At 39.4% G+C, this 127625-nt stretch overlaps 3 protein-coding genes across 6 annotated transcripts; 2 read left to right on the forward strand and 1 right to left on the reverse strand.

Annotated features, from left to right (window-relative positions):
- Nucleotides 1-7007: 7007 nt before the first annotated feature.
- LOC126355948 (adenosine 5'-monophosphoramidase HINT3-like) lies at nucleotides 7008-14877 on the forward strand. Of its 2 annotated transcripts, none has more exons than XM_050006532.1 (4): nucleotides 7008-7536; nucleotides 13695-13761; nucleotides 14172-14298; nucleotides 14382-14877. In XM_050006532.1, exons 1-4 carry the CDS (start codon nucleotides 7344-7346, stop codon nucleotides 14406-14408), a joined length of 414 nt encoding a protein of 137 aa, XP_049862489.1. In that variant the 5' UTR covers nucleotides 7008-7343; the 3' UTR covers nucleotides 14409-14877. The 2 variants fall into 2 exon arrangements, with proteins under 2 accessions (XP_049862489.1, XP_049862490.1); XM_050006533.1 differs by lacking the exon at nucleotides 7008-7536 and adding an exon at nucleotides 13358-13459.
- Nucleotides 14878-20966: 6089 nt separating this feature from the next.
- On the reverse strand, nucleotides 20967-115241 carry LOC126355949 (mitochondrial enolase superfamily member 1-like). Of its 3 annotated transcripts, none has more exons than XM_050006536.1 (11): nucleotides 115168-115241; nucleotides 83343-83454; nucleotides 77924-78026; nucleotides 58783-58898; nucleotides 51950-52104; nucleotides 45773-45891; nucleotides 37769-37926; nucleotides 32519-32653; nucleotides 32229-32400; nucleotides 28015-28196; nucleotides 20967-21598 (listed from the first exon to the last, which is right to left on the reverse strand). In XM_050006536.1, the coding sequence occupies exons 2-11, from the start codon at nucleotides 83430-83432 to the stop codon at nucleotides 21473-21475; spliced, it is 1356 nt and encodes a 451-aa protein (XP_049862493.1). In that variant the 5' UTR covers nucleotides 83433-83454; nucleotides 115168-115241; the 3' UTR covers nucleotides 20967-21472. The 3 variants fall into 3 exon arrangements, with proteins under 3 accessions (XP_049862493.1, XP_049862491.1, XP_049862492.1); XM_050006534.1 differs by lacking the exon at nucleotides 115168-115241 and adding an exon at nucleotides 95014-95169; XM_050006535.1 differs by lacking the exon at nucleotides 115168-115241 and adding an exon at nucleotides 84074-84162.
- On the forward strand, nucleotides 94762-109712 carry LOC126355950 (uncharacterized). The gene is made up of 5 exons (XM_050006537.1): nucleotides 94762-94916; nucleotides 96016-96544; nucleotides 96828-97052; nucleotides 101133-101222; nucleotides 109450-109712. The coding sequence occupies exons 2-5, from the start codon at nucleotides 96413-96415 to the stop codon at nucleotides 109462-109464; spliced, it is 462 nt and encodes a 153-aa protein (XP_049862494.1). The 5' UTR covers nucleotides 94762-94916; nucleotides 96016-96412; the 3' UTR covers nucleotides 109465-109712.
- Nucleotides 115242-127625: the final 12384 nt, after the last annotated feature.

A 127625-nucleotide genomic window follows, 5' to 3' on the forward strand; every position in this document is an offset into this window, starting at 1 on the left:
CCAATTTCAACTCAGTCAATGTGAAATGTCAGCTATTTTTAGTGCATCAAAATATTCGAGGACTGAGATGTAAAATTAATGAATTAATTATCTGCACAGATGAATTAGAGTCTTCAAAGCCAGCTGACATAATCTGCCTCTCAGAACATCATGCGACCACTGGTATAGAACTTTTAAGTGTTACAGGGTTTAGGTTAGCATCTCACTTTTGTAGATCAGAAATGGAGAAAGGAGGAGTTGCCACATTCATCAGGAACTGTCATAAATTTAAGAACATAGACATTCATAAATTTTGCCTATAACAGCATATGGAAGCATGTGCAACAGAACTAGAATCTCACAAAAAATCCTTCATAATATTAAGTGTATATCGAGCACCTGCAGTTAGCTTTAATCTGTTCGCAAATCATCTTGAAGCTGTACTGGCCCATTTAACAACCAAAAACAAAGAAATAGTAGTTGCTGGTGATTTCAATGTAGACTTCTACATCTACATCTACATCCATACTCCGCAAGCCACCTGACGGTGTGTGGCGGAGGGTACCCTGAGTACCTCTATCGGTTTCCCCTTCTATTCCAGTCTCGTATTGTACGTGGAAAGAAGGATTGTCGGTATGCTTCCGTGTGGGCTCTAATCTCTCTGATTTTATCCTCATGGTCTCTTCGCGAGATATACGTAGGAGGGAGCAATATACTGCTTGACTCTTCGGTGAAGGTATGTTCTCGAAACTTTAACAAAAGCCCGTACCGAGCTACTGAGCGTCTCTCCTGCAGAGTCTTCCACTGGAGTTTATCTAATATCTCCGTAACGCTTTCGCAATTACTAAATGATCCTGTAACGAAGCGCGCTGCTCTCCGTTGGATCTTCTCTATCTCTTCTATCAACCCTATCTGGTGCGGATCCCACACTGCTGAGCAGTATTCAAGCATTGGGCGAACAAGCGTACTGTAACCTACTTCCTTTGTTGTCGGATTGCATTTCCTTAGGATTCTTCCAATGAATCTCAGTCTGGCATATGCTTTACCGACGATAAACTTTATATGATCATTCCATTTTAAATCACTCCTAATCCGTACTCCCAGATAATTTATGGAATTAACTGCTTCCAGTTGCTGACCTGCTATTTTGTAGCTAAATGATAAGGGACCTATCTTTCTATGTATTCGCATCACATTACACTTGTCTACATTGAGATTCAATTGCCATTCTGTGCACCATGCGTCAATTCGCTGCAGATCCTCCTGCATTTCAGTACAATTTTCCATTGTTGCAACCTCTCGATACACCACAGCATCATCCGCAAAAAGCCTCAGTGAACTTCCGATGTCATCCACCAGGTCATTTATGTATATTGTGAATAGCAACGGTCCTATGACACTCCCCTGTGGCACACCTGAAATCACTCTTACTTCGGAAGACTTCTCTCCATTGAGAATGACATGCTGCGTTCTGTTATCTAGGAACTCCTCAATCCAATCACACAATTGATCTGATAGTCCGTATGCTCTTACTTTGTTCATTAAACGACTGTGGGGAACTGTGTCAAACGCCTTGCGGAAGTCAAGAAACACGGCATCTACCTGTGAACCCGTGTCTAAGGCCCTCTGAGTCTCGTGGACGAATAGCGCAAGCTGGGTTTCACACGACTGTCTTTTTCGAAACCCATGCTGATTCCTACAGAGTAGATTTCTAGTCTCCAGAAAAGACATTATACTCGAACATAATACGTGTTCCAAAATTCTACAACTGATCGACGTTAGAGATATAGGTCTATAGTTCTGCACATCTCTTCGACGTTCCTTCTTGAAAACAGGATGACCTGTGCCCTTTTCCAATCCTTTAGAACGCTTCGCTCTTCTAGAGACCTACGGTACACCGCTGCAAGAAGGGGGGCAAGTTCCTTCGCGTACTCTGTGTAAAATCGAACTGGTATCCCATCAGGACCAGCGGCCTTTCCTCTTTTGAGCGATTTTAATTGTTTCTCTATCCCTCTGCCGTCTACTTCGATATCTACCATTTTGTCAACTGTGCGACAATCTAGAGAAGGAAGCACAGTGCAGTCTTCCTCTGTGAAACAGCTTTGGAAGAAGACATTTAGTATTTCGGTCTTTAGTCTGTCATCCTCTGTTTCAGTACCATTTTGGTCACAGAGTGTCTGGACATTTTCCTTAAAGACTCTCCCAATAAGAACTTATTTGAGTTAGTAACACTATCATTCAACTTAATTCCCACTGTAAAGTTCCCAACTAGGGTAGCAAATTGCTCACAAACAGCCATTGATAATATCTTTATAGAAAAGTCCAATGAACAAAATTATATTACAAAACAAATAGTCAATGGCCTCTCAGACCATGACATGCAGTTCCTTCTGTTAAATGTTAATATTGAACAGGATATAAAATCTGTTAAATCTGAGCTCAAGAGGGTAATCAATAAGCCAAACATTGATTATTTTAGGACACTCCTCAGAGACATTCATTGGACTGATGTTTACAGTGTTCATGGCATGAATGAAAATTATAACACTTTTGCTAATAAAGTGCTTATCTTATTCAAATACTGTTTTCCCCCAAAACTTACCATGGTTAGAGCAAAGTCTACAAAGAAGCCATGTATTACTCAAGGAATAGGGGTATCAAGTAAAACAAAAAGAACACTGTATCTGTCAATCCGAAACAGTTCTGATGTTGATGCCATAGCACATTACAAGAAATACTGGAAAATAGTAAAGACTGTAATACGGATGTCAAAGCAAATACATTACAAGGAAAAGACAGTTGTATCAGATAACAAAGTAAAGACTATATGGGATAGAGTGAAGGAGGAGATTGGTAGAACCAGACATGAAGAGGGACAAATAGCATTAAGAGTAAATAATACATTGGTGACAGACGTCCATAGTGTTGCAGAACTTTTCAACAAACATTTTATAACTGTTGCTGACAAGATGGGGTTTTCAGGTTCTGTAGATGCTGCTATGGAATACCTCAGACCAGACATTTCAAGTAACTTCCATAATATGAATTTGACTCTCACTACCCCAGCACAAATAATATACATTATAAAATCATTAAAATCATAAACATCTATTAGGTATGATGAAATATCAACAAAGTTAATTAAAGAATGTGATTCTGAGTTAAGTAACATATTAAGATATCTGTGTAACCAGTCATTTATCAGTGGAATATTTCCTGAATGGTTGAAATATTCTGAAGTTATGCCACTGTTTCAGAAGGGAGATAAAGAAATAGCATCAAATGTCTGTCCAATTTCACTTTTGCTGGCATTCTCAAAAATTTTAGAAAAAGTAATCTACAATCGGCTTTATAACCATCTTGTCTCAAATAACATACTCTCAAAATCACAGTTCGGATTTCTAAAGGGTTCTGGTACTGAGAAAGCTATCTACACTTACAGTGAAAATGTGCTTAATTCATTAGACAAAAAATTGCAGCCAACTGGTATATTTTGTCGTCTGTCAAAGGCATTTGACTGTGTAAAACACAATATCCTTTTAAGTGAATTAGAATGTTATACTGTAACAGGAAATGCTGCAAAATGGTCCAAATCTTATATATCTGGCAGGAAACAAAGGGTGTTATTAGGAAAGTGACATGTATCGAGCTATCAGGCATTATCCAACTGGGAACTAATTACATGTGAGGTCCCACAAGGTTCCATTTTAGGGCATTACTTTTACTTCTGTATATCAATGACCTTCCACCAGTAACATTGCCAGAAGCCAAGTTTGTTTCGTTTGCCGATGACACAAACATTGCAATAAATAGCAAATCAAGTGTAGTCTTAGAAATTTCAGCTAATAAAATATTTGTGGACATTAATCACTGGTTCCTAGCCAATTCTTTGTCACTAAACTTCAACTGGGAGGAAATGCGAATTGTGTCAGACATAGGCGATATAAAAATGAAAAAGCTGGCATGCTATGCTTACTTTCCTTCCATAATGTCATATGGGATAATTTTTTGGGGCAATCCATCAAGCCAGGCTAAAGTTTTCCGGGCAGAAAAACGTGCAGTAAGAGTTATATGTGGTGTGAACTAGAGAACATCTTGCAGAAGCCTTTTTAGGGAACTAGAGATACTAACTACTGCTTCCCAACATATTTATTCCTTAATGAAATTTGTCATTAAAAATATATCACTTTTTCAAACCAACAGCTCAATTCATGGAATCAGTTTTCCATTTTCAATAACTTGCCAGCAGTCTAAAAAGTTTAACATCAATGAGATTCAATTTAAGGGAAGCCTAAAGGATTTATTGGTGGCCAACTCCTTCTACTCTATTGATGAATTTCTCAGTAGAACCAACTGATTTGTATATATATATATATATATATATATATATATATATATATATATATATATATATATATATATATATATATATATATATATATATATTCTACACAATTTCAGTGTATATAAGTACAGTCTAACTTCTGTATCAGTTCAGTGCAATAATGTGTTCATTGTAAATAAGTATTTTGAAGTTGTATTACACGTTTATTATCTTATAAACAAATAAAAAACTTTTTTATTTTAAATTCAATGCATTAGTATGTGTAAAATGATTTTTTTATATAGCGTTCATTAAAGAATGACGACCATGCCACTTGGGACTTGTGGAATGGTACATTATCTTATTTGTTTTGAGTTTGACATGTATTGTTATTTTTTCTGACATGTTCTACATCCTAGAGGACCTCATCACTGTGGATCGCTTGGAATGAAAGTAAATCTAATCTAATCTAATCTAATCTAACCTAAAAAGGAAAAAGAATTTTTTCAGTAAACGTCTGTATGTGTCAAAAGAACCGTAAATAAACTGTCCTGTAAAGCACCGTTTCTTACCTCCCAGAGTCCTTAGGAAACTAAATAATCACAAATGGGGTGTAGTTTTCTTTAGCTATTTTCGATTTTTATGGCACTATACACACTCTCTATTGTAAAAGCTAAGTTACAACTTAATATAAACGTTAGTGTTCGCGCTCACTCTGTATTGTATTCATTAGTGTCGCTTTCTGGCCACTTGGGACACTGTTATCGCTAGTGGTAACGCAAAGAAGACAGTGTATCGTGACTGTTGCGTTAGAGACTACTTTCATCTATCTATTCTATTCTATTTTTTATTGGTCCATTTAAATCATGTTTGCACAAGGTACATTTTGATATTGGACAAGTCAATTTTATAAACTAAAATATGCACATATACATACATAATTTACATTGCGAGTTGTTAAACATCACAGTCTGTACAAATTAGGAAAAAAAACAGAGAGTGAACAGATTTATATGTTTATACTATAGTACGTTTTTACATGTTTTCCAATTTACATACATACTTTACATAATATGAGCTATATATCCGTTTGATTTCAATACAGGAAGCATACAATTCTATTGTTTAACAAGGTTATACAAATTAGATCTTCAACAATGATCTAAACATTTATATTTTTAGTCTGCTAGATATTCAGCAATACTATAATAACATTTCTGATGAAGGTAGGTTTGGACAGCTGTTTTAAATGTTGGAATATGTTTGATTGTTTTTATATCAGTTGGTAGTTTGTTGTACAGTTTGTTCCCTGCTTGGAGTGGTCCATTTTGTTTTAGTTTTGTATTCGAATGTTGGACATGTATGTCCTGGTTTCTTCTTGTATTGTGGCAGTGAACACTCTGTTTTTTAAGTACAAGTTGATTTTTATCATCTAGCATTTTCTTAATGAAAATTATTGCTTGCAAAATGTATAAACAAGGTAGTGGAAGTATTTTTAGTTTTTTGAACAAAGGCTTGCATGAGGTTCTGGGACCTGCATTTACCATAGCTCGTACAATTCTCTTTTGGGCTGTGAAACAACTTTTGCTAGCACCTGTGTTTCCCCAGAAGATTATGCCGTAGCAGAGAAGAGATTCTGCTTTGGCAAAGTAGACATTTTTTATTGTTTCCTTTGGTGTGCAACTTGCGAGAATTTTTATGCAATAACAGATAGTGTTCATTTTATTTGTTATGTACTTTGTGTGTTCAACCCATTTCAGATATTGCTGGATCCATATTCCTAGGAACTTTGTAGCACTTACATTTTCCAGGGTTTTAGTGGATAACTCAATCGGTGGTGTTTGTGGATACTTATTCTGTACTGTGTGGAGATGCATAGTAACTGTTTTTTGGATATTTATTATTAAACCATTTTCAGAAAACCAATTTGAAATATCTGAGGTGCACATTTTGATTTCGTCTTGTAACTCTTGGCCGGTCGTTCCTTTTATTGAAACATTTGTGTCATCTGCAAATTTAACATACTTCTGGTGTGGGCTTGTTGGTTCCAGGTCATTTACAAACAGTAAAAACAGGACTGGTCCCAGTATGGAACCTTGTGGTACACCATATTTATTACAGAGTTTTTCTGAGTAATAGGAGTAAACATTATTCTTTTCTTGGAATGCAAGTTCTACTATTTGCTCTCTGTTTTTAGATAGGACTTCATCCACTCAAGGGCTGGTCTCCTGATTGCTTCGTATTCCAGTTTTGTAAGCAAGATGTTGTGACTTATAACATCAAACGCCTTTGAGAGTTCTCAAAAGACTGCAGAAACATGTTCTTTATTATCAATTGCATTTAGAGCTTCATTAAGGAATGCGAAAATGGCAGTTTCAGTTGATTTGGATTTACGGGAACAATGCTGCGACTCTGAAAAATAATTATTTTTTTCTATAAAATGTATTAACCTCTTGTAGTAAATTTTCTCCATTATTTTTGAAAAGCCAGATAGGAGTGATATGGGTCTATAATTTGATACATCTGTTTTTTCCCTTTTTTATGGAGGGGCTTAACCTTAGCTATTTTTAATTTTCATTATATACTGGGCTAAACAAAGTGATTTAGTGTGTTGACATTCCGTCTCGTGTGATGACATTAACATTGGAGGATGATGTCGCCTGCTGTTCCGTTCCTTTGACGTGTGATAAAACCCCGTCCATATCCAGTTCAATGTTATAGCACACCGCCGCTAAAAAAAGTAGAATATCTTTACTGAAAAATGTTGGAAAGTAGATGTTATTGAAAATAAACCGAAAACAAAAATTATTTGTTGTGGTGCTGTAAGAAGGACACCAAATTCGTGCGTTGAATACAAGAAATGACTAACCGAAATCTTACACAGTAATATTATGCAAAGTCATATAACTATGGTGCAAGAAAATTAGCCAACGTCTCTATCAATGCATTCCAGTGAATCATTTATTGCAATATAGTGCATGCTGGGAAGATAAATTAGCCTGTAACACTGATAAGAAGTACCAAATTATTGTAAATAGAAATGAGTGCTGATAGGAGCGCATGTTTGTTCTGTAAAATATACGATGGAGACGAACCCACAGAAGTCTTGTATCGGGATGAAGATTACATAGTGTTCCCAGATATTAAACCTGCTGCGAAACATCATTATTTAGTAATTACGAGAGAGCACGTACGGAATGCCAAACAACTGACTTCGAACGATAAAAAAATTCGTAAGTTGTTAGACTAATTCTAAAGAGTTTTCTCTTTGTAGAATTAGTGTTAGAGGGTACATTATTATGCGTTGTGATGCAGATACGAAACAACCCTTTTCAGTGTGTGCATAATAGCACCGTCTGATATTGATCATTCATTTGTTAAACAAATTGCATTCAACATGCTTACATAACCTACAAATATGAGTTGCAAATAGTTCGGGCATAAATTATGCCATATAACGTGACGTACGTGCGTTCTTATATATTGCCCTCAGATTCATGATTTAACACATTAGTTACACAGCAGTATGGGAGGCAGTTCATATTACGTTCTTTCATAAGCGTAACAGATATTTGGAGTGAAACAATCTTTGACAAATAACAAAAATTCACCAGCATTCAAAAAATACCAGATTGATCATGGAACAGGAATGCAGTGGTTTGAGTGTCATTGAACAAAGACATTTTTAATAGAGCAATATTGGAAGTAAATGGGAATATGTTAAAGAGAATTCTGAATCCCACTCTTCTGCCAAAGAAGTATCAGGTGGACCAACCACTTGCTTCGACTAGTGATGGGGATTGTGTTCGTGTGCTGGAGGGAGGGGGGGGCCTGTTCATTCTGTCTGCTGCTCTCAGCCGGAAAAATTCGTGACGAATTTGCAATAATGCAGCAGGATATACTGAACTTAGCAGGAAATCACTGTCATGATTAAAAATCATTGTTTACGCTTATTTATATCTCCTCCACTTGACACTTGGCATGATGGGCCGGCCGGAGTGGCCATGCGGTTCTAGGCGCTACAGTCTGGAGCCGAGCGACCGCTCCGGTCGCAGGTTCGAATCCTACCTCGGGCATGGATGTGTGTGCTGTCCTTAGGTTAGTTAGGTTTAATTAGTTCTACGTTCTAGGCGACTGATGACCTCAGAAGTTAAGTCGCATAGTGCTCAGAGCCATTTGAACCATTTGGCATGATGGCTGTTAGGAGCTACTGTAAATGGGAAAAGCCATTACAGTCACTACCAGCAGTTACCATTCGGAGTGTCAACCTAGTCTGCACGTATTACACTATGGGATCACCTCTCGGTCAAGAATTGTAGACACATATGGTGTACTTTTAGAAAGGAGCTCAGAAAACCAAGCTGAATCCAAAATTTTTCCCCGATATATGGAAAATATTTTTGTGATTTCACCAGATAGTGAAAAAAATAGGATGGAATTCTTGCAACACTTCAACAGCATTTACCGTAAACATAAGGTTTGTAAAAGGAAGTGGATGCCTTTCAGTCCCACACATTCTAATAAAGAAAACGTTTGTTGTTTTATTTAGCCATTCTGTATCCAGGAAGAAAATGCTCATGTACCTTCTACCGTCTACCATAGAGCAGTGCTGTGGTCTTGACCTGGGTGCACAGAGTTCAAGCCATCTGCGACAAGAAGAGCTTACGTTCCAAGTTAAAGAAACTGCAAGAAATCTTCAACAATACATATATTCCAAACAGTAATTTCCGTAGTTGTTAAAACTTCAGCAATACAGAATTACAAGTAAAACGTGTTCTCCAGGTGAACAGCAATAATGAAGAAACAAGAAAACATCACATTTTTAGCCTTGCCATGATATATAAGGCCACACTTTGCCTTTTATAATTAATGCTACACAAGGTGGTGCATTGGTTAAAAAAAAATTGATTCACATTTGGGATGTTGGTGGTTCAGATCCCTGTTCAAGTCTACATCCACATCTATACACTGCAAACCACCATGAGGTGCATGGCAGAGGGTACATCCCATTGTAGTGTTTACTAGGGTTTCATCCTGTTCAATTCACGTATCAAGTGGGGGAAGAATGATCGTTTGAGTGTGTGTGTATGTATGCAGTAAACATTCTAATCTTATCTTCATGATCCCCATGTTGGCAGTATGTAGGGGATTGTAGTGTATTTCTAGAATCATCATTTAAAGCCGTTTCTTGAAACTTTAATAGACTTGGTATAGTTTATGTCTTATCTTCAAGTGTCTTCAAGTTCAGTTTCTTCTGTGTCACTCCCCCAGGAATCAAGGAAACCTGTGACTATTATTGCTGCCCTTCTGTGCGTACATTCAGTGTCCCCTGTTAGTCCTACTTAGTATCGGTTCCAAACACTTGAATCATTGTGTGGAACCGGTCACATGTGTGATTTGTAAGCAGTCTACTTTGTAAATTGGTTGCAATTCCCCAGTATTCCATCAATAAATCAGAGACTACCACCTGCTTTACCCGTGACAGAGCCTCTGTGATCATTCCATTTCACATCCATACAAAGTGCTGTATTCAGGTGTTTTTGTGAGTTGGCTGATTCCATCAGTGAATTATTGATATTATAGGATACTTTGTATTTTTGTTTTGTTTTGTGAAGTGTACAGTTTTACATTTCTGAACTTTTAAAGCAAGTTTCCAATCTTTGCACCACTTTGAAATCTTGTCGAGATTTGACTGAATATTTATGCAGCTTCTTTCAGGTAGTGCTTTGTTATAGATAACTGCATTGTCTGCAAAAACTCTGAGGGTACTATTAATATTGTCTGTATGGTCATTAATGAACAACAAGGGTCCCAACACACTTCCCTGGTACATACATGAAGTTACTCCTACATCTGCTGATGACTCTCCATCTGAGATAACATGCTGCGTCCTCTGTACCAAAAAGTGCTCACTCTATAGTCACAAATTTCACTTGATACCATATATGATCATTCTTTTGACAATAAGTGTAGGTGTGATACTGAGTCAAATGCTTTTGTTGGAAATCGAGAAATCAGACTGCCTTGATCCAAAGCTTTCAGTATCTCATGTGAGAAAAGTACAAGTTGGGTTTCACATGATCGAGGATTTCAGAATTCATGCTGGTTGGCATTGAGGAGGTCAATCGGTTCAATATATCTCATTATGATGGGCTTCTAACATTCTACAACAAATTGTTGTCAAGGATATTGGACGATAGTTGTGTGGGTCACTTCCAGTACCCTTCTTGTGGACGAGTGTGACCTGAGCTTATTTCCATGAGCTGGACAAGGTTTTTTGCTTGAGGGATCTGCGATAGATTATAGTTAGAAGAGGGTTTACTCAGCTGCAAATTCAGTATAGGATCTGATAGGAATTCCATCAGGCCCTGGAGCTTTTTTCAATTTTAACAATTTCAGCTGTTTCTCAACTCTACTGACACTTTCTTCAGCCATCTTATTCAGTGGTATAAGGATTAAACCATGTTGTCCTTTGTAAAGGAACATTTGAAAATGGAGTTAAGCATTTCAGCTTTTGCTTTGTTGCCCTCAGTTTCAGTTCCTGTCTCCTTGACTAGGGACTGTGTGGAGTAGCAGGTTATTAATTATAATAATGATTATATTATATATTCATATCATAAGTAATAGGAGAAAATATTTGGAATATTGTTGAATTGCTGTAAATATTGGAATACTATTCGCCGCCTTTTATGAGAGCCTGGAAACCATTTCTGTGGTTAGCTAGAAAGCTAAGTCCACATTCTTGTCCAGCCCACTGAAAGAAATGTTTCTGTTCTCTGTTTGCTCGATGGAATCAGGACTATAATTATAAATGAAGATTTTGAGTTCTAATTGATAGATATACGTATTGGTAAAGTTTCACATTCTCAACATTGTAATACTCATTATGTTAATACTGACAATAAATCTCTGTATCCTAAACAGCTCTATGACCAGTACAGAGACGACCTCCACAGTAAGTTCCTATTGTCTTTCGCCCTGACTTCTGATAATCAAAATAACTGCTCGCCACAAAAGTGGAAAATAATTGTCGCCACTTGCCACGCAGATTTGTTAACATTATGGGCGGCACAGCAGCAGTTACTTCTGCAAAATCTAAGTGATCCAGGACAGTGTACAGTTCTCACGAGTTCACTGTCTATTATTACTGAAAATATGCGTCTAGTAACAGGCTGTCTCTGACATCATCCGAGGTAGCGTGCACTCTGGCATTTGACTGACACAGATCGTACAGTGGCTAGGTGCGAAGTGAAGCCTAGTCTTGCCTCTCAGGTTGTATTTATATATGTGGCACTTCGGACAGCCAAGGGAACACCTGCTGTCATCTGCCTTATGCCCGCGGTAGCGGCCTCCAAACAGCCACTTTCTCAAACACAGAATGTTTTATAACACTGTCGTGTATTAATTTAGAATCTTCTTAATTTTTGTATGCATATAGTTAAGTTGGTTGAAAAAGTTTTAGCTCGCTTACATTTAAACTTTGCCGTCTAGAATTTTCATAATGGAACTGACAGTAGAACCTGACCTCTGAACTACAACTTTAAGAGACCTTGTATTTGTTATTCCTTGCATCCAGGCCTTGAAACTTGTTATAGCTCTATTATTTAATAGGCTTCATCATGTGCTGTAATCAAAACTTTCTAGCCTTAATATAACAAATACTTAATCTATTACAAATAAGGACATTTTAGTTCCAAATTTAATTTTCCGCAAATTACTTGAAAACTATTAGAGATAACTCAATGGGGTTACATAGTTAATATTTTTATATTGAACTGAAACTTCATAAAAATTTTCATATTTCTAAGTCTAATATTTAGCACCTTCAATTTTTCATAAAAATGCAGACTGACAAAAATATTTCTTTAATGATGTTGAGGCTTGTACCAGTTAATTTTGACATACATCTGCACATTATGACCAAGATTTTGGTTTCCGGTTTATATTATTTAGTGCCAATTATTTATTTCTTAAAACGATGTATTTAGGAAAAAATACTGACCTGATCATTCTGAGATTGAGTTTGCCTTTAAATATGTCTGCTTGTGTCTGTGTATGTGCAGATGGATGTGTGTGTGTGTGTGTGTGTGTGTGTGTGTGTGTGTGTGTGTGTGTATACACCTCTCCTTTCTTTCCCCTAAGGGAAGTCTTTCCGCTTCCGGGATTGGAATGACTCCTTACACTCTCCCTTAAAACCCACATCCTTTCGTCTTTCCCTCTCCTTCCTGAAGAAGCAACCATCGGTTGCGAAAGCTAGTAATTCTGTGTGTGTGTGTGTGTTTGTGTGTTTTGTTCATGTGCCTGTCTGCCGGCGCTTTCCCGCTTGGTAAGTCTTGGAATCTTTGTTTTTAATATAGTTTACAAATTAATATACGTAAGCACAGGCTAACAGAGTTTAGAAAAGCAAGTTTAACTTTTACTTCCATTCTTAAATTATGGTGCAATACTTGTGGGCTACATACAGATGCGTTGTGGTGACATGGTGCTACTAGAGTGAACTGGGGTAAGTCCCGGCTCACTTGCTTGCCTCTTTATTTCTCCATGATACATTCTGCACGATAGTCATTGAAGGCATCATGCATTGCTCTCTTTAGAGCCAAATATGTTTCATTCATCATCTCTAAATCTGTAGTCATACGCTTTTTTCCCCAGCTGTTGTGTAGTAATCTCTACTTCGTCAGTAGTTTGTTTACAGTGACTGTATACCATGGAGATTCTCTCCCATCATGAACTGTTCTACTGGGTACATATATATCCAGTGCATGGTCAGCTATGCTTTTAAACACAAGCCATAGTTCCTCTACATGCTTCTACCTTGTACTAAAAGTTTCAAGTTCATCACTGAGATATGACACTACTGACTTTTTTATCTAGTTTACTGAACATATATATCTCTTTGCTTGTTTTAGTTGTCCTTTGTACTTTGGTAATCATTGTTGCCACAACCACATCGTGGTCACTGACACTAGTTTCATTGTGGACATCCTCAAAGAGCTCAGGTGGCCACTGTCAGATATCTGTGCCGACGGTGACTGCGTGTGGGGGGGGGGGGGGGGACCTTGGTCTGGTTTTGACTGAGTCTTTGCCCAGTAGCTTTGCTTACTTTTAATTGTCCTTTATATGTACCTGTCTGTCGCTCAATGCCTCTTGTATGTGGTGAGTAGCAATCTATCGTATTTCATTATTGTTATTCCATTCTGAATTTTCCATTCTTGAATACAGTACCTAAAATTATTTGCAGCAACAGTCATAAGAAAAAAGACTTCTTGCAAGTTATTTCCAGCTCCTAGAATGTAGCAAATAGTGATCATCCACAAAGGTTTAACACTCAAAACATGTTACCTGAAAAAAAGCACTGTATTAAGTGCATTTTTTTCCTTTGTTTTTGCAGTAGAAGACATGGTAAGAATTGGGAAGGAAGTACTGGAGGAAAGAGGTGGTGATCTCACAGACTTAAGGTTTGTATAAGTATTAGTTTAGTCTGTTATGGACATAATGAATAGTACTATAAAAATGTAAGCATACTTATTGGGAAAAAAGAGGGGGGTGGGGAGGGCTGTTAATAGATCACTGGCTAAAATATTAAATTTTGTTTTGAAATGATCCTTTGGACATGGGAAGCTCAAATTCGTAAGTTGAAAGGCAGAAACAAAGATCTAGTACTATAAACTACCCATATTACCACTCATTATCATTCATTGCATCTTAGACTGCTTGAATGAAAAATTTTTATGTTCCAACATAAAATATGTGTACAGTTACTGAAAAAATACAATAACCTTTTATAGTGCAGTACCTTAATTGTCGTTAACGGTGTTCCATAAATTTATTGATGACTAGTAATTGTGTGTGTATGTTTGGTTGACAGACTTGGATTTCATTGGCCTCCATTCTATTCAATTGGACACTTGCATTTGCATGTGATTTCTCCTGCAAGTGATATGTCATTTGTCTCCCAGTTAATTTTTCGAAACAACTCGTGGTGGTTTGTCTCGGTAAGTTACATTAAGTGTGCTCTGATTTCAATTAACTAATCTGAATAACATATGAGAAAGTAAGACTACTGTTTCATTTGCAGCCGGAATATGTTAAATCACGTCTTTGATGAAGAGAGAACATAGGGGAAGCACCTTTTCAGTAAATAGAATAAACTCTCTGAAGGACAATTTGCGAAGTAATGAGACTGAGTTTTTGATTGTAAGCATATGTATATATATTATGTACAGCATATTACACATTTCTAAATATTTGTATCTACCCTTTACCTCACTATTCCATTTTATGGCCACATGATTTTATGAAGTTTGTCAGTGATGCTGAACAATTTATGTATTTGTTGTTCTTTTTTTAAAGTTTATATTTTGGCTTCATAAACAGGTCTTCATAGCATTTTTCCACTTTTTTGTTGTTAAGACGCTATATTTGTAACATAGCATAAACTGAATTCCAGAGACATGTAGGCAGCCTACTTGCATTAAACTTCCATATTGTACGTATAAGCGTGGTTTATTGTCAATAGCATCATAATAGATAAACATACTGTGAAAAAATTCTGAAATATACTGTGAACAAATTCTGAAATTTCATGTTGTGTAGGTGACACACACAATGATGGCAATTAAAGGTTTTTCATGACTACATAAATATTTGTAATAAATGAAAAAGGTGCACGTTTTGCTTGCTAGTGTGATATTCCTTCATAGCTTATAGATAACTTTGCGCATCTTTTCAGGTACATGATCATCAATATTTTTTTATTTTATTTTAGCAAGTACACTGAACATCTGAGCCATTGAGAGCTGTGTGCATGCCATGCATAGAAGAAAAAGCACACACATGCTGTCTCTCTCTTTCTCTGTGACACGACAGACTGTATTTGAGCATGGATAACATGTTTTGGTTGCAAGCAGCACTCAACTCGTGCACACTCTGGGTCACAGAGGCCAGGGGCATGTGGCCAAGACAGGGCTGTGGTGGGCATGTCAGCTGCCAATAATGGCCGGCAGCCATGTCAACCTGCCAGATTCAAAATAACAGACATGATGGCAGTTTCCCCACTGACGCATACAAAGAATAATTTTATATTGTTTGTGTTTATACAGCTACAGCACAAACTGTAATAAATACAATGAAGGACAATATATCAAATAAAGAGGAGTGTAACATGATTTTGCCAGTACGCAGATATGATTTGTAAATAATATATGTGAGAAAATACCGAATCGAGATGATTTATGTAATTGAAATTTCGCAAATCTTCAGTAACTTTAATAATATTTGTGGTACGAAAGAGATCAAGCTCTCTAATTGCAGCATTCAATGATGTGCATCGATTGAGTTACATTTTGTAACAAAATTAAGCTGTAAGAAACATACAAATCAGCAAGGCAGCCTGCATTGGCAGACGTTGTTACACACCACATCCAACATTTAGTTCGTAAATTTTATACTTTTCATTATATTTTTGATTAATTGTTTATAAATTTGCATAGTTTTGCCCATAACTTATATAAACTTTTGTAGTTATCATTATTCTGATAACTTCAGTGGAAAGAGGAGGAAATATCCAATAGTAAGGTGATGCCATATCCATATTTATTACAAGAATTGGTGGCACAGAGATTACGCACTGATTTTTAGCACCACAACAAAATTTTGTATTTGTTTAAATTTTGGGCAAACTATTGCACAAAAATTAAGTGTAAGGTATTGGTTTTGATGATAATTTCAGCATGCAGTTAATGGCGCAATTGGGTTTTGGATATCATTTATCTATAAAAAGTTGTGAATCAGACTGGTGAAAATACAAAGTCCCTTAGTGACACATGCAGATTATTTCCATGGGTGGAAGCTCCAAGGCGTTAAAGGTGCGGTGACCATCTTGCAATTTCTCACAGTTTAATATGCAGTTGAAGAGGCAAAATCTATGCTGGTCTGAATGGTGGTCCATCTGCACACATTTTTGTTGATAGAAATATTTTGCATTGTCATGTTTATTTCTGCCAGTAGTTCAGTGTGTGTGTGTGTGTGTGTGTGTGTGAAGTTGATTTGGACTCTGAGTTTGTGCACTGAGTCTGGACTTTTACTCAGGGACTTTGAATGTTTTCTGCCAGTAATCGACACTTAGGTTAATACATTGTGTGTCAGTTAGACTTATTTCTATATGAGTTACTGTGGAGTTTAGCCTCTGTTAAATTTTAGCTGTGAACACTGCCTGTGTTTTCTAACTATTTTTGTGTATTAATTTTATATAGTGTGTTTGCTAACTGCTATATTGGGGGCTCAAGCTATTTCCAAATCACTTAATCACACAGTTGCTTTCACCAACCTGTGAATTAATGTGTGAATATTAATGATGGTAAACTTTTATTAGTTAAATTATAAACTGTAGTAGTTGGAGTACGTTATTTAACATTGAGTGCATGTGCGTTCAGTCTGGTAATTATTTGTCTGTCTGATTAATACATCACAGGCAAATTCATTAGTTTATTTTATTTTAGAAGTTCACAGTAATTAGTTGTCTTTCTGTGGTACTATGGGAGCTGGGGATACCACCAAAGCTAATAATTCTCATGAAAATGACCCTAAGCAAAACCAGCTTCAAAATAAAAGTTAATGGAAAATATTCCAATAATTTTCCAGTCTTTCAAAAACTTGAGCAAGGGAATTGTGTGTCACCGGCATTATTTAACTTGGTCCTGTAGGCTGTCATGTGAAAACAGCCAAGCAAAACAGATGGTTTATTTAACTTGGTCCTGTAGGCTTTCATGTGAAAATGGCCAAGAAAAACAGATGGTGCTGTTTTCAACAGGACAACTGAGGAGATGGAATTTGCAGACGACATAGCCATGCTTGGAAGAAACAAAATATTTGATGGAAAAGTATGTAGTTTTAGAACGTGAAGTAGCTGCACATGGGTTTGCTGTAACTAAAGAAAAAAGCATATGCTCAATACCTGAAACAAAACAAGGTGAAGAGGTATTAAGCAGTTTGGAGGATTTGACAGAGTGGATCAATATTGGGAGGAATGGTTACGGTAGGTAATATGATACCAACAGAGATAAAGGTAAGAATAGTTGCATGTATCAGGTGTTATTACAGCTTCTTTAACATGTTGCATTCCTTCCACATTTCAAGACACATGAAGATGACAGTTCACAAACAATTATAAAACCAGTTGTTACGTATGGGGTCGAAATGTGGCCAATGAAAACAGGTCAGAAAAGCCTTGAATGCAAGAGACCGCAAAGTACTCTACAAGATATATTGTGAGGTGTATGAAAATGGTGCTTGGAGAATTAGGGCCAATTCAGAACTGTAAGAACTCTATAAAAATCCCCAAGTCACCGTAGATGTAAAGGTACCAAGGTCACAGTGGTTAGGGAATTTGCAGAGAATGGAAGAACAGCGAGTGCCAAAGAAAGAACTGATGGCGAAACCACATGGTAGCTGCTCACCAGAGAGAGCAGGATTTCGATGGCTAGTGTGGGATACAGAGACAGCCCTGAAAAAGTTTGTTACAACAGCTAGGAGTAAAATTGTATTCTGTTGTTCAGTTTTATAATATAGGGTACTGGCAGCATTAGAAAGCCTGGTGATGTAGCTTGCTGTCCCACTATCCACTCAGAAAATAGCCTTTCATTAGGTTTGAAAGGGTGAAATTAAGCCATTGGTGTTCAATTATAATTTTCCATATTTACGTTTGACAGTGAAATTGTAGTCATTTAGTTTTAAAGACCAGCATATTAGGCAACTTTTTTGTGTAATAAATAGTATAATGAGCCATGGACCTTGCCATTGGTGGGGAGGCCTGTATGCCTCAACAATACAGATAGCCATACCATAGGTGCAACAACAACAGAGCTGCAGGGGCAACAGCATGGACTATTGAGTGATCTAGCCTTGTAATGTCAACCAAAATGGCTTTACCGTGCTGGTAATGCAAACAACTGAAAGCAAGGGGAAACTGCAGCCATAATTTTTCTCGAGGGCATGCAGCTCTATCTCCGGGTGGGGATTGGAGCATGGAATGTCAGATCCCTTAAGTGGTGCAGGTAGGTTAGAAAATTTAAAAATGGAAATGGAAGGGTTAAAATTATAGTGTGCGTTAGTGACGTTCAGTGACAGGGGGAACAGGACTTCTGGTCAGGTGAATACAAGATTATCAATACAAATGGGTAGAGCATGTAACTAATGAGGAGGTACTGAACAGAACTGGGAAGAAGAGGAATTTGTGGCAATACTTGACTAGAAGAAGTGATCAGTTGGTAGGACACATTCTGAGGCATCAAGGAATAATTAGTTTAGTACTGGAGGGAAGTGAGGAGAGTAAAAATCATAGAGGTAGAGTAAGAGATCAATACAGTTAGCAGATTCAGAAGGATGTAGGTTCCAGTAGTTACTCGGAGATGAAGATACATTCACAGGATTGAGTAGCATGGAGAATTGCCTCAACCAGTCTTTGGACTGAAGACCACAATAACAACATAATAAAGACATAACTGCCTTGTCAATTCAGAATGATACTTAACAACAGTGAAATTTTATGCTATATAAGTAATTTGTGGTGCCAGAAACTCCCGTTTGGTTGTACCGTAAATAAGCTCTGCTTGTTTTAACTTCCATGAAACGTAGCCTATTGGCCTATGAGGTCACCCTAGGCTCAGTTAATGCACACGGCCATAATAATTACTAGCACTGCTAGATAAACCGAATGATTTCACAAACTCTTGTTAAACTAATACTGGCAACCATGTTAGAACCTCCTTTTCACTTTGATACACCTTTTTCGCAGTTGGGTTTCACATAAAACTTATGCCATTTTTTAACTGTTAATTAGGGGTGTAGAAACCTTCACATGATGAGGGTTGAATCACAGATCGTAGTACAAAAGTCCTTGAAGCAACTGTAATTATTTTGCACAAGTAGGGAAGGGAATTCACGAGCATCACCCGTTGAGGGTGGAATGGCCATACTTCTTTGCCTGTGATTATACATCCTAAATAATTTACAAGTTGATTGCACAAACCTACACTTTTCCAGTTTTAAAATTAAGTTAGTACCTTGTAACTGATCTGTCATTTTCCATTTGTTCTACATGTTTGGACATAGAGTGAGAGAAAATTTTGGCACCATCCAGGTCATACTGCGTCTATCCTCTGGCATGGCTATCAATCAGGTTTGCAAAGAGCACACTCATTTGAGCCTCAGTATCTGCTAATAGCTTGACCTGGCCAACCATACCTGTAGAGAAGCTTTTACCACATTCACTAACCCCAAAATTCACAAGGTTTTTGCCTGATTGGCTCTCAAGTACCCAGTGACTAGCCTGGTCAAGAAGGTGACATCCAGTCTCTGCTCTAAATAAACAGTATGGTTGTAATGACTTGGTTATGCCATGCCATACACTGACAGGCATCTTGTTGCAGCACCACTAAATACACATCATCTTGTAAAGTTCATGGAATAGAACACTGAGTTTCCATGCTTATTCTGGGATCCATTCCATTAATGAGTGTATCTTCTGCTTGTGCTTCTGCCCCGTCAAGGAGAGTCACATTTTGAGTACTTTTGTTGCCCAGGACATAGGTTGGACATGATACAGATCATATGTGAGGCACGTGTACTTCATAATTTTCTGAAGTTTTTTTCTTTGAGAAAGGAAAACTTGCCGCATTCAAAACTGATGCTCCGATGGTTGGTACATTCTAAACCCCTGGTCAATATTTCAAGCCTCTGAAGTTAACAAAAATTCTGCCGAGTCAAACTACGCACTGGCATCCACTACGAGCTTTAGTCTTGTGATGTTCAGCTGAAATTGATAACTCCATACAAATATCTTGCTATTTCATGAATGTTCTGAAGGAAAACAACATTCTCGGTCACTGTATAGGTGGGAATAAAATTACTAAGTGAAATGTAGAGCCATATTTATAAATACTGCTACCTACATTTATGGTTGGAACATTTATAGCTAAATCTGCAGGATACTGAAGTACATCTTAGGTATGGTCAGATTTTCCCAGGACACCTGCAACCACTCCTACAGCCTTTTGTATTCTTCTTGTAATGGTTCTAGCTCCTTTTATAATGACCTCGATACTCCCTCACAATTCAGTATTCATCAATTGGAGGTTTTGTGCCTCAGTTTGGAAAGACTAATAGGCCCCCTTCACTGTTATTAGCGTCACTTTTTAGCTGCTAACATGTGATGCACCACTTTTAACTCTATGGGTACTTGTTACTCAAAATACGGCAGCAAACAAACATTGACATGCAACATAAAAACTGCAGCTAAACACTAGTCCAGACAGAACATTCCCATGTGGCTGGTGTGTTCTCATGTGTGTTTGCAATCATTGAAACTTACACTGTCAAAGACCTTTTTATCTCCAACGTCAAGTGAGTGTATCCCCCTTTAAACACACTTCCAGCCATATGTCCATGTAACCTTTTCAGCCCATTATCCTCTCAGCAGTAGTTTCCTGCAGTTTGTTACTATTTAGAAAAAACATCCTGTAAGTGAAAAATACCGAGTCGTACCATTGTTCGGAATGCTTTTTAAATTGTAGGTCCTCTTGTAATTGCCTGGATACTTTGAACCACATGCCAGAGGTAAGGACATACCACTTGCAAAAGAAATGTGCCCAGTAAGATGCTGTGGTGTGATATGTGATATGTGTTTTATTCATCTCATTACGTACAATTTTCAAATCATTTGATTTGATGTACAGGAGACATGTCAAGGCTTACAAAAGAAACTTTTTTCACTTTTTTAAGAGAAATACAAAAGTTTACATTACATTTTACATTTCTAAGTTACAGCTACACATGTACATAAAATAATACATGTAATACAATCCCTGTGTTCAGATTGTGAAGCTGTCCTCAATGAATTCATCGACAGAATAATAACACTTTTCCACCAGAACAGTTCAAACTAACCTTCAGGTTCAGAGAAGCTTCTGCTCCTCTTTTCAGTAATACTGCACGTGTTAGTGGAAAAAAAGAAAAAAAAAAAAAAAATTAATATGCTTATGGGTACATTTGCAACTCTTGATGTGCTTCTTTGTTAAATTTGGGCAAAATTAAGAAATATTAACAATGGTAAAATGCATTGAATAAAAGGAAGATTTATTTCAGCTTATTTTTGAAGTACAAATTTGTATTTTAACTGAGTGGTACATGAGGTCGTTGGAATGTTCCCTCATTAAACATCTTCTCCCACTCGTGTCCAAGTGGGTACTCATAAGATTCTGCTGATTTAGCTTTCATCTTTGTACTGTAACCTGGAGCCTGTTAAAGATACAGCACATAATTAAAAAATAAATTAACTGATACAGTATCTCTAATTAAGCAGTGTACAAACAACTCATTTCTTAGCTTCCAAGGATGTCTGACCATTGCTTTATGTGGTACACTTCAGAGTTTTGACCAGTTCTCATAAGTTAGTCTGCTTGCCACAGCAGTAATTAGGTTTAATACTTCTCTGACTCTTCTGTTTTACAATAGCACCACTAACAGTGTACCTGAGCATTTGTAGCCCCTGAAGAATGTCTCTGATAGACTGGCAAAAGTCCCTACAACCATGCATCATTCAACTTGATCAGGTTTCTCTAGTGACTGATTTGATACATATATCAATAGTTGTATTTGTACTTATACACCATCAATTGTATATTGTGACTCAGTGCAGAGTGCATTCAGCAGGATGTTCAGAAGCTCCTTAGATAGTGTTTGGGAGGCAGGTGCTGTACAGAAGTGGTAAATGAACATAGTTTGAGGGAATTTATTATAAAGACTACTGGCCATTGAAATTGCTACATGAAGGAGAAAATGCAGATAATAAACGGGTATTCATTGGACAAATATATTATACTAGAACTGACATGTGATTACATTTTCACGCAATTTGGGTGGGTAGACCCTGAGAAATCAGTACCCAGAACAACCACTTCTGGCTGTAATAATGGCCTTGATACGCCTGGGCATTGAGTCAAACAGAGCTTGGATGGCGTGTAAAGGTACAGCTGCCCAGGCAACTTCAACACGGTCGTCGCTTCTCAGGTCTGCAAATAATGTGTAGAAAACCCCGACTTCCCCAAGTCTTAGATTAATTGGATGAACCCAGTGAAGGCGATTGCGCCTTCATCTTCTCCGACGTCGATGCAGTATCCATAACGCAATGACTTGTTCACGATCCATAATAAGAACTCTGCCAGGTCACACTTTGAAGGGAACTGATGTTCTTGTTTAACGTTTTAAATTGTTCAGTGTGGAAGTTAACCGACTATGATTTAAGTAGTGACTAGCGTATTGGGACGAGCCAGTTGCTCGGCCACCAATGACCAGATGTTTTCAATTGGTGGGAGATCTGGAGAATGTGCTAGCCTAGGCAGCAGTCAAACATTTTCTGTATCCAGAAAGGCCTGTACAGGACCTGCAACATGTGGTCGTGCATTATCCTGCTGAAATGTAGGGTTTCACAGGTATCAAATGAAGGGTAGAGCCACGGGTCATAACACATCTGAAATGTAACATCCACTGTTCAAAGTGCCATCAATGCGAACAAAAGGTGACCAATACATGAAACCAACGGCACCCCATACCATCACACTGGGTGATACGCCAGTATGGCGATGACAAATACATGCTTCCAATGTGCGATCACCGTGATGTCGCCAAACATGGGTGCGACCATTGTGATGCTGTAAACAGAACCTGGATTCATCTGAAAACATGATGATTTGCCATTCGTGAACCCAGGTTCGTCATTGAGTACACCATCGCAGGTGCTCCTGTCTGTGATGCAGCGTCAATGGTAACCACAGCCATGGTCTCTGAGCTGATAGTCCATGCTGCTGCAAACTTTGTCGAACTGTTTGTACAGATGGTTGTTGTCATACAAACGTCCCCATCTATTGACTCAGGGATCGAGACATGGCTGCACGATCCATTACCGCCATATGAATAAGATGCCTGTCATCTCGACTGCTAGTCTACAAAAGATGTGTACAATTATCTAGAATGGATGGGCAGGAACAGGTTTACCAAGAAGATCCTCCTCTTTCTTTCTGCAAACCTCAAAAACAGAATGCCCTGGTTTAGTAATCCCACAGACGACCTCCAACTAGTACCATTCAAACCTGAAGATACCTTTGACAAGAATCTCTTCGGCAAGAAAACTGTGACGAATGGGCTACACTATGATACAGAACCAAAAAGATGATGCCGTGTCCCCTTGGACGGAGGAGTGTAAGCAAGCTCGTTGACAAAGAATTAAGGACATTTGGGCTGAATTAAAGCTCACTGCCAAATGAAAGAATATTTAATTTGGTTAAAGGGATCAAGACGTGGCTGCACGATCCGTTACAGCCATACGAATAAGATGCCTGTCATCTCGACTGCTAGTGATACGAGGCCATTGGGATCCAGCAAGGCGTTCCATATTACCCTCCTGAACCCTCCGATTCCATATTCTGCTAACAGTCATTGGACCTCGACCAACGCGAGCAGCAATGTTGCAATACGATAAACCGCAATTGCAGTAGGCTACAATCTGACCTTTATCAAAGTCGGACACTTGATGGTACGCATTTCTCCTCCTTACACGAGGTATCACAACAACGTTTCACCTGGCAACACCAGTAAACTGCTGTTTGTGTATGAGAAATCGTTTGGAAACTTTCCTCATGTCAGCACATTGTAGGTGTCGCCACCTGCGCCAACCTTGTGTGAATGTGCTGGAAAGCTAATTATTTACATATCACAGCATCTTCTTCCTGTCGGTTAAATTTCGCGTCTGTAGCACGTCATCTTTGTGCTGTAGCAATTTTAATGGCCAGTAGTGTGTATGTCATTGAAATTAAATAATTTCACAACCAAGACTGTTATTGTTTTCAAACTATATTATTTATTTAGCTGAATGCTCAATGAATTTCTGAAATGACTGGAAAGTTGTGTTACCCTGGATTTACAAAGCAAAATTGGAAATATCATCATAAAATTTCAAAGACTGACATGTCTGACTGGAATTGTACATGAACAGATTGCTGATTCTGTCATGAAACTGGGGCTACAACCAATTAATGTACGCGAGTTTTCATTTACAGGCCAATAACTGCTTAAAACAAATTGTACATCATTGGAGAAAATCAGCAGAAATCTTTCAGGTAAAAGATTAATATAAAATGTTATGTAAATACCAATAAAAATAATAAATAAAATAGAAAGAAACTTCCACATGGGAAAAATATATTAAAAACAAAGATTCCACGACTTACCAAGCGGGAAAGCGCCGGTAGACAGGCTCAATAAAATAACCCACAAACACACACACAAACTTTCTAGCTTTCGCAACCGATGGTTGCTTCTTCAGGAAAGAGGGAAGGAGAGGGAAAGACGAAAGGATGTGGGTTTTAAGGGAGAGGGTAAGGAGTCATTCCAATCCCGGGAACGGAAAGACTTAACTTAGGGAGAAAAAAGGATAGGTATGCACTCGCGCGCGCGCGCGCGCGCACACACACACACACACACACACACACACACACACACACACACACACACACACACACACACACACACACAAGCAGACGTATTTAAAGGCAAAGAGTTTGTGCAGAGATGTCAGTCGAGGCGGAAGTGCAGAGGCAAAGATGATGTTGAATGACAGGTGAGGTATGAGTGGCGGCAACTTGAAATTAGCGGAGATTGAGGCCTGGTGGATAACGGGAAGAGAGGATATATTGAAGGGCAAGTTCCCATCTCCGGAGTTCGGATAGGTTGGTGTTGGTGGGAAGTATCCAGATAACCCGGATGGTGTAACACTGTGCCAAGATGTGCTGGCCGTGCACCAAGGCATGTTTAGCCACAGGGTGATCCTCATTACCAACAAACACTGTCTGCCTGTGTCCATTCATGCGAATGGACAGTTTGTTGCTGGTCATTCCCACATAGAAAGCATCACAGTGTAGGCAGGTCAGTTGGTAAATCTCGTGGGTGCTTTCACACGTGGCTCTGCCTTTGATCGTATACACCTTCCGGGTTACAGGACTGGAGTAGGTGGTGGTGGGAGGCTGCACAGGACAGGTTTTACACCAGGGGCAGTTACAAGGATAGGAGCCAGAGGGTAGGGAATGTGGTTTGGGGATTTCATAGGGATGAACCAAGAGGTTACGAAGGTTAGGTGGACGGCGGAAAGACACTCTTGGTGGAGTGGGGAGGATTTCATGAAGGATGGATCTCATTTCGGCACTCCACCAAGAGTGTTTTTCCGCTGTCCACCTAACCTTCGTAACCTCTTGGTTCATCCCTATGAAATCCCCAAACCACCTTCCCTACCCTCTGGCTCCTACACTTGTAATCGCCCCCAGTGTAAAACCTGTCCTATGCACCCTCACACCACCACCTACTCCAGTCCTGTGACCCGGAAGGTGTACACGATCTAAGGCAGAGCCACGTGTGAAAGCACCCACGTGATTTACCAACTGACCTACCTACACTGTGATGCTTTCTATGTGGGAATGACCAGCAACAAACTGTCCATTCGCATGAATGGACACAGGCAGACAGTGTTTGTTGGTAATGAGGATCACCCTGTGGCTAAACATACCTTGGTGTGCGGCCAGCACATCTTGGCACAGTGTTACACCGTCCGGGTTATCTGGATACTTCCCACCAACACCAACCTATCCGAACTCCGGAGATGGGAACTTGCCCTTCAATATATCCTCTCTTCTCGTTATCCACCAGGCCTCAATCTTCGCTAATTTCAAGTTGCCGCCACTCATACCTCACCTGTCATTCAACATCATCTTTGCCTCTGCACTTCCGCCTCCACTGACATCTCTGCCCAAACTCTTTGCCTCTAAATATGTCTGCTTGTGTGTGTGTGTGTGTGTGTGTGTGTGTGTGTGTGTGTGTGTGTGTGTGTGTGTGTGTGTGTGTGGGCGCGCGCGCAAGTATATACCTATCCTTTTTCCCCCCTAAGGTAAGTCTTTCTGCTCCTGGGATTGGAATGACTCCTTACCCTCTCCCTTAAAACCCACATCCTTTCGTCTTTCCCTCTCCTTCCCTCTTTCCTGAAGAAGCAACCGTCGGTTGCGAAAGCTAGAAAGTTTGTGTGTGTGTTTGTGTGTTTTTTTATTGTGCCTGTCTACCGGCGCTTTCCGCTTGGTAAGTCTTGGAATCTTTGTTTTTAATATAATAAAAATTATAATATACATATACTCTTAAGGTCCAAACAATATGTGTCAGTCGTTGTGGAGTTAAAGAAAGTCTACAGTTCAATAGCCTGCACTGTCCTGTTAAACATCCTCAAAGAATTCGGAGTTTATGTTAAACTGCTGGCATTAATTAGTCACCCTGACAGATACAACCTCCAAGATAAAGTTCCTATGACCTCTCTCAGATTGAGATCAAAACAGAAGTCAGGTAAGGTTACGCTTCTGAACTGTGTTCTTGAAAAAATCATTAGGTCATGATCGAAATTGATGGAAACCACCTATAGCCTGATGAGAATGGGAAGTAAATCCAAGGTAATCTTGCTAGATGTCTAGCTTTTGCTGCTGTAGCAGTGGCTAGGATTCAAACTGAACTATTGAGAAAATGCCAAACAAACTGGCTTTCAGATATCATTTGATAGAACAGAAGTAATGACTAACATAAAAGCTGCCTCCCCACACCTCTGGTCATGTTACGGAAATGTCAGCAGAGTAGGAAAACTGAAGTACCTGGATGAGATCATTATGAGAAAAAAGAGAATTGACATGGAAGCAGTTAAGGCATAAATATGCAAACTTGAAATAGACTTCCAAAAGTCTTGCACGATCTACAAGAAAAATGCCTTTCATAAAACCTAAATACATAATTATGAAATGCTTCTGAAGTCAGTAGCTATGTATGTAGCCAAACCCTATCCGTAAATGCAAATAAAGGCCATCCTTGAAGAACCAGACAAAAAAAAAGAGCGCAGAATCATTAGGGCAATTGTGGGATCCAATTACATAAATGTAATCCACAAGTCTGTGGCAAAGGCGAGAAAGTATGACACAATCTACAAAAGAAGTGTACAATTTTACAATTATCTAGAATGGATGGGCAGGATCTTCCTCTTTCTTTCTGCAAGCCTCAAAAACAGAGTGCCGTGGTTTATTAATCCCAAAGACGACCTCCAACTTGTACCAATCAAACCTGAAGATACCTTTGACAAGACTCTTCTGCAAGAACACTGATGAATGGGCTACACTAAGATACAGGACCAAAAAGATGATGCCGTGTCCCCTTTGGATGGAGGAGTGTAAGCAAGTTCGTTGAGAAAGAATTAAGGACATTTGGGCTGAATTAAAGTTCACTGCCAAATGCAACAAGATTTAATTTGGTCTTAGACAGTCCCAGCAAAATATCAATATAAAGACAAACTGGAGGGCTGTCTCAAAGCTTGCTAAAAACCATGAACTGATAATATCGCCAACTGCCTCTGTCATTTTTTGTGTTATTTATGATGTATTTTGCTTCTTTAATTGTTTTATAAATAATTAATATCTTCATTTACGTCATTTCTCATCTGATGACTGTTTTATATCCTGAAGTAAGAGCAATTCTACACAGGAAAGCCATGTGTATATTTGTGATTCTTTTAAGTTACTTCTATTGCAATTTAGGCTTTCATCTGTATTTCATTGTGATGGAGTTCTGTGTCAGTGGATACTTACAGTAGGTGCAATGTAGTGAGCATGTTTAACATTGGTTGGATTTTCAAAATGCTCGTGCTGCTGATCAACATACTCAATTACTCGATTCTCCTTTGTTGTCGAAAGACAGATGTAATCAAATATCTGGAGATGTTGCACCATCTCACAGAGTCCAACACCACCAGCATGAGGACAAACTGGAACTGTAATAAAGAAAAAAATAATTAATCCTTCCTTTATTTCCATAAATAAAATGGAAAACACCAGCTTTTGAAAATGTAGAGCTGTCATACAAAGTTTTTGTGACTTCCTTCAGAGTCAAATGTACACGGAGGTGGGGGGGAGGGGGGGGTTGGTTGGTTGTCTGCCTGCCTGCCTGCCTGCCTGCCTGCCTGCCTGCCTGCCTGCCTGCCTGCCCGCCCGCTTAATGTTGTGATTTGGAGGTCAATGGTAGATCAGTGGTGACTTATCGTTTCATCCAAATCCTCCTCCAGAACAGACATTAAATAAACTTATATTTTAATCTTTCTGTCCAAAAGAGGAATGTGAGTTTGAATGCTTGACAGTCATCACCACTTTTCGCGTGTGTATCCATCACTTGAATCTTCAACATAGAAGGGAGTGCAGGTCTATCATGTGAATTATTATTTTTGTCTGATCCACAATTATTGTAACAATTATTTTTAATGCTGCAAAATACATGGCATTATTTTATTTAACAATTTAAAATAGCCCTCAATGTGATCCCTCAGGTTTTCTCTGTGCAAATGATTAATAGTGTGCTTCCAGGTGTTCTGCTGAGGTGTTGGTTCCATTTTATGCACAATATTTTGATGACTGACCTAGCCATCTTCTTCAGGTATGATGTGTTTTGATGTTTTGTGTGTTTGCTGACTGGACTCCAACCATATTGTGAACTAGTTTCTGGGACAGCATAATTAAGAAGTCTATCAAAATGTAGGTGTCAGAAAACCTGAAAAACAGGGAATGCACTTGGAGGCTAGCACTCAGTTTATTAAAATATTGCATCATAATGTCCACCAGAGTTGGAAGAAGGTGAGAGAATTACTTTTACATGTGTGGTGTCTTTGCTTTCGGGATGTGTGGTGTCTGTTCTTTCGGGCACATCTGAAAGAACAGACACCATGCAGTCGTGATTTGCATGGATGTATACATACGGTACATGATGAAAGAGAGATACCAACATTAGCTGCATGATGGCATTGATATAATTCACTGGTGACAAGTGAAAATTAATGCTGGACTGGGAATCAACCTGGATTTCCCATTTAAGGCGGGCAGTCTCCTTACTCGCTTCAGCTATCCAAGCACGATTCTTGTCCAACCCAAATTCCCAGCTTGCCGCACATTGATTTCGTACCTCCTCTGGTCCATTTTCCTTAGTGCTTGCAGTATCTCATACGATTCTTACAAGAAAATGGCCTAAATATTACTATTATATGTGTTGTGTCTGTTCTTCTGGACATGTCCAAAAGATAGTCAAATAGCTAAAGCGATTAACACGACCCCTCACTTAAAGCAGGAAATCCAGGATTGAGTCCCAGTCTGGCACAAATTTTCACTTGTTGCCATTGAATTATTTCAGCGCTCTTATGCAGCTGATATTGGGTTTCTCTTTCATTGTGTTGAGGGAATTTGAGTTTCACCAATATCAGTGCTGTCCGTGAAAAACCAAGGGGGATAGGGGGCATCAGAAATAAAACTCAGTTATAAATAGCAGAGTGGGACCAAGAACGGTTCACAATCTGGTTTGTATCCAGACAGCACAACACACAACAGCATAGCTTGCAGTGCCTGAAGTAGAAAGCTGGATCAGTAGATATTGTGCATAAAATGAAAACAACAGCTCAGCAAAACCACAAAAGGCTATCGAGCCCTCAATAGTCTTATAATTGTCCTTAAACTGTAATACATAACTTTATTTGTATGAGCATGTGTTATGTAACAATATATGACATAACTAAACATGGTGTAGGAATAAGTATAAGGACTAATGATGTAGGCATGTCTCATTCTGCATAAATCTTGGGCACATTACAAGGACTTAAGGAATGATTACACAACAATTCAGGGGAACTTATATTTTGTAAGCTTTGTTTGAGCCAGCTGAAAATCAAATGATCAAAGAATGCAATTGGCAGCATTTGTGTACACTGTTGCCCAACTTATTGGCATAAGAGATTCACGAAAATCAACACTGAACAAAGTGCAATACTTTTGCTTATGTGTATATTGATTACAATATGTGCCAACAATTCTGATAATTGATTCAGATGTGTGTTGTGTGTGTTACCAATTTGCATTGTTCAGAAATATAAGGATGCTGTACAGATGGGTCAAAGTAGTTCATTGATGAAGTACGGAAGCCTGGCGAAGTTGCCCAGTTCGCCGCTCAGCTGCGGCTATGCTCGCTTCGCCTCGCTCGTACAATAAAGCTTCGTAATACTTCATAATTTTACCAACAGATGGCCAAACTATGCAGTATCTTGCACGCAATGTTTTGCGCTCTTATAGCGTCTGAGTTAACTTAAATAGAGCATGGTTGAAAGGGACAAAGGAAAGATAAACGGAGAAGCCTGTCGCATATGAAGAAAGTATTATATTTAATTTTGCTCGACATTTTCTCAACACAGGTGAAAAATTGGCCACAGCTCAGAAGTTCATGAGACATCCTTAAAGTAGGGTTGAATTGATCAGGATGTGGTTGCAGTGTTGAACATGGTGAAGAACATTGTCCTGTTGCTCACTGTACTGTGAACTGTAGGTTTCACCTGAGAAATGTGTGGGAATCAGTGCCCCAAGGGAAGGGATCATTTCAAGTGTTCAAATGTGTGTGAATTCCTAAGGGACTAAACTGCTAAGGCCATCGGTACTTAGACTTACACACTGTTTAAATTAACTTAGACTAACTTATGCTAAGAACAACACACACACCCATGCCTGAGGCAGGACTCGAACCTCTGACGGGGGGAGCTGCACGGATTGTGGCAAGATGCCTCACACCGTACGGCCAGGGTCGTTTCAGTGCCGCCTTTTATGCCAGCTCCTGAGGGCGTTTTGTGTTGATTCTGAGAGGCTATGTGTCTCAAATATTTTCCTTGGCTCCACATAAGAAAACTGGGTGTTGTAGTTCTGACTGCCATCACAGAGACGTCAAAGGAAGGAGTAAAATGTGTGTAAGAGAGTGTGTTACGACCTTCCCATCATGTGACACATCCATGATTGGGCAGAATTGTGGTGAAATTTGATGCCAATGTCAAATCATTCACCCACCTTAAATCTCATTTGAGCTTTAGAGTTGTGACTTTTTTTTTTTTTTTTTTTTTTTCATGTGTCGTCACCCTGCTGTTTGAAGCGTTGCCAAACCAGGGCATGATGATGTAGAGTTCCGTACTTTTGCACCATTACAGAGGTAGGCTGTAGGCACCTTTGAGCTAAATTTCAAATGTATGCATTACAACGGGAGACAATAACGAGGTTTCGAAAAATTGATACTTCTTTTTTGTTGTGCACTGTATCAACATGTCTTTTATGAACTTCCTGATACGGGAGTACTCCATGAAGTCTTTAAAAAGCTTTGCAGTTTGGATATGGTAGTGTAAGCTACTGAAATTATTTTAGCAGAAAAATTTTGTGCATCTTCTGTATCGTCTGAAGCTTATTAGAATGCCACCAATTCCAACTGATTTCAGTGTCTATTTTTCAACAATGATAAATTTTTGATGAAAATATTCCACAAGGGTCAAGAGATGAATTATACTTCATAGGAATAACAGCTACAAGCTATCTGGTAAACAATTATATATTGAAGAGAAGTGGTGGCCCCTTTGACTATGTCACAGTACAAACTTACTTTTGGTCACAGGAGACTTTCAGCTGATGGCCTAGCACCACATCCGAAAAGTATGAATTTGACTATGTATTACAAATAAATAGGTGAGATATCTGCTCATGGCCCAAAATCTCCTTTGAAAAATGCAATGGAGCTGTGAACAGCAATGTAAACGGCATACCTCAATGTTTATGCACACATGGTCCATCAGTTAGTTTTTGTCATGTAGATTGCTGCTCTTCATAATGGCAGATATCCTAAGCATTATGAATGTTCTGGTACTGCAGCATAATAAATGCAAAATTATTTTTACATCTGACTAAGAGTTCATAATACAGGTTGCATTTTAGAAAGAGCCAATAGAATGCAGCTTTAAACATACCTCCCAATTTGTAAGCCATTAGGTAAACAGACAATATCTCATTGACACCACCAATGCGACATGAATCAATCTGACAATATTGCATTCCACCAGCCTGCAGAAATTGCTTGAACATTACGCGGTTGCAGCACATCTCTCCAGTTGCCACACCAATCCCAAGTGGTTTCAGTGCCTATTTTGTTTAAAAATGCACAGAAAAACAATACATTATTTTGACATCAAATTTATTTTGTTTCCAATAATTCCATTTCCTAAAATATTTAATTATAGTTACTGGGCATTTGCTGTACCTTGGCTATTGCAGCATGTCCAAGAACATCATCAGGGGAAGTAGGCTCCTCGATCCAAAGTGGCTTGAACTCGGCCAGTTCCTTCATCCAGTCAATAGCTTGCTGTACGTCCCAATTCTGATTGGCATCTACCATCTTCAAGAAAAGGATGCCAATCAAAAATGTATGTTATAATATAACTCAGTATTTGCAAAGTCAACTTTTACCTACACAAAAATATGTGCAGATTGGGACCAGGATGTAAGAAACATAAGATTACTTTTAAAACATCATGAACTTTCAGAACTACACATTTCTTATTTGAAAGGTAAAGAGGAATAACTAGGAAAAAAACAAAATATTAACATAGTTTCATACAGCTGAGAATCAAACGCGGGCCCCTGCGGTTGGCACTCAGCAACACTCACCCTACAGCTACCGAGGCGGACTTCCCAGTGACTGACTGATGTGTGCCACACAGAAACATAACAGCACATAAAATTTATCTAGTGTTTGAACAAGCTACCACTTTTTACTCTCTCTCTCTCTCTCTCTCTCTCTCTCTCTCTCTCTCTCTCTCTCTCTCTCTCTCTCTCTCTCTCCCGCCCCCCCCCCCCCCCCCGCACGCACGCACACACACGCACACACACACACACACACACACACACACACACACACACACACACACACACTTGTGTGATTTATGGAGAATGATAACTGGGAAAGTGGAGAATGGCACATTAGTTACGGGCACTCTATTATATTTCATTTATATATCATTATTGGATAATGGATAATTCATTCAGCTGTTTTACTGATGTTATTTGATACATATAATAAATCAGTTTAAAAATTATACAGTTTCATCTTCAGACGTCCTTGTGACAGTCCAACTCATCCAAAACACTCAAATAAAAAAGTGATCCAAAACATTGGCAAACTGAAAGTCAGTAGTGCTACTGTAAGCGTAAAATATGCCAGTTCTTGTGTACATTCGATGTGAAGCTACTGGGGCTGTGGTGCACAGCATTTTCAGCCACTGGGCATCTGGGTTTGGGGAAAAGTAGTGTTCCACAACAGCAGGAGCAACACTACGGGGTATGTTGACATGCAGGAACATAAGCCCAGCATGTAGTCTAACGATAATAGGCCAGGAACCATGGAAATGCATGAATTAATTAGTCAATGTCTTGTACATAAAAAGGGAGGATACTGTGGAATATTGACTGAAAATGTTGATCGACCAAGAAACTGTTTCTTTGGGAGCACTGTAGCCAGGTATGGTGATGTGACCAGTAGACAGACTAGTGAGTTTCATTTGTCTTGCTTTCAAAGACGTGAAAAGTAGGTCTGGTGTAACATGGAGAGAGAATCAAGACACAGGTTTTGTTGGAAGCCATATTGGACTTACAGAATGGGACCATAGCGATAATGATTGTAAGCAGAGAGAGTGTAAATCTATCAGAGTACTCAGCCTGTGTCTCTCATCTTTGCCCATCTCAGTTTTGACATATTGTCATTTTGTCAGTGCTGCTGAAAGTGACATGTATCCCCTTCCCTCCCTCAAATTACCTCCTCATCCCACAAATAGCCAGACATGGTCACTACAATTGTAAGGGTTGGTTGCATGTTATTTGTGTGTGTGTGTGTGTGTGTGTGTGTGTGTGTGTGTGTGTGTGTGTGTGTGTTTTAGGGATGGAAAAGGGGGGGAGAGGAGGGAGGGAGGGAGGGAGGGAGGGAGGGAGGGAGGGAGGGAGGGAGGGAGAGAGAGAGAGAGAGAGAGAGAGAGAGAGAGAGAGAGAGAGAGAGAGCGCGCACATGCATGTGTGTCTCTGTCAGTGATTGGTGGTTGCTTCATCATTTTTGTTCTTTGTAATAAAAAATAACAGAAATATAGAGGAAAGATTATTATATTCTGCCTGTCATCATTTAATGTTATCATTCTCCCTACAGCTTCTATGCAACATATCTGTTATATTTAATCTAGTTTATGAACAATAAAGCATTGCAATAGAAATATTTTCCTGACTTTTTTCTAATGATGTTACTCTTTATTTGACCCGTTTCTGCTGTACATGCATATGAATTATTTTTTTATATTTATGTTTTTTATATACAAGGTGTACAAAAATGTGCCAGAAAATGTACGCCTAACGATTTATTCTTCTAGCGTTTTATTCTACATGGGTTAGTGCAAAAGTCATGGCAACTATTTTTTTTTTTTTTCCTTGCTGATACGGGAGCAGACCAGAAACTGCTGTTGGTCATGTTAAAGCTATGGATGCATAGTGTATATTCACAACAACAGATGGTTCTATGATCACTGGTAGCAGCATATAGTGCACTACGAAATCAGTTGTGTGGAAAGTGTCATGCGAGATTGAAGTAACCCATTTTGAGCAGTGCACAAACATCAAAATAACTGTTCTCCAAGGAAGAAATGCGAAAGAATGTCACAGTGAATTGGTGGAAGACCTTGGGAATAATGCCCTCCACACTGTATGGTAGCACAGCTGGTGGGAAAGTTTCAGCAGGAGCATGTGGCAACTATGATAAGCAATGCTTGGATGACCTTTCAGTGTGCAGACCAGTGTGGCATGTTCCATCACTGAGTAGCTCCTGGAGGAGACAGACAATGGACGCTACTGCAGATAGAAAGGGCAAGCGGTATTGAGAAATGCACGATCCACAGGATATTGGGAACAGACCTACAAATGCGCAGAATCGCTTCACAGCGGGTACTACTTGAAGTGAAAGAAGTTCAGTGGTGGATTTGATACGTAATATGCTCCAAACATTTAGCACACTGCAACAGGATGGCAACCACTTCTTGTCATTCATAATCACCATTGATGAATTTTGTGCCACGCGTTATGAACTGTAACTCAAAAGGTTGATCCACAGAGTGGTGACGTGCCTGATCACCAAGGCAACAGAAGTTGTATCAGAATCCTTCCCCTGTGAAATTGACAGTGATTGTCATGTATGATGTCAGGTGTGTCACTGTGTGCCACTTTGTTTCTCAAGGCAGAGTAATGAGCACTGGAATTTATTGATGTGACAGGTATGATGTGGCATTTGGGAGGAACATCTCTGGATCTTGTGGACGATTCAGTCATATGGCAAGACATTGCAAAATCACATAAAGCAGAGTATGAATGATGGCAACTGCGACACTGGGAGTGGGAAGGATAGGAGCACCCACTGTATTCTCCTGAGCTTTCGCCCAGTGATTCTCATCTCACATAAAAGATAAACGAACCACTATGTGGCAAACAGTTTGTGGCAAGAGAGGACATTGCCAATGCTGTGTGACAACAGGTGACCCAATTTAGACATGGTGTGAGAAATGGTGATGCAGATGGTGTTCAGCACCTCCCACGTTGTTGGCAGTATTGGTGAATGTTGCAGGGGACTACTCTGAGTGCCGTTAGATCCAGTTTTGTCGTGTCAAATGTATGTGTGATGCACTGTAATTATTTTGCACCATCAAACCAGTATTGTCCTGTACACTACCATAATAAATATGTGAGGTGCAATGTTCACATGTTCTTCAGTGTCTATACAGATAATCCCCACCTTGTCCTTTCATCTGCACATGTTGCATTTTCCAGATGGGCTGGTATCTGCAGGATAAAAACAGTTGCAATGACTTTTGCCCCAACCATCATTTATACAAATTACACATTTACAAAACACATTTACAGCTACAAAAATTGCTCGAAGTGACCACTCTCTGCTTCCATGCATTCCCTGAGCCTGCATTCCAAATTTGGTCAAATCAATTTTCAGTATGCTCTCTCAGAGCGTCAACATTTGGAATATGAGTTTAAATGTCCCCATAGGAAAAAATCCATTGGATTCAAATTGGACAATCAAGCAGACCCTTTAATGGATCCCCCTCGGCCAATCCACTTGTTCAGAAACTAGTTATCAAGATACTGGTAAAATATCCATGTAAAGTTAGGTGGAGCACCACATTTTTTGGGTGATATATAGAGGTACATCATCAAGTAAACAACTCTTGTTGGGAGACTGTAGATTCAGGTGTCTAGCGAGATGGTTCAAATGGCTCTGAGCACTATGGGACTTAACATCTGAGGTCATCAGTCCCCTAGAACTTAGAACTACTTAAACCTAACTAACCTAAGGACATCACACACATCCATGCCTGAAGCAGGATTCGAACCTGCAACCGTAGCAGTCGTGCGGTTCCAGACTGAAGCGCCAAGAACCGCTCGGCCACCGCGGCCGGCTCTAGCAAGATGTTGCAGAAAGAAGTGGAGACCAATGAGATGATCACGAGTAATTCTGTCCCACACTGAAGTTGAACTTCTGTCGATATCTGCCTTGCCATACTTCACGACCATTACTAGCTCAGATGTGACTGCTGTGATAATCGATGACCCCATCACATGAAAAGCCAGGTGAAACAGTGAATAAAGTACATGCTAAGAACTGCTGAAACTCAATACAGAGCCCTAAAACACATTGGCTGAAAGTTTGTGTCATTTACTCCTTGCACATGTTGAAGGTGATAAGGGTACAGAAGATTTTCATGCGGAATGTTCCAGATCATCAAGTGATTAACCCCGTCCCTTTCCACAATTCTCCTTGTACTAGGTGATGAAGTTTCATCAACAGTGTGAAGAAACTGTTCTTCTAGCTCAGGCATTTACATATTGCAGGTTTCCTTTTATTTGCAAGTATCTTCTCAAATGAGCTTGTCTCTCTCAAGCGTTGGTGGTATCATAAAAACATTCTTCCAGAAGCTAACTGCCTCCCAGAGAAAAGCTCAGCATAAAAAGCTGACATTCTGCATTTGCAATTCCATCTGTTAGGCCATAAATGTAGTGCATATCTGCCATTTCAGACATTGAACACATCCTTGTGAAGCATTCTGGTGGAAGTTACCGTAAACAAGAATAAGTGAAAACACACATTTCAAGATAATCACACAACCAGGAATCGTTGCAAGGAATTCCTTTCATAGCTTCCTAACAAAGGATTTTTGGACCCATGTTAATACGAACATTTTGTAATGTTTTACTGTCAAGAACAAATCCCTAAATTTTCTGATACATGTTTTTATACACCCTGTATAATATTATGGATAGAATACTGAGTAACAAAGCACCAGAATAAGCACTGTCTTATGTATGGGTTCTCATTCATTTTTAAAATAGGATCAGATTTAGTTTTCACAATTTTTGCACTTTCTATTTAAGAAATATGTAAGTAAATCAGACAAGATAGTTTTTGTCTACATACCAATTTATTGTCCCAGCCGATGATTTCTCTTACTATTTTACAACGACGTTTATCATCCTCTAAATTTTGACCAACTTTAACTTTGAAACATGTGAATCCCTGTGAAAGGTACTCTCGGCAAAGATCACGCACACGTTCAGATGAATAACCTAACCAACCTGTAATGTAAAATGAGTATAAGTAGGGTTAGTTGATATATCAATAGTAAATGAAATTTCAAGTGCAGATATACTCTCCTTCACTCCCTCAGAGTCGCTATTGTTTTATTGTGCTGCCCTATTGCACTGCTGCCAGGTAATCTGCGAATATCTTACTTTTCTTTAAAACTGAGATGCAGTGTCAGTGAGGTACATCTAGATCTACACCTATATCTACATACATACTCTACAAGACACACTATCATGCATGGTGGAGGGTACCATGTACCACTATCAGTTATTTCCTTTCCTGTTGCACCTGCAAAAACAGTGAGGGAAAAGTGACTTGTCTATATGCCTCCGTATATGCCCTTATATCTCTGATTGTAATCTTTGTGGTCCTTATGCGAAATACACACTGGTGATAGTAGAATCATTCTGCAGTCAGTTTGAAATGCCATTTCTCTAAATTTTCTCAACAGTGTTTCACAAAAAGAGCATCATATTCCCTCCAGGGTTTCCAATTTGATTTCATGAAGGATCTCCGTAGTACTTTTTGTGTTAATCAAACCTAATAGTAACAAATCTAGCAGCACACCTCTGAATTGCTTCAATGTCTTCCTTTAATCTGACCTGGTGGGGCTCCCAAACATTCAAGCGTACTTAAGAATGGGTCGCACTAGTGTTCTATATGCGGTCACCTTTATAGATGAGCTACACTTTCCTACAGTTCTCCCAATAAACTAAAATCGATGATTCACCTTCCCTACTGCCGTCCATACATGCTACCCCATTTCCTATCACTTTGCATCATTATGCCTAGATATATAATTGACATGCCTGTGTCAAGCAGCAAATCACCACACTGATGCTTACTTACAAGTGCAGTAATCCACTGTATCAACAAAGGTCCCAGAAGCCACCAGTCAAACTGACTACAACCATCCAACAGCTGCATCACCATTAACAGTGTGACATGTCGTCATTTCCTGATGAGGTGAAGGAGCTGAGTATAAGAACCTGACACACCATCTTGTTATCAGGAACTGATTTCTTGCACCTCTCCTCTAAATGCTGAATAAATTCTGGCGATGAAATTTGTGGCCACCATCAAGGATTGAACTAGTTTTGCATATCACAGCATCTTCTTCCTGTCGGTTGAATTTCTTGTCTGTAGCACGTCATCTTCGTGGTGTAGCAATTTTAATGGCCAGCAGTGCACTTGGAAAGGCCTGCTGATCAGGCTGTTCTTTTGTTAAGTTACTTTTTTAAACTCTCTCACTCACTTCAAGCATAAATAAGAGAATATTTCTTCAGCTGTCACACACCATGTTATACATATTTGTACTTCCTTTACTTAAAGGTTAAAAGAAGTTCAAGTGGGTAGCCAGGTTTGTTAACAACATGCTTATTTGGTACTGGCATACCATATCTCATATGCGATCTCTCTACCAGCCTCATATGTAGGTACATTTCAAAGCCTTGGATTTTCCTGCTTATCGCTTTAGAAGTTTTTATCCTGGTGTAGGAATTTCAGCATTATGCCGTTTTCAAGTACAAATAATTGTGTCAAGTACAAATAATGATGTCATGGCACAGAGAAAAATTATATGTGCCATGACATGGCATTTAATATTTACACTTGTTTCACATCTACATCTACATCTACTTGACTACTCTGCAATTCACATGTAAGTGCTTGGCAGAGGGTGCATCGAACCACAATCATACTATCTCTCTACTATTCCACTCCCGAACAGCGAGCAGGAAAAACGAACACCTAAACCTTTCTGTTCTAGCTCTGATTTCTCTTATTTTATTTTGATGATCATTCCTACCTATGTAGGTTGGGCTCAACAAAATATTTTCGCATTCGGAAGAGAAAGTTGGTGACTGAAATTTCGTAAAAAGGTCTCGCCGCGACGAAAAACGTCTACGCTGCAATGACTTCCATCCCAACTCGTGTATCATATCTGCCACACTCTCTTCCCTATAACGTGATAATACAAAACGAGCTGCGCTTTTTTGCACCCTTTCGATGTCCTCCGTCAATCCCACCTGGTAAGGATCCCACACCGCGCAGCAATATTCTAACAGAGGACGAACGAGTGTAGTGTAAGCTGTCTCTTTAGTGGACTTGTTGCATCTTCTAAGTGTCCTGCCAGTGAAACGCAACCTTTGGCTCGCCTTCCCGACAATATTATCTATGTGGTCCTTCCAACTGAAGTTGTTCATAATTTTAACACCCAGGTACTTAGTTGAATTGACAGCCTTGAGAATTGTACTATTTATCGAGTAATCGAATTCCAACGGATTTCTTTTGGAACTCATGTGGATCATCTCACACTTTTCGTTATTTCGCGTCAACTGCCACCTGCCACACCATACAGCAATCTTTTCTAAATCGCTTTGCAACTGATACTGGTCTTCGGATGACCTTACTAGACAGTAAATTACAGCATCATCTGCGAATAATCTAAGAGAACTGCTCAGATTGTCACCCAGGTTATTTATATAGATCAGGAACAGCAGGGGTCCCAGGACGCTTCCCTGGGGAACACCTGATATCACTTCAGTTTTACTCGATGATTTGCCGTCTATTACTACGAACTGCGACCTTCCTGACAGGAAATCACGAATCCAGTCGCACAACTGAGATGATACCCCTTAGCTCCGCAGCTTGATTAGAAGTCGCTTGTGAGGAACGGTGTCAAAAGCTTTCTGGAAATCTAGAAATACGGAATCAACTTGAGATCCCCTGTCGATAGCGGCCATTACTTTGTGCGAATAAAGAGCTAGCTGCATTGCACAAGAGCGATGTTTTCTAAAGCCATGCTGATTACGTGTCAATAGATCGTTCCCTTCGAGGTGATTCATAATGTTTGAATACACTGTATGCTTCAAAACCCTACTGCAAACCGACGTCAATGATATAGGTCTGTAGTTAAATGGATTACTCCTACTACCCTTCTTCAACACTGGTGCGACCTGCGCAATTTTCCAATCTGTAGGTACAGATCTATCGGTGAGCGAGCGGTTGTATATGAGTGCTAAGTAGGGAGCTATAGTATCAGCGTAATCTGAAAGGAACCTAATCGGTATACAATCTGGACCTGAAGACTTGCCCGTATCAAGCGATTTGAGTTGCTTCGCAACCCCTAAGGTATCTACTTCTAAGAAACTCATGCTAGCAGATGTTTGTGTTTCAAATTCTGGAATATTCCATTCGTCTTCCCTGGTGAAGGAATTTCGGAAAACTGCGTTCAATAACTCCGCTTTTTCGGCACAGTCGTCGGTAACAGTACCATCGGCACTGCGCAGCGAAGGTATTGACTGCGTCTTGCCGCTTGTGTACTTTACATACGACCAGAATTTCTTCGGATTTTCTACCAAATTTCGAGACAATCATTCGTTGTGGAACCTATTGAAGGCATCTCACATCGAAGTCCGTGCCAAATTTCGCGCGTCTGTAAATTTTAGCCCATCTTCGGGATTTCGCGTTCTTCTGAACTTTGCATGCTTTTTCCGTTGCCTCTGCAACAGCGTTCGGACCTTTTTTGTGTACCAGGGGGGATCCGTTCCATCTCTTACCAATTTGTGAGGTATGAATATCTCAATTGCTGTTGCTACTATATCTTTGAATTTGAGCCACATCTCGTCTACATTCGCATAGTCAGTTCGGAAGGAATGGAAATTGTCTTTTAGGAAGGCTTCTAGTGACACTTTATCCGCTTTTTTAAATAAAATTATTTTGCGTTTGTTTTTGATGGATTTGGAAGAAATGGTATTGAGCCTAGCTACAACGACCTTGTGATCACTAATCCCTGTATCAGTCATGATGTTCTCTATCAGCTCCGGATTGTTTGTGGCTAAGAGGTCAAGTGTGTTTTCGCAACCATTTACAATTCGCGTGGGTTCGTGGACTAACTGCTCGAAATAATTTTCGGAGAAAGCATTTAGGTCAATCTCAGAAGACGTTTTCTGCCTACCACCGGTTTTGAACAAGTATTTTTGCCAACATACCGAGGGTAGGTTGAAGTCCCCACCAACTACACTCCTGGAAATTGAAATAAGAACACCATGAATTCGTTATCCCAGGAAGGGGAAACTTTATTGACACATTCCTGGGGTCAGATACATCACATGATCACACTGACACAACCACAGGCACATAGACACAGGCAACAGAGCATGCACAATGTCGGCACTAGTACAGTGTATATCCACATTTGGCAGCAATGCAGGCTGCTATTCTCCCATGGAGACGATCGTAGAGATGCTGGATGTAGTTCTGAGGAACGGCTTGCCATGCCATTTCCACCTGGCGCCTCAGTTGGACCAGCGTTCGTGCTGGACGTGCAGACCGCGTGAGACGACGCTTCATCCAGTCCCAAACATGCTCAACGGGAGACAGATCCGGAGATCTTGCTGGCCAGGGTAGTTGACTTACACCTTCTAGAGCACGTTGGGTGGCACGGGATACATGCGGACGTGCATTGTCCTGTTGGAACAGCAAGTTCCCTTGCCGGTCTAGGAATGGTAGAACGATGGGTTCGATGAGGGTTTGGATGTACCGTGCACTATTCAGTGTCCCCTCGACGATCACCAGAGGTGTACGGCCAGTGTAGGAGATCGCTACCCACACCATGATGCCGGGTGTTGGCCCTGTGTGCCTCGGTCGTGTGCAGTCCTGATTGTGGCGCTCACCTGCACGGCGCCAAACACGCATATGACCATCATTGGCACCAAGGCAGAAGCGACTCTCATCGCTCAAGACGACACGTCTCCATTCGTCCCTCCATTCACGCCTGTCGCGACACCACTGGAGGCGGGCTGCACGATGTTTGGTCGTGAGCGGAAGACGGCCTAACGGTATGCGGGACCGTAGCCCTGCTTCATGGAGACGGTTGCGAATGGTCCTCGGCGATACCCCAGGAGCAACAGTGTCCCTAATTTGCTGGGAAGTGGCGGTGCGGTCCCCTACGGCACTGCGTAGGATCCTACGGTCTTGGCGTGCATCCGTGCGTTGCTGCGGTCCGGTCCCAGGTCGACGGCCACGTGCACCTTCCGCCGACCACTGGCGACAACATCGATGTACTGTGGAGACCTCACGCCCCACGTGTTGAGCAATTCGGCGGTACGTCCACCCGCCCTCCCGCATGCCCACTATACGCCCTCGCTCAAAGTCCGTCAACTGCACATACGGTTCACGTCCACGCTGTCGCGGCATGCTACCAGTGTTAAAGACTGCGATGGAGCTCCGTATGCCACGGCAAAGTGGCTGACACTGACGGCGGCGGTGTACAAATGCTGCGCAGCTAGCGCCATTCGACGGCCAACACCGCGGTTCCTGGTGTGTCCGCTGTGCCGTGCGTGTGATCATTGCTTGTACAGCCCTCTCGCAGTGTCCGGAGCAAGTATGGTGGGTCTGACACACCGGTGTCAATGTGTTCTTTTTTCTATTTCCAGGAGTATATAACCGTATGAGTGGGGTATTTATTTGTTACGAGACTCAAACTTTCAATAGCAGTATAAAAATTTGTATACTTATCAGCCAGAACATTATGACCACTGACCTACTATCAGCAGCGTCACGTAACAGAGAATGACTGCTAGTCAGATACATGCATGGTGCATGTAGTATCAGTGAGTGTGCTGTCCATGTGTAGAATGGGAAATGTGTGCAATCTATCTGAGTTTGACCGCAGTCTGATAGTGATTGCCCGAAGGTTTGGCATGATCATTCCGGAAACTGCACGACTTGTCAGGTGTTTGAGGTGTGCTGTGATGAGTGTCTTCAACATGTGGCAAAACACGGTGAAACCACGTCCAGACATCATTGGGCGGCCACCCCTCATTACCTATGTCGGACGTCACATGCTGGGCAGACCAGTAAAACAGGACAGCTGGTGGACTGTGGCAGAATTAACATCACATTTTCATGCCAGGCAGAGCACAAATGTGTCTGAGCACACAATGAACCAAACACTCCAAATGATGGGCCTCGCAGACAATGAGCCGTGCATGCAACAATGTTAACACCATGACATCAGCAACTATGACTGGGCACTTCACTGTCGGCACTGGATGTTAGCGCATTGGCAGAGCATTGCGTGGTCCGGTGAATGCTGATACCTTCTTCATCATGCCGATGGGAAGGTGCGAATCTTTTGTCTTCCAGGAGAACAGCTTTTTGACACCTGTACTGCGGGACAGAGACGAGCTGGTGGCAACCCCTTCATGCCGGTACCCATGGGTCCAGTGGAGCTTGTGCAGGACACCATGGCGGCCAAGGGGTATTGTAAACTGATTGCAGACCATCTACACCCCTTCATGATGATTACATTTTCTGACGACAGTGGCATTTTTCCAGAAGATAATGCACCATGTCACAAGGACAGGAGAGTGACAGAGTGATTTGAGGAACACAGTGCCAAGATCCAATTGATGTGCTGGCCTTCCAACTCACCAGATCTGAACCCGATCAACCACATCTGGGATGTGATGAACTTGGTGTCAGAGCTCATCAACCCACTTCCCGGAATTTACTGGAATTAGGTGACTTGTGTATGCAGATGTGATGACAACTCCCTCCAGTGACCTAACAGGGCCTCACTGCTTCCATGCCATGATGCATTGCAACTGTAATCTGTGTCAAAGGTGGACACACCAGCTGTTAGGTAGGTGGTCATAATGTTTTGGTTGATGACTGTACAGCCTTTAAACACCAAACCACACAGCACAACCATATTACAAGAATTTATTATGTTTATGTTGTCAGAATAAAATTTCACTCGGTAACAGAGTACAGTATATGTGACTGATTAAAATTGCGTGCCAGACCATGAATTTAAAGTAAGTGACTATATAAAAAAAAATCTACTCACCAAGTGGTGTCAGGAGAACACACACGCCATGAAAGGTTATACTTCTGCAAGCTTTCGGGGCCACTGGCTTTTTCTTCCAGCAGAATGGTTGAAGGGGAAGGAAGAGGGGTGAAGGAAAAGGACTGGAGAGGTTTAGGAAAAGGGGTAGATTTTGGAAAAGTCACCCAGAACTGTGGATCATGGGAGACTTATCTAAATCTCTCCAGTCCTTTTCCTTCACACCTCTTCCTTCCCCTTCAACCCATCTGCCACAAGAATGAGCCACTGACTCTGAAAGCTTGCTTTTATGTGTGTGTCCTCCTGCCGCCACTTGAAGGATAAATTTTTTAATCTATCCAATTATATTATATTGACAAGTATTGATTATTATTGTTGTTATATTAGATCATGAATTTAACATATGATGATAAGTTTATGCCGTCAATATATTAGTGCATTATGTGTAAGAGCATATACTGTTGACATTATGTCTATTTGAGCATATATGTAGGTTAAGTATTCATATATATATATATATATATATATATATATATATATATATATATATGTGTGTGTGTGTGTGTGTGTGTGTGTGTGTGTGTGTGTGAAAGAAACTTCCACATGGAAAAATTATTAAAAACAAAGATTCCAAGACTTACCAAGCGGGAAAGCGCTGGTAGATAGGCACAATAAACAAAACACACAAACACACACACAGAATTTCCAGCTTTCGCAACTGACGGTTGCTTCTTCAGGAAAGAGGGAAGGAGAGGAAAAGACGAAAGGATGTGGGTTTTAAGGGAGAGGGTAAGGAGTCATTCCAATCCCGGGAGTGGAAAGACTTACCTATATATATAAGAGATGAAGGTAAAAAGGAATTGAAATCAATAAGTATCAGTTTGTCAATAATTAAAAGGAAAGAAATTAATGACAACATGTTGAAGAAAGGAAATAACAATACACAAATCATCTTGAAGGTTCAGATGTTTGTGAATGCATACCAACTTGGGTAGTATATGCAGGGTAACCTACTGTCCTCATTTCTTCCTCCCTTTCTCCTTTCCCTTCTTGCTTCGATTTTAGTATTTGAATAGCCTCCTCCTTTGTGATGACATCTGATCTGTAAAAGACAGCAAGTTTCTTGCATTCATTTGGACACAACATCATTTTATAATTTTAAAAAATGCCTACAAAACATCTCTGCAAACTATTTACCATCATTAGTAAAGTGCATTTAAACTGTATTTATTTATTAACTCATTGAATCCTGTAGAACATCTCTAATATCATGCTTATAAATTAACAAAACAATATAAATATACCAAATATATGAAGAATGATCTCTCCTAAAAACTGAGCACTGTGCTTTTACTGAGTTACAAGTTTGGTAAAATTTACCATAAACATAGAAAGCTGGTGTTTACATACAGCATCATAATAATAATACAATACACAAAAGGCAGAGATAATAATAATAATAATAATAATAATAATAATAATAATAACAATAGTATCTAAAAATCTAACACTAAATTACCCTAGCTCAAATTATCATGTCATCCTCTAAAAATTCTTCTATTGAATAATAGCACTTCTCCCCCAGAATATGGTGTAGCCTTATTTTTAGGATCTCTGGCTTAGCATTAAATATATATTTTTGCCCATTAATTTGTTATATATGGTCATCCTCATATACTGTGGAGCCCATTCATATAATTTCAATTTGTGTGTGGGAAGCAGAAAATTATTTCTTGTGTTGTGTGTGTGGTTAAAATGATTGTCCTCAAATATTTTGTTTGCTGTGCAGGGAGATAACAATTTCATAAATGTATATGGAGGGTACAGTTAGGATTTGCAGTTGTTGAAATAATGGGCAACAAGATTCTGTTTCCTGTGCAGTACACATGTATCTGATAATTTTTTTCTGAAGTTTCAGTATACAAGGTACTCTACTTGAACTTCCCCACAAAATTATACCATACCTAAAGACTGATTCAAAATAACTATGATATGCTATTTTTTGTGTACTCATGTCAGTAGAATTTGCAAAACTGTTTAGTTTATTTGATAAGGAGTCAATATGTGTGTTACAGTTCAAGTTCTTGTCCACATTTACTCCTAGGAATTTGACAGTGTCAACTTCTTCCACAAGCTGATTATTGCATTGTGTTTTAAGGTCTGCACGTTTTGAGTGTTTGGTTTGGAAATTTACCATATGGGTTTTTGCAATGTTCAGTTTCAACCCATTTAATTGTAACCCGTTTTCTAGGGTATCCAGTGTGCTCACAATGAGGCTTGGTATTTTTTCTGCATCACCATCTTCAATTAAAAATAACTGATGGGGAATTGATATTTGTGGATAAGTCATTTACATAGAATAGGAACAAGATTGGCTCCAAAATGGAGCCTTGAACATACCTTGTGATACAATACTCCACTTCGAAAAATAATTCACCACATTTGAAGTGATAGAAGAGACACCACGTTTGATTCTGCAGCCTTATGTGATCATTATCCAAAGGAAAAAATGATGTTAGCTACTAGTGGGCACTGAAAAATATCAATTGGGAAAGTTGAAAAGTTGTGCAGATTTTTCTGTTTATTGAGAGCATTTGCCTCAGCTGCCTCAGCCGTCTGGACATAGTCCCTGACCAACTCAACTTTCCAACTTATTCAAATACTGCTGACACACTGCCCTGCCCATTATCCTCATTATTCAGAGCAATTTGCCAATTCCTGTAAGAGTTTGAGCGTGTTTGTGCCTCTGTACATAACTAGAGTGAGATGGCTGGTTGGCCCAGAAATTTACAAGGGGGAACCACACTGATTATGTTGACTAACCGAGCTAATGTGAGGCTCAAACAGCTTTACTTAATGCTCAACAGGTAAAGCACACTGTATAGGATGGTGTCGAAGTCCATATGATGATGATGATGATGATGATGATGGTGATGATGATGATGGTGATGAGGTCCCATACTCCGAGGAGCATAGGGGACAATGTGGGAGGCCCGCGCACCGCCCACTAGGCAAGATCCTAGCAGAGGTGGTTTACCTTTGCTTTCTTCCGACCATAATAGGGATGAATGATGATGATGAAGACGACACAACAACAACCCGTCACCTCAAGGGAGGGAAAATCACTGACTCCACAGGGAATCGTACCCAGGACCCGATGTGTGGGAAGCGAGAATGCTACCACAAGACCACGAGCTGCAGAACATAACACTAATTAGACCACTGATGATGTATGCAGCTCCAGTCTGGCGATATGCAGCTCCAACATGTCTGCTCCACTTGCAGATCATACAAAACAAAGTGCTATGTATCATAAGCGATGCACCATGACACACAAGCACCACAGACCTTCACAGAGAATACTGCCGTGAGACTCTCACAGAGGTATTCAAAAAAATTGCCACATGACAGTACAGGAAAGTGAGAATTCGAACAGTCCTTTCTTCCTTAACATGGGAAACTATGATCACAACCATAGGTGGAAACATAACAGTCCAAAAACACTCCTAGTTAGGGAAAATTAACTACCTATGGATAGCAGCCGCAGCAACACACAGACATGGCAAACACTGGTCAATACCTTAGGGGTTGCGAAGCAACTCAAATCGCTTGATATGGGCAAGTCTTCAGGTCCAGATTGTATACCGATTAGCTTCCTTTCAGATTACGCTCATACGATAGCTCCCTACTTAGCAATCATATACAACCGCTCACTCACCGATAGATCTGTACCTACAGATTGGAAAATTTCGCAGGTTGCACCTGTGTTTAAGAAGGGTAGTAGGATTAATCCATTGAACTACAGACCTATATCATTGACGTCGGTTTGGAGTAGGGTTTTGAAGCATATACTGTATTCAAACATTATTAATCACCTTGAAGGGAACTATCTATTGATATGTAATCAGCATGGTTTCAGAAAACATCATTCTTGTGCAACGCAGCTCTAGCTCTTTATTCGCACAAAGTAATGGCCACTATCGACAGGGGATCTCATGTTGATTACGTATTTCTGGATTTTCGGAAAGCTTTTGACACCGTTCCTCACAAGCAACTTCTAATCAAGCTGCGGGCCTATGGGGTATCATCTCAGTTGTGCAACTGGATTCATGATTTTCTGTCAGGAAGGTTGCAGTTCATAGTAATAGACGGCAAATCATCGAGTAAAACTGAAGTGATATGATGTGTTCCCCAGGGAAGCGTCCTGGGACCTCTGCTGTTCCTGATCTACACACCTGGAAATTGAAATAAGAACATCATGAATTCATTGTTCCAGGAAGGGGAAACTTTATTGACACATTCCTGGGGTCAGATACATCACATGATCACACTGACAGAACCACAGGCACATAGACACAGGCAACAGAGCATGCACAATGTCGGCACTAGTACAGTGTATATCCACCTTTCGCAGCAATGCAGGCTGCTATTCTCCCATGGAGACGATCGTAGATATGCTGGATGTAGTCCTGTGGAACGGCTTACCATGCCATTTCCACCTGGCGCCTCAGTTGGACCAGTGTTCGTGCTGGACGTGCAGACCGCGTGAGACGACACTTCATCCAGTCCCAAACATGCTCAATGGGGGACAGATCCGGAGATCTTGCTGGCCAGGGTAGTTGACTTACACCTTCTAGAGCACGTTGGGTGGCACGGGATACATGCGGACGTGCATTGTCCTGTTGGAACAGCAAGTTCCCTTGCCGGTCTAGGAATGGTAGAACGATGGGTTCGATGACGGTTTGGATGTACCGTGCACTATTCAGTGTCCCCTCGATGATCACCAGAGGTGTACGGCCAGTGTAGGAGATCGCTCCCCACACCATGATTCCGGGTGTTGGCCCTGTGTGCCTCGGTCGTATGCAGTCCTGATTGTGGCGCTCACCTGCACGGCGCCAAACACGCATACGACCATCATTGACACCAAGGCAGAAGCGACTCTCATCGCTGAACACGACACGTCTCCATTCGTCCCTCCATTCACGCCTGTCGCGACACCACTGGAGGCGGGCTGCACGATGTTGGGGCGTGAGCGGAAGACGGCCTAACGGTGTGCGGGACCGTAGCCCAGCTTCATGGAGATGGTTGCGAATGGTCCTCGGCGATACCCCAGGAGCAACAGTGTCCCTAATTTGCTGGGAAGTGGCGGTGTGGTCCCCTACAGCACTGCGTAGGATCCTACGGCCTTGGCGTGCATCCGTGCGTCGCTGCGGTCCGGTCCCAGGTCGACGGGCACGTACACCTTCCGCCGACCACTGGCGACAACATCAATGTACTGTGGAGACCTCACGCCCCACGTGTTGAGCAATTCGGCGGTACGTCCACCCGGCCTCCCGCATGCCCACTATACGCCCTCGCTCAAAGTCCGTCAACTGCACATACGGTTCACGTCCACGCTGTCGCGGCATGCTACCAGTGTTAAAGACTGCGATGGAGCTCCGTATGCCACGGCAAAGTGGCTGACACTGACGGCGGCGGTGCACAAATGCTGCGCAGCTAGCGCCATTCGACGGCCAACACCGCGGTTCCTGGTGTGTCCGCTGTGCCGTGCGTGTGATCATTGCTTGTACAGCCCTCTCGCAGTGTCCGGAGCAAGTATGGTGGGTCTGACACACCGGTGTCAATGTGTTCTTTTTTCCATTTCCAGGAGTGTATATAAATGACCTGGGTGACAATCTGAGCAGTTCTCTTAAGTTGTTTGCAGATGATGCTGTAATTTACTGTCTAGTAAGGTCATCTGAAGACCAGTATCAGTTGCAAAGTGATTTAGAAAAGATTGCTGTTTGGTGTGGCAGGTGGCAGTTGACGCTAAATAACGAAAAGTGTGAGGTGATCCACATGATTTCCAAAAGATATCCGTTGGATTTCGATTACTCGATAAATTGTACAATTCTCAAGGCTGTCAATTCAACTAAGTACTTGAGTGTCAAAATTACGAACAACTTCAGTTGTGGGGGAGGCGAGTCAAAGGTTGCGTTTCATTGGCAGGACACTTAGAAGATGCAACAAGTCCAATAAAGAGACAGCTTACACTACACTTGTTCATCCTCTGTTAGAATATTGCTGCGCGGTGTGGGATCCTTACCAGGTGGGATTGACGGAGGACATCGAAAGGGTGCAAAAAAGGGCAACCCGTTTTGTATTATCACGTAATAGGGAAGAGAGTATGGCTGATATGATACACGAGTTGGGATGGAAGTCATGAAAGCAAAGACGTTTTTCGTCACAGCGAGATCCATTTTTCCCGCGCGCTGTTCGGGAGTGGAATGGTAGACAGATAGTATGATTGTGGTTCGATGAACCCTCTGCCAAGCACTTAAATGTGAATTGCAGAGTAGTCATGTAGATGTATATGTAGATGTAGATGAACCCTGCAGCATAGCAAAACTAACTAGCAGTGACAGCTGTAAACTAGCTGAGCAACCGGCAATGCAGGGAAGTTGTACTGCACACTGAAATGCAAACAAACCCAACCAAAATCCTTACACAGTGTGATCAATTTATGACCAATATACTGCCTGTATAACGACCTTGGCTTGTTACAGGTACAGACACTACAGCTGGCCCAGGAAACTCACACGTGCCTAGCCCAGCAGTACCCCTCCTCGATAGGACTCAGGTGTAGGTGTGGAGCGGCTCCACCCTTAAAAAAAAGAAAAATGGCCCAATAATCCCTTCAGTGCAGATGCACAAACACACTTCAACTCTTATGGGAATCAGCAAATTGCTGTGAGTAACAAGAATAATGGATAGGGGCACTACATCAGTCATGTGTAGATAAGTTGGAAATTTGAGTCAGTAAGGGACGATGTCCAGATGGCAGAGGTGGATAAGTCAACCGTTCATGAGAAATGGAAAATTCCACATTCAGGCCCCAGCCTGGCAGAAATTTTCCACTTCCTCACTTATGTATTTCAATGTCTACTAGCAGCTAATAGCATTATTCCTATGAATCATAATTAAAAATTTCATTTTGCTTGCTCTGACTGAATCAATGAAATCATTAATAAAGGTTATCAGGCAACAGGAACTGTATCCATTTTCTACTAATAGCACAGGTCAAAACCATCTAACATTCAAAAACTTACATTTGGTTTTGTGCATTTGCTTTATCAACAGTGATATCTACTGTGAAGTGTCAAATACATTTTTATACTTACATATATCTGAAGTCAATGGTGGATACAAGAGTTTCTGGATCCATGTCAACCAGCAATTTCCACAGAGGTTTATGTTCTGCTGTAGCCCACAAATCCCATAAGGCATTGACTATTGCTGCTGTTGCCAGATGAATTACTCCCTTCTCGGGACCCACCTGTGGTAACAAAGAAATAAGTTACAGTTAGGGAATTTTAAGATTTTCTTGACATGAAAACAAATGATGCACCTGAGAAGCCAAATAATGTGGAGTAGTTTTTGTACATTTGTGGAGAAAGGGTGTCCATGTAGAAGATAGGAGGTACTTTCTTGTGTTCTTTTGGTATGTTTATCATTAAAGTCAGAAACTGTGTTAATAAAAACTAGCTTGTGCGGTCGGAACAACACAGCCAGTGTGGCTTCAGCTGCCAGAGGCTGCAGTCGTGTGTATGAGTTGTGTTTGCAAGTTGTGTGTTTGTGTGTCTGTCATCTGTTTTCGATAAAGGCATTGATGGTTGAAAGCTTATACTGTGACAGTCTTTTGTTGTGCCTCTCTGCGACTCTGCTATATGGTGAGTAGCAACTTTCCTTTTCATAATATTGTTATAAATAATACAGAGTAGTTTTGTGTACTCATGGAGAAGACAGGGATTTCAATGTCCTGTAACTGTGGCAGGAATAAATAGGAAATTTAGAACCAATTTTCTTACAATAATATGATGTAATTTACAGTCAATGATAACATAATTTACAGTCAATGATAACAAACATAACCCAAATACAAAAGGAAAACAATGCAAATACACAATATTGTTACAGTGCATTTAATATTGTGACTGTGTACATGACTGATTCTAATGCTCCCAAGATGTCACATTCAGCATACGTATACCATGAATGATTTTTTAGTTTTTGTAAAGCCACACAAGAGACATCAAAATGAACAAGGTTATATTTATCAAGTTTTGAAAGAATGGTAAATCCAAAGGTGCACAGAAACACACTTCAACGTAACACTGACAAGGAAAATACAAATATCACATATTACATGCTCTTCTTACGATGAGCATTCATATTCATCATGAAAAAGAAACATTTCTAACAATAAAATAAGCTTCCATAATGCACCTTGCATAATAGATAACCCAAAGTATTTGTAAAGATACTACACAAGATGTGGAAAGAGCAGCACAACCATTATTGTACATTGACGCATAATTAACTTACACCACCCAAAACTTGCAAAACAATTGTTTTTGTAATTTGGCTTTCAGTTATTTCTTGTAACTAAAATCCGATTAAATACATTTTCTCACATAAGCGAACAGAAGACGTAGGTGTTGTATTTGCTAATAGCTGCCTTCTCACAAAAATGAAGATGACTGGAGAGATGTGGGTCGAGTCATAAGAAATGGCTTGGCTCCTCCACCACCACCCCCACTCTCTTGCTCATCCTGTCAAGTTACCTTACCAAAGTTTCAGTGAAATGAGAATGCAACCACTTAAAAGTTTCAGTGAAACGAGAATGCAACCACTTAAAAGTTTCAGTGAAATGAGAAAGCAACCACTTAATATGGTAGAAGTAAAACAGACTGCTTACTTTACTTAATCAATGAATCTACCATGCAGCTGAATATTTTACAAATTGGTGGATTGATGGTTTTATTTTTTGTGGACTTCCCAATTTTGAAAGCTCATGAGCACACCTTCCGCATTTCCTACCAAGTCCCAATTTCGTGTGTCTCACTTCTACATGGAATGGAACCAAATTATCAAAATTAAAAAAGAAGTGCCACACTAAAGGGCATACTACATCTACATCTACATCCATACTCTGAAAGCCACCTGACGGTGTGTGGTGGAGGCTACCTTAAGTACCTCTACCAGTTTTCCCTTCTGTTCCAGTTTCATACTGTTCGTTGAAAGAAAGAGTGTTGGTATGCCTCTGTGTGGGCTGTAATCTCTCTGATATTATCCTCATGGTCTCTTCGCAAGATACACGTAGGAGGGAGCAATATACTGCTTCACTCCTCGGTGAGGGCATATTCTCAGAACTTCAACAAAAGCCCGTACCGAGCTACTGAGCGTCTCTGTTGCAGAGTCTTCCACTGGAGTTTATCTATCATCTCTGTAACACTTTTGCAATTACTAAATGATCCTGTACTGAAGCGCGCTGCTCTCCATTTAATCTTCTCTATCTCTTTTATCAACCCTATCTGGTACGGATCCCACACTGCTGAGCAGTATTCAAGCAGTGGGCGAACAAGTGTACTGTAACCTACTTCCTTTGTTTTCGGACTGCATTTCCTTAGGATTCTTACAATGAATCTCAGTGTGGCATCTGCTTTACCGACGATTAATTTTATATGGTCATTCCATTTTAAATAATTCCTAATGCCTACTCCCAGATAATTTACGAAATTAACTGCTTCCAGCTGCTGATCTGCTATATTGTATCTAAATGATAAAGGATCTTTCTTTCTGTGTATTCACAGCACATTATACTTATCTACATTGAGATTCAATTGCCATTCCCTGCACCATGCGTCAATTTGTTGCAGATCCTCCTGCATTTCAGTACAATTTTCCATCCTTACAGCCTCTCGATATACTGCAGCATCATACGCAAAAAGCCTCAGTGAAGTTCCGATGTTATCCACAAGGTCATTTATATTTATTGTGAATAGCAACGGTCCTACAACACTTCCCTGCGGCACACCTGAAATCACTCTTACTTCGGAAGACTTCTCTCCATTGAGAATGACATGCTGCGTTCTGTTATCTAGAAACTCTTCAATCCACTCACACAATTGGTCTGATAGTCCATATGCTCTTACTTTGTGTATTAATTGACTGTGGGGAACTGTATCAAATGCCTTGCAGAAGTCAAGAAACACAGCATCTACCTGGGAATGCGTGTCTATGGCCCTCTGAGTCTCGTGCACAAATAGTGCGAGCTGGGTTTCACACAATCGTCTTTCTCAAAACCCATGCTGATTTCTACAGAGTAGATTTCTAGTCTCTAGAAAAGTTACTATACTCTAACATAATATGTGTTCCAAAATTCTGCAACTGATCGACATTAGAGGTACAGGTCTATAGTTCTGCACATCTATTCGATGTCCCTTCTTGAAAATGGGGATGACCTGTGCCCTTTTACAATTGTTTGGAATGCTACGCTCTTCTAGAGACCTATGGTACACTGCTGCAAGAAGGGGGGGCAAGTTCCTTTGCGTACTCTGTGTAAAATTCAACTGTTATCCCATCAGGTCCAGCAGCCTTTCCTCTTTTGAGCGATTTTAATTGTTTTTCTGTCCCTCTGTCGTCTATTTCGATATCTGCCATTTTGTCATCTGTATGACAATGTAGAGAAGGAACTACAGTGTAGTCTTCCTCTGTGAAACAGCTTTGGAAAAAGACATCGAGTATTGCGGCCTTTAGTCTGTCATCCTCTGTTTCAGTACCATTTTGGTCACAGAGTGCCTGGACATGTTGTTTTGGTCCACCTACTGCTTTGACATAAGGCCAAAATTTCTTAGGATTTTCTGGCAAGTCAGTACACAGAACTTTACTTTTGAATTCATTGAATGCCTCAAGCATAGCACTCCTCACACTACATTTCGCTTCGTGTAATTTTTGTTTGTCTGCAAGGCATTGGCTATGTTTATGTTTGCTCTGAAGTTCTCTTTGCTTCCATAGCAGTTTTCTAACTCGGTTGTTGTATCACGGTGGCACTTTTCCATCTATTACGATCTTGCTTGGAACATACTCATCTAAGGCATATTGTACGATGGTTTTGAACTTTGTCCACTGATCCTCAACACTATCTGTACTTGAGAGAAAACTTTTGTGTTGAGCTGTCCAGTACTCTAAAATCTGCTTTTTGTCACTTTTGCTAAACAGAAAAATCTTCCTGCCTTTTTTTAATATTTCTATTTATGGCTGAAATCACCGATGCCGTAACCGCTTTATTATCACTGATTCCGTGTTTTGCATTAACTGTCTCAAATAGTTCGGGTCTGTTTGTCACCAGAAGGTCTAATACGTTATCGCCATAAGTCAGTTCTCTGTTTAACTGCTCAAGGTAGTTTTCAGATAATGCACTTAAAACAATTTCACTGCATTCTTTGCCCCTGCCACCTGTTATAAACATTTTAATCTCCCAGTCTATATCCGGCAAATTAAAATCTCCACCCAGAACTATAACATGGTGGGGAAATCTACTCGAAATATTTTCCAAATTTTCCTTCAGGTGTTTTGCCACAACAGCTGCTGAGCCAGGGGGCCTATAGAGACATCCAGTTACCATGTTTGAGCCTGCTTTAACTGCGACCTTCACCCAAATCATTTCACATTTCGGATCTCCGTCAATTTCCTTCAATACTATTGCACTTCTAATCGCTATAAACACGCCTCCCCCTTCACTGCCCAGCCTGTCTCTGTGGTATATATTCCAATCTGAGTTTAGGATTTCATTACTGTTTACGTCTGGTTTCAGCCAACTTTCTGTCCCTAGTACTATATGGGTGTTGTGACATTTTATTAATGAGAGCAGTTCTGGGACCTTTCTATAGACGCTCCTGCAGTTTACTATTAGCACATTAATATTGTTATTCCTTGTTGCATTTTGCCTACTCCTACCTTGCCGCATCTCAGGAGGCGTCTTGTCGGGCCTAGGGAGGGACTTCACTAACCTAAAAAAACCCCATGTGCACTCCACACGTACTCCGCTACCCTTGTAGCCGCTTCCGGCATGTAGGGCACGCCTGACCTATTCAGGGGGACCCTACATTTCTCCACCCATTAGCGGAGGTCGAGAAATTTGCACCCAAGATCTCCACAGAATCGTCTGAGCCTCTGTAAACCTTCCACTCGACTCCAAACCAGAGGAATAACACTACAAATAGTTAGCTCAGATTCCACCCCGCGAGCGAGGGCCTTCACCAACTCTGCCAACTGCCTGTATGAACTGAGGACAACTTCTGAACCCAGATGGCAGGCGTCATTGGTGCCGACAAGAGCAACAATTTGCAGTCGGGTGCACCCAGTGCTCTCTATCGCCGCCGGCAGGGGCTCCTCCACATCTCGGACGTGACCCCCCATCAAGCAGATAGTGAACACTGACCTTCTTCCCCGACCTTTCCGCTATTTCCTACCACAACTGTTGTAAATGCGACCGGGACAGTCGCAGGGTAGCTATGACGGAAAGAGCGGTGGGACACGCGGAGAGGCCCACGAGCAACAACACAACAGCAGAGGACGGACACAACCAATGAAGGACAGAATGAATACAACAATATCAAACAATGGAGTCACAAGGAAACAAACACGTCCACTCGTACACAGAACAGGGAAGTAAACTGTCTAACGTGAGGCGAGGTGTCAACCGACGTACACGTGATTAGACTGGCTGGCTGAGCGTGAGGCAGGCGCTTAAGTACGCTATCAGGGGTGCCGCTATTGGCCGCTGGGACCACGTGTTCCACTGTGGCGCCCTCACTCTAAAAGCGAGCCAGGAGGTGCGTGCCGCCACAGCTTACAGTGTGGTGGTGCAGTGACCTCTATGGGTCTACGACGTCCATGACATCTGGTGCGGATTCAAATTCCGCGGCACACGGTACCAGAATAACCACATTAGAAAAGAGACAGAAAGACATTCAAAAGCTCAAGGGTTACATTTCTTTTGTACCTAGTATTTTAATACTATTTTACTGCTATAACATATTCTGCCTTTTTCTCTAATTTTGCCTTTGTATCCTTTAGAATACTTAAGAAATTCTGTTGATCCTGAATTTTTATGATATTTTATTTATACACCAACTCATTTGACATCATTCAATCACTGTATTCCACAGTTCTCATCAAGATAGAGAATCTTAAGGAATATGGAATAGTGATGCTATACATACCTCATACATGATGTTAAGCTAAATATTTGTTTTTATAATATTAAGTCCTATTATTGCTGGATCAGTTATGTAAGTACTAATTTCTCCTATACACTGCTCTATGATAACTGAAAGCACCATACATCATACTAAGAGAAAATAGAAAACTTTTCTTCGTGTGCTACCTATGACTTAAAACATCACATGTTCTTCCAGCAAACAGAGTTATAGGTTACAAAAAATGGAAGGAATAGAGGTGACTACTCACATATAGTTGAAGCATTGCACAGTTACAAAGCACATAAGTTAGATTGAAACTGTTGCTGAGTTTTCGGGCAATGTTTTTCTTCAGAGACAACTAATACAAATTATACAAAAGACAGCAATACATGCTCAACTACACTGTCTCAGCAGTACAGTGCCAGAACAGTGTAGTTGGCTGGGACATTGAAGCAATGTGTGTGTGAAAATCTGAGCTTTGTATTGGTTAACTCTGGAGAAGAACACTGCCCAGAATCTCAGCAAATTTTTCAATCTCGTTTATGTGTCTGTCAAGCAATAAGGCCTCAACTATAGGGATTAGTTATCTTTTTACTCCTTACATTATTTATATTCCGCACAGGACTTTCCAATATAAAATTAAATTTTTGAGTTAACATAATACTATCCTTTTTAACTACATCTAAAACATAGCTTTAATGCAGAAACAATTTTATTTCTCTGCCGAACATAGGGCTTTAGTGCTGTCATATCTAGAAAGTGAGCCATAACCACAAGACAGGATAATCAAAGGAAAAGTGCGTGTACAATATTTTAAACTCATGATTTGGTTCAGTTTTGTTTAATATTATGTTCATAGTTGCTTTTCTTGTATCAATTACAAAAAAATTTGAAATCAGCTGGCTCATTTTTTACAGAAAGTAACTTTTCACTCTAATGATAAAATTGTTTTTCAATGATATTCTTACCCATCTTAGTTGTGATTCACTTGTAAGCTTTCTCCAAAAGCTGCCAAAGTCCTTGAAAATTTCACCTGCATCTTGGCCTACCACGAGGTAAGACAAGGACTTAACTGCTTGCACCACTAAAAAGAAAAAAATTACTTCTGTAAGATGATACCCCATTCATCAATCATGGAATCTGTGCCAGGCCTACAAACACAATGAAGAGAACATTTTGGTATTGCAATTTTTGTCACTGATTAATTTCTGCAGGTGTTTAGATGGGAAAGAACAAAAATATCTCCCATAGCTTTTATTAATGGCTTCAAATGAAGGAATTTTCTTTTACAAAACATCAGACTTTATCACTTATTTTGTAGATAACTTTAACCACTAGTCTAATAGAAATAGGAGAATAATACATGAAAATTCTTCAAATAAATAAAACTAGTAAAGTAGCTGTCTGCACTGAGGAGGCTACGAGCTGAAGTGTAGACATTAGAATTTCTGAAGTATAAACTTTAAATCACAGGGTTTCATTTAAATAAAATCACATGTAAGTTAACCATGTTACTTAAGTCTCACTTGAGGACAGTATTGTGTTTATAACTATTGTGACAAGAACAAACATGATTTATGGAACATAGTACTTTATAGAGCCAACTACGATACAATGAAGTACACGTGGCATGTAGCACTGAATACACTGAATGGACAACAGTAATACAGTTTACAGAGTATGCCTAGCATTCATTTGTGATTGCTTAAATAATACCGTTTCCTTGACGGCTCACCAGGTCGAGTCAGGAGGCCAACCTAGGGGACCCCTGTAAACGGGCCTGTGAACTGTATGGATGTGCAATCTCTGAAATTGTTTGCATCGTGAGTGAAGGTACCTCACTTGTCCTTTCTAGATGGTTAGAAAACCACATACATACATAAAAACACTAGACAGAAAAATACAAGGTACTGAAAAAATGAAGGGTACAGAAAAAAAAAGACACTGGAACCAAAGAAGCACTGGTGCTGGAAATAAACGAGTACCGAAAAATCACTGGTACCACAAAGAAAGCAATGATCTCACAAGGCACTGCGATTATGAACCATGAAAAACACTATTGGCAGCACTGACATACATTTCATCACCCCACGATGGCAGCTACTCCAGCATGTGGTAAGCACGCACCGATGAGTAGGGTTGGAAGTGATGAGGGGGCAGTTTGGCATGCTGTTTCTCCTCTTGTGAGAGGCCACAGAGCAGAACCGGGGATGGCGTCTCCATCGCGACATCCTCATCAAGGTCAACAAAATGTTCCAGAGGCATCAGTGGGGGCTTCGGAGACAACAGCCATGCAGGACCCAGCAATGGATGCGGCAGCGGCTGTAGCATCAGGTGCCGCGGAGGCTGCGTTGCCGGCGGCAGTTGAAGAGCAGGGGTGCAGGTAGGAACCCCAGACAGCAATATGCTAGGCAGCAACGCCTGCTGCCATGTGAACAGAACTGTCTGTGACATAGGGACAGGCATCAACAGCAGTGGGGGTGGGGGATGGTGGGCCCTCTGGAACAGACCCTGCCACGCACGGCCACAGCTGTTCAAAGTGACAGGATTTCCGCCATCAGCAGTGTGGACAACACACAGAAGCTGGTCCCGTGATGCTTGATGATGGCAGGAACCCAGTTCAGTCGGTGACCGAAACCGTGAGCCCAGACAGGCACACCCAGCCAGAACCAACGTGGAGCACTCGAGGTCGGCAGATGCGGTGTCAGATGCAGCAGGTGAAGGAGGATCTATGGTTGGCATCCATGGAGCAGCTTGGCCAGGCTCTTGCCCCCACCAGAGTGAGACAGCTTCAGGGGATCAGCCGGAGATATAAGTCCGCATTTGAATTTTAAACATGCAAACTTTACATTTGTCCTTACCTTTGGACTGACAAAGAAACGAGGGAGCTGTGAGATGGCGAACGCCACTAAACTGACAAAAACATACAAATTCTCAAGAAACAAACTGGAAGCCATTATCGGTAACTACAGTATATGGATGCCCCTCAGTTACAAAAATCTTAGACAAGGCCAAAACACCACAGACATGGATGGACAAAGTGCCACGTAGGGAAACTTGGAATAGACCACTACAACGAGCCTACTGATGTAGGAAGGGCCCAGCAAAATCAACATACAGATTCTCCCATGGGCGCTGTTGGGTTGGTCAGGGGGAAAAAGATGCCTGCAGGACAACCTGTTGCTGAACACCGTGAGTGCAAACAGCAATAAGCCACCTAATGTCCCTATCTATCCCCAACCAATACACATGCTGGCAGGCCAAAGCTTAGGTGCGAGAGGTGCACCACGGTTTTTCCGGCCAACCGTGGTGCACAGAAGAGAGTACTATCATGCCATTAGTGATGGGGAAACCATTGACTGCATTCTGGTTCTCAATGTCTAAATATGAAGAAAGCAACCCATCATGATTGAATGGCAGGTCCGACCCAGCTGGAAGGTAAGATAAGGCATCAGCATTGGCTTTTTGAGCCATTGGCCAGTAAATGATCTGATAATTATAATGGGAGAGAAAGAGTGCCCAGCACTACAAATGATCCACTGTCTTGTCTGACATAGAAGTCGAAGGATTAAAAAGAGCAGTCAATGGCTTGTGATCCATGATTAAATGGAACTGCATCTGGTAAAAACATATGGTAGTGTAGTGTTGTGGAATAGTAAAGAGTTGGAAAAGTGGAATATTGTCAAAGTTTCATTGCCTATGCCGAGAGCCAGAGGCAGTAGGTTAGCCAAGGGCTAAGAGGACTGCACATATATCGGAATGTGTTGTCACACAGGGGCAATGGCCTGTTTACACACAACAGGTGAGAGAGAATTAATTAGCACACGTGTTTGTGTTAGACAGAGACTTTCGTAAAGTGCAAGACAGAGGTATACCGTCAGCTGTACTGCATTTCACAACTTCGCGTAAGTCTGCCATAACAACGTGTAACTCTGTCACAAGAACACCTAAGGGGCGAGTACGACAGATGCATCGGCAGTATAAGTGGAACGAATGCGTTCATTACAAACGAGCATGACGTCAGGACGTCGCTTGTGCTTCCTTTAAATACGCCAGCTTTGGTAGCAACAAGGCACTCGCAGTTAGACTTGCAGTTAGATGTGTACTGGATTGCTGCGTAGTGCTCAGCTCGGTGATCGACATGGTAATCTTTATTAAGAAGATGTTGCAGTAAGGGCGGCCCATCCAGCAGCAGATGTGAGGGGACAGTACCAGCTCTGGTCCTCTCTCCTGCCACTGTCAACCATCAACCCAGGATTAGCAGACATCAAGGCAGACTCGCTCGCCGCCAATGCTGACCACATCAGTGAGCTGTCATCGAGATCGTGCGGGGCCTAGGCCCTGTGCATCCACTGTCACAACCGGGTGAGCCGACGACGCTGGGGGACTGCAGCCCGTTCTGCCCGCCCACCGCAGACGAGCCACCAGGAGGAGCAGGGAAGAAGACGAGGTGGGATTCAGTACACTCCACGCTACGAGAACGCTTCTAGTGCCGACAGCGCCGGGACTGCAATCCGGAGCCTCTACGCGCAACGGCCTGCTGTCCGCCACCGAGCCGGCCGCCTGGCCGGGCGCCGCCAGCCACGTGCAGCCGAAGTGAGGGCATTCCTCCATTACGTCACAGCATGCGGTGCTGCGCTAGCAAGACTGTGTGGCTCGGAGCTGGTGTCATTGCTACGAGTCAGCGAGGACTCGGGAAGGTCGTTAATATCACCAAGCCACATTGTACTCGGCAGGAATAAAAGTGTTATGAATGAATAGTGTTTCTTTGGCGTTTATGACGCATCCACAGCCTTTTCCTAGCATCCTGACAACTGGTGAGGTCACCGCTCGGCCTCCAGTCCACCGTAGGTGACCAGGACTACCGGGGCACCTACAGATTTGGTGTCAGAAGTCCTCGCGCCCACCACCTACAGATTTGGTGTAGTGGTAAGAGCGCGAGGTGAGTTTTGTTAATAACTATGGATGTACGTTCTTTGTAGGGAGTGCACTTTGTGAGACCTGCAGAAACAGCAGATTTATCTGAGTTTAAGTGAAACAGTTGGGAAACGTACTTGGTACCAGTGAGATGTTGTTGCGGTCTTCAGTCCTGAGACTGGTTTGGTGCAGCTCTTCATGCTACCTCTATCCTGTGCAAGCTTATTCATCTCCCAGTACCTACTGCAACCTACATCCTTCTGAATCTGCTTAGTGTAGTCATCTCTTGGTCTCCCTCTAAGATATTTACCCTCAAAGCTGCCCTCCAATACTAAATTGGTGATCCCTTGATGCCTCAGAATATGTCCTACCAACCGATCCCTTCTTCTGGTCAAGTTGTGCCACAAACTTCTCTTCTCCCCAATCCTATTCAATACCTCCTCATTAGTTATGTGATCTACCCATCTAATCTTCAGCATTCTTCTGTAGCACCACATTTTGAAAGATTCTATTCTCTTCTTGTCCAAACTATTTATCGTCCATGTTTCACTTCCACACATGGCTACACTCCATACAAATACTTTCAGAAATGTCTTTCTGACACTTAAATCTATACTCAATGCTAACAAATTTTTCTTCTTCAGAAACGCTTTCCTTGCCATTGCCAGTCTACATTTTATATCCTCTCTACTTTGACCATCATCAATTATTTTGCTCCCCAAATAGCAGAACTCCTTTACTACTTTAAGTGTCTCATTTCCTAATCTAATTCCCTCAGCATCACCCGATTTAATTCAACTACATTCCATTATCGTCGTTTTGCTTTTGTTGATGTTCATCTTATATCCTCCTTTCAAGACACTATCCATTCCGTTCAACTGCTCTTCCAAGTCCTTTACTGTCTCTGACAGAATTACGATGTCATCGGCGAACCTCAAAGTTTTTATTCCTTCTCCATGGATTTTAATACCTACTCCAAATTTTTCTTTTGTTTCCTTCACTGCTTGCTCAATATACAAATTGAATACCATCGGGGAGAGACTACAAGCTTGTCTCACTCCCTTCCCAACCACTGCTTCCCTTTCATGTCCCTCTACTCTTATAACTGCCATCTGGTTTCTGTACAAATTATAAATAGCCTTTTGCTCCCTGTATTTTACCCCTGCAACCTTCAGAATTTGAAAGAGAGTATTCCAGTCAACATTGTCAAAAGCTTTCTCTAGGTCTACAAAAGCTAGAAACGTTGGTTTGCCCCTTCCTTAATCTAGCTTCTAAGATAAATCGTAGGGTCAGTATTGCCTCACGAGTTCCAACATTTCTGTGGAATCGAAACTGATGTTCCACGAGGTCGGCTTCTACTAGTCTTTCCATTTGTCTGTAAAGAATTCGCTTTAGTATTTTGCAGCTGTGGCTTATTAAACTGATAGTTCAATAATTTTCACATCTGTCAACTCCTGCTTTCTTTGGGATTGGAATTATTATATTTTTCTTGAAGTCTGAGGGTATTTTGCCTATCTCATACATCTTGCTAACCAGATGGTAGAGTTTTGTCAGGACTGACTCTCCCAAGGCTGTCAGTGGTTCCAATGGGATGTTGTCTACTCCTGGGGCCTTGTTTCAACTCAGGTCTTTCAGTGCTCTGTCAAACTCTTCACGCAGTATCGTATCTCCCATTTCATCTTCACCTACATCCTCTTCAATTTCCATAATATTGTCCTCAAGTACATCGCCCTTGTATAGACCCTCTATATACTCCTTCCACCTTTCTGCTTTCCCTTCTTTGCTTAGAACTGGGTTTCCATCTGAGGTCTTGATATTCATGCAAGTGGCTCTCTTTTCTCCAAAGGTCTCTCTAATTTTCCTGTAGGCAGTATCCATCTTACCCCTAGTGAGATAAGCCTCTACATCCTTACATTTCTCCTCTAGCCATCCCTGCTTAGCCATTTTGCACTTCCTGTCGATCTCATTTTTGAGACGTTTGTATTCCTTTTTGCCTGCTTCATTTACTGCATTGTTATATTTTCTCCTTTCATCAATTAAATTCAGTATTTCTTCTGTTACCCAAGGATTTCTACTAGCCCTCGTCTTTTTACCTACTTGGTCCTCTGCTGCATTCACTACTTCATCCCTCAAAGCTACCCATTCTTCTTCTACTATATTTCTTTCCCCCATTCCTGTCAATTGCTCCCTTATGCTTTCCCTGAAACTCTGTACAATCTCCTTAAATTCCCACCTTTTTGCAGTTTCTTCAGTTTTAATCTACAGTTCATAACCAATAGATTATGATCATAGTCCACATCTGCCCCTGGAAATGTCTTACAATTTAAAACCTGGTTCCTAAATCTCTGTCTTACCATTATATAATCTATCTGAAACCTGTCAGTATCTCCAGGCTTCTTCCATGTATACAGCCTTCTTTTATGGTTCTTGAACCAAGTGTTAGCTATGATTAAGTTGTGCTCTGTGCAAAATTCTACCAGGTGGCTTCCTCTTTCATTTCTTCTCCCCAATCCATATTCACCTACGATGTTTCCTTCTCTCCCCTTTCCTACTACCGAATTCCAGTCACTCATGACTATTAAATTTTTGTCACCCTTTACTATCTGAATAATTTCTTTTATTTGATCATACAGTTCTTCAATTTCTTCGTCATCTGCAGAGCTAGTTGGCATATAAACTTTTGCTACTGTAGTAGGTGTGGGCTTCATATCTATCTTGGCCACAATAATGCATTCACTATGCTGTTTGTAGCAGCTTACCCGCATTCCTATTTTCCTATTCATTATTAAACCTACTCCTGCATTACCCCTATTTGATTTTGTGTTTATAACCCTGTAGTCACCTGACCAGAAGTCTTGTTCCTCCTGCCACCGAACTTCATTAATTCCCACTATATCTAACTTTAACCTATCCATTTCCCTTTTTAAATTTTCTAACCTACCTGCCCGATTAAGGGATCTGACATTCCACGCTCCGATCCGTAGTCTGCCAGTTTTCTTTCTCCTGATAACGACATCCTCTTGAGGAGACCCCGCCCGGAGATCCGAATGGGGGACTATTTTACCTCTAGAATATTTTAACCAAGAGGACACCATCATCATTTAATCATACAGTACAGTTGCATGCCCTTGGGACAAATTACGGCTGTAGTTTCCCCTTGCTTTCAGCCGTTCGCAGTACCAGCACAGCAAGGCCATTTTGGTTATTGTTACAAGGCCAGATCAGTCAATCATCCAGAGTTTTGCCCCTGCAACTACTGAAAAGGCTGCTGCCCCTCTTCAGGAACCACACGTTTGTCTGGCCTCTCAACAGGAGGGGGGCATGGGGAGCCATGCATGAAGTTTGTACTAGTAGAACGTTCAATTTATAGACAGTTTGGTCACGCAGCGCACAATTGTAGAGAGTGCCGCTGGGCAATAACAAGGCGGAAGGATTAATTTTGTTTAGTTGTGCATTGTAAGTCTTGTTTGTCTTCTTGTGTGTAGTGCTCAACTGTGACAAAGGAGTTGAGTAGCTAGTGTAATTATTGTTCTGAGGAGTAAATTCAGTATAGAGTAAGTTGTTGGTAATTTGCACAAATCATGCCAGAAACAAGATCCGTTAGTACTGAAGAGAATATAGCTGCTCTGACGGAGCAAATCTCAAAATTGTTAGAAGAGAATGCACAACATAAGTTACGTCATGTAGAATTAATGACGCAAATGAAGACCTTGCGTTCGGCGCAAGAGTTGCAAACAGGTTCAACTGAGTGCAAGTCAGTAGCAATGGCCAACCTTGCAATATATCCTTCAGTAGCTAACCTGATCACGCCTATCTCGGGTAAAACAACAGAGGATGTCAAAGCATTCATTAACAATGTTTTGGCAACAGCTGCAATGAGCAATTGGTCAGACGTAACTACGTTACGTATGGCAAATTTGCGACTTGCGGGGGAAGCCAAGATGTTCATGATGTACCATGAGACGCTTATTAAGGCGAGTGCGTTTGAAGAATTGGCAGATGGGTTACGACAAAGATATCGTAAGCAGAATAGTGCAAGATTTTTTATGGAGAAGTTAGCTAATTTGACACAGAAGGTCAATGAGATGGTGGAGTCTTTTTCAGATAGGATACAGAAAATTAATTCGCAGACCTATGAATTATCAGGTAATCCTGATGCGGATCGTGTGTTACTACGAGAGGCAGAAAACAGAGACCACGATGTATTCCTCAGGGGAATTCCTGCAGAATTTTGTCATAGGGTTAGGATGGAGAATCCTGGGGATTTAGCTGCAGCACTGCGTATTGCAACGCATCTGCAGGAGATAGACATTGCAACAAGGGTTCGCAATGATAAACGCGTCTTTTCGTCGGAGAGGAATTGTTACTGTTGTGGGAGGAAAGGTCATGTGAAGGCTCAGTGCAGACAGCTGCAGTGCTATGCTTGTAAACACTAAGGTCACAAGGTGAATGAGTGTTGTAGTAAGCAGAATGGTAATGGAAATAAACAGGAAAAAGCGCTAAACGGGAACGGGAGTGTTTCGTCCATCGGAAGACATTCCCAGTAAGCAGAAGTATGCTGAAAACTAGTACAGAGATGGATTGTTGCTTGATGGGTGTTGTAAGGAATAACAGATGTAAGTTTTTGATTGATACAGGGGCACATGTATCTGTTGCTAGTCTAGACCTCATGGGTAGTAGAAGACTAGGTACTCCTAGTTATAGATTACATGGAGTAGGGAATAATGAGTTGCAATCATTGGGCACAACACAGCTCATTTTTAAGATTGGAACTGTAGAGTTCAGAGAGCTAATGGAAGTGTTGCCAACTGTGGGACAAGGGTAGTCTGTGATTCTCGGACTGGACTTCCTCGATAAACACCATGCAGATTGTGCGTAGCACTGAACACATTGAATGGACATCAGTAATACAAGTTACAGAATAGGCCGAGCACTCATTTGTGATTGCTTAAATAATACCATTTCGTTGGCGGCTCACCAGATCATGCCAGGCCCGCGAACTGTATGGATGTGCAATCTCTAAAATCGTATGAGTCATGGCTGACAATACATCAATAATGTAAACAGTCTGCCTATCTGTTTGTTTTCTGCTCTCATCTTCATTTGTGTGTATTTCTTGGCTTCAGTTCCTTGAAGAAATTAACATTGTTCTTGAATGCAGTTGTTTATCATGTTTATTTCCGGAGGACCATTTTCCTGCACTGTTCAATCTAAAAATACCATACGATGCACTGATTGGAAAATGCAGGTTGGCAAGTACACAAATTAAACTGCCTGCAGATCATCAGGCAGGGACTTATAGTGTTCCTGTACTAAGCAACTTAGGCACAAGTCAGTCACTGACACGAGACAGTACAGTAGAGACACGTGACATGCTAATCAGTCAAGTAGCAGCAACTAGAAAGACACTCAGACAATGAATTTCACGAGGAGGGGAGGAAGGAGAAGGAGAGAGAGAAATTCATATGATCTGAGTCTTGTGAACAGTTTTTACACTATTCTGATGGCTTTATCTAATAGTGAAATGAATTATCGTACAAGCTGAATTTATATCGTGATGTTTTGGGGTAACTAAAACAACCATACGACTCCATGTAACATATTTAATATTCCCACCTGGAATACTAAGTACACTGTGGCTTAATAACAATAAGATAAGAGAATATGCTTCACATATTTACATGTTTTGACAAGTCATGAAGCATTATGCTTCAACCAGGGTGAGAGAAAGAAATTACTCTAAAGCTGTTGACGAAAGCATACCAGAATTTATTTGTATCGCTTTGGAGACATAATAAAGAACAAAAATCAGGCAAAGAATTTGGATGTGACTCCACCAAGTTGTTGGGTTATTGTTTGTAAAACAGTCTAGTTACTGTAGACAGGTTGTGTGAGGATTACAAAAAGACTCAAAGGGTAAAAGTGAAGACAGAAAAATAATGTGAAAATCTGAAATGTTTTGAGGCATTGACAGAATATTATCAATAAAAAGCTACAGGAATATATTAAGAGTCTACTAGCTACAAATACCTGGCGGGAAAATTATGTCCAATCTAGAATCAGAGAGGACAGAAAATATAAAATTGTGTAAGAGCAAGAAGAGGAGATCTTGACCTGACAGTAGCAAACTACTTTTACGTCAAAATGCACTTTGTGAGGTAGTCCTCTCTGAGGTCAATACATTTTGCCTAAGATTTTTCCCAGTATATTTTCATCCATGATGTGTGTGAAAGCTACAAAATATGCTGCCATGACTGCTCAATTAGACTGAAAATGTTTAACAGCACAAATTTTTATACATGTGAGAATGGGTGAAAATGAGACATTGCCAACTGTTGTGGATAGGGTGCACGTTCCAACAATTTGCTCTTTAAATTTCTCAGTGAACTAACTGTCAAAAAACTTATGCAGAAGTGCATTGTCCAGACAAAAGATGTTTGTTCTTTAGCTATTCGTGTGGTTTTTTTTTTTTTTTTCATCCTTGTATGTTTCCCATCCAGTTGGTCCAAAAGTTTCCAAAGCATTTGTCAGTTACTGTTTCACCCTTTGCTAACTAATGGATAAAAGGAATCCCTTTTGCATTTCAGAAAACTATGAATATAACATTTCATGAAGATGAGTTCAGTTCCTCCTTTTCCAATGCTTGGCTGCCAGAATCCAACCCTTTCTTTGATTGCTGTTTCGTTTCTGGTGACAAGCAGGCCACCAATTTCTTGTCCACAATATTAAATTGACTCAATTAATGACATGGATTCATATTAAAGTAGTCCATGCATTCATTTCCATGTTTGCCATTAATCAGCATCAACACATGAAATACCTATCTCTCCAAAATCAATGTCATAGTTAATGCTTCATGTAAAATGTACTAGCCTCTTTCTTTTACTATGCTTACAGCATCACAAAGATTCAGTTGGGCAATTTCAGACAACCAAAAATGATCTGCTAATACCAGAAGCAGACATTAATGGCCATATACTAAATGAAGCACCCTGTTATGTTGGACTAGAAAAAATTCCTTGCTGATTATTTGGATAAGAAGTTAAAATGGAGTCAACACATAGATAAACTAATCAAGAATCTCAGTTCAGCGAGTTCTACCCATCTCTCATTGTGATAGAAAAATGGTATGTTTGCCATCATATGTACAAATCATTTCCTACCAGTTTTGAGCATAGCAACCAACTTCACAGGAAGAAAAAGAGCTGTAGATGAGGTGGATCACTGAGTGACCATTCTGTTTAAAAACTGTGAAGTTAATTTTGTGATTATATTGAAGTCATGGTCCTGTTAAACATGGAGTCTATAAAGATTTTGTGATTGATGGCTTTCAATTTATCCACTGGAATGTTGGATTGTATTTCCACCTCATACCCAACTTCTTTTTTTCCTCTGAATATATGCTCTAACTAGAAACACAAGGAAAGACACAACAGTAAAAGAGGTACAATTTATTGAGTCACAGAGTGACAACAAGAATACAATGAAGGTAGTTACACATCTTGAACATATTACAACCGAGGACCCCGAAGCCCGAGCACGTCATTATAAAGACACTATCCCCATCAGGTAGGGCTGCGTGAACATGTCAGACCAGGTGATGGCAGTTGGTGACTGGGCAACCCCTGGCAGCTGCCTCAGGTAGTTGGGGGCTTGCCGTTTCAACATTGGCATGCATTACAGTGGGTTACTACAGTCCTCCTTCCTTGCAGAGGGGAAAAAGCAGCTTCACCGTCTGTGATGCTGTGACTGAAGAGACATCTGTGGCATTCATGGCAACACCAGGGGTGACAGCCAAAGGCACGGGAAGTTCCTGATCCACACAGAGAGGCACATATGGACGAAAATAAGTAGGATGAGGGCACCCCTACTGCCCACGGACCCTTAGGCAACCAGTGGACAGGTCCAGCAACAGGGAGGCAGCAGCTATTTGAACATAGGGAGTCCACAACGAGGTGTCCAGCATGAGCAGCAACAATTATGGACTGGGCAGGAGAGGCTCTGGTGATAAAAACCTGGCTTCCATCCCTGCTGTCAGTGGCACCTGTTCAGCACGAGGGAGGTGCCGGCAACTGCCACAGGAAGCAAAACCAGAACTGGTGCTGATGAAACCCCGACCACCGGGCTGGGAAGGTATCACTGAGCCTTCGTGATGCCTGGAGTGCCAGGGATAAGGAAGACTGAGACGTCCTGCCTACAGCCAAAGGATGGGGCCAAGTGCCACCCTCAGATGCAACTGTTTCTGATGGCATGCCATGAGGTGACCTTTGGTGTGAATCATGAAGATGCAGTAACTGAGCCAGCCGTTGACAACAGCCTGAATCCAGCGAGGGTGCCATCCTGACGCCCTGGACCACACTGACGAGCCAGATGCGAACGTCAACTAAACTGGTGCTGCTCGGAGCACCTACCCAGCAGCAAGAGGTTGAGCAGAATCTGCAGCTGATGACTATCCAGGAGTTAGGCGGGAGTCTTGTCCACAAATGGCATCATTTTGTAAGAACTTAAAAAGATATAAGAGTCTTCTCTGTTAGGAAACTTTCTACCATGTGTGTCTTAAGCATTCAGATAAGGTGTTGTGCCTTGCTGTTCTACTGCAGCTGGAAGGGAGATACTGTACCGTGGTGAATGCTATTTTGTGTATGAATGTCTTTGAAAGATTGCACCATGAAATGAGGACCATTGCCTAAAACCAAAGTGCAAGGCAAGCCTTCTATGGAAAATATATTCGGCAGGGTCTCAACAGACATGTCTTCTTCACAGACAGACAACAAATGAAATAAGAAAAATGGAAAAAGCATAAATTGCCAATAACCACAAGGTGTCTAAATAACTAAATCAATGTGGACTCTTGCCCAAGGATTGTAGGGACCTGGATAGCAAAAAATCAAGGGCTTATGGTTGGCGATTAAATGAAATTTTGCACCATACAAGAACACAAAATTTTTTGAAGGCATAGGCAATGGCAAGAGCGTTTTTTCCACTTGACAATGAAGCTGCTGAGCCAAGTGTTTTCAGTGCAAAGGCATAGACCATTCAGAGCCATTTGAATGGCAATTGACCAGGACTGTCCCTCCCACTCTCCCCCTGTGCTCAGACACATCCGTGGCCAGGAGCAGATGTTTGTCAGGTTCAAATCTTGCAAGACACCATACGAAGCAAAGGCTATCCTTAAGCTGCACAAAAGAAAGCTCACAAGCTGCAGAATAAACAAAAGGAGCATGTTTCTGAAGCAACAGATGCAAGAGGTGGGCGATAGTAGCTTCTCTGGGAATACACCTATGATAGTATGCCCCTTTGCCATGGAATGCCTGTACTTGTACATCAGCCAGAAGGAGCAAACGCATAATGGTAGTGACACATTCCATGAGGCGTATGCCCTGCTGGGAAATTTCATGACCACAACTTGACTTCCGCAAGGCGGATACAGTTCCCCACAGTCGTTTAATGAACAAAGTAAGAGCATGTGGACTATCAGACCAATTGTGTGATTGGATTGAAGAGTTCCTAGATAACAGAACACATCATGTCATTCTCAATGGAGAGAAGTCTTCCAAAGAGTGATTTCAGGTGTGCCGCTGGGGAGTGTCATAGGACCGTTGCTATTCACAATATACATAAATGACCTTGTGGATGACATTGGAAGTTCACTGAGGCTTTTTGCGGATGATGCTGTTGTATATCGAGAGGTTATAACAATGGTAAATTGTATTGAAATGCAGGAGGATCTGCAACGAATTGGCGAATTGTGCACGGAATGGCAATTGAATCTCAATGCAGACAAGTGTAATGTGCTGCAAATACATAGAAAGAAAGATCCTTTATCATTTAGCTACAAAATAGCAGGTCAGCAACTGGAAACAGTTAATTCCACAAATTATCTGGGAGTAGGCATTAGGAGTGATTTAAAATGGAATGACCATATAAAGTTGATCGTCGGTAAAGCAGATGCCAGACTGAGATTTATTGGAAGAATCCTAAGGAAATGCAATCCAAAAACAAAGGAAGTAGGTTACAGTACACTTGTTTGCACACTGCTTGAATACTATTCAGCTGTGTGGGATCCGTACCAGATAGGGTTGATAGAAGAGATAGAGAAGATCCAATGGAGAGCAGCGTGCTTCGTTACAGGATCATTTAGTAATCGCAAAAACGTTATGGAGATGATGGATAAACTCCAGTGGAAGACTCTGCAGGTGAGACGCTCAGTAACTCGGTACGGGCTTTTGTTGAAATTTTGAGAACATACATTCACCGAGGAGTCAAGCAGTGTATTGCTCCCTCCTACGTATATCTTTCGAAGAGGCCATGAGGATAAAATCAGAGAGATTAGAGCCCACACAGAGGCAACCCACAATCCTTCTTTCCACTAACAATACGAGACTGGAACAGAAGGGAGAACTGATAGAGGTACTCAAGGTACCCTCCGCCACACACCGTCAGGTGGCTTGCGGAGTATGGATGTAGATGTAGATGTAAAAAGTGAGACTTTAGCCAGATTACATTTGAGGTATGCAGTCAGTAGAACAGTAAACAAAGAACGTTGATTATATAGGCGCCCCTCCATGATAGCACTGTCACGAAAATATCATCAAGATAGTTAATGCAATGGCAGACTACCAACATAACCTATTGTAAAAAATGTGAAAGATAGCAGGTGTACTAGTGAGCCCAAATATTATCCATTGATACTGATAGAGGCTGAAATTGCTCTGATACCTTGTCCAATGGAATTTGAAGGTAGGTTTCGGCCAAGTTGATTTTCGAAAAGTATTGACTCCCAGCCAACTTTGTAAGCAACTCTTCTGGGCATGGCAGGGAGTAAGTGTCTATGACTGACTGTGCATCAATAGTGACCTTGAAGTGGCCACAGAGCCGAAGTTGACCATACAGCTTCTTTATGATTACTAAGGGCATAGCCCATCCACTTGAAGAAGTTGGTCTAATCACTCCCAATGATGTCAACTGATTCAGCTCCATCTTAACCTAGTCACATAAAGCTAAAGCTACTGGCTCGACTGTGCCTGAAAAAAGTGAGGATGGGTGGAGGGCTCGAGAGTGATGTGTACCATGAAATCGTTTGCACAACCTAACGCTGAGGGAAAGAGATCCGACAACTCACAACACAAAGAATCCAGTTTGTGATAAGGTAAACTTGATCTGATACCATATGCACTGCCTTCACAGTAAGAAAAACCAAAGGCAGCAATCAAACCCAAACAAATTTTCAATACTCACATCATTAACCACTGATTTTGAGACTGTGTCAGCTGTGAATAGGAATCTGAATCTGCTGTTTGTTATAGCTTACCAATTAAGGTTACCAACTAATGCTCAACACATGTCAATGGTGGTGATCAATGCCTGGCATACATCCATGAATCAATTAGGGCAGCAGCTCCTATGTTGACTTGTAGGATTAATGGTTGATCCATCACCCACACTTCAATGAATATTTAGTTTTGTCCTGTAGACAACGGTGAACACAATAACAAAACAATATAAATATTTCCTGCAATGACTCCTGGGGTGGGAGAGGAGGGGGGGGGGGGGGGGGGGGTAGCAGAGATTGACATACTGCTGCTATGTAACCACTTTTTTTACATTTATGGCAAGAGGCCCACTGTTTGGAGCGGGCTGCCCACTCATGCTGTGCGAAACAAGAAAGGCACAACAGAAGTGGCATTTGTTATTCCTACTGTCGACAATGTATTTGTCCACATTGGCCTGATTGGCTATCTGTACTGCAACTACCTCCATCTGTACTGCAACTACCTCCTCCATCCCTAGACTCCAAGCACTGGGGTTGTATGCTGTCAAAAACAGTGACATCACTTGAAGCCTCTAAATAGCAGCCAGTGCTGCAGGAGCCTCGAACAGCTGTACAGTATTCAAAACTTCTTCTAATGTAGAGTCCTCAAACTGAAGGGCATGTTGGCACAGCTCCTTACCTGGGGCTGAAAGAATGACTGTGTCTCTGACTATTTTGACTTAGCCATGACAAACCAACTCAACTGAGTCTGTGGCCACCCATGCTTGATATGACTCCTGTTGCTATTCGTGACATAGGCAGAATTCAATCGTCAAAAGAAAGTGATGCTGGTTTGTGCAGGGGAGTTAACTGGCACAGTAAATGAGCTGTACAAGGGATATCCATGATAAGAAAAGAGCCTTACAGACCTTCTTGTCAACCAGCTGGAATGCCATGAAAGGTTAGCAAAGTCGCTTCGTGTAAGTGTCCCAATCTTCTGCAGATTCATCACCGGGTGGGAAAGCTGGCGGGTGAACAACCAGCAGCTGAGCCTGAGTCAATGCAGTCAACAACCATTCCAACACAGCCATCCGCACATGCCATTGTTGCAGAATGGATGGGAGTAAAGCCAGCAGGAAAGGTACCTAACCCAAACAAATTTTCAATACTCACATCATTAACCACTGTGTACATAATGGAATGGGCAAATGACTTTGAGACTGTGTTGGCCATGAATCGGCACAGAATAGGAATCTGCTGTTTGTTGTAGCTAATACACAGAAATTCAACCCTCGTCATCGTCAGTTGTGTTCTAACTAGGAACACAAGGCAACACATGGCCATAAGAGAGAGATATAATTCATTAAGTCATGGAGAGACAACAATAAGAATTCTGGGAAAGTAGTTACCGGCTCAAACATATTACAACTTGGGGCCCAGAGGACCATGGATAGCCTTATGAAGATGCTACCCTTTCAGATGGTGTAGTGGCGCACGTGCACAGCGAACCAGGTGATGGTGGTCAATGACTGGGCTGACCCTGGTGGTTGCCTCGAATAGCTACAGATGTGCTCTTTGAATGTTAGCATACACTTTGACTTGCTGTTGTGTCCAAACTTACGCACACTGTAGGCAGCATGTGTTGTAACTCGTGAGTTACTACAACTATGACACCAAAACTGGTAGAATATGAGTAATAAATTTCTACAGCTCATGGCAGACAGGCAATTCTTTAAATTCATGACAGCTGTATTGAGTCACCTCATTAAATTGTTAGTCTCACTGTATTAATGTAGCAACAAGAGTTTTAGTTCATTTTGCATACTTACACTCTTTGTTGTCTTACATAATTCTCTTCTGGTGCTGTGCACTTGTAGTAAATAAAGTGCTTATTCAGCAGAAGTGAACAGTAAGAATATTGTGTAAAGTAGATAACAATACATCTTACAGCTGCCTCTTTAAAGATCTTGAAATTCTTACACTCGCTTCCCATTATATTTATTTTTTAATGGTTTTTGTTGCTGACAATAAAAATTAGTTTCAGCTGAAATGAGATCTACACAGTCACTACACTAATACAAAAATAATTTTGATGTAGACTTTGCCTTCTTGCCTAGGGTATGCACTCTAGTGCCAAGGTATTCAACAAGTCTCCATCTAACATAAAGCCAAAATTGAGAATTCCAGCCAGCTCACAAGAAAATTTAGCATATTGTCTGAATGTCTAAATTCAAGGATTGAAAAGCTGTGGCATGTAACAGTGTTCATTGCACCTGTATGACATGTAGTAAGGCAGCGTAGGCATGACACAGTATTTAGAAATGTAAGTTACTGTTTTCCCTGAAAAGTACCAGTTTAATCAAATAAATATTAAACTTCCAATAAAATATAAAGAACATCTATTTAATATAACTGGGGAGGTAGCAGCTTTCTCTTTAATTTACTTGATTGAATTTAACTGACATAAACATGCGTGGTAGCCTATGGGTAGAGCATCAGACTCTGGTCCTGGAGGTCCCGGGTTCAACCTCAGATAGGGGCAGGGAGTTTTCTCATTCCAGTCTGTCCAGATCCACTCAGTCTGCAATGAAATGAGTATTGGGGATGTTTCCCAAGGCTAAAAGATGGCTGGGACTATCGGCTAACCACCTTTTAGCTCCTAAGGCTGTGGCAATGAAAGACTTTACCTACAGTCAGGCCGATAGCCCTGTCACAGGCTTGCACCACAGAAAAGTAGGAAAACATGAATCCAATATGGTCAATTTATGGTTAAAAATTTGGATGATCTGATTGTGGATCATCTTCATGAGAAGTATTGCCATGGTGAATTACGATGCTTATTTCTTAACCATTGGAAAAGAATGAGCAGACTCCTTACATCTATTCACCAAGTTTGTATCAGTTTTATCACTGCACGAATTTAAATTTGTTTTCAATACATAGGGTGAGTCGGAGGGAAAGGTGCATGCTTTGATGGGTGATAGCATTAGTCATTCTGAACAGAAGATTTCGTATGGATGTATTCCTACTCTGAATGATTTCTGAGATAGGACATATTTAATATCACTTATTCCATTTTTCTTGAGTAACTCGAAAACTGAGCCACCAGTGAAAACATGTCAAAGTACAAAAGTAAAGTACATTGAATCCTGTACAAAAAGGGAGCTATTCATTTTTTTTTTCTCTAGGACTAATAAATTGTGTGAAGAAAATGCAAGAAAACACAAAATCTTGTGCGATGTGCTTGTGATGTAGCTTGTGGACCAATATGAAGTAGTTTTCCGAGTTGCTAGACTGTGAGTGTTCTGCATCAAACTGTTTGTCTTAACCTGCTCTACACTATTGTGGTATGTTGTAAACAATGACAATGTTTGAATAATACAAAAGAAATAATAATGTATATTAAATGTGTTCTGTCTTGGGAACCAATCAGAATAGGGCATATTTCCATATGTAGTTTTTTGTTCAGAATCGCTAATACTATCAGTCCTCAAAGCATGTACATTTTCTCCTGACTCATCCTGTATTTACAAACAATATTATTACTTTGAAAAGCCATATAAATAAAACTATTCTGCAGCTCAAGCTACATATGATTTATTTGCAAATCAAATTGATATTTGATTTATGATATTGTACAATGCAGAAACAAAAATTCTTTGATATCATCACCACCTCAAAGTTAAGCAGCAAAATTTTCACCTTGTACTCATATCATAAAATGCGCCTACATCCACACAACGGCTAATCCTTCATAGATACGAATAATGATGAAAGCCCTAACAATGAAATGCATGTAATTCTAATTCTTTGTTTGTTGCACTGAGGTGGCAAGAAGCAATTAACTGAAAAATGTGTGAATCCACATGGCAGTGAATGAAAAAAAAACTAAGACATAAAAAAATACAGCAGTGATTATCAGACAGGCACAAACAGCTTACCTATTTCAGTCCCACGGCCACAAGTGAAGGTTAAGCCGTGACCTTCAATTTCTCGGTCAGTATAAATGATAACATACGCGCAAGAATAGTCTGGATCTGTGTGCTGAAAATGGAAATAAACAATCCTATTTATTACTAATGAAAGGTAAGGTTAAATGTAACACTTAGATTTAAAAGCATTGAGTCTTAAAGAACATTATTCAAAAGAAATTCATTGCTGAATCAGTGGCCTCATTAGAGGACACACAATACAATTTACTACTTCTCATTTTCTGCTTGAAGTAGGTCACTTCGTAAATTAATTTTTCGCTGTCCATTTACACACTATTTTTTCTAATGCAAAAATTTTTCATTGATACACAATTTTTTTCAAAAATCTTTTTTGGGAACATCAGTAACTATCTTTGATTACATACTGCTGTTTGCATAATATATATTGTGAAGTGTTAAGCTTTAATGCACTATGGGGTTATATGTATGCACACGACATCTAAGAAGACCTGAATAGATGGTGACATTGTTCATTGAGTGGAAAATGTGAATAAACATGAGTTCAGAATGGACCATCTGACAATGATGACAGATTGTCAGCATCAATAGGAATATCAGAATGAATAATTTTTCTTCCAAGTATGGAAGCAGTTTACACTGTTCTAAAGCTATGGCAAAACACATTTCACTCCCATAATGTTCGGTGGTACTTCTCATGGGCTAGCTCTAAAAGAGATTTCTTTAAGTTATGAATTATTGTATCGAATCTCAATTCCGACAGAAGCGTGTGAACATGGAGAATCCTTGATGAAAGGCATAAATAATTAGGTGTGGTTATATAGTGAAAGCTGAAGATGAAAGCTTTGGGGTGAACACTTATAACTACCACAAACTTATGTATGTACTGTTGCAAATACAGGCACGTGAATTACCTGTTCCACTTCTTCTCTCTCATTGCTGCATAGCCTTCTGTGTTTTGTATTCATCACATTATCAAATATATCAAAAAAGGGAGGAAGATTAGGGTTTAACATCGGTTTACTGTGAAGTGATTAGAGACAGATCACAAGCTGTTTCAAGGATGGGGCAGAAAATGGGCCATGCCCTTGCAAAGAAATGATCAAAACATTTACCTGGAGCAATTTACGGCAATCAGGGAAAACATAAATCAGAATGATCGAACACAGATTTGAACCATCTTCCATCCAAATATGAGTTCAGTATGCTACCCACAGTGCCACCTTGATCAGTCACCCAAATAAATGTGGCTTACAATGATTGGCTCTATAATGATTATTCTAGATTACTTGTGAAGATCCACATTGTGTAGTTTTGTGGATCTTAATTCAAATTTGGGGAGATTAAGGAAGATGAATCATCGACTCAATTTGATAAAAGATGATGTGTGGGTGGCGGAATGCAGTAGGTGATACTCATATTGAGTCTGATATGTTTGACAAGTTTTTTTCTTTTGTTACAAAAGGATTAAGGATTTTGCTCTTGGTTTTTAATTATTACAAAAGATTTTTCACTGCGTTTTTAATTCTCATTTCTACTTCAATGTTGTTTCTCGTGTCTATCCTTTCCATTCCTTTCTGCACCATTTGACTCTTCTTTCCTTTTTCTCTCCTCTCTTTTACTATACCTCATGTGTTGCTGCCATTTCAACATTGATTTTCACACTCATTGGTACTGCCCTACTTTCATCATCCCCTTTATTTTGCTTGGTGAAAGAGTTCCTAGCTTGTATTACTTTTTATATAAATCAATGATGTAAATAAAATAGAAAGAAACTTCCGCATGGGAAAAATAGATTAAAAACAAAGATTCCAAGACTTACCAAGAGGAAAGCGCCAGTAAACAGGCACAATAAAATAATACACAAACACACACACACACAAAATTTCGAGCTTTCGCAACCGGCGGCTGCTTCGTCAGGAAAGAGGGAAGGAAGAGGAAAGATGAAAGGATGTAGGTTTTAAGGGAGAGGGTAAGGAGTCATTCCAATCCCGGGAGCGGAAAGACTTACCTTAGGGGTAAAAAAGGATAAGTATATACTCGCGCATACACACACAGCCACACACACCATCCATCCATACACAGACACAAGCAGACATATTTAAAGGCAAAGAGTTTGGGCAGAGATGTCAGTCGAGGCGGAAGTGTGGAGGCAAAGATGATGTTGAATGACAGGTGAGGTATGAGTGGCGGCAACTTGAAATTAGCGGAGATTGAGGCCTGGTGGATAACGAGAAGAGAGGATATATTGAAGGGCAAGTTCCCATCTCCAGAGTTCGGATAGGTTGGTGTTGGTGGGAAGTATCCAGATAACCCGTATGGGGTAACACTGTGCCAAGATGTGCTGGCCGTGCACCAAGGCATGTTTAGCCACAGGGTGATCCTCATTACCAACAAACACTGTCTGCCTGTGTCCATTCATGTGAATGGGCAGTTTGTTGCTGGTCATTCCCACATAGAAAGCGTCACAGTGTAGGCAGGGCAGTTGGTAAATCACGTGGGTGCTTTCACACGTGGCTCTGCCTTTAATCGTGTACACCTTCCTGTCCTGGTTACAGGACTGGAGTAGGTGGTGGTGGGAGGGTGCATAGGACAGGTTTTACACCGGGGGCGGTTACAAGGGTAGGAGTCAGAGGGTAGGGAAGGTGGTTTGGGGATTTCATAGGGATGAACCAAGAGGTTGTGCATCCCGCAACTACCCTCCCGACCTGGTACAGAAGCAAATAACCAGAGCCACTTCCTCATCCCCTCAAACCCAGAACCTCTCACAGAAGAACCCCAAAAGTGCCCCACATGTGACAGGATACTTCCCGGGACTTGATCAGACTCTGAATGTGGCTCTCCATCAGGGATACGACTTCCTAAAATCCTGCCCCGAAATGAGATCCATCCTTCACGAAATCCTCCCCACTCCACCAAGAGTGTCTTTCCGCCGCCCACCTAACCTTCGTAACCTCTTGGTTCATCCCTATGAAATCCCCAAACCACTTTTCCTACCCTCTGGCTCCTACCCTTGTAACCGCCCCTGGTGTAAAACCTGTCCTATGTACCCTCCCATCACCACCTACTCCAGTCCTGTAACCCGGAAGGTGCACACGATCAAAGGCAGAGCCACATGTGAAAGCACCCACATGATTTACCAACTGACCTGCCTACACTGTGACGCTTTCTATGTGGGAATGACCAGCAACAAACTGTCCATTCGCATGAATGGACACAGGCAGACAGTGTTTGTTGGTAATGAGGATCACCCTGTGGCTAAACATGCCTTGGTGCACGGCCAGCACATCTTGGCATAGTGTTACACCATCCGGGTCATCTGGATACTTCCCACTGACACCAACCTATCAGAACTCCAGAGATGGGAACTTGCCCTTCAATATATCCTCTCTTCTTGTTATCCACCAGGCCTCAATCTCCGCTAATTTCAAGTTGCCGCCACTCATACCTCACCTGTCATTCAACATCATCTTTGCCTCCAAACTTCCGCCTCGACTGACATCCCTGCCCAAACTCTTTGCCTTTAAATATGTCTGCTTGTGTCTGTGTATGTATGGATGGATGAATATGTGTGTGTGTGTGTGTATGCACGAGTATATACCTATCCTTTTTTCCCTATATGGTAAGTCTTTCCACTCCCGGGATTGGAATGACTCCTTACCCTCTCCCTTAAAACCCACATCCTTTCATCTTTCCTTTTCCTTCCCTCTTTCCTGACGAAGCGGCCGCCGGTTGCGAAAGCTCGAAATTTTGTGTGTGTGTGTTATTTTATTGTGCCTGTCTACCGGCGCTTTCCCGCTTGGTAAGTCTTGGAATCTTTGTTTTTAATATATATTTACATAAATCTGTTGTCAACTGTTGATAAGAGTATTTTACTACAAGTAATGTTATAGTCAATTAAATTGGAAGAAACTGTTACTATTCATTCAATATAATCCAAGTCAAAAAGATCTGAAAACCTCAAGTTATTTATAATGACTGCTCTTTAGAGAGCTGCTACTTATTTCAGAGCTTCTTTTACTTTGGAAATATGATAAATCTACAATCCTGTAATATTTATCACCCTCATAGAGTTTTTCATTGATGCTGTCTTTAGGGAAACCAAATATTCCATTTATGTGGATATTACAGTTTTCCTTACAATGTCTACATTTCATTGCTACCACAATGATTTGTTAGCATACACAGAGTATTGTCTGAATCCCAATGTATACTAATCCCTTGCAAATAAAAAAAAATAGATATAAAAATGTCAGGGCTACTTCCTTTTGATGTTCATTCCAAAATGTAAAAAATGTTTTATACAGATGGTTATTACTGTGATAATCTGACACATTCTACACCCTAGCGATATATGCACATCAAGGATCTATGTAACAGAAAAATAAATAAATAAAATAAAATTATCAAGCAGAATACTGAAACTCGGAAACACTCATACAACATCCACTGTATTCCTTGGAAGAGTTTTTAAACAGTGGTTCTAGTAAGTGGGCAAAATAATAAATATTGTTATGTTTTATACATAATTTTGCCTAAATTTAATCTTCTTTTTATGTTCTCAGTTAACTGCACATTTAATTTTGTGTTTTACTTAAAGTGCATATTTTGCCAAAACAAAACTTTATGTGTGTGATCTACATGGTTTTGTAAACATTTTGCTTTATGGTATTTTCATTTGCTGCTATGAAGTTTTACTTCCCTGTTTAGTTATGTTTTATTTTCTCTATGTTCTATGTGTTTTTGTGCACTGCATAAATATTTTCTTTATTTGTAATATAAATTTTGTATATGGTGTTGTATAAATGTTAGTTGATAAACATTGTATTTGTGACGCAGTCTGTCCAGCCATGGTTGGTAAACAATGAAGATATAGTAATAAAGTAATAATGAGAGGGTGCCATAGTAGGCATAGTGTTCATGCACTTTAAAGAAACACGAACAAATAAATGAACACTTACTTACTGAATGTAGTGCAACTACTTGATCTGCTCAGTTGAAAACAGTACCTTTTACAAGCACTTGAAATGCCTAATATAATGTATATAACCTTCAGCTCATAAGATGTGAATCAGCTGTGAAGCTGTAAAACTAAGCACTTATAAACTTAAGAACACTTTGGAATAAACATGTTCAATGCTAAATGCTTGTAGGATGAATCCCACTGGTATTGGCTCAGAACAGCACTTACTGTTGTGCTATAGGAGACTGGCCATTAATTTTAGACCATACTGTATGCAGAACACTGGCTTTGTATCAACTGTAAAAACAATGCAAATGCAGCAAAGAAATGAACTACAAAATTTTGTATGAATAAATGGTGCACTCTTTATAAAAGCCCATTACATTACTAGCACACACATAACTAACTTCACAAACAAATATTTTATTAAATAAGTTATTGAATTACCATAGCATCTGAGCCATGAGCACCTAAGGATGTGGGAAAACGAATATCCCGCACATGCAAAGTACGAATCCTTAATCCCGTTCCAGGCATGCTTCCTCTTACACGGCGAACTCTGTAACAAAAAATATAAGATATCTGACACACTGTATTTTAAATTATGATGATGAGTTTTGCAAAAATTGTGTACAAAAAAATTTAATTCTCTTGCAAACTTTTATTTGTTCTGTATTATTTGCAATTCCTTCAGAATGGTACCAGTCAGTAGTTTAAAGATTATGTAGAAGTGTCCATAAGTCTTTTACTTGTGTGCCTATTCATTAATGTTTAACTTTGATACGAGTAAAAAAAATGATACCTGCTCCTTTTCCTCAAAACAGAATACCTCAAATGTGTCTCATGCCTCCAAGATAATTTGCAAACTTCTTAAAAACTGAGTGTGTCACTACATTTATGTATGTCAATAAACACATATACTGTTTCTTATGTTTCATACAATGTTGTTCAGTACATTGCTTATAACTTCTAGTATAAAATAATACATTCCTGGTGTAAACCACAGCAGGAAAAATCCAAGCACTTTTAGTTCATCAAATGTACTGAGGTTATTATCTGGACACAGGACACCTTTATTACTGAAATGCTACATCAGTCTGCAAGGATAATGTATTTATGATTAAAACATCATGTATTGTGCGCTGCTGTCAAGGGCATCAATAACTTGAAGTACTCACAATTTGCAGTTGCACAGGCTGGTCAGCAGCCCATGCCTTATTGAATAAGCTACACACAAACCCACTACTATCTCTATAGCTCAAGGTCAGCAATGTTAGCAGAGCATTTAGAATACGTTACACCATTCAAGGTTTACACAGCTGAAGGTGTGGCAATTTCTTTGCTGGAAGTTTGAATGCAGTGATTTGTGCATTAATTTTTGCAAGTGAACTTTTGTGCTATTGTCAGTATAATAAGAATACCGTACTACTGTTATTTTCCCACTTAAGATTCCTGGGTTATGCCAAAAGAATTCTCTTATTTTTAAATTTTATAAATACAGTTCATTAACAGAATTCCTGTATGAAAGATGAATGCAAGCAATGACTTCAACAACTGATTTAAGCAATTACCACTAATATAGATATGTTTATCTTCATTTTCATAAGAGGAAAATAAAAACAAATAAAAAATGTTATCACATTAAAAAGCACATGCAGAAATACAGAAAATGAATTACAATAGTGACTAGCTGTGCAGATAATAAAATGCTGGTACCTAAAATACAGTTAGAGTTAATCGTAGGAGCACAGTTATTCAAGATATGGGTAGCCATTACAAATAAAACAGTAATTATTGAAATCTCATAGTCTGTACAAATTGAATACACATGAGCTTGAAAAACCACATAATTACCATTATATATCCTGTTAGCTTCTGTATGTTAATGTATCTATTTGTATACCTTAATATCAAAATATCTTTTTAAAATGTCATCTTTCTTGCTTTATTTCTTTAAAAAAAATTAAAGAAAACAACATAAGTATGTAAGTGATAACAACTAAACTAAGTAATTCTTACAAGTTAGTGTTGTTAAGCTATATACAGCCTTCTCTGAAAAACCAATCTAATACCCTCAGCATCACCCGACTTAATTTGACTACATTCGATTATCCTCGTTTTGCTTTTGTTGATGATCATCTTATATACTCCTTTCAAGACACTGTCCATTCCGTTCAACTGCTCTTCCAAGTCCTTTGCTGTCTCTGACAGAATTACAATGTCATATAGCACAAAAGTTAGGTGCATAATTAGATACATACAATGATGAAAGAAGTTTAGTTTTATCTATTAATACTTTGATGATTGTGAATTTTTGTTTAGAGGGATTATGAGGCAGACCTACAGATTTGAGCAAAGTTCCAGGTATTTATTAGTGCTGTAGATACTGTTGTTTGTTACAAGATTTTTAGCTCTTTTTTTTAAATGTATTAATGTTTGGTATTTTTTTGATGTTATCAGGCAATGCACTGTAGAGAATTTTTGGTTTGTAAACAACTCTGTCCTGATATATTGATTTTCTGTGCACATCCCTATGATAGTTATCTACTTATTTATTTAGTCCTTCTAATACTACATGTGTAGAATATAGATAAGGATATTGGACATGGTTAGATCTTTACAAGATAAAATACAGTTTGTATTGCATCTCTAAGGGCTAGATATTTAAGTAATTTGGGAAAGAATCATATATACAACAAACATTAGAGGCACCATACAATGTAGAATATTCATAATGCATCTTTATTTTTGTTGTTTGGTTTCTAGGTACTCTGTCAGACCATAAATGCAATTATCTATTAAATATGTCTTTAGTTCATCCTTAAAACTACTGAATTTACTTGCTGATTTAATATGGTTAGGCAGATTATTGTACATTTTTATCCCAGTATGTAGAGTGCCTTTTTGGCACAATTATGTTCTCACCTGTTTCATATGAAAATCAGATTTTTGTCTTGTATTGATGCATGTGTATCTTCATTTTTTTAATATGATATATGGGTGTCTATCAATATATTGTTTGATGAAAACTGACATTTCATAGATAAAAATGAAAGGAAGGGCAAGAACTGACAGTTTTTTTGAATATGGATCTGCATGATTTCCTATTGCTTCCCCCTTCACAATAATTCTTAACATTCTCTTTTGCATCCTGAAAAGTTTCATATTTGTTGTTACATTCCCTCAGAAGATTATGCTATATTTAATTACAGAATGCACATAGGAGTAGTATACATTTAACAGGCTGGCTTTGCTGCAACAAGTTTTTAAGATCATTATCATTTAGCTGGTTTTGGTTAGTTTTCTTTGCAAATATTCAATGTGTACCTCCTATTTTTGTGTCGTTCTGGAGCCAGAGTCCCAGAAATTTTGTGCTGTCAACACTTTCAAGAACTGTGTCCCTTAGTTCTATTTGTATGTTTGGGTGGTGCCTTCCTTTTAGATTGTATAAGTTCAGTGCTACTGTCTTTTCTTTGTTTATAATTAGCTTGTTCTACACTGTTCATTGTTTGGATAGTGGAGTCTTTTAGTTTTTCTTGTTTTCCCCGTTCCTTGTTTGATAATTGTGGATCTCGCTATTCAAAGCTGAAACTTGATAGTTTTCAATGAAGCAGATACTTTCAAATACAAGTATGGGTGATAAGGCCATGATTCTTGATTCCTTAAAGATACTTCTACACGATTCTCTGTAAGCAACATCATTTATTTATCTTACAACTTCCTTTTGAAGTTTAAAAGACTGCTTTGCAAAAGAGGTATTTGTATTGTATTGTATTTTTATTGATCCAGGCAATCATAGTATTGTACAGCTGTACATATGATATTGGACAGGTCAAGAGAGCATTTTTACAAGTAATTTTTACAAATTGTTTTTTATATTATTTTGTACCAAGGAAATTATCTATCTTAAACAAAACAGTTAACACAAATCATAGAATTGTCAGGTTGTATATACGATATTGGATAGGTCAAGAGAACATATTTGCAAGTAATTTTTAATAAATTGATTTTACATTACTTTGTAATGAGGAAGTTAGCTATCTTTAACAAAACAGAAAATACGCCCCAAATACTATACTAGACCTCAGTAGACCATGCATGTAGACGTAACAAGCACTTAATACTGTTTCGGTAGTGCAGCAATCCTTAAGCATTCTTAATACGTTACAGTACTTGCTAAACTTTTTGTTAAGCATTTCTACACATTTTTCCCATCATAGATGCTCATCCCCCCATAATACAAACAAAAATTATGTGATTCTTTTGCTGAATTTGGCTACTTGATAATGTGAATTTTTCATTGATCCTAATTTTGTTCCGTTTATGGTTGAAGTTCATCTATACAGTTTCTTGTCAGCGACAAGGCAGTTATAAGCTGTAGGGTACAATACTGCTATATTTTTGCCATGAAATATTTTGCTATGTAAAACATAATGTACAAATATCTGTAATTATTCTGATGGAATTGATTGAATGTTAATGCTGAAAGATGGATAAAATAAATAAATAACCTAGACAGTAATATTTGAACCACTTTTCAGCCACTTCTGCTGTTCTGTCAGTTTTTTTTTCTGCATCTCATAATATTCTTCCCTCTTATAAAGAAGCTGGTGTCATCAGCAAATAATATAATATCAGCTGTTGAAAATTGTTGCCGTAGATCATTAATAAAAACCAAGAATAACAATGGTCCCAATACCAAGCCCTGGAGGACCACGTAATTAACTCATTTATGTTCAAAATGGTACACATTACCATCCTGAGAAATTTGCACTCAGCTAAATATGACTTGAACCACTCATAGGAAACACCATGGACACCATAATTATATAGTTTTGACAGTAATAGATTATGATTTATAAAATCAAACACTTTGAAAAGATCAAAAAACAAGCCACAGATCAGTTCCTTGCTCTCAATAGCTTTGTAAACAAGTTTTAAAAAATTGAAGTGAGTCATTTTCATAGGTTTGCATTATCTGTAACCACTCTGTGCATTTACAAGAATTTTATTTTTGTTTGAGGAGTCAAGCAATCTGTCATACATTATTTTTTCAATTACTTTCGTAATGACAGTGGTCTGAATTTTTAATGTCAAACATGTCACTACTTTTATAAATTGGTATTACTGTTGACCACTTAAATTTACTTGGAAGCACACCAGTTTCAAAGGAGTCATTGATTATGTCCACAAGCTGAGAGACAACTTTATCAGTTTTTTCAGGGATACTGTCAAATCCCCAGGTCATTTTAGTCTTTAGTTTACTGATAGCCCTTTATACTTCTTCGGGTGCTATGGGATACAAGTACATTATCCTTTCATTTATTAGAGCTTTTACTTTGTCTTTGGATGACCTTTACTTGTGATCAGGTTTAGGGCTACATTAATATAATGCTCATTACATATGTTAGCTATTAGAAGTGGATCATCAACAATTTCATTTCTGTGTTTTATGGTGATTTTATTAATTGCCATTTTCATGTTTGCCTGTATGATTATTAATAACTTTCCACATTGATTTCATTTTTTATTACCCTTTCCGATTTATGAATCACTGTGCTTCTTTTTTGCAGCAATTACAGCTTCCCTGTGCTTTTCCCTATAACACTTTACATATTGTTTCAAGGTCGTATTTTGATTTTCTTGTATTTGAAAACTTTTCATAACTGCAATCCAAAAATTAGCAAAGTTAGTTCTGTGTGATATTACCTATTGGAAGTGGCAATCATGCCTTTAACATTATTTATATTTCCACAAAACTGTATATATTCAGTTAAAAGCTGGATGTATTCTTACTTAATTCAGTTCTCATAGAACTTTCTAGAGAAGCTGATTAAAAGCATTACAAATGAAAACTTCTGTTCCTTCTAAATGGCCTCAAAACTATGTATGGATATAATCACACAGCATTCCGTTAACTTAAACTAACGTCATTTTGCAACAGCTCTCATCATCAGGAACTATAAGATCTAAGCTGTATAATGTTACAAATTTCTCTGCATTCCATAGATCAAAAATTCTAATTCCACAATGTGCTCTCTCTCTCTCTCTCTCACACACACACACACACACACACACACACACACACATACATATAAACTTTCCATTTTATGGGTCTCTTAGACAAAAAATCTTAAGGGGACAGCCCTCTCCCATTGCTTCTACTTCAGCTGTTGGTAGAAGAGTATTCATTTTTCCTTCATTTTGAAATACGTAGGAACAGATCATTAGACTGCATGTGGAGCACACTTAAGAAAATCTGTGTTATTTTGATTTACACTGCTGTTGTCACACAGTAATTTTACTGAAAACTAATTACAGTCAAACAAATCTAGGCCCAACCTTACTGGCACCATGCAGACCTATTGTAGCATGACGCCCAAAAATTAAAGGCTGTGGTTAAGGCTCTGTCTGAGATATACATCATTACAGGATTCTCACTGCAAAAATTATGTGGAAGGAACTCTCTAGGAAGTAGAGGAGGTCTACTTGCAGAGTGAGTCTTTGAGCATTCTTAGCTAACTTAGTTCATATGATGTTCTTAGATACTTGCCAGATCATAAAAAATAAGGGAAACTTATAAGTAGTGATGGGGGTGAAAAAACGTGTGTAGCATTAAGAAAGAAAAAACCAAACCATTATCTGGCAAGAAATATGCTAAAGCCTGTAAGAAATAGTCAAAGTAGGTATGTTATCCACTGGAATATAAATGGCTTAAACACTGATGCTTCTAATAATAAAAGCTCCAAAATAGATGAATTGGAAATCATTCTGTCAGAATATGCAAATATTAAAGTTGTTTGTTTAAATGAACACTGGTTGACTGAGGGGACAATTAAAATTCTGAACAAAATAGGGAACTTCAGATTAGCAAGTAGCTTTTGTAGAAGAAACAAGTTACGTGGAGGCTCATGTATACTTCTACACAATGACATAAATTATGAGACCAGAAACTGTTTTAATTATTTAAATGAAGAATGTGTGTTCGAGAGCTGTTGTGTAGAAATAGTGGACTCGCTAGCAAATGTTATAATAATCTCAATATACAGAATTCCAGGGACATCAACAACAGAACTATTCTTATCTAAGCTTCAAATTATGCTAGAAGACCTTTGTAGAGAAACAAAGAAAAAAGTTGTAATAGCTGCTGATTTTAATATTGATATCACATGTAATAGTAGCCAAGCTTCAAGGTTCACTGACTTAGTTAAGAAATATGGTTTCAAATTGAATTTCTTTGAATCTACCAGGGACAATGGGCAATCAGCAACATGCATTGACAATGTTCTAACTAATTATGTATATGAAGATGTGTATAAATTTTGTGTAGATCTAGGTATTTCAGATCATTATGTATTGTTTATTGAGCTGCCACAGACAGACACAAACATTTCACATACAAGAACCCATATGAGCAGGAACTTTAGCAAAGAAAACTTGCTAACATTTAGTGAGAAGCTAAGAGATAAAACATGGCCTTTTGATTATGGTAACTCAAGTGATAAAAACTTTGAGAAATTCCTAAATAGTTTTCTTGCAGACTTTAATGAAACATTTCCACCTAGACTCTGCAGCAATAAGATAACAAATACAGTAAAGTGGATTACCCAGGGCATAAAAATTTCCAGTGTAAGGAAAAGGCAACTGCACAGAGAACTAAAATATAATAAAGATATAAATTTCATTAAATATGTTAGACTCTATAAAACCATATTTAAAAGAGTTGTCAAGGCAGCAAAACAACTGGCAAACAACAGGTTAATTTTAAATCATAAAAATAAGACAAAGGCTGTGTGGTCAGTCATTAAATCTGAGTTAGGTGTTAAAGCCTGTAACCAAGAAATTCCAAAAATTGACATTGAAGGAAAAACTGTTGTAAATCCAACTCAAATACCAGAGTACTTTAATGAATTCTTTATAAATGTAGCAAAATCTGATGTAGATGTAGCAGATTATCACAACAAAGTAAATCCCTTTGGCCTAGGCAAAAACTCTGAAAACTTTACAAAATTCTCAAAAGTTTCTTTTGAGGATGTAGAAAATGCTATTTTAACATTAAGAAACAAAAAATCTGCAGGTTGGGATAGAATACCCACCAAAGTTATTAAAGTGGTACACAATAGAATTGCAAACCCACTAGCTCAGATAATAAATCAATGTTTTGAAGAGGGCTGTTTCCCAGAGGTACTGAAATATGCTGAAGTCAAACCACTCTTCAAGAAGGGATCAAGAGAGATCATGGGAAATTATCGTCCTATCTCAATTCTCCCAGTCCTATCTAAAATATTTGAAAAACTTGCTGTTGCTCAAATCCAAAACTTCATTGCAAAATATTCTGTTATTCTAAACAATCAATTTGGTTTTCAGCAAGGGAAAAACACCGTAGATGCAGTTAACAGTTTCATTGAGAAAATAAGTACGTCATTAGACAAGAGAAATAAGGTGGCAGGAATTTTCTGCGACCTCACAAAGGCATTCGATTCCGTAAACCACGCATTGCTTGTTTACAAACTTGAAAAGTATGGCATTGGCGGCAGTGCCCTACAATGGCTTAAATCCTACTTATCCAACAGAAAGCAAAGAGTTAGCATTTCTTCAAATGGCGCATATTATTTTTCTGACTGGAAAAAAATTACTCAGGGTGTTCCACAAGGCTCCATATTAGGCCCAGTCCTATTTCTCTTTTATGTTAATGACTTACCATTAAATATCAGCTCCCCATCAGTTCTGTTCGCAGATGATACTTCTGTCTTAGTTGAAGATCAGGATTCAGAAAAAATTCTCAAATCTGTGATCAGTACCCTCAGTACCTTAGAAACTTGGTTTCAGCTAAATGGGCTGAATCTAAACATATCTAAGACTCACGTGATGCAGTTCAAAACCAAACAGTCAAAATGTGAGCAAATTAAGATTGTACACAACAACCAAGTTATAGAAGAAGCTGACTCAGTCAAATTCTTAGGTCTAAAAGTAGATGAAAATTTGAGGTGGCAGGCACACATTGAATACCTTGCAAACAAATTGAGCAGCTTTGCATTTGCAATGCAAATATTATCAACTGCAACGGACATTGACACGCGGAAAGTAGCATATACAAGCTACTTTGAATCCATTATTAGGTATGGTATTGTTTTTTGGGGTAACTCGACAAACATAGTGCGGATACTAAAAATACAGAAAAAAATCATACGAAATATGTGCACTGCCAATCACAAAGAACCATGTCGACCATTATTTAGGAAACTCAAAATATTAACTCTGCCATCCTTATACATATATGAGATTATTATATTTTTGTACTCCAGACGCGACTTATTTGAGGGAAACCATTTTGTCCATTCACATGATACCAGAAACAAAGAAAATTTTATGCTCCCCACCCACCGCCTCAGACTGTTTGCCCAGGGACCTCAATACATGGGAATGAAAATTTTTAATAAATTAAAAGGGAACAAGTTGATGCAGATGAATTTAGGTTCACTTAAAAGAAAGCTATATGAGGTACTGACAATGAAGTGTTATTACTCAGTGGATGAATTCATGCAGGACAATCTGGAAATTTGAGCTGGGTACAATGTGTTACATGTTCCAAGAAATATCCTTATAGTGTTGTTATTTATTATAGTGCTATCATTAATTAATGTAAAAATCATTGTAATTGTTTTATAAATTTTTGACATGTCTCCTGTACGCAAACCAAATGGATTGCAAATGTACGTCATGAGATGAATAAAACACAATTCACAATTCACATAATCTGAAAAACGCTAGTCCAAGAAGTCCAGGACAGTGTCCATGGAGTTTTAAAAGTATATGACAGAGACGGGCAGATTGAAGCTCTGAATTTGGCTGTGAGATGTGTACAGATGGCTCTGTTGGCCTGAACAACACGCACAAAAGTCTATAGGCTAGGTTGAAGTCCACAGTTGTAAACTTCCAAGAATTCCAATAAAAGACAAATGTTAAGTGTCTGACAACAAATATTTCTGAACCTAAAATAAAAGGAAAAATTGGGGAACAAATGGCACAAGAGAAGGAATAGTACTCAGAACCCTCATTCTAGCATTACACAGAGTATAGATTAGAAACAAGGTAAGTACTGGCCAGCTCCTCTATCTCTTTGTTAGTAATTGTTTCACATCTTTATATGGTATTTTCCATTAATTAGTTAGAGTATAGATTAGGATTAAAATGAAGTAACTGAAGTTGAAACATAGTTCTCATCTCAATGAGGATCGTTTCTTTTTCCTATTTTTCAGTAGAAGATGTTGCTGAACATACAGTTCTACATTACATTACATTCTCATATACAGTCTTGAACAAATGTTCACTGAATTGCTGTCTTTACTCCTTATATTATTATACAATTAAGTTGTATAATTAAGGTTATAAAAGCCTAAATAGGAAACAGTCAACAAGCTTGCTCAGTTAACTGATCCAGTTTTCTATCATATGCCACTCTCAGAAACATAAACTTATCCAAAAACTGGCCTATGAAGTACACTGGAAATCCTAGGGATAGAATGGATATCTTAGATTTACTGGTACTACTTTGGTCAGAATTGAGGATTTTGGCAATTAGCAGTGCAAGTAGTTCTTACTGGAAGAATTCAAGTACAAACCCTGATACTTATGAGGTGACCTAGTGTAAAGTGGTGCATCAGCCACACCCATGTGTGACTGTCCTTCTCCTCTAAGTGGTTTTCTATGTTCTGCATAAACACTTTCCACAGTACGCTTCATCTAGGGCTTGTCATACTACTGAAATCATGACAGGATCTTCACCCATGTGCGAGAAGTGTTCTTTACAACATAGCTGGTGCCATCCTCAGTTGTATAGTTAAGGTTAGTGTCCAAACAGCTGCCTGCAACTGTTGCTATTATTATATGATAGTCTTTGCCAAGATATTTCCACAAAGAGCCTAAATCATAGGTAATAATGCTGAATACTGCACTTGGCTTAAAAATACTAGTTATGGCACCTGGTAATCACTTCCATTCCCCTCCCATTACTACTACCTAAGAAGAACACCTTCTTAACACTTTCATTACTGAACTTTGCTTGCATCTTATGCCCTGTACTGTCAGACTGCTTCTGAACTTTTCAAATTTCCCAAGTCGTCTCACACACTTGAAGAATCTGAACACTGTAATCAAAAATTCTTAAAGACAGATGTGTAAATAGATAAAATATGTCCTTGGGTTATACACTCTTTATCAATGAAATGCATCTAAAAGAATGTGCCTTGGAGGAAAATAAGATAGGTAATGTTTATACTTATACTATGTTTCACAAAATTCCAAAATAAATAAGAAAATATTTTTGTAGACACAATAAGAAGCTTAAATATTAACTGTAGAAGAACAATGGAAGAGGCTACCAGGATATTAGCGAGGGGCCATCAATACAATAGCACTTGTAAAATGTGTTATTGGGAACAGGATTCTGTACTGAATCACCTCAAACATTGTGGGTCCCCTACTGAAGCAACATATTATTTATACTAAGGTCTTGAAACTGTATGCTTAATAACTGGAGAAATGAGATGATAACTAAAAACTGAAAGCTAGGTTATAATTAAGTAAAAGTGACTGGTTTATAGAAAAATAAAATAAGTATCATTAGCGCTCATCTCTGAAAATTTCCTCTTCTATAGCGCAATTGAGCTGTGTGCTTTATTTTTGTAATAAATTTTTTCTACTTGTCTGTTTTTGCCATGAAAAACCATATATTTGCCTTTAGGTAGAACTAACATGCACACAAATGTGTGTCAAATTCTCTGGAGACTTTCCAGACTACAACAATTATTTTCCAATTAAGTAAAAGCTCATTAACCCCTTATTAAGAAATGTCATTACCAAAACAGAAGCTTCCATTTTTAGGAAGTGAATCATGCAAGATGAAGGCAACAGGTTACAACTAGAGACAAACAGTGTTATTCACTTATGAAAGTATTGAATAACACTTATTTCTTTTATAGGATATTTGCACTAAACACAGAAATGAGCATAAACAGCTAAGTAAGAGTATTATTTTTCTGTGATTTAAGTAATGCAAAGTAGTTTTATTGGTTATTTGTACAAAATTTCTTAAATGTATGTTTATAGTATAGCATACCCTTGCTTAGACATTGATGTTAACTTATTCTTGTTTCCTCAAGAAATGAAAGTAATGTGGCTCAGTTATCTTGTTGTTGACTGTTTCTTAATAAGGTTATGTAAGCTACTGTATCTAACCTTGAAATTCAAAATAGCATTCCAAGCAGTGCTGTCATCTGTGAAGTATCACTTGACACATAATCTTATCATACAATTGTGATACAACAGCCTATGTCAATGTAGTTCAGTGTAAATAGTAATACCTGAATCACATGAAGGCTGCACAACTGACAGCCAGTGTGCAATAAAACAACACACATATCAAAGTACAAGTCAAGAAAGTCATTTCCAATAAAAACTCATAATGTTAATATTATCAGGTGACAATACATAATACAGATCTAATATCAAAATGCTTGTTTTTGTTTGTATATGTTTCATTTACTTTTGTCTTCTTTCCTCTTAACAGTAATGAAATGTAGTGAATTCCTAAAAATACCAGCACAATCTATATGGCCTGATTCACATTTGTTGAAAATAAGGCTAACACTGTGCACTACTACATCCAGAAATATCACAGTTGCTAGGACAATCGCATACTGGTACACAAAACTCAGTTATTAAAGCCAGTAATTTTTCAGTTAGTGAAACATTAACTTATTTTATTACACTATTAATGATAGAAATTGGTCAAAATTTGAAAAACAAGATCTTTATTTTATGACTCATTAGAGATAAGTAACAAAACAAATGTCATTGTTGAGGGAACAGAAAACTAAACCAAAGACTGACATATAGTACATTAATACATTTCAGGGGTCTCAAAATATTTTGTATAGTGTTCACTCTGGCAGTGTATGTGCCATCATATTATAACTCTTAAATTATTCAACTGAATCTAAACAGTGAAAGTTCTTTCTCCTTCCAGCAATTTTAAATGCTGAACGGATACATATTTTGTAATTAATTTAATAACATGTGCTAATCTAGTACAATTTGAAAAAAATTCTTATTTTTACAGCAGGCAGTGACAGAAGCTTTGAACATATGCAATTTAATAACACATTTATTTTGCAACACATCAGGTTGGGACATTTTCCACAAGAGGTAAAATCAGTTTTTTGGAGGATAATTTGTAAATGTGTGTGAAAGGCAACTACAGCCATTCACTAATATTATTACACTTAATTAGCATCTAACAGCTAAATTCAATGTGAAAATAGAAAATCCTGCCTGTATTATAAGCAATGAATTGAGTAAAGGTGAGTACTAATCTTTTGGCCAAAGCATTCTTCAGAAAAGAAAAGAAAAAACACACACATTCATATGAGCAGGCATACTTCACACACACACAAGCACTGTCTTCAGCCATTTTAGTATTTCTTGCTAAAGCAGTAGCAGGTAGGGGTCATGTGTGCATGGGGTGTGCCTACTTGTATGAAAGTGTATGTGTATTTTTTCCTTTCTTTTCTGAGAAAGCTTTGGCCAAAAACTTAGTGTGTAACAGTCATTTTTTGTTGTGCCTGTCTGCAACTTGTATCATCTTTATGGTCAGTAGCAATCTATTCTTTCTGTAATTGTTGATATTCCAAGTATGTCAGAATCTTTACATGTTGCAATAAGTGTAGAGGAAAATGGTTCTGAATGCTGGGCAAGCTAGGATTTCTTTTCTTAATTTTTTGTAATTGCATTATCATCACACTGTTGTTATTCAGTATAATTTAATCTTCATAACTACAAAGGACTGTCACGTGGAATTTCATTCCATATGTGTCTTTCTAAGACCAATAACTAACTTGTTTACATCAAACTGTGTTGAACGGATTTGAGCAGTCAGCCCACAACATCCAAGTGGAAACAGCAAAAAATGTGCAGCCACACTCCAGATCAGTACCATTGGAAACTGTGACAAGATATTCAACATGGAAATGCAGACTTCCAGCCTACAGCCACGATTTTTTTATGCGCAAGAACACAAGTAGCTCCCTGCTAGCAGCAAACCAAAGGAAAACAGATGCAGAGCAAAATCTTCACGAACCAAAACTACAAGAAAACCCTGTGAGTGGTGTCAAAAATCATTCCATTGGAAAACAGTCACTATTATCCTTTAAAATATTACACCATAATGTGTAGTAAATGTTCAATAAGTTACTAGAAATAGATCTCTACCAAAAAATAAAGTCACACTTAGATGTTCTCTGTATTACTGAACACTGGTTAACAGAAGACAAAATTTAAAAAATGCCATTTGGCGAATTTACTCTAGCTGGTTATTCTTGTCTGAACAAAAGTAAGGGAGGTGGTACAGCAATCTATGTCAAAAAAATTTAAGCTACAAAAACCTCACAAAGTACAATAATATGCAAATAGAAACAGCCTTTGAATTCTCCTTAATTATCTTAACAGACTATAACCTATTGATACTGAATGTATATAGAGCCCAAACATTCAATCACTCCCTCAAAGCACTACCTACAAAAATTCACTCAATAAACAAAATCTATTAATAAGTGGAGATTTTAATATTGACTTCCTAACACCTGGAAAAAATAAAGATGAATTGTTGAATACTTCAAATTCATTCAACCTATCCCCATCTGTAAACACACCAACCAGGATCACAAAAAATTAAAAAACAGCTCTAGATCAGATTTTCATAAACACAGACAAACTACACCACTCAATCAAAGTCATCGGCACAGGTTACAGTGACCATGAAGCCCAAATACTAACGGCAAATTTAAATCGCATAAGACAATATCCCACAAAAACTAAAATGCAAAGACAATTTAATGATGATAATATAAGGCTTTTTAACTATCTGTTAAGGGCTGAAAACTGGACAGAGGTTTATAAAGAAAATGATGTAAACTACATGTTTAATTCCTTCCATGAAACATTTCTCCACCACCTCAATACTGCATTTCCACTGAAATCCAGGAAAATCGGAAACAAACACACAAACTCATGGGTAACAAAAGGGATAAGGATTTCCAGCCAAAAAAGTGTGACCTAAAAAATCACACAAAACACCATGAAGTCAATGATCAGTTTAGGTCATATTGTAAGACCTATTTTGCAATCTACAGAAAAATAATCCAACAAGCAAAAAAATTATACAATGATAAATTTATAAAGGAATCTAACAATAAAATGAAAGGCTTGTGGACAGTTGTAAAAAAAAGAAACAAACAGTAAGCAGCATGTTATGAACAAAACGTTAAAACTAAACCTAAATGATGAATGTCACATCAGATCCCCACAAAATAGTAAGTGGTTTTAATGACTATTTTAGCAAAATAGCAGAAAACCTGATAAAGAAAAACTGCCACAGACCAAATACTCAACATAAAACACTAATGGAAACCATACCAGTACATGCATCAATGTTTCTTCACAAAGTCTCCAATACTGAAGTACTTACAGCTATAAAAGGACTAAAGAATAAGTACTACAGTGGCAGTGACAACATTCCTGATTTAATTGTAAAGAAATGTGGAGAATCCATTGTAGAACCTCTAACCCACATAATAAATGCATCCTTTACAAATGGAGTTTTCCCTGAGCTACTAAAGACTTCTAAAATTACCCCACTTCACAAAAAGGCCCCTAAAAATAATGTAGCCAATTACAGGCCCATAGCACAACTCAGCTCATTCTCAAAAATATTTGAAAAATTATTTTACATTAGATTGGAAGACTTTACTAATAAACTATCCTTATTAACAAAACACCAGCATGGTTTTAGAAAAAAAGAAAGACGACTACCACAGCTATTTATGAGTATCTCAACAAAACCTTAAAAGCACTGGATAATAAGGAAATATCTACTGGTATCTTTTTAGATTTATTTTGATGTAATTGACCATGCCATACTCCTTAAGAAGCTAGCAAATAAAGGTATAAGAGGAACTGCAAACAAATGGTTAGAATGAGATTTTCACTCTGCAGCGGAGTGTGCGCTGATATGAAACTTCCTGGCAGATTAAAACTGTGTGCCCGACTGAGACTCGAACTCGGGACCTTTGCCTTTCGCGGGCAAGTGCTCTACCAACTGAGCTACCGAAGCATGACTCATGCCCGGACCTCCTCTACTTCTGCCAGTATCTCGTCTCCTACCTTCCAAACTTTACAGAAGCTCTCCTGCGAACCTTGCAGAACTAGCACTCCTGAAAGAAAGGATACTGCTGAGACATGGCTTAGCCACAGCCTGGGGGATGTTTCCAGAATGAGATTTTCACTCTGCATTGGAGTGTGCGCTGATATGAAACTTCCTGGCAGATTAAAACTGTGTGCCCGGCCAAGACTCGAACTCAGGACCTTTGCCTTTCGCAGGCAGTGCTCTACCAACTGAGCTACCCAAGCAAACCTCACGCCCTGTCCTCACAGCTAGTGCTGGTTCTGCAAGGTTTGCAGGAGAGCTTCTGTAAAGTTTGGAAGGTAGGAGACGAGATACTGGCAGAAGTAGAGTTGTGAGGACCGGGCGTGAGTCGTGCTTCGGTAGCTCAGTTGGTAGAGCACTTGCCCGCGAAAGGCAAAGGTCCCGAGTTCGAGTCTCGGTCGGGCACACAGTTTTAATCTGCCAGGAAGTTTCAAATGGTTAGAATCTTACCTGTCAAACAGATTACAAAAAGTTGAAATTAATTTTGATAAAAAGAATACAACCACCCGTCAATGTACTGTCCACTGCTCTGACGCAATGCCTATGAGATATGGTGTGCCACAAGGTTCAATCCTGGGACCCATACTGTTTCTGCTACACATTGATGACATAAGCATGAAGCTTGCTACAGGGCATATCACGCTATTTGCCGATGACACGAGTATACTAATAACAGGTACTGATACAGAGGACCACAACCAAAAAATTAAACCGCTTACGTTGTCACTCAGCAAATGGTTCAACAAGAACAAACTGATTATAAATATACAAAAAACAACATACATCAGCTTCAGCCTCTCATCCTAAAAACAAGAAATGCCCAATGTGATTCTAAATAACCAAGGGCTTACATGTGTGGACTCTGTCAAGTTTCTTGGCATATGGCTTGAAAAAAGTCTTAAGTGGGAGACTCACACAAATTATATCTCAAAAAAGCTATCAACTGTGTTACATTTAAAGGATACTCAAAAAATCTGTCACAAAATCTGTTCTCATACATGTATATTATGCTTACTTTCACTTTACATTACAGTACAGAATCATATTTTGGGGGAACTCACCTGGAGGTAGATATATTTTCAAAATGCAAAAAAAGGCAATACGCATAATATGTAATCTAAGACATAACAAATAATGCACACAACATTTCAAAACAAATGGCATTATGACACTGCCCTCTGCTTACATTTATAATATCGTCTCATTTGTCAAGTTATACCTGTCAAAGAATGACCGCACATTAAAATTCAATGGAGATATTCATAACGATGCACAAGGCAGCAATCTGACGTACATATTATCAGTCCAGAACTAACTGCTACCAAAAAAGTGTTTTAAATGTTGGGATACAAATGTATAATAATTTACCAAATGAAATCAAAGCAACAAAAACCCAAGAGCTTTCACATGTAAGTTAAAAAAATATCTCTTGGACCAATGTTTTTATGCAGTTGATCATATTTTTTGAAAGGGGTTAAAATTGTAAACAATTTTATAATAAATGTTCAATTAGGTCTGAAAATTATATGCTGTGCATGTCTATGAAATATACTGGATTATTTTACTATTACATTTGTATTGGCTGTTTGTATTTTACTATACAACATTTGTTAAAAATAGATAATTTCCTCATTACAAAATAATGTAAAATCAATTTATTAAAAAATACTTGCAAATATGTTCTCCTGACCTGTCCAATATCATATGAACAACCACACAATTCTATGATTTGTATTGACTGTTTTGTTTAAGATAGATAATTTCCTCACTACAAAATAATGTAAAAATCAATTTGTAAAAATTACTTGTAAATATGCTCTCTTGACCTGTCCAATATGATATGTACAACTGAAAAATACTGTGACTGTCTGGATCAATAAAATACAATACAATACAATACAATACAACCAGTTTGTAACCATGTTACATATTACCTTGAATAAGTCTCAAATTGTTCATTTTATGTCTCTTTCCAGGATGTTCAAACCAGGAAACATTGCAGGTATTGGAAAATACTTTCATATTTTTGGGACAGAACAGGAATATGTCAAACATCGAGACAAATGGTATGCCATATTTTAGATTTTACTATTCTGAGATAAATTTCAGTGTTGAATGTCAGACTGTTACAGTGGCCATTGTTTTCTGTTATGGGAGTGAGATTACACCCATGCAAAACAGGTATTATTAGTTCCTTAAGATTCTGTTTTTTTTTTACTGAAACTATACAATGTGTCCTAGGAGAAACAGTCAATATGCAGGGATGTGACAGGAGTGACCATTCGAAGCAAACAAATCTAGCAAACATGGGCTCTAAAATGCATACTTTCAGATCTATGAGCACTTCTTCATCTTTGATACTGTAAAACAGATCTCTTCTACTGCAAGCTCTTTGCTTTCCATGTTTTGGGAGGTGGTGGTACAGACCAAAGTAAGAACAAAATTGTCTAGTAAAAAGGGGCTCTAAAACGTATATCTTAATAGCTATGAGCACTTGTTCAGCAGAAGAGATGTGTTTCACAGCAGTGATAATGAACAAGTACTCATAGCTTTTAAGGTACGCACTTCAAAGCCCATGTTTTTGGGACTTTTTTCCCTTGTTTTTGTCCATACTACCACCTTTCAAAATATCGAAAGCAGAGAGCTTAGAGTAGAAGAGATTTCTATTACAGTATCAAAGATGAAGAAGTGTTCATAGCTCTTAAGGTACATGCATGTATTTTAGATCTCATGATTACTAGACATTTTTGCTACAAATGATCGTTGCTGACATATTCATGAATAATGACCACTCCTCCTGAGAGAACATGTACAGATCACTAAATAAAATACACGGAAAGAGCAAACAATATATTTCTCATTCCTATTTGCTCTGTCTTGGTTTGATAGGTAATGCTTTGTAAAATACATACCAGGAAGCTGTTATCCCACATTTTTTGAAAAACTATTTGCATTCTATTTCATGTGTATATACTTTTTAAATCAATGAATTGAATAAAATGAATTTGTTCAGTCCCTAGGATACAGGATACAAATTTTACATTAAAGAAAGCAAACTGTCTTTAATGGTTGCACTGTTCAACATGACAACTCAAGTTGTAAAAGCTACCATCAGTAAGTGCTCAGCTTACGGCAAGAAACTGAGGACTGTTCAAAAAGTAACCAACTTTTATTTATGAAATCAATCTTTATTCAGATACAATTGTTTGACACTAGTCCCCTTCAGCTTCCACACAGCTCTCCCAGAGCTTCTACCACAGCTGGAAGCATCAATGGAAAGTCTCTTTCGGTATGATATGCAGCTGCCCCATGAAATCCTTCCTGTTCTTTTTTAGTTTGGGGAAAAACATGAAGTCACTTGGTGCTAGGTCAGGGTAAAAGGGAGATGAGTGGATGCATTATCTTGATAAAGGTGCCAACTGTCTGCAAATCTGGCCATTTGTGTCTCACCACTTCACAAAGGTGATGCAGAACCTCTTGGTAATACTCCATATTGACATTGGTGCCTTTTGAGGTGTACTCATATGGACACATCATAATGGTTTTCCGTGCTATTGATCAATGGAACACGTAACTAACTAACTAACAACACTATTGGAGTCAAAAAAGATCGTCAGCATGGTTTTCACGTTGCTGCAGACCTGCCTTGCTTTTTTGGGTCTCAGGGATGATGGGTGCTTCAATTGCAATGACTGATACTTTGTTTCTGTGATAACCATAAACCCAGGATTCATTACCAGTTATCACTGTGTTATGAAAGTTGGGATTACTATTTTGCAGCATCCAGCATGTCCTCTAAGAACTCTGAACAAAGTCGCTTCTGCTCAGTTGTTAACAACTTTGACTCAGTTCCCAGATGGTACTGTTTTTTTTTGTTACTTCTTTCATTCTGCCAATGACTTATTAATGTAAAAAAATGTTATGAAGCACCGTGGTACAGAGTCCATGCTAAACTGGATATGTCAGTTCCAAGGACAGAAAAAGGCAAAGGCAGGCCACAGACAACATAACTATGTCTAGTGAATTGCCACAGAGTTCAGTCTAGCCTCCAGGATGAAGTCACCTTTACCTTCTTTTACGTCAAAACGAAGATCTGATATGTAACAATTTTGGACATGATGATGATTATTATTATTAAGTCACTGTAAGTTTAATGCCAATAATTTTTTATATTAATGGAATTGGCCAAGGGTATAATTTCTTCTTTTCTTATTGTAGTGAAACACATGTACATCACTGCTCTCAATAACTTTTTTCTGCTTGCCACATCAAAACTAGCAACATTCTCGTTACTTTAAATTCAGTTGCAGTCTCCAAACCTTTCCCTATACTCATAACATTTCCTCCCCTTAGAAAATAAAATCTGGTTATACTGTACTCCACAAAAAGCCAGTTTCACACATAATACACAATTACAAATTTCTACTTTTATACTGTGGATTCAAAAGATAGCTCTAGATTTTTGACAGTTTTATTTCTTTAGTTATAATACCTCGAAAGCACACAGAAATATGCTAACTTCTGGAAATTTTTGTATCAAAATGTATCACAAACTTCTGTGGAAAACAGAAAGCAGTCAGTGCAATCCACCTACATGAAATTTCCTCACTTCCAGTCCTACTGGAGCATGTCAAAGTGTCCAGGCAAAGTGGCTCGAAAACCCTGGCTCCGGGAAATCTACACCATCACTAGATAACCAATTCATTTCACACTTGAAAACAATATTCACTGTGGTTTACATTCTAGCTACTATCAAAAGCTGAATGTTCTCCACACATCAAAAAAAGTTTTGCATCACTTTGGTTCTGAGAGTTCCGGAACCTATAGCAAAAGCTGGAATAGAGATCAACATAAATATCATTCCTGCCCATTTTATTGCTCATGAAAACCACACATTGCATGTTGTACCACCATACAGTGAGACCTTCAGAGGTGGTGGTCCAGATTGCTGCACACACTGGTACCTCTAATACCCAGTAGCAAATCCTCTTGCATTGATGCATGCCTGTATTCATCGTGGCATACTATCCTTAAGTTCATCAAGACACTGTTGGTCCAGATTGTCCCACTCCTCAATTTGATTCAGCTTAGATCCCTCAGAGTGGTTGGTGGGTCACATCATCCATAAACAGCCCTTTTCAATCTATCCCAGGCATGTTCAATAGGGTTCATGTCTGGAGAACATGCTGGCCACTCTAGTCGAGCAATGTCATTATCCTGAAGAAAGTCATTCACAAGATGTGCATGATGGAGGCACGAATTGACATTCATGAAAACAAATGCCTTGCCAGTATGCTGCCGATATGGTTGCACTATCAGTCGGAGAATAGCATTCACGTATTGTACAACTGTTACGGCACCTTCCTTGACTACCAGAGGCATATGTCGACCCCACATAATGCCACCCCAAAACAGCAGGGAACCTCTACCTTGCTGCACTCACTGGAGAGTGTGTCTAAGGTGTTCAGCCTGACTGGGTTGCCTCCAAACACGTCTCTGGCGATTGTCTGGTTGAAGGCATATACGACACTCACGGGTGAAGAGATTGTGATGCCAATCCTGAGCAGTCAATTTGGCGTGTTGCTGGGCCCATCTGTACCGCACTGCATGATGTTGTGGTTGCAAAGATGGACCTCGCCATGGATGTCAGGAGTGAAATTGTGCATCATGCAGCCTATTGTGCACAGTTTGAGTCATAGCACAATGTCCTGTGGCTGCACATAAAGCATTATTCAACATGGTGGCATTGCTGTCACAGTTCCTTCGAGCCATAATCCGTAGGTAGTGGTCATCCACTGCAGCATTAGCCCTTGGGTGGCCTGAGTGAGACATGTCATCGTCAGTTCCTGTCTCTCTGTATCTCCTCCATGTCCAAACAACGTCACTTTGGTTCACTCCAAGATGCCTGGACACTTCCCTTGTTGAGAACCCTTCCTGGCACAAAGTAACAATGCGGACGTGATCGAACTGCGGTATTGCCTAGGCATGGTTGAACTACAGACAACACATCTACATTTATACTCTGCAAGCCACCCAACATTGTGTGGTGGAGGGCACTTTACGTGAATGAGCCATGTACCTCCTTCCTGGTGGAATGACTGGAACTGATCGGCTGATGGACCTCTTCCGTCTAATAGGCACTGCTCATGCATGGTTGTTTACATCTTTGGGTGGGTTTACTGACATCTCTGGACAGTCAAAGGGACTCTCTCTGTGATACAATATCCACAGTCAATGTCTGTCATGCAAACCTGTTTTTCAAGTGTTTACTAAACATAAAAACATTCAGTTCTACTTAGGCGATGAGAAGTTTTGGTTTTGTCTTACTATATCTTAATCAGCAACACAGGAGCACGTTAATTTGAGAAAGAATTGCACAGCAGGTGATCCCTGTGGTAATGACATAGTTACAGATACATTAAAACTAATCAACACATTCAATATATTCCTTTAAAAACTGTGGAAAAAATGTAGCTATTAAAACTAAACAAATACATATGGATTAGATTTACAAAGGTAAATATTGTATAAGCTTCCAAAAGTCAATGAATCTCTAACAAAATTGTAAAGGACATTAGATACAAGCAACTGAAAAGTGCTATCTAACTTGGAAATACTAGTAACTACGTATCCAATAAATCTTGTGTTGGTTTGGTACCATAAATCGCTGATCTCCTTGGCAACTGGTCAATGATTTAAACTATATTTTCAGGAAGTCGGAGGGTAATATATCAGTCACATTAGTATGTGTGCATCTTATTCTTCTCAGCTGTCCTTCAAGCCCATCATTCATCTATTCCCTCAACCACATTATCGAATGCTTATCTTGCAACTTGAAGAGTCACATAATCTTCATATTCCAAGTGATGTAGCTAATGTGGTCTTGTTTTGACATTAGCCTATACCTACCTGGAACTATTATCTATGGGTAGTCACAAGATCTCATCTTCTTAATCCTTTGCTTACTTCTTGTACCATGTACTGCCATACTGTTTTTAATTCCATTTGATAGTCTATAAAGTTTCAGCTTCTAAAAATATTGTACTAAAGTGAGCAAAAATATACGGACAAAATTTTAATGGAAGCTGTAGGACAGAACAGCATAGCTGTGGTTCCAATCCCTAGTTGAACTTTGGAACCCACAAAACGCTCTGAAAATGTTCTCAGGTCAGAGAAGGAAAGAACTTACCTGCTAGGTTTACCTACAAAAAGACATTGCTTATAATAGTAGGTCAATGTGGTGCTTAGACTGATGACGTGTTTTGACTGTTCATGCTAAGGGAATTATAGGAAAAGTGTTACAGAATTTTCTTTATATCTGTGTCAGCAGAACACTACTGCCCCCTTTTTTCATTGCTTGGGCCTGCTTCTCTCGCTCTCCTTCCTGAACATATCTACATCCACACTTGCAGCTGCGAACTTTTCCCATAAGATGATACTTCAGTGCAACAGTAGCTCCAAAACCATTGTTGAACCTGTCGTGAACTTGCAAATGTCGCATATGGCTGCTATTTGGTGGTTAATTGATCCCTCACCCACAATAGTGGCAAGAAATAATTGTAACCCTTTACAATTGACTTTGTGGACAGGATAGCTTTGCTGCCAAATTGAATTCGTCATAAAACCCCCTTATTTCTTTCTCTTAGTTTTGTTCAAAATAACTTAAATTGCACTTCAACTGCTGATACAAGCATTTGGCTCCACTTCAATGTGTACAGTTATTGGACATGTTTACTTGGGTCTAACAATGTATTTATACTGTAGTTTATATCATTATTAGGATCTGCACAGTTATGTGGCACGTTCATTTCTGATTACACGTAATACTAAGGCTTCCTTGACTTCATATGGTACTCTTAATGTGTAATCTGTCTGCCCCCAAGAAATGGGAGTCTGCAAAGCATTGAGGGCACTGCGACTGCACAGTCAGAACTTCACCAGCTTTGTTCCATGATTTGAGAACTATTTTTCATTTATGTATCTGTTCATCCCTGCTCATATTTTGTCACACAGGGAAAAGGGGAAGCCCCCTCAGAAGAGAAAATGCAACAAACATTTGTTGTTGTTGTTGTGGTCTTCAGTCTGAAGACTGGTTTGATGTAGCTGTCCATGCTACTCTGTCCTATGCAAGCCTATTCACCTTCAAGTAACTACCGCAGCACATGTACATTTGAACCTGTTTACTGTACTTGTGAATTGGTTCAAATGGCTCTGAGCACTATGTGACTTAACGTCTGAGGTCATCAGTCCCCTAAAACTTAGAACTACTTAAAGCTAACTAACCTAAGGACATTACACACATCCATGCCCGAGGCAGGATTCGACCCTGCAACCGTAGCCATCGCGCGGTTCCAGGCTGAAGCGCCTAGAACCACTCAGCCAAACCAGCCAGCTGTGTCTAGGTCTCCTCCTGTAATTTTTGCCACAAACAATTACATCTAATAGTAAATTTATGATTCCTTGACGTCTCAGAATGTGTCCTATCAACCAACAACGTCTTTTAGACAAGTTATGCAATAAAATACTTTTCTCTCAAATTCTGATCAGTACCTTTTCATAAGTTACATGATCTACCAATCTAATCTTCAGCAGTTTTTTGTAACACATTTCAAAAGCTTTTAGTCTCATCTTGTCTGAACCATTTATTATCCAAGTTTCACTTCCATACAAGGCTACACTTCAGACAAATGCCATTAGAACAGAATTCCTAACATGTAAATTTATATTTCATTTTAAAAAATCTCTCTTCTCCATAAATGCTTTTTTTTTGCCATTGCCATTATACATTTTATATCCTTTCTACTACAGACATCATGTTGTTTTACTGCCCAAATATCAAAAATCATGTACTACCTTTAGAGTTATATTTCCTGATCTAATTCCCTCTGCTTTGCTTGATTTAATTCAACAACATCCCATTGCCACACCCTTGTTTTGATTCTGTCAATGTTCATTTTATATCCTCCTTTCAAGACACTGTCCATTCTGTTCAACTGCACATCCTAGTCTTTTGCTGTCTTTGATTTAATTACAATGTCATTGGCAAACTATAGGGTTTTTATTCTTCTTCCTGAATTGTAATTCCCTTTCCGAATTTCTCCTCGCTCTCCTTCACATCCTGCTCAATATATAGGTAGAATAACATTGGGGATAAGCTACAACACTGTCTCACACCCTTCTAAACCACTTCTTCCCTTGCATGTTCTTCATGTCCTATAACTGCAGTTTGGTTTATCTACAAGTTGTAAACAGCCTTTTTCTCCCTTTTTACCCCTACTACCTACAGAAATGTAAAGAGTATATTACAGTCAACATTGTCAAAAGCTTTCTCCAAATCTACAACTGCTATAAATGATGATGATGATGCTGATGATGATCTGGAAACATTTTGGACAGCGGTGGGATAACAGCCTGACTATCGCCAACCATACAGCCTCACAGCCTGGAGTGACAGTCTACAATACCATTTCATTTCATAGCTAGACCCCTTTGGTTGTCATCTGCGTCACTCTTACAGCAGAGCGGTATGTTGACGATATTCCACAGGTTATTTTGTTGCCCTTCATGGCAACCCATTCTACGCTTACATTTCAGCATGGTATTGCCCGCCCGCACAGGGCAAGAATTTCTATTGCTTGTCTTTGTGCTTGCCAAACCTGTCGCTGGATCTCTCCTCACCTGAGAATGTCTGGAGCTTATGGACAGGGCCATCCAATCTGCTAGGGGGTTTAGATGGTCTAAGCGCTAATTGGATGGAATTTGGCGTGGAATTCCTCAGGAGCCCATCCATCAACTCTGTCAATCAGTGTCAAGCCATATAACTGCTTGCACAAGGGTCAGATGTGGATCAATACATTACTGGCTTCCTCAGTTTGTGAAACTGCAATCATTTGTTTGTCTGTACATATACATCACACCTACCAGTTTTTATCCCATTCAGATAATTCCTTCCTGGTTGTTCTTTGTTTAGTCTTAGACTGTATATTGTTTCATTGACAGTTTGTGTGTCTATGACACTGATTGGCTACATAAATGCTAATCACTTCAAACACTAAGTAAGTAAAAATGTATTTCGTTTTACACTAAGATGTAAGTGCCATTCCACATGTTAATAATCAGTTTGTATTTAATAAGTGTGTGCTTTGTTTATGTATAATTTCTGCTAGAAATGACATGCCTGAGCAAACACTATCAACTTTGTTAATGAGGCGTTTGCCTTGCTTTTATTAATTACACATATTTAAATATGTGTTGTGGCTAATGTGATACTGAAGTTATTGATTTCTGTTGCAGGAGTTTTCTGTATGATAATGCGGTGTATGACCAAAACACAGACTCAATTTCATGATCATTCTGTTAATTTCCAGATCACAGCAGATTTTTGAAGTGACAGTGCAGAATTATCACTTTTTTTCTTTTTCTACTAGTTTTGAAACAGTCTGTTTTGTTTTTCGTACATCTGGAAAGCTAGTTCACTCAACATTAGGTTGCACAACTCGTACTGTGAAAGAAGTTCTGTGTAGGTGGTTTCATATATGACTGCAGACACAGGAACACCTGCGTGCACTTCAGCTTTGTGTTTTTTCGAGTGTTGTAGTTTTCTCTGAAATAAAAGTTTTACAGCTGTACGAATGGGGGATTTAATGCATGTTTTGATGAAATCGCTGAAAAAGAAAAGAAATAAGAGACATGATTGGGTTCTTGATTGGATAAAGAAGAGACCTCATTCAGTCATCTGAGAAGGTCCACAGAACAGTTCACATTGATTCTAAGTGGGTTAATAATGCAATAAGGAAGAAAGGTACTACACTGCATTAAGCGTTGTCACCTCAACTGAAACTACACATCAAGTTGTGCTTCTCGGATTGTGGGGATTCATGTCTACAGTAGTATACCATGTTCCAAAATCAACAACTGCCAAATTTAGCATTTTTCTCTTCGCAGTTCCGAACAGTAATTACTGTTTTACTTACATTGATATGGATGCAGCAGGAAGGTAATCTGATGGTGGTATCTCTGTGAACAGTGCTCTAAAATCGACAGCAAGTCTGGGACTCTCGGCCTGCCAGAATATGCAATTTTATTTGGTGATGAGGCATTTTCACTACAACCATTGTTAATGAAGTCTTTTCAGTTCACTGAGCTTCAGCTTGAGCGTTTGCTGTATTGTGGAAAATGTATTTGGAATTTTGGTTTCCAAATTTCCTATACACGATTTTCCTTAAACAAGAATCGGCCAACATGAACCATGGGTTTTCAGTCTTGTAGACATGGACTGTTCCAGAGTCAGATGTTTTGCTTGCCTATATTTTTTTTTAACTGCTCTGTATTTGTACTCCTAACTGAGTGAATTTCAAGAATCAAGAATTTTGTTCACCATAAATCATTTTACAACGATATTGGCTACATCATACAGGATGTAGTAGTACATACATAATAATAAAATAAACAAATGTCAATACATTATAGTATACATTTTAAGCATGGCAGTGTACCAAATTTCACCAGCAATAAGCTATACTATAACATACCATAGTATAGTATACCATGTACATAGTGCATTGTGTATTGCATACACTATGTACATACACACAACTTAATCACAGCACATATGTTTAACTACAGAAAGCTATTAAATGCTAATATCCTCCTCAGGCATCTCAAAGACTTCTTTACTGTCATAAAATAGGTTATCTGGCAACCAGCTGTACCATTTAATTTTAAAATTTTTATCACAAATTATTGAACATTTTGAGTGGGTTTACTTTGTGGCAATTTCCTGTTCTTGGTAATCTGTGGCATGGTACGTCTAAATTATCCTTACCTCTGGTGTTGTGTTCATGTATTTCCCCTCTGGCAATACATTCTGAAATATTATTTTTAATACAGAGTAAAGACACATAAATGTATAAATATATAATTGTGAGTATTCTGTGTGTGGAAAAATGATAACGACAGTGCTCCCTATGACTACTTTTACATATTATGCCTAAGGCTTTTTTTGTAATTTCAAACTGATGGTGTGAAGGGTGCACCCCCATATAATCAGAGCATATGACTCAAGAACCATGGACCTCGCCATTGGTGGGGAGGCTTGCGTGCCTCACCGATACAGATAGCCGTACCGTACGTGCAACCACAACAGAGGGCTATCTGTTGAGAGGTCAGACAAATGTGTAGTTCCTGAAGAGGGGCAGCAGCCTTTTCAGTAGTTGCAGGGGCAATGGCCTGGATGATTGACTAATCTAGCCTCGTAACACTAACCAAAACGGCCTTGCTGTTGTGGTACTGCGAATGGCTGAAAGCAAGGGGATACTACAGCCGTAATTTTTCCTGAGGGCATGCAGCTTTACTGTATGATTCAATGATGATGGCGCCTCTTGGGTAAAATATTCCAGAGGTAAAATAGTCCCCCATTCGGATCTCCGGGCGGGGACTACTCAGGACGACATCGTTATCAGGAGAAAGAAAACTGGCGTTATGCGGATCAGAGTGTGGAATGTCAGATCCCTTAATCGAGCAGGTAAGTTAGAAAATTTAAAATGGAAAATGGATAGGTTAAAGTTAGATATAGTAGGAATTAGTGAAGTTTGCTGGCAGGAGGAATACAGGTCAGGCGAATACAGGGTTATAAATACAAAACCAAATAGGGGTAATGCAGGAGTTGGTTTAATAATGAATTTAAAAAAAATAGGAGTGCGGGTAAGCTACTACAAACAGCATAGTGAACGCATTATTGTGGCCAAGATAGACACGAAGCCCACGCCTACTACAGTAGTACAAGTTTATATGCCAACTATCTCTGCAGATGATGAAGAAATTGAAGAACTGTATGATGAAATAAAAAATTATTCAGATAGTGAAGGGAGACGAAAATATAATAGTCATGAGTGACTGGAATTCGGTAGCAGGAAAGGGGAGAGAAGGAAACGTAGTAGGTGAATATGGATTGTGGGTAAGAAATGAAAGAGGAAGCCACCTGATAGAATTTTGCACAGAGTACAACTCAATCATAGCTAACACTTGGTTCAAGAATCATAAAAGAAGGTTGTATACATGGAAGAAGCCTGGAGATACTGACAGGTTCCAGATAGATTACATAATGGTAAGACAGAGATTTAGGAACCAGGTTTTAAATTGTAAGACATTTCCAGGGGCAGATGTGGACTCTGATCACAATCTATTGGTTATGAACTCTAGATTAAAACCGAAGAAACTGCAAAAAGGTGGGAATTTAAGGAGATGGGACCTGGATAAACCGACTAAACCAGAGGTTGTACAGAGTTTCAGGGAGAGCATAAGAGAACTGTTGACAGGAATGGGGGAAAGAAATACAGTAGAAGAAGACTGGGTAGCTTTGAGGGATGAAGTAGTGAAGGCAGCAGAGGACCTAGTACGTAAAAAGACGAAGGCTAGTAGAAATCCTTGGGTAACAGAAGAAATATTGAATCTAAATGATCAAAGGAGAAAATATAAAAATGCAGTAAATGAAGCAGGCAAAAAGGAATACAAACGTCTAAAAAATGAGGTCGAAAGGAATTGCAAAATGGCTAAGCAGGGATGGCTAGAGAACAAATGTACGGATGTAGAAGTTTATCTCATTAGGGGTAAGATAGATACTGCCTACAGGAAAATTAAAGAGACCTTTGGACAAAAGAGAACCACTTCTATGAATATCAAGAGCTCAGATGGAAACCCAGTTCTAAGCAAAGAAGGGAAAGCAGAAAGGTGGAGGCAGCATATAGAGGGTCTATACAAGGGCAATGTGCTTGAGGACAATATTATGGAAATGGAAGAGGATGTAGATGAAGATGAAATGGGAGATACGATACTGCGTGAAGAGTTTGACAGAGCACTGAAAGACCTGAGTCGAAACAAGGCCCCCGGAGTAGACAACATTCCATTGGAACTACTGACGGCCTTGGGAGAGCCAGTGCTGACAAAACTCTACTATCTGGTGAGCAAGATGTATGAGACAGACGAAATATCCTCAGACTTCAAGAGGAATATAATAATTCCAATCCCAAAGAAAGCAGGTGCTGACTGATGTGCAAATTACCGAACAATCAGTTTAATAAGTCACGGATGCAAAATACTAACACGAATTCTCTACAGACAAATGGAAAAACTGGTAGAAGCCGACCTCGAGGAAGATCAGTTTGGATTCCATAGAAATATAGGAACACATGAGGCAATACTGACCTTACGACTTATCTTAGAAGCCAAATTAAGGAAAGGCAAACCTTCATTTCTAGCATTTGTAGACTTAGAGAAAGCTTTTGGCAATGTTGACTGGAATACTCTCTTTCAAATTCTGAAGTTGGCAGGGGTAAAATACAGGGAGAAAAAGGCTATTCACAATTTGTACAGAAACCAGATGGCAGTTATAAGAGTCGAGGGGCATGAAAGGGAAGCAGTGGTTGGGAATGGAGTGAGACAGGGTTGTAGCCTATCCCCAATGTTATTCAATCTGTATATTGAGCAAGCAGTGATGGAAACAAAAGAAAAATTCGGAGTAGGTATTAAAATCCATGGAGAAGAAATAAAAACTTGAGGTTCGCCGATGAAATTATAATTCTGTCAGAGGCAGCAAAGGACTTGGAAGAGCAGTTGAACGGAATGGATAGTGTCTTGAAGGGAGGATATAAGATGAACACCAACAAAAGCAAAATGAGGATAATGGAATGTAGTCGAATTAAGTCGGGTGATGCTGAGGGAATTAGATTAGGAAATGAGACACTTAAAGTAGTAAAGGAGTTTTGCTATTTGGGGAGCAAAATAACTGAAGATGGTCGAAGTAGAGAGGATATAAAATGTAGACTGGCAATGGCAAGGAAAGCGTTTCTGAAGAAGAGAAATTTATTAACATTGAGTATAGATTTAAGTGTCAGGAAGTAGTTTCTGAAAGTATTTGTATGGAGTGTAGCCATGTATAGAAGTGAAACGTGGACAAAAAATAGTTTGAACAAGAAGAGAATAGAAGCTTTCGAATTGTGGTGCTACAGAAGAATGTTGAAGATTGGGTGGGTAGATCACGTAACTAATGAGGAGGTATTGAATAGGATTGGGGAGGAGAGAAGTTTGTGGCACAACTTGACTAGAAGAAGGGATCGGTTGGTAGGACATGTTCTGAGACGTCGAGGGATCACCAATTTAGTGTTGGTGGGCAGCGTGGAGGGTAAAAGTCGTAGAAGGAGACCAAGAGATGGATAGACTAAGTAGATTCAGAAGGTGTATGTTCCAGTAGGTACTAGGAGATGAAGTAGCTTGCACAGGGTAGATAAGCATGGAGAGCTGCATCAAACCAGTCTCAGGACTGAAGACCACAACAACAATTTGAAATATGTGACTAGAAAAGCCCAAAGTACGTCATCCTAATGTAGTCCAAACTCACTGTCTCACTTAGTTTCAAGGTAAGGTGGTTACCATGTTCCTCCCATTAGAGTTTTGAGTCAATGTAAATACCTGAGAGTTTTTCTGGCTTATCACCTACTTCATTTGACATTCTCATCAAAAGTTGTTTGGTTTTATCGGGATTGCACATGAGTTAAAGGCTATTCACATCTGAAATATTGTGATGTGTGGTAAGTAGTGTTGTATCGTCAGCGTAACATACGACAGGGGGGCTCTGGGCTGTTATTAGGTAAATCATTGACAGCTGCAATGAAGAAGAGTCCAAGGACAGATCCGTGTCGTACACCTATGCCGAATTCCATTACGAAAGAATTGACAATTCTGACTGACAAATTGTTTTCTGTGCTCTGGAGCTCAGATATGATCAATCCCTCGATGTTTAGGTCCCGTAGGGCAGCCGCAAGTGCAGCTAGATATTGCTTCATGTTTTTGTAGTCAGCATAATTGAAATCAAACAAATATTTATGCACAGCATAGATATATATTTAAAAAAACATTTTCTTCCTTTTCCCACTTCATATCTTAGTTTTCCGATCTGTTGACAAGACACCTAATCTCAAAACATATGCAACCAGAGCCGCCAAAGTTGGAACGAACCGAAACTACTTAGTTCCACCATCGAGTTGCGCTGTACATTATGCTGCAGCAGCTGCACTTCCATACGACCTAGCTTCGTCGTGTATTAGGCAGAAGCAGAGAATGACAGCACCACTCATATTGGCTTGGCAAAGATCTTAGAATATTAGAGAATGTGGCGCGAAAATCTAAACTTGTAATTAGAAACACGCGATTTATTATGACAATGCTCGAACAGTCCACCGGTATACTGCCGGTTCATAGTGCCCGTTGGACACTATGAACCGGCAGTATACCCTTGGACTGTTCGAGCAACAAATACGCTGGGAGAAACTGAAGAATCATATTAAGACAATGTTTTTCATTTATACTTTATGGTTAAGCCTAGTAATCCAGTAATAACGTGCGCGCCTGGAAACTGAAAAGTTTTTATAAGTTTGCAAAGTAATATATTCGAAAAATCTCAATCAAAAACAAAGATTAACTTCATACTTACTTACATACATTAATACTTGCTCCATAGATCATCCTAGCTGAGCCCCACAGTCATCTTTTATTTTGTAAATGACGCTGTGGTCGCCTTCTGCCAGTAGAATTATTTATTTGTAAAACCCATTATTGCAATTTCGACCATATTTCTATTACTGAGTGGAAATAACTGTGCCTTAGCACATAGCAAAACCTCAAAAATCATCTGACAGCATTATGTTACTAATTACGACTTCTTGTGTGTATTGCACTCTTTGAATTGATTGTGAACATGTTGCTCATAATCAGCATTATTTTTGCTGATGTTTGTAATACTGGATAGAGAGTAAATGGCCCGTATTCGTTTTTGTTTCAAAAAAAAAAAAAAAAAGGAAGCTGTTTCTATTAGATGGTGCTCTGAGAATATTTGTGCCTACCTACGAATCTGTGTGTGAACAGTTCAATTTAAATGAGTTTAAGTATACTGATCGTGTCGCACAAGAGTACAAAAAACAGATGCCAACTAAAATAAAATGGAATACGATCAATATATTTCTAATGTATTTAAATCGAGCAGGTCACATGTGAATTTATAGGTAGGAAGAAATAATGTCCATAGAACACTGTGACGAAACCAACGTCTATTTTATGTGAAAGAAAAGCAAATGCGAAATCATTTACTATTCATCCAATATTACAGATGTGAGCAAAAATGAAGCAGAATATGAGCAAAATATTTACAATGCAATTCGAAGAGCCAAATACACATGTGGGAACTCGGAATATGGATGGGTGTAGAATATCGAAAACAGGATCTCTACGCAGCGTACCCTACATTCTCAAAGATAATGTACATGAGACGTCTGCACACGAGGGTAGCATTCATTTCACGCTAGATGAGGGGAGCCCTACGTCAACGTGACGTAGGCAGGCCTCATCATGAGTTTCACGCGTTGTCCTATCGACTGTTGTGTGAATTCTGTATACATCGACTGTTGTGTGCGTCTTGAATGTGCACTGTTCATTGTTCTTAGTTGATTTACAACATGAAGGCAAAATTAAATGGGACTAGATGGTTTAATATTTCCAACAACATTCGGGATTACTTCGAACTTCAGTTTCTCAGTTTAACGTTTCTGCCCGCATGAATTATGTACAATTCATTGGATTTTATAAAAATACGAAACACTTTAATTTCTCCCTATTTCACGTTTTTATCCACATGATTTATGCACGATTAATCAGACTAAAAATGCCTAGACACTTTCGTTATGGTTATGATTCCTTCATTCAGATATTCGTTATGTTCAAGAAACACACAATAACATCCCACATTCTTTGGATTGTAGCGTAATAATTAATTATTTCATGTTTCTATCCACAGGATTTAGACACGACTCATCGGATTTTTTAAAAAAAGAAATGGTAGCATTCATTTCAGGCTAGAAAAATAACAAGACACTTTCGTTCTGGTTACGATTCCTTCATTCAGATTTTCATTATGTTCATGAAACACACAATAACATCCCACATTCTTTGGATTGCAGCTTAATAAGTAATTATTTCACGTTTCTATCCACACGATTTATGCACGATTCATCGGATTTATAAAAAAAATTGACTAAAAGCTTTTTTTTACTTTCGTTATGGTTCCTTCGTTCAGACATTCGTAATGTGCCTGAAAGACATAAAATCTTCCCAAATTGTTGGGATTACAGCTTAATACATAATTCAGCTGGGATGAGCGTAACAGATAACTCCTGTCACTTCGTTTGTACACATGTATTTACACTTAACTTTGACGTTATCGGTACAACCGCAGAGATCGATATACGCACTCGTGTAGTCGATTTAGGTTATTTACGTTACGATAACGTAGTATTACGTCACTATGGCGTAGGGTTCTCCTCACCAAGCGTGAGATGAATGCTACCCCTGCACACACGACCAGGGTCATCTCATGACGTAATATGTTGAGACGATGAGCTGCTCATATGTGGATGCAGAAGCATCACAGTCTCAATGCAGAGTATGTATGATCATGCACAGCAGTCGACATAGTGTTGGTGAGTTGCTAAGAACTTGTCAGATGAGGAGGCACACGGCCTGAGTGTGCATCAGATGTACAATTATCTTCTTGCTGCATTTTTTTAATGGTTAATGTAACATGTAGGGGCGAAGGTGCCAGGATGAAAGATCTTGGGATGCAGAGGCCCATGTGGACGTACAGGGGCACAGTGTGTTGAGTGAATAGCGACAGGTGGAATTGGTGTAGAAATTCCATCGCTAGGTCTGACTTTATGATAGCCTTATGAGAGAATGTCCACGTGAGGCAATGAGATAATGACACTCCCAGAGTCCGTGTGACAAATCCGTGAACTGTGATCAATGAGCTGGCAGCTTCATGTGGTTGCAATCGCACAGGATCATCCATTGTCGATGACTCTTCAAGTTGTAGGAAGTTGGTGTCAGAGCTGATGACTGCTGGGAAATGGTTCGTCAGAAGTAGGACAGCTATAAATGGAAGCCTCACAGAACATTCACAAGACTATGAGTCAACGATAAGATCATGTTCATGGGCAGAATGGGAGATGTGATACCATTAGCAGTCATTGTCAGTGGGGTGAGAGAAGATTCACTGACCTGCAGACTGGTGAGGCGTCAAGGATAGTATTCTCGAATGTTGCAAGCACTATTGAGTAGCGAAAAGCCTGGTGACAACCGCTCATTGACGTGTCATCGCATGGGTTGTAGCCAAATGGCGCGAAGTCGTTTGTTTTGACAGGTTGCAGGTCACTATGCTGGGCTGTGGTGATATGTACATTGTATGATAAGCATAGATGTGGCTCTGCCTTAGTGCAATGGAATCGTCCATGTTTAGAAACTATGCAGGTGTGGCACGGTTGACGATGTTCGCACAAGCGAGAGTTTAGCATCCTCGGTGACGTTCTGCCCAAGCCTGGGTGCAATGCAGATGGGAATGTTCTGTGCGGGCACAGGATTGGCGTGCTAGGCAGAATTCTGCACAGTCCTCGGCACAATGTGGATGGCAATGTTCCGTGCAGGTGTGGAGCAGGTCACAGGGAGATGGGGGTTAGCTGATGTGCGAAGGCCATCGCTGCAGCTAGGCACAGAGACGTCAGAGTCGGAACAGATCGGACGAAGTTGGTTGGGCTTGGCCATTACCTGGAAGAAAGCACATGGAGGCTGATTTTGTGGTGCATGGCAGGCAGCATTGTCATCAACAATGGAAATATGTTGTGAATGTTTGATGAAATTTTCTTGATGTGGATGTTCATTAGCAACTCCATTAATCATAAATAAACTGTTGACACTCGAAGGATAGGTTTGAGGTTGGTTCGGATGAAACTGGGTATGTCTCATGTCCATGTTAGAAATCCAGGCAACTGGTAGCATCTAGGCTGGATCAAAGGAATTTGCACATAGTGTGGAGGATGTGCATGGCGAATGAAAGTGAATCTGTGCAGCCATAATGCTGCAATCTACTGCTGTCGTAAGTAGAACCACATTAACAAAGCAATTAACTTGCACAGTTGATGTCTATAGATGGTAGAAGAGATGGTTGAGAAGCACTTCACTGTCCAGAATGGAAACCATCTGTGTGGCATGCGAATTTCAGCAGCCAGCAGCTAGGTGCGGGTCACATTGTCGTACCTATATCAGTGTGAATTTTACCTTGTACATGGTCTTCACGAGTCATCGGAGTCACCAGTGTAGGAACTTGGGATAGACTTGGGTGTGTCTTATACACAATATATACATAGAGTAACGCCATTTTATTGGAGACAACGTACATGAGCCATCTGCACATTACCAGAGCAAGGTGCTTACTAAACAGTCAGATTGAGTCCAAACAGTCACTCTCAGCATAAATGTTATTGTTGTGGTCCATAGCCATTACACACAGGCAAGAATTCTTAATCAGAAGCACAGTGTACTGAAGGTAGCCTCTGTTTACTATGAAACGAAAACAAATTGAAGGTTTTAAATCACTGAATACGAAAATGATACGATGGATTGATAAACTTGTTGCAAGTGGCCTGGCAGTGAACTAAGGTGTGTTACCAGAAGTTTCAGCTGACATAACACAAACCAGAGTCACGACAAGTGACAATGCTGTGAAGACGGCCTTTATCTGTGAAGTACGTACTGTATTTGGGAAAGTACTAATTGTGATAGTTTTCACTTCAGTTGTTGTAAGATGTGCAACGTCTGGTAAGATATTTACCCCAAACATCGAAAGACCATTGATCTGACTGTTTACTGATTTGTTATTATAGAAACAATATAAAAAAATAGTGTGCAAGACACAGAATAAACTGTGTAGATGTAACATGTACGTAAAAAAAGTTGTGTGTTATTTCTACACAGTGGCGCAAAAAGAATGCATGAGACCCATACTACTATGATTAGATTTATTTTGATCATATATCAAATGTATTTACATCAATACAACCTGTAAGTTACCTGGTTTGAGATCTCCAATTAATTTTTCAAAATAAGATGGCGTCTTTCTTCAAGCACAAACATTAAAAGTCTTTCTTTAAGGTTCTGCATAACTTTTTTCAAAGTGTCCTTAGAAACAGCAGCAATTTCCTCACATATGCAACTGTCAGATCGTTAAGTGAATGAGGTTTGTGGCAGTAAGTTTGCATTTCAAATAGCTCCACAAGAAGAAGTCATAAACTGACAGATCTGGCGAGCATGCAGGCCAGTGGAAATCGCTGAAACGTGAGATCAATTGTAAAGAAAATATTTCTCAAACAGGTGCCATGGATGCATTAGCTGTGTGGGGTGTGGCTCTATCTTTCTGGAACCACATTTCTGCCTTGTTGATCCCCAAAGCCTCAAATTGTCGTCGCAAAAAATTACATAGTTTTCCAACATAACGTCCAGAGTTTACTGTTACGCCAGCACCGCATTCTCAATAAATAAAGAATAAGGCGCAGTAATCTCTACATTGAAAACTCCATACCATGTGGTCACTTTAGCACTGTACAGTAGTTTATGATGTGTTGTCTGCTGCCCAATAACGACACTTTTTCTTGTTTACAAAACCAGCCAAGTGAAAGTGAGCTTCATTGCTTTTCATTAACAAAATATTATTAGTAGCAAGAACCTCAAGCAGTCTTTCACAGAACACCCTCTGTCAAAATCACGTCCGTGAAGCTTCTGTACGATCATATTTTAGTAAGGATGGAACTGTAACTCATGGTTGAGAATGCAGTGTAGTGAGTGACGAGACATCGAAGCTTTTTAGCACGTCTCTTAGTGGAGCAGCGAGGACTTCGATGAAAAGACACTTTTACTCTGTCGACGTCATATGTAGTTCGCACTGTACAAGGATGTGCAGTCAACTTTTTCGTCATAACTGTTCCAGTTGTGAGAAAAGAGAACCCAACGACGTATTGTGTTGCGATTAGGTTCTGAACCATTATGCTCAACGTTGTACTCTGTACGGAAAAACCATTGAATGGTGATAAACGACTCATTACTTTTGAAATAACGTTCAACAGTCACAACACGTTGCTGAACAGTCCACACCATTTTTACTGATACTGGAAACTAAATGACAACAGTGATCAGGGCTGATTGACTGCTCCACCCATGGAATTATACTACCTCCATGGCTCCACCCACTTCTACTACATAACTCAAATCCATGCATACTTCATTTAGTTTCTAGGAAACAACAAAAACGGTTATTGGAGTAGTGCCTATTGCAGCTTCGAAACTGAATCATACAAAACAATTTAATAGACCATACCTTCCAACCAACAACTAAGTTTTCAGTCACTAAAAAAGCTTAGGATATTATGCCCCTGGCGTTTTCGAAATGTTACAAACTGTGATGCAGGCCTTTGTTACATCTTCCGTCGTCGCAAAATTATCGGACTGTCGTGTGCTTAGAAGAACTTAAATGAAACGAGCTTTATTACGCAAGTAAAAAAGAAAATGCATCACTATATAAAAAACAGAGCACACCTACAGATCACAATTTGTTAAAATATTTACACCGACCTTCATTCTTTTTTCTAGATATGTGGGAATATTTGTACTCTGAGCATACAGCTGGCACGATTCCGAAACGAAACTTAGAAACTATGGCTTACAAAGCCATACACTAACTGTCTATCTTTCAAAACAATGGCAGAATGACTTACCAAAACATGACACGTAATAGTACGGCGGGGCACCCCAAGGAACGTGCCATCAAAGAAGGCGACGAATGTGGGTAATGAGTGTGTTGAGTTCAGAAAAAAGTGTAAAAAGAATGTTGAAAAGTGTTCCGCTTGCAGTGTAATCGCTGTTTATTTCGATAGTTTGTGCTTGTCGTGCTATATATATATATATATATATATATATATATATATATATATATATAAACAGTAACAGAACGAAGCAACAAAAGCAAAGAATCAGGAAAAAGACGTGACGAGAATTACACATGTGGAACATTTACATAATTCTACGATGGTTCTAGCGAAATACTCTGTCTGAGACTCGGATCCCTGCTGCTGTAAGAAACATGCAGCTAAAGGTATAACGTTCGATATGTAAAATTATGTATTATTAAATATGTGTTAATGCAGATCCGAAATGAAAAGTATGGTTATGCAAAAAACGTAGCAGAGATGATCTTTATCAAAAGCTAAGCGAAGAGGACTGATGGGCAAGGAAAATTATTATACTGTTACTACATGCAGTAAGGGTTTTAAAACACGAGTGTAGCAATTCACACAGCAGAACGCGAAGATCGCATGTGAACCACACAGTGAACTGTACCTAGATACTACTAATTTTAGTACGAAAAATTCAAGTTATAGCGTGTGCAACAAGTACCGGAGAGTAGGCGGAAATGACGACATATGAATATTGTGCGGAACTAAGTACCATTTTCGCTGTAGCAAAGTTAATCCGTCGCCGAAAACAAACGAAATCACAATAACAAAGTGGACATGTGATCACTGCAACTAAATATACCTGAATCACTAAAAACAGAGACGAAGTTCTAAACGAAATAAATGGTGAAAGTGCTTCAGAGAATGTTATTGATTCACAGATATGTGGTTCGTCTGTTGCTGTTCGCCAAGAATACTCTAAATCCACGTCGAAATATGCCAAACCACAGCAAAAACAATTCGTAATCGCTTACGGAAGATCCACATCCTAGTTGATAGCAATAAACTCAGGATCACTTCACATGTTAATGAAGAATCAATAGTGAAATCCATTTGTTTCGTCACGCATGGGGCATCGCTTTCTGAGATAACAACAATGAAGAAATTATAAAATTGTCTTTAAACGATTTTGTAGCCCTGTTCGGAAGCTGAGATAATTTATACAAGAATAAAACATCCACAACTTGATGTGAATTAGAGAAGCGCCTGGCTCATGTGTCGGACACAAACATTGTCTTTGCCGACATTCCACTCTGCGGACATTCCACTCTGCTATGATTTGCCACATTGGTCTTGTGTAAACAAGGATATTAGTACTGTTAATGAACGTTTCTCGAATATACGCAAACAGTTCAAAAATGTCTGTATTGTTGATATCAATGGTTTTTGGCGTAGATTCCATCCTACACATGGACAGAAAAAGTAAAAACTTTTATTCAGATGTTTGCAAAGGAAACCTAGGAAAATTGAGTTTCAAAAACGACAACTGATGACTCATACATTGCTTTTTCTAGTACTTTCATGTCCCTATTTGAGATGTGTTTTCCAAAAAGTATTACAAATGTCAATGTCATGCCAATTAACAATAGCCAGCGGATATCACCAGATATCAGAGTATCTAGTCAAGCTCTAAAACAGTTCAGTCAGATAAAAAAGACAACAAAGATTAACACTTTGCCGTCTATGTTAAGAGGTATAAGAACATTTACAGGAAGGTGATTAAAAACGCTAAAAAATGCGCAACGACAAAGTAATTTTAGGGTCAATAAACACATAAAAATTGTTAGAAGAGTAATTTAAGAGCGGTTTATAATTAGAACAATTTATTAATGCATTAAGCAAGCTACATGAATTACACACATAAACCTCAATACATGGAATGTTGCCCATCCCACAGAAACACAAAAGATATTCACACACTAGAGAGGCATAGATTCTAAAATCCCACACCCCCACTAGAATTATGCCTGCAAAAAAGATACACACACACAGCAAAAAACTGCTTTCTCAGTCCAAAATCTTACAGTAGCAAATGATGGCGTGTCCTCGTCAGAGACTTTGTCATCATATCTGCCAGCATTTGGTCTCAAGGTATGTGCTCCACAGTAATTTCTGCTGATTCTATTTTTTCCCTTATTAAGTGGTGTCTTATATCTATATGTTTGGCTTGACTCTTATAGCCGCTAGTCTTAGGAAGGTCAATTGCTACCTTGTAGTGACACAATAGTGTGACAGGGTCTTTTTTGAGGTTTGGTGATATTTCATTGCATAGCTTTTGAAGCCATAGAGCCTTCTGACATGATGAGGTCAGAGCCATACATTCTGCCTCAGTTATAGATAAGGCCACTGTTGGCTGTTTCTTACACTACCAAGATGTCACTGCTCCTTGTGATTTAAACAGATATTCAGTTACTGACTTTCTGTCTTCAGAATCTCCGGCCTAGTTTGCATCACAGTAACCTACAATGTGGCAGTCCTCTGATATAGAAAACAAAAGTTTCATATCATTAGTACCTTTTAGATATCTGAAGATTCTTTTGGCTGCTTGCCACTGCAGTATGCCTGGATTATTACAAAAATAGCTAACAATCCCTATCGCAAAGTCTAGGTCCAGCCTTGTTGTAAGAGGTCCATGACTAAGGAATATATTGCTAGCGCACTCGAGTAGATGTGATTTCGATGGATTGCTCACGCGCTGCCTGCGATATGTAAGCTATAAGAGAATCTCAGCAAGGAGCAGTGTTGGCTGCAGTAGGAACTGTGTGGAAGTGGGAGCAAGTAGTAGCGAGCAGTCTGGTGTATCGAATTGGCTGGGCCAGACGTGGGGAGCGATGGCGGTGCCTGAGCGATGCAGTATAACATCAAAGCAGCCTCACACATATTGTTATATCAAGTCCCATGTAAATGTTTTTAAAAAAATCTCTTAATAATAATCTTTCTTATAAAAAATTAATTTTTGACAATCATTCATCTCAGTTTAAAGAATTTACTAATTTTACCAATCCATGGTCACCCCGATTATTATAAAGAAAAAAATCAGTTGTTCTTTTTATACATGACAAATCTATCAGCCAGCATTGCACTGGGGTGCGCCAGAAAAATTTCTTATAGGAGCAGATACATATGCATTATCCGGCGACTTCATTGAGGTAAGATTTTTCAAATTATTCAGAATGATCTTTCTGGATCATGACACAGCACTGCTGACGTCCAAAATTTACCAGTTTAAATTCACATTAGGTTATATGAGTCACATTTTTTGTTGGGAGGTTACGCTGAATGTGAATGATATATAACTATATTTTTACTGTGAGGAGGTTACACTTGTCGACAACCGGTCAGGATCGTATTTTTTGTGAATTAATGAGAAGTAGTCAGTTATATATCTGCTCTTATTTTCTTAAAGTTAAATGTAGTTTGCATCTGGTGCAACACATTTATTAATTTGGTCACTCTTTCTTTCAAAAATCATCGGCAATTTATTGCTCTTTGTTGTTGTTGTATTTGTTCAATTTTGCTTCATCTTTGATTTTTTGCCTACCTTAGAGTTGAGAAAATGCAGCGAAAAACTGCTAACAGTGCATCGTGATGTGTGATGAGTGAAAAAGCCGACTTGAATAATTTGACTGATAATACCAGTAACACTCAGTGCCATAATGATAATCCTCCAATTATAGATAATCAGTGTGTGCCGACCACAAGTAAATTTTAAATTATGAACAAACAAATTCAATCATGTCCACACTTAATTGAATGAGAATTGATGATGTGGCACATTCTGTTACAATGAATGTTGCCCAGTTTGATACACCTTATTTGCAAAATTTACACTGTGAAAAGATAAATGTTTCTAATGAAAATAAGCAATGTAGTCAAAATACGTCAAATTTATTTGATTCCAATGCAGTGACCAAGAGTGCACCTCCGATTAGCAAACCTTTTCATGAATCAGACAATGACGAAATGGTTACACAAAACATGACGCATACAAATACATCATCAAAGAAATAAACTGATAAATCAAGGTTACATAATTTTCTCGTGTGTTCCATGTGTTGCTACCGTTTTTTTTTTTTGCAGAGAAACTTTTAAGATTTATTGTTTAACTATCTGAACATATTCAAGATGAGTTTGGATGGACAATCACTGTTTAATTTTGAAAAGTTGACCAGTATGACAAATTACAACGACTGGAAATTTACGATGGAAATGTACCTGAAACATGAGGGACTATGGTACACAATGTCTGGCACTGACAAAGATGGGAAGAATGTACAGAAAGCGATATCGAAATTATGTTTATCTGTAAATTCATTTGTGTATCCAAAACTTCGTGGAGCAACGACTGCTAAAGAAGCATGGAAAAATTTACTATCTGCATTTGAAGATAAGAGTTTATCTAGTTATATTGGGCTGTTACAATACTTAATGAATGTACGATTGGCTTCTGAGAAAAATTTGGAGGCGTATTTGTCGAAAATTATTTCACTTGCTTAACAAATTCGAAGCATTTGTAAGAAAATGGGCCCTGATTTCGTAGCTGCAATTACGCTAAGTGGACTCCCAGCAGATTTCCAACCCTTGATTATGGCAATTGAGAATTCGGGTGTCAAGATTACTAGTGATTTAGTAAGTCAGCGATTAATTCAAGAATCGACGAAACGTCAGTTTGCGTCCACAAATGAGACCATAGATTCGGCGCTGGCAGCTAGTAACCAGGATAGTAAACACCAGAAGACGAATATACAACGTGATGTGCGAAATATCAAGCCTTTTAAGTGTTATGAATGTCAGAAACCTGGTCAAAGGCGAATGAGCCTAGAACAAAGAAGATACCAAATAAATTTTCAAATTCTGCGAATGCAGTGAGAACTGAAAACGAAACTGTGTTAATGGCTCTAACCGCATCTTCGCATCATAGTGACGGCTGGTATGTGGAGTCCGGCTGTTCACGACACATGACGAATCAAAGAGACTCGTTCAACACTTTCCAGTAGACTACAGCTGCTAAAGTGACAGTAGCAGATAATGGCAATCTTCAGGTTAGTGGAGAAGGTGATGTTCATCTTCGAGTTACTTGTGATGACAAGAATAAACAGATAACTTCTAATGATGTTGCGTATGTTCCAAGCCTTGCTTACAACCTATTGTCAGTTAGTCAGGTGACAAGACGTGGATTGTATGTATTGTTTGACAATGTGCAGTGCGGTGTATACAATGAAAGTGATGTAATTGTTTCTGGAACACCAGTAGCAGCTGCAACTCAAATAAATGGTATGTATCGATTAGATGAAGTGCATCATCACGCAAATGTTGTAGAAATTGACAGTTATGAATTGTGGCATCGAAGATTGGGACATTTAAATTGTGAAAGCATGCATTTAGTAAAAGAAAAAAAATGGCTGATGGACTGAACTGCAACTCAAATAAATGGTATGTATCGATTAGGTGAAGTGCATCATCACGCAAATGTTGTAGAAATTGACAGTTCTGAATTGTGGCATCGAAGATTGGGACATTTGAATTGTGAAAGCATGCATTTAGTAAAAGAAAAAAATGGCTGATGGACTGAACTGGACGAAAGTCAATTTAGATCTGTGTATTCCCTACATAAAAGGTAAACAGTCTCGACAACAGTTTCCTAAACCATCAGGTAAAAGAGGAAAAATCTACTTGACATTGTGCATTCTGATGTATGTGGACCAATGAGCATGGCTTCATGGGGAGGATTACGATATCTTCTCACTTTTACGGATTATCTGTAAAGAAAATCTTTTGGTTATATGCTAAAATCAACAACAAAAGTCT

This window comes from Schistocerca gregaria, chromosome 3 (genome assembly GCF_023897955.1).
Source record: "Schistocerca gregaria isolate iqSchGreg1 chromosome 3, iqSchGreg1.2, whole genome shotgun sequence".
NCBI lineage: Eukaryota > Metazoa > Arthropoda > Insecta > Orthoptera > Acrididae > Schistocerca > Schistocerca gregaria.

Bases quoted from the DNA above. Each gene is read 5' to 3' on its own strand.
- LOC126355948 (XM_050006532.1), top strand. From the start codon at position 7,344: ATGAGTGCTGATAGGAGCGCATGTTTGTTCTGTAAAATATACGATGGA. The intron at 7,537-13,694 runs GTAAGTTGTTAG...TTGTTTTTGCAG, and splicing joins TTCGAACGATAAAAAAATTC to TAGAAGACATGGTAAGAATT. The intron at 14,299-14,381 runs GTAAGTTACATT...TTTCATTTGCAG, and splicing joins ACTCGTGGTGGTTTGTCTCG to CCGGAATATGTTAAATCACG.
- LOC126355949 (XM_050006534.1), bottom strand. The intron at 58,899-77,923 runs GTAAGCTGTTTG...TTTTCTTTTTAG, and splicing joins TGGCCGTGGGACTGAAATAG to TGGTGCAAGCAGTTAAGTCC. The intron at 32,654-37,768 runs GTATGTAGACAA...CTTTTCTTGAAG, and splicing joins TCGGCTGGGACAATAAATTG to ATGGTAGATGCCAATCAGAA.
- LOC126355950 (XM_050006537.1), top strand. From the start codon at position 96,413: ATGGGGTGTGCCTACTTGTATGAAAGTGTATGTGTATTTTTTCCTTTC. The intron at 96,545-96,827 runs GTCAGTAGCAAT...GGATTTGAGCAG, and splicing joins CAACTTGTATCATCTTTATG to TCAGCCCACAACATCCAAGT. The intron at 97,053-101,132 runs GTGAGTGGTGTC...GTCTCTTTCCAG, and splicing joins CAAAACTACAAGAAAACCCT to GATGTTCAAACCAGGAAACA.